This window comes from Zosterops lateralis (genome assembly GCF_965231275.1).
Source record: "Zosterops lateralis genome assembly, chromosome: W".
NCBI lineage: Eukaryota > Metazoa > Chordata > Aves > Passeriformes > Zosteropidae > Zosterops > Zosterops lateralis.
Window position 1 is genome coordinate 20,703,461 of NC_139801.1, and position 144,179 is coordinate 20,847,639.

The 144,179-nt window shown below is 44.1% G+C and overlaps 1 protein-coding gene and 1 long non-coding RNA gene across 6 annotated transcripts; both read left to right on the forward strand.

Annotated features, from left to right (window-relative positions):
• Positions 1-47,494: 47,494 nt before the first annotated feature.
• LOC310922049 (uncharacterized protein) lies at positions 47,495-117,199 on the forward strand. 5 transcript variants are annotated; one of them, XR_014592280.1, is made up of 3 exons: positions 47,497-47,566; positions 73,513-73,608; positions 117,132-117,199. XR_014592280.1 is itself a non-coding variant. In XM_083882348.1 (2 exons), exon 2 carries the CDS (start codon positions 49,142-49,144, stop codon positions 50,051-50,053), a length of 912 nt encoding a protein of 303 aa, XP_083738474.1. In that variant the 5' UTR covers positions 47,516-47,566; positions 48,219-49,141; the 3' UTR covers positions 50,054-50,373. The 5 variants fall into 5 exon arrangements, 3 of the variants coding, with proteins under 3 accessions (XP_083738474.1, XP_083738476.1, XP_083738475.1); XR_014592279.1 differs by lacking the exons at positions 73,513-73,608; positions 117,132-117,199 and adding an exon at positions 58,123-58,679 and having other exon boundaries at positions 47,495-47,566; XM_083882348.1 differs by lacking the exons at positions 73,513-73,608; positions 117,132-117,199 and adding an exon at positions 48,219-50,373 and having other exon boundaries at positions 47,516-47,566.
• A 20,308-nt stretch (positions 117,200-137,507) lies between these two features.
• Positions 137,508-141,358, forward strand: LOC310922052. The gene is made up of 3 exons (XR_014592283.1): positions 137,508-137,775; positions 140,963-141,086; positions 141,202-141,358. It is a non-coding gene; the product is annotated as an uncharacterized lncRNA (long non-coding RNA).
• The last annotated feature ends 2,821 nt before the right edge of the window (positions 141,359-144,179 follow it).

The following is a 144,179-nucleotide window of genomic DNA, read 5'->3' on the forward strand; positions in this document are numbered from 1 at the left end:
CGCAGTTGACGTAACTCGGGTCATTCGTCTTTGGGAACAACAGAAGAGCAGACGTAGACGGGCCATAACTCAGTTGTGCTGTGGCCACGCTGGATATTTGTGTGATACAGTAACTGTGGAATGTGGAGGCTGTAGGAGAATAGTGCAGGGACGCAGCCTTGCTAATTTGTATGGCTGTATTGAGTGTCAGCGCGCTTTAACCGCAAGAAACGTGTTTGTGGCATTGCGGGAGTGGGTTTCCCTTCCCGACGCTACTGACAATCAGTTGCTGGAGCTCTTTGAAAGTAGAGAAGAGCGGGCTTTAGCGGAGTGCGCTTATTGCTTAGCTTGGTTTTGCAGCAATATAATAGTGTTTAAGAGAACTAAGGTTATTAGCACGCAGTATATGATACTGTGCCAACATCATGGCAATTATTGGAAACATTATTGGAAAAAATAGGAGCAGCTTGATTTTGTTTTTGCTAATGGGAATAAGTATTGAGGCTGTTGCTTGCACAGAGCTATTGAACATAGATGACAGGCAGAACATGTGGGTCACCTGGGCCAACAAAACCGGCCAAGAGAGTTTTCGCCTATCATTAGCTACCCCTTCCGATCCTTTTAGAACTTGTCTAATAGGAGTGTCCGCTGTTAACCATACAAAAATATACCATAATGCTAATATTAGGCCGAAAAACGTGTCCTCGTTACAGAAATTAAGATTGCTGGGCTCAGTTGCCACCAACGATTCTTGCTTTAAATTTTATGGCAATGGCAGTAACCTTTCTCCAGTACGATTTTACAATTATTCTTTTTATTGTAATGGCACAGCACATATTTACAACCCCCGTAACCTTACGATCGCATTCCCGGAAGGGATATTTCTGATTTGTGGTGATAGAGCCTGGCGAGGTATCCCAGCAAATGCTAGCGGGGGACCCTGTTACTTGGGCAGGATTACAATGTTTGCCCCCAATATCACCGCTGTCATCACAACGAATCATAATCGGACTCGCCATAGGCGGGCCGTGTCGCAATTAGGCCCTGACTGCAAGGACACCATGGAACTGTGGGATCCCCCCGAAGTAATCCTCGCTAGTATTTTTGCCCCTGGGGTGGCTACTTCCCAAGCATTGACACAATTGAGACGCTTCACCTGCTGGACAGGCAAACAGATCAATATTACCTCCAGTATTCTTGCCGACTTAACGCTTGATGTTGAAGGGGTCAGACACGCAGTTCTTCAAAACCGCGCCGAGATTGATTTCTTATTATTGGCACAAGGCCATGGTTGTGAGTAGTTTGAAGGGATGTGTTGTATGAATCTATCAGATCACTCTAACTCTATTCACCAACAGCTTGCTCAATTGAGGGATAACATGCATAAATTACACGTGACCTCAGACCCTTTCACAAATTGGCTGGCCTCTTTTGGGTTTTCCCCTTGGCTTATGTCACTTGCAAAACGGGCATTTTTGGTACTTGTGGTTGTTTTTGCCGTACTGTTATTTGGGCCTTGCATTTTGCAATGTTTTATGGCTCGCATGCAAGCAATGACCCAAGCCTTATTCGAAAAAAGAGGGGGAGATGTTGGGGCTTTAACAGTTAATAATGCTTACAGAAAGATATAAAGGACACAGTAACCTTGAAACTGCAAGCTAGATAACAGTCATGCAAAGTTAAGCAGGAGTTGAGAAAAGACATATGGAGGTAGCATCTAAGCAGCATCTAAAAACCGCAAACAGGAAATTTTGCTAGGCGAGTGCCAACCAATCAATAGTAGACCTTTATGCATGCTTGCCTCGTGCAAAATGTTTATAGCAAATAGGAAAATGCATGATCGCGTGGACGGAAGCAAAAAACTGTATAAGAGTCCGCACGGACGCAACAATAACGGAGCATTAGCCTACTCATCATATTGATGTGTCTCGCTTCTTCACCTTCGGCCGCGGCACGGGGGCAACCAGAAATGGGGAGAGGAGGAATGGCCCGCAGAGAGAATCATTGAGTATTATGGGCCAGCCACCTGGGCGAACGATGGCAGTTGGGGATATCGAACGCCCATTTATCTATTGAATAGGTTGATTCGGCTGCAAGCAGTGGTAGAGGTGGTTTCAAACCACACCTCAGATGCCTTGGAACTCCTGGCAAAACAGCACTTGCAGATGAGGGCTTTTGTGTACCAAAATCGGCTTGCCCTCGACTACCTGTTGACAGAGAAAGGAGGGGTCTGCGGCAGATTCAATGAATCGGAATGCTGCATTGAGATCGATGACTATGGGGAGACTATCAAAGGACTAGCCCAAGAAATCAAAAAGGTGGCCCATGTGCCGGTCCAGAAATGGAATTCAATCCTCCAAGCTTCATGGTGGGACCAGCTGTTCGGACAGGGGGAATGGTGGAAGAAGGTAGTGTTTTTCATAACATGCTCCATCGCAGGCATCATTTTCCTCCCGTGTCTAATCCCCTGTTTCATTCGACTGATACATTCAGGGGACACCGTGTCCAAAATAATGAAGCTCGAGGAAGAGAAGGGTAAAGGGAGGGCTGCTGAGGCCCTAAAGAGATTTGAAGAGGAGCGGAAGCTCCAACAAGAGGACGAATCCTCTCAGGAGGGATGGGAAGAGTACAATCTTAACTGGAATTAAGGTCAATAAACGGAACGAATTTTTAATTTGATGAATTATTAGGCAGGGGACTGTGATAAATTTTGGGTAAAAATTCGGGTATAAAATAATAACCTGATGTGTAATAAGGAATAATGTTAATAAAATTGTGAAATCCAGTATAGGGCTAATCGTTTCCCCCCCAGCCTGCCAGTCTCAGTTGCAAAGACAGGATGAACATCATCAAGCTAGACAAAGACACTGGCCAACCTCGATAAGAATCACTTCCTTGCCAATGCAAGGAAGAAATTCCTTCGTGACAACGATGCCAATCTCATCAACCCGCTGGCAATCTCATCAACTCTCCGGTGAAACAAGCAAAATGAAATCAGCATAAGACTAACCCATGAAATTGACATAAGAAAGAGTTTTTCCCGGAATGAGACAATGAGACCTGACGAGATCCGGGAAGGCCATCAAAAAGAAATTCGGACTATTCAGCCCATCCTGGACACCTGGACTGCCTAAGGGCAGAAAAACCCTATAAAATGCTGGACTGAAAGCTGCATCGGCGTGGATTTGGGAGTCTTGTACCCCGGTGCGGACCCCTATCCACCCAGCGCGGTGCTGACCATTTCCTATTTTTGTGGCTTTCTCATTTTTCTTGTGCTCGATATTTTGTTATTAATAAATTGTCTTTTATTTATCCGATATTTGCCATTGCATTTATAACAGTCTGGTAGCCCTGCTCCTCTGGGAATCCAGTGGATAAGTGCTACTTGCACTGTCCCACATACCAGCTTATATCCAGGTGAGAATGCTTGGCTCCTCCCCCTGGGCAGAGCATCTCACAATAGGATAAGGAGTGTGAAGTGGGTCCTTGATGGCCCATTAAACAGAGATAACCCCTGGAGGGAGTTACCTGTGAGTCATGGGCAAGGCGTTAATGGGCCATTAGCAGAAGACACCCCAAAGGTTATTAGCAGAAGAGGCAGGAGCTTGGGAAAACACTAGCCCACCTGGTTTCAACAGTTCATGAAGATGGTGATAGAATAAATACTTTGTGTACATCCTACACTGCAACCCTGGACAAACTCTTATATTCCTTATGTTTTGGCTCATTTACAAATGTCATAAGAGCCCATTAGACACTTTAAGAGTATGTCAAGTAAAAATAAAATTCTCTACAGAAAACAAAGTAAAATGTTTGATGATATAATGAAGGCTCATTAATGTAATGCTTATTTTAATATTAAAAATTCACAAGAATTTTCATAGCTCTTGTCTAAATCCGATGAGCTTTTGTAATATTCATTTGTGTTGTAATTTCATAAATATTTATACATCCGTTTCCAAACTTTACTGCTCTTTGCTGTATTAAATACATTTTAAACTTGTTAATATTTGAGTAGTGTTTTCTCCATGTGTGCCAGACAGCCATTTGACAGTGACATGTGATCCTGACTGTGGGTACACAAACTTGGAGGTACAAGCCTCTGAGAGGAACCTTTACATACCAACCTGCTACAGGATAAAACCTCTTTTTTCAGGACATGCCTGGCTTTAGAATGGTGCTAAATGTGGAGGGTGGAGAATCAGTGTCCCCACTCCTCCTCTTCCTCTCTGCCTGTGCTCTCTGGTTAGCAGACACTGGAAGGAGTTGTTCCAACTACTTCCACAGAAATCCCAATTTCCAAGAAAGAAACAATCTATTACTGGGAATCTTCTGTTCCTGGGCTCTTGGCTCATAGTGCTGTGCCCTGCTCGGAGAAATTAAGGCTCGCAGTGCCACAGTCCATTTTATTTTGTGCCTCAGCTCATCAGCATTTGCAAACTTAAACTGAGTTAAAGCAGGATGTGAACATGGGAATTTCTTGAAAGACAAAAGTATTTGAGATAACATTCAGCATTCTGATTTTAATGTATATGCAAATAAATGTGCTATGGAGCCTTTCAAGTAAAAAAAAAAATAATAATAATCAAACATTAGCCTTGACTTGTGGAAACCCTTGGAGAGTTCTTTCATTACAGAAAATTCCCCAAACAAGTAACTATCACATCTGAAGGAAATTAGCAACATCCATTTTGGGTGAAAATTGGCTCAAGTTCATACATACGTTGGAGAATGGGCACAAAACACAAAACTCTGCTCTCCTCTCAACTCTACCTTTTCTACATCTTTACTCGTGGACTGAAATAAGATTTTCCATTTAATTTATTGGGTACCCAAGTCCCACTGTGCTCTCTGCACCAAGGAGGGAAGTTTAGGTTTCAGTAGATCAGGCCAGCAGTGAGTGCCTGACACCCAAACTCTGCAGCCAAAGGCTTGGAATTCCATGGCAGGATCACTCCCAAGAGGCAACTGCTGATTGCACACAGACAACCAAAATCCACAAAACTGCCCGTGCTTCTGAGCCCTTCTGATCCAGCCCTGTGAGCTAAATACCTAGACATCCTTCAGGAGAGTTTTTCACTTCATTTCTCTTGATTTACCATCCTCTTTATAATTTGTGCAGTAATATTCATAAACAGTAATTATTTATACATACTTATGGACCTCTTGAATTTGATTATCTTTTCACTTAAGCTATAAATATGGAATAAAAATAATATGAATCAGAAAAATGTGGACCCTGAAGACTGAAATATATGTAAAATCACTTACAATCCTCTAAGTTTTAAAGAGATTTTTTACTTTAATATTCTCCTGGGCTGCAAACACTACAGGGGAAAGTTTACATCCAATCAAGAGCACATTTATTGAAGTGCTTAAAAATGCATGGAAGTAGTTCTGCTAATATTTAGTTTTCTAACTCTCTCTCTCCTGGATTAAAAACAAAGCAATCCCTTTTATCCCTAAAATTTTAGCATTTGGAACACATTAAAATGTTTCTTCTACTGTGCTGGAAAGAAGTTCTAATTTTCCTGTCCTCCTGTGTTCGAGGCAAAGGGGCTAACACAGAATGTACAAATTGCATTTTTGCATTTCCAGAGAAGGAAGGAAGATGCAGAATTCAAACACAGTTTTCTATCTCTCTGGGTTGATATCTAAGGCACAAACTTGACCTCTGCACTTTCTGAATCTCGCTTAGATGTCTTTTTGAAATGCAAGTTCAAATCTTGCACATTTGTTTGGGCTTGCACAGCAACCAAATAAATAGCTGTGCTATTGAGGTCAGATTAGAAGATTTAACCCCTTCTGGTCTTAAAACTTGGAAATCAAAAGATGAGTTCTTCTGAGATTTAGATTAAAAATGGATGAAGCACCCAGCAGTCTCAGGAGACATCACGAGGGTTTATCCACTTTGGTTCAGAGCTTATGAAACCTCTTTCACCATGGAAAAACAACCCTGAATCACTCTTCTTCCAAGGCTTTTAAAATCCACTGAAAACACAATGCTACTCTAGATCAGGTCAGGCTCTCTTGTCCGACACCACTTTGAATTTAACACTCAACTTCGAAGTTTACAAATCAGGTATTTCGCTTTCTTGCACTGCACTGAAATGTACTGAAAACAGAGCAGGTGAAGGAAGAAGAAAACAGATTGAAAACTATTCTGAGAACGAGGCCTTGAAATTTGCACCATAAACCCTTGTCCTGGGCTGCAGCATTTCCTGTGGCTCTAATTCACTCTGACTTCTGTAATGTATTCAGCCCAAGCAGCACTTCCACACATGCAGTTTCTGTTAATTTTAATCTGCTTTGTTATTATCTTTGAAATTTTATACATATGAGCTCAACTGAAAAGGACATTCAAAGAGTTAGGTGGTGTTCTTTTTTTTTCTCCTGGAAATGAGTGTTGAGTGATGCTCACCATAAATTAATTTTTCAAGCTTTGTAGAGGCTATGTAAATTTGCAGAATGTTCTTCTGATGTTTAAGCCACATTTTGACAACAGCTTCAAAAACTGGTCAGAGAACTCTTCCTACTAACATCTGCTTGCTGAAATATATGCAATGACATGGTTGTGTAACATTTCCCATTGATCCCTGGATCCCAGGTGATCGCTCAAGCTAAAAAAATGCATGTGCACACAATGGAAAAGGGGAATTTAGATCATAAAGCACTGGAATGAGGGGGGTAGGGAGAAAGTGGTAAATTTCCTTCACCTTCTTTAAATCAGTATTTTAAAAGACACGGCACAGCTACAGTTACAATGGTGACTAAAATGCCTTTGACTCATTATTCATTCCCACTGCACTTCTTGGTAACTATTTTGTCTCTCTTATCACAGCCTAGAAAAATAAGTTAAATTGGGATCCTCAAAACCCCTCCCAGTTTATGCTTTTTTTTTTTTTTTAACAAAGTTTAAAGCATCTCAACAGTTTGTGGAAAAATGGGAATCACTGTGATTTGCTTTGAGGTTCAGCTGTTGGAGAAAGTTCTCAATTAAAGCAGAAGGGAAACTTTTACAGTGTCTGACATTCAAGGTCTGTAATGCTTTTGTCACAAATGATGTCTCTTTTCAGCAACATGGTCTCCTTGCCACCAACATAAGGCTTAGTTTAATTTAAAACACAAAGTTCTGTACATGGTGGGAACTCTCTCTGTCAAAACACTCTACTGAACACAATGGGTGCAGCATCCTTTCAAGCCTGCTGTGTTACTTTGGAGAAACACAGACACATGGGAATCTACACATGTCCCCAGAATCACATACAGAGGGTGGCTGATGCTGCTGGGCATGTCCAGTTGATAAAGATTTCAGTATATAGGCAGACATGACAATAAATAATAGAATTCTGGTGTGATCAAAGTAACCTGTCTTATTTGGTAAGCTGGCTAACGTTTACTTCTAAATATATAAATTTTAATTATACTTCTAGATAACAACGTAAATAAATATGCAACATTTTCTCCAAGAAATTAAAGGAGTTTAGACTCTCAATTTAAAATGCATCAGAAAATACAAAGCAGAAAACATTTTTCCCCCACTAACAACTCCATTTTGTTTTCAAACAACTTTCTTTTATCATGGAAGTAAAAAAAACCCAGCACGACTTGTCTAAAAAGCAGCAAAGAGGATTTGGGATTAGTTATCAGGGAGAAAAATTGTGGGAAATTCTGCAGGTGACAAAAGTGTGCAGCGAGACATGCCTGGCTTTATCAGTGGTTCAAAGCAAACAGGCTGTGTGATCCATACATTAGCAAACCCTCTCACACAGAGATCACTCTGCCGCTGACATGGGAGTGCCATCACCACTCTTCCACTCTCCCAGCCAGCAATCAATTATTTAGGCACTCTCTGAGTAATGAATTATGACTTTTTTCCTTTTTTTTTTTTTTTTTTTGAGATTGGGCTTGTGGACGCGCCATCCAGCAGCGGCGGCTGGCCGCCTGTCGGCTGAGCCACGTGGTGATTTTGCGGGCTTTGGGGTTTTTCCGCGCCTGGACTCGGGCTGGGCGGGCGACTGCTTGGCGGCTGGAGCCGCGCCGGGGCGGGCGACTTGGCAGCTCTGCGGGGACCGGAATCCCCCGTGCCGGGCTTGGGGGGGGGAGCGGCTGGTTCCTTTTCTCTCTCTTGGTCTTGGCGGCGGCTGGCTGCAGGCGGGGGTTGCCGCGCTGGGCGGGCGGCTCGGCAGTCTCGGGGACACTGGGAGCCAGCCCCACGGTGGTATCCAGCTGCCCCACGGTGAGCACGGGGGAGCGGCCGGCCCCTCTCTCCCCCGCTCTGGCGGCGGCAGCGCCGGCCGCTCCGGCGTCGGGGGGGGGCGGGGAGCTCGCGGTGCCGGACTTCTTTCAATGGAGCTCTAGAGGTTTGTTTTTAAGGTGGTCCAAGGTCTGGGGAGGTGCAGACTCCCCCTCTTTCAGGGCGGCAGGCAGCCTACTTTTGGGGTCTGGGGGAGGGGCCTGCGTGCGGTTTCTAAGCGACCAGGCAACTCCTCTTTCACTGCCCCCCCCCCCTCCCTTCTCTGGGGGGGGGCACGGAGGTGGCTTTTTACAAAATAAACATTTAAGATATTAATACACTTATTATATGACAATTAAAGGTTTCAGTTTTCCAAATTTCATTTTTTTCACTCTGGACAATATTGTCTTTGGACACATTGCCTTTTGGCAATATGGAGAGTCTAAATTTGGAGATATTAAAAAATATGGGGAAACAGGCCATATGGTTGATATTGGCCACTCCTGATTGTGTTAGTCTTGTTAAGAGGCACTGCCTTGCTGTGGGTAAGTCATGATGTCACTTGTCACATTGTCATCAGCAGTGAGGATAAACACACATGGCAGATCCTCAGTGAGGCCAGGAGGAGTTCCTGGAACATGGGGCAGATATCTCCCACTACACTTTGGCTAATTTCAGTGCACGTTCTGCAGGTGAACATTTTGTAGAGCATCAATCATGTGTCTTCCATCTCCTTTTTCTTTGAAAGTAACTAATTTCTACTGCTTATTTAAACTGGCAGAGAGCCTACTTTATTGTCAGTTAAGAACTTGTGCACAAAAATTATACCAGTTTGCATAATTATCATGAAATAAGACAGGCTTTTTTTGGGGTAACAATCTGGTAACTTCATAATAAATCTGTCTGAAGCAATCGTAATTACACAGTAACTCATCTTAATACATTTGTATTTGCAGCAGATAAGTGTGGTGATAAGAAGTCCCACTATCATCTATGTTTCACTGAAATGAGGAATTGCACACAAACCCATTATATACTGCAATTTCTAGAGCTTTCCACCCTGTCTTAAAGGCTGACTGCAAGAGCCCAAGGGTTTGTTTAGCTAATCTGAAAAACAGCTTGAATTTTGTTTTTATTTTTCCCCCATAACCAGTGATACAAAAACGGCATCAGAAGCCAAATTTCCAGTCTATGTTAGATTTGTGTACATTCCAAACTGTGAACACACACTCCTTAGTTCAGTCAGCACCACCAGTTGTGCATGTAAATGGGTTAATTGCCTGCTCACCTCTTCCCAAAACAAGCAACTACTCAATGCATCCAGGGACATGTGCATGTACACATCTTTTGCATCACCCAAATGAAAGGCTCTTTGTAAATATAGCAATATGTTGACTCTGCTTTTGTAGGAGATGATGATAAAAAAAGGATCTGAGGAAAAACTGGCAGAGGAGCAAAACAAAGGCAGGAAGAGCACAAGTTGTGATATATTCCATACAACTGGATAATGAAAGGATGTTCTAAAACTCATTTCTGTGAATAGAAAGTTGAAAGCAGCTATATAAGCTCACTTCAGTGCTGATAAGAGCACAGAGGATGAGACAGATTTTACCATCTAAGAGACAAGAAGGAAACAGTACAAAGTTGGTTGTTAGGAAGCCGAAGCAACAACTTGAGGAAAAACAGCTTAGAGAAGCACCACAATGTTTCCATGATATTCCTACAAAGTTCTGAAACTGGGGCTCTAAACTGATGCTGAATTCTTCTTCTATCTTGGTCTTGTTTGCTGCTGGATCTGGCTTTGATCAGTCCTTGCACCACCACAGCCACTTAACAAATTGTTCTCACTGTGCTTTCCAAATTCTGCTTGTTCTTCACCCCTGGTCTCCCGTCTCATTTACTTCCCAGCTTAATAAATCACACAAAGCAGATGCAGAGAAATCACACGGTCTCTGTCACTGCTAAAGCAGGAATAATCACACCCAAGACATTCCAGACAGAAGTTTATTTGTATTGCTTTTAAAAATTTGCACTGAATGTAAATCCACAACATTCAGAACTGCTGTCACCAGAAGGAACATTTTCTTCATGGTTGTTTTAAACTCTCCTTGCTAAAATTTAAGTCTCATACTTCTCACACTATCCACTTCCATTTCTCTAAGTCTCCCCAGTTCTTTTTCACTTATTTCACCTCTCTTCTTATCAGCCCCATTTATTCCTCATAAAATAAATCCAAGGTTTTATTTTCAACGACAGACAAAGCTCAGAAAGGCACACATCCACCTTCATTCTGCTTTGGATAGTACTTTTCTTTCCTGGTTCCTTCCACTTTTTCCCCCCTCTCTTTCATTTTAACCCTTCAGGCTGTGTAGGAGAACACAGAGTACAGAACCTGAAGCTATCAGTGACTCAGAAGAAAAATCACTACAGTTCCCAAACTCCTGAGATCCAGTCGACTGATGGCGTTGTATGGACAGAGTTATGAGAGGAGAAGGTGCCAAGTATTTAAATAATGGAAAAAAAGTAAACTAACATTCATATATTCCAAATCAGTTTATAATCCCTGGCTTTACAAATATTAAGCACGGAACTGTCAAAAGAGAAGAATCATGGGCTGACAATCTGATCCCTTCAGCATGGACCGGATACAGCAATTCTTAATTGCCACTGAAGTAAGCCTGAGAAGATTCAGAAGAGAAGTTCCTGTGCAATGAAATTTAGTGGAAGTTATGGATGGGGGAATGTAAAGCATATATAAGATTAATTTAATGTTGATGAGAAAATTTAAGATGAGGCTTGAGGAATTAACTCCAGATGCAATCTGAACTTTTATGACATATAAGTAATGACACAGGCAATAAAAAGAAATTAAATTGATTATTTTCTTTGACTGTTTAGTTCTAGGATTAATGTGTAATGCACAATATTTGCTTCCATTTTCAGAAAGCAAAAATTACTTTTACAAGGCAAAACACTTAAAGTGAATTTGGAGATGTAGAGAATGTTTTTCCCCTCTTCAGACTGGCACCTTGAAGAGACAAAATTGAGACTGGAAATATTTTACTGCCACACATAAACCAACATGACTGAAAGGAGAACATAGCATACTTCTCAACTAATTATTTTCTATAGTATAGCCCTGTTTCAGATCGCTGTCACATTCCATTTAGCAAACACAATAACTGAATAAGATTTAGCACAGTCTGGGACTTTTATGCTATTAATTTGTAGGGGAAAAAAATCTTTAGATGAATGCTATCCAAGCTGAAAATCAATTTAATTCTAAAACATCCAATTACTGTGTTCTTTTTGGGGGGTTTTGCTTCTTTCTTTCTTTCTTTCTTTCTTTCTTTTTTTTTTTTTTTTTTTTTTTTTTTTTTTTTTTTTTTTTCCCAAATCTAGCATAGAATCTTTTGTATTTTTACAATCTCTATCTTTTGTTTGTTTGATTTGTCCTTAACTTGTTCAAGTTCACAACATTTTTCTGGATAAGATTCAGTGAATGAATTTATGCTGAACTTTTTTTTTCTGATTATATTAATTGCAGATGAGCTACACCTTGTTTTAAGGCTCTCAGGATGCTAAATATGGAGTGATCTGTGTTGGCTGAGATTATTTTATTTGAGATACAGGCAGAAACACCATCATCATTGTGATTTGTGGACAAGTAGTCATACAGAACAAATGGGCAAGAAATCCGTACATTATCAACACATGCAATTGTTAGTTGAAACCACTTTTTAGAACAATTTCTTTAATTTTTTGCTTCCTGCCAGAAGCACTTAAAAAACTCTGATTGAAACTGCTGTCATTTGCAGAAGGAAAACATAGCTCCTGCTATTATTTTCCATCTTTCCATTTAGCATCCTCTTGAAACAGCTCTAAATTACATGGCCTACCCCAGTCCTCATTCGTAGATTTTATCTCACCCTACTTTGATGGTTTTCCCCTTTCTAACAGTAAGAACAAAACATAATTACTGCTCCCATTTTGCAGGTGTCAAATTTAAAGCTATCCTTCAGCTGCTACCACTTGTGATTTTTCTTCTGTTCATTGTCTTGCTTGGCCATTGTGGTTCTTTGTTGTGTTTCAAAAGAACAAGTTCTTCACACTATTTTTTCTGCTCAAATGTAGTTCTTCTCTGCCAATCAGATCAATGTGATTTTATTACAGACCACTCAGAGCTAGATTCTCACCTCTTATCCCGAAGTAACTCCACAGAAAATGATCTTTTTCTTTACTTCCCTTAGCAAAAATTGGAGTAGCAACTCCCTGTCCTTTTTACCACCTTTATTTATTTCTTTTCATTTCGCAGCCTTGAGACACAATATTTGTCTGCATAGTCCTTTATCCGAGCTCGACTAACAAATTCCAATTCTCCCCGTCCGCTGCTCTATCCCTTCAGACACACCTTGGGAATTTAAGATTTTCCCATGATCATGATCAGTCTCCGCCCCAGTCCTGGCCACTGCAGTCATCTGGCATTTCTGTGCCATGAATTATTTTTAATTCTTCTTTATTTCACTCTATGTTATGATAATGGGATTTATTGTCTCAAAGATCTGATTCCCTTTGCTCCCCTGTCTCCTGTGGCTTTTTTAAACCAGGTTGTCAGCACCAGCAACACCCACTTCCCAACCCCATGTGGTCATTATGCTTCAGGCACAGTCCATGCAGAAACCATGTTTAAACTAAAATAAACCATATTTAAAATAAAATAAAAGGAACAGAGCTCTGTCCCCATTGCTGCAGGCACTGACCCAGCAGAGCACCTGAGTACATCCACAGCCTGATTGATTTCAGTGGAACTATTATATGCTCAAAGTTCCTCATGGATTTGAGTGTTTTGATGGATTAAAGCTACAGTCCCCTGATTCTGATAAAACTGGACAGTAAAGTTGCTCAGACAGGGTTTTGAGAAGATATGAGTGTTCACTGGGACATGGATTGTGATCACCAGTTTGATCACACAGCTGCCATTCAACTATCCAAAAATAAGTTTTCTGTTCTGGAGGTAATACCTAGCAGTAAAAAAAAATAAATTCCTCCAGTCCTGTTATCCCTTACCTAAGCTAGCCAAAAGAAGTTTTGTCCTCCTCAAACTTAGCAAGTTTATTTTACAGAAATTAAATAAACTGTCTAGGTTCCTACTTAGAAAATGATCAATTAAAAACTGCATTTCAAAATATGGTTTTGTACCTGCCATTTTAAATGGATTTTATTAATGCCTGAACTAGTCCTTTTTTTCTTTTTCCTTAGGGGTACTGCACGTGTGTCTGATTTTCTTCTACAAGAAATAATTGTGAATATAGGAGAGTGAAGTGAGAAAATATATTCTATTCTTTTCACACCTGAAAGTAAATGAATGCCATTTTTTTGGTTTCGTTTTTAAAAACATAAAAATAGATTTAAGAGATACTTCTCTCAAAAGAATTCTGTCCATGGATATTGAAACTCTAAGTCATTCAAGTTCACAAATGAAAATCCTCCAAGGCACAGGAGGGCAGAGCTCAAGGACTGAGCATCTGTCCAGGACAGGAATTTCAGTTCAGAGGAGAAAAGAGGAACACAAGGGTGGGCACTTCCTGGGCTCTGGTGCTGCCTGTGGTGCTTTGCTGGGACCTGTGCCAGGTGCCAAGAGTTGAGGTCACTGCAGGGACACTGACCCTGCCTTGATGCCTTAGGATTTCAGCTTTTCTGTTTTCCATGTATCTGTAATCCTGCAGTTCTCAAGGCCTGGGAATCAAGGACACCTCACTGCCTCAAGCCCCAAGAGATGTAAACCAAAGTGTGTTGCTTCGCGTATCTGTCTCTCAGGTCAGCTCAGCGTCAGCTGGGCCACCCTGCTAGCTGTGATACGCCCAACAGTACCTTTGCGTGGGTCTTTGGCTCCGCAGCACCTTAGCCTTAGCTGTCTCGGCCGTGGTTCGAAAGAGGGGACACTCCAGGCTCAGGGAGAAAAGGTTTTATTCGGGTAACTCAGGGGCAGCCCCTGGTTCCAGGCCTGTGCCTCTGGGGAGTGACCCTCAGCCTCAGTTACAGGGGGTTTTTGTTCCCCCAAAATCTCAGGGGTGGACACAAGTTACCAGACCAATGAAACAAGGCCAGGTGGGTAAGGTCAAAATGCAATACACAACATTAACAAATCAGGTGAATTTGGGATGTGGTCCTGTGAGACCCACCAATCCCTGTCAGACACCTCTCCTGAAGGTTCTGGGGCCTGGGGGATGGTGGACATGTGGGGGAGAAATACAATGGGATGGGGGAAAATACAATAGGATGATCGAAACCCAGGGCAGAGGATTAGAGTTGTCTTGGCAACTCTTATCAACCTTTGATAAGCACAATCCAAGACAGGAACTTTACCAGGCTAGGGTTAAAGTCCAAATCACATCAAACCTACAACTAAGAAACTTATGATAACATTTCAGCACCCCCACACCTCCCCCTTTTTCTTTTATTTGTGTCACTGGTCTGGAGTGTAGATATCTGAATCACACTCGCTGCTGGAGTCAGAGTCTGGTGGGAATTCGATGGCAGGTGTCACTGAATGCACTGAGGGGGCAGTAGTGGGGAAAATTGCATTCATGATCAGGCTTTTGACCAAACCAGAAGCAATGGCTACAATTAAGATGATGAACAGAAACAACAGTCCGGTTTTGATCCACGAGCTGGCAATGTTAGAGAGTCCAACACCTTTGAAGAGGTTGTCAAACCAGTCCCCTGTTTCTTGCTTGATGGACTCGACCATTCCTCGCAGCTGCTGGATTGATTTTTTTTTATGTTTTCATCCTTAGATGATAGAACTCAGTAAAAAAAGGGGTTAGTTAAACAACCACTGAAAACACTCAGCTGGGGGAAACAGCTCTTCTGCTCCCTCTTCATGACAGAAAACCCAGGAGGGAAGAGTAATTGGGCTAGGAGGACTTGCCTCTGGGCCCGCTTCCTCTTCCTCCTTTTTCCTCCTTCTCCAGGAGGCCACAGTGACTTGGGGTACTTTCATTTCTGAAGCCTTGGGAACATAGGGTCTCACATTTCTGGAGGGGATCCACCGCAAACCGGCGGGAGTGGAGACGCAGGCGTACCCACGTCCCCAGGTTACTAAATCATGGAGACCCTGTATTCTCAAAGTTTCTGGATCCTTGACAAGGACCTTTGGCCTTTCCCGGGGCTCCAACTGTGAGCTCCCACGGAAATGCCTTGTCACCGGCGGGTTCATGGTTTCAAAGGAACAGTTAAGAAAATTCAACGTGAACAAGGCACGGGCTAGTCTTACAGACGGTGGCTCAATCTTGAGAATCGGTTGCTGCTGGCTGAGGACTCTCTTGAGGTTCTGATGAGTCCTTTCTACAATCGCCTGGCCTGTCGGAGAGTGGGGGATCCCAGTTTTGTGTTCCACTCCCCATTGTTGCAGAAACCTGCAGAATTCTTTGGACCTGTATGCTGGACCATTGTCTGTTTTCAGGGACTTGGGGATGCCCAGGACAGAGAAAGCCTGGATGAGATGCTTGATAGCATCCCCAGCCTTCTCCCCTGTGTGGGCAGAAGCAAAAACAGCTCCTGAGAACGTGTCCACAGAGACGTGCACGTATTTCTGCCTCCCAAAGGGGGCAAAGTGCGTGACGTCTGTCTGCCACACTTCACAGCTGGACAAACCACGGGGATTCACGCCTGTGGGCATGGATGGGATGGCATACCTGTGACATTGCGGACAGCCAGTCACAATCGCTTTGGCCTGGTCACGGGTTAAGTTAAACTGCCTGACCAGACCTGGCGCGTTTTGATGGTGAAGCTGATGACTGATTCTGGCTTGCTCAAAATGGTTTGGCAGAGGGGCTACCTCCACAGGGGCAGCGAGAGCATCGGCTCTCCTGTTTCCCTCTGCTATGAAACCTGGGAGCTCTGTATGCGACCTGGTGTGCATCACATAAAAGGGTTGCTTCCTGTGGGAAATCAGTTTGACCAGCTTGGAAAGCAACTTAAACAGAGTGACGTTGGAAACCTCCTGCAGCACAGAATGTTCTGCTCTAGAAACTATCCCTGCAACATAACTTGAATCTGTTACCAAATTGAAAGGTCCAGGGAACGTCTCAAATGCTCTAACGACTGCGGCCAGCTCGGCAACCTGAGGTGATCCTTCCACCTCAACCACCTCTGATTCCCACCTCTGGGTGAGAGGGTCCCGCCAAGTCATAACTGATTTGTGGGACTTTCCGGACGCGTCAGTGAAGACGGTTAGAGCCTTAAGAGGCTCCTTGCTTTGGACACTTTTTAATTCCAATCGAAATTGGGCATCCGAATTGAAAATTTTGTGGGCAGGCCGATGAATAGAAATTTGACCAGGGTAGTTATCTAGGGCAAACTGCAGTGCTTCGTTCTCTTGAAGCAGATGCTCTAACATAGCTTTTGTAATTTGACCAGATTTCAATTTGATTGGCATGTGAATGCACTCAAAGTCACAACCAGCCAGTTCCCTAAGGCGAACTCTGGCTTTCCGGATCAGGTCAGCCATCAATTCTTGTGGCTTTGTCATTCTTTTGGTCCTGTGGTGGCTCAGAAAGACCCACTCTATAACAGAGAGAGGATCTTCTTTGCCTTGGACCTCCCTTGATTTTTTGAGGGTTTTGTTGTTCCACTGGAAAATCATCCCATGGAGATGTGGCAGCTTTCCTAAGATGATGAAACGAAAAGGCAGGTCAGGTTTACATCTGTTGGCCTGTCTGGTGGACAATGCGTGTTGAATGTTATCCAGTGCAATTTTTGCCTCTGGGGTGAGGGCCCTGGGTGAACTCAGTTCAGCTCCCCCTTTTAACAAATTGAAAAGGGGGGCCAGGTCTTCGGTAGAAAGACCCAGCCAAGGTCTCACCCAATTCAGAGCTCCACACAGCTGATGGACATCTGCAAGGGTCTGAATTTGGGTTTTGATTTCCAATTTTTGAGGAACAATAGTCCTCTTCCCAATTTCCAGCCCTAGGTATTTCCAGGGTGGCATCTTTTGAATTTTGGATTCCTGTAGTTCAAAACCTGCATCGACCAGTGCAGCCACTGTGAGGTCAAGGGCATGTGCCAACAGGTCGTCTGTTGGTGCAGAAATCAACACATCATCGATGTAATGATGGATTATCACTTGGGGCACTGCTGCACGCACAGGTGCAAGCAGGGAAGCAACATACCTTTGACAGATCACCGGGGAATTTTTTAAACCCTGCGGAAGAACTTTCCACTGATACCTCTTTCGTGGAGCCTCTCGGTTCAAGGTGGGCACCGAGAATGCAAACCTTGGGGCATCATCAGGATGGAGGGGAATGTGAAAGAAACAGTCCTTTATGTCAATTACAGTCAAACTCCAGTTTTCGGGGAGCATGCTTGGGGCGGGCATCCCTGGTTGCAGGGATCCCATGTCCTCAATTACCTCATTAATTTTGCGGAGGTCATGGAGGAGCCTCCACCTGGTCTTATCTGCTTTCTGAATGACAAACACTGGAGAGTTCCACGGTGAAGTGGTCTCTTCAATGTGGCCCTTTTTCAGCTGTTCTTCCACAAGCTCATTGAGCGCCTTTAACTTTTGTTTAGAAAGTGGCCACTGCTCTATCCAGACTGGTTCATCTGACAGCCAATTCAGTTTCTGTATAGGGCGCTCCTCAGTGACCACTGCCCGAAAAACCTTTGGAGGGTCAGGAATGTTAATTGTGACTCCCCATTGGGACATCAAATCTCTTCCCCACAGAGGTTCATCAAAATCCAAAACAAATGGGCGTAGCGTGGCCATTTGCCCGTTTGGCCCTTCAATTGTCACTGCTTTTTTTGACTGCTTGGCTAGTTGCAAGCCTCCAATACCATTTACATGTTTGGCAATGTCCTGCAGTTCCCAATGTGATGGCCACATCCTTTCTGGGACGACCGTCACATCCGCGGCTGTGTCCCAAGCTCCTTTAAGGAGTTTGGATTCCCCACCCATAGAAAGCTTACAGAAATCTTTTGGCCTGTTTGAGCCTATCTTTTTTACCACAGCGACAGTGGTGTCTTTGTCGCTTTCTCCTTTGCCACTCTCTGTGGCACTTTCCTCTGGACTAGTTTTTACTACAAGCCCTTGCACTGCAGGGATGGCCTGGGCAATAATTTGCCCTTTTGGTAGGAAGGTGGGTGGGTTTTCACTGTGGAGCCACACAACAAATCGCTCTGGGTCAGTTGTGATTGTCCCAGGGGCGACCTGTATGTCTGAGGGGGTGAACTTACAGTCCCCAATGACCACAAATTTTGTCTCCACCATGTGCCACATGCCGGGTTCCTTTGAGACCATGGCTGTTTGCCACTGACTGTCCCGCAGGTGAAGAGGCTCTGCCAACTGGAGCCTAAAGGGCTCATACCTGTCCTTTGTTGTCAAGGATCCTGATGGCTCAGGCAATACTATGTGCCTCGGTTTCCCTTGTTTTGTCAGGTCCTGTGAAGAGAGAGACAAATCTGATTTAGGTGACCTTTTTTCTTTTTGGGTTATTTGGGCTGCCCGATTGGGGTCCTCACGCTGGGCAGTTCCGCGCTCTCGAATCAGTTTTTTGACACCCTGGTGTTCTTTTTGTTCTCCCTCCCCTCATGTTCCCTTTCCTGTTTTAAGAAATTGTCAAATTGTCCCTTCATTGGACACTGATTGATCCAGTGACCGCTTTTTCCACACAGAAAACACTGGCTGTTAGCTCGTGCAGGAGCGTTCTTCTTGTGTGGTTCTGGTGTTTTAGGTGTCTCCACAGCAGCAGCGGTGATTTTATGGCGCGTTTTCCCCTCTCTAAGGGCTGGTTTTCTGCAGCGTGGGACGACGGCACTCACGGCTTGTAGCATCTCCTTGAGAGGAGGTGTCGAGCCTGGTTCTCTGGGTATCAGATTTATTGCAGCAGTGCACTCCTCGTTCGCATGAGAGAAAGCCAACTGCTGAATCACTTGTTTCTGTCCCTCCTCTCCATCAAATTGCTGTTCCACAGCTGAAGCAAGTCGCTCTACAAACTTGACATAGGGTTCTTGTGGTTCCTGAAAAATGTCTAAGTAATATTGTGAGGGGCCATCTGGCCGCATTTTCAGAAAGGCTTTGCATGCTTGATTAGCTACAAACTCAAGGACATTTTGGGGAATGTTGGTGGCCTGATCTGAGGCTGCTTTCCAATCACCTTCACCTAACAGGTGGTTTAGGGTAATAGGATTGCCTGCATTATCAGTTGCTGTGGTTGGGTCCTCCAGCAAACCTGGCAGTGCAGCTTTCAGCAGTTTTCCCCAAGTGACCTCCCATAGCTCAAATTCCATTTTGCTTGAGAGGCACTTGAAAATCTGCTTCAAATCAAAAGGTACAACTGTGATTCCACCAAAGGAAGTAAACAACAAGCCTTCGAAGTAAGGGCTATCTCGCCCATACTCCTTTAATGCCTTCATGAGGTCTTTAACAAGCGTCTGTGACAACGCTTTCCAGGTGGCTACCGTGGTCCCCTGCCCCCTGCTCCTTCGGTATGTCACCGGAGTAACTGTGGGTACCCCATTTGTGTTTGCACCCCCGGGCTCCTGCTTCTCTCCCTCTCGGACTCCAGCCGCTGCCTCAGGTTCCCAGTTGTAAGCTGGGGGTGGCTCCCAGCCTGCCTGTGGCACGGGCGTCTGTGGCCTTTGGTAGCTGTGAAAAGCATTCCCCAAAGGAGGTGCAGTCGGGGACACCGTGTTCCCGAGTGGGGGGTAGGGCGGGGGCGGTGCCGGTGGGGCTCCCCCTGTGGGAGGGGGCTGCTGGGTCCATGTCCCCATCGGCAGCGGCTGGTGGGGGGGCGGTACCGGGGTAGGGGCCACGCCGCACAGCAGTGAGAGGGGGAGAGAAGCTCCGTCCACGCCACGCGGGGGCTGCGGGGGGGCGGGCTGGGGCAGGGGCGCCCCGGCCGCCGGTGGGTGCCACGAGGGGGGAGGGGGAGGGGGGGCCACGGGGTCCGGTCCGCTCAGCCACTGTCCCGGTAACCCGGCAAAAGCGGCAGCAGTGCCGGCATTCAGTGGGGGGAGGGGAGAGGGCGGCTGCAGCTCCGGGGAGGGGAAGGCAGCAGCCCAGGCAGTGGGCGGTCCCAGCTCTGGAGGCGGCGCCGGCAGCCCCGGCGGGGGAGGGGCAGCCGGCAGCCCCGGGGGCAGCAGCGAGCCCCACGCTGTTGGGGTTGTGCCGTGATCTCCCGGTCCCAGGGGCGGCAGGGGTGGTGGGGGGTGCGGGGCTTCCCCGGGACCACGTGGCTCGGGATAGCTCGGATCCGGGAAAGATGGCTGGGGAAAAAGGGGGTGGGGAGGGTAAGGAGTTTCCCCGGAGGAAGGAACCGCCCACTTCGGGGCCGGGGCGGGCAGGGGGAAGGTTCTGGGCGGAGTCGGGGCAGTGCCCTCACAGTAGGAGTTGGGTAAACCCCACCCCTGGCTCTGTGGGGGCGGTGGAAGGGGCGGGGGCAGGGGCGGGGGAAGGGGCGGGGGAAGGGGCGGGGGCAAGCCTTGTGAGGAAAAAGGGGGCGGGTAGAGGGAAGGGCCAGTAGGAGGGGGCTGAAAGGGATTCTGGGAACAAGACGAAGGGGGAGGGGCACAAAGAGGCTGCACCTCGTGCCTGCCGCCATTACAGGGGCCTCCTCCTTTGTTCTCTGGGGAGGGGGGGGCCTCCGTGTCTCCCTTCGGGGGTTTCTCACAGCCGTTTTCGCTGCCGGACCCAACCGGGGGGGTTGGGGACTGGTGGTCTTCCTCGGCGAATGAGAAACGGACTCTGGGTTTGTTGGCTGGGGAAATCGGGGGGGTAGTCGGGGGGGTTTGGGCGTTCTGGCCAGCCAGACTGTCCCGGGAGCCCCGAACAGCCCGGCCGTGGCTGCGGGGGGCGGGGGACCCAGGAATTCTCAAAATGCTTGGCGAGGGGGAACCCTGGGACGCCGGAGCATTTTTTTAAATACCTGGGGGGGTTTTGGGGGTTTTAGGGGACTTGGGGGGCTTGGGTGACCTGGAGGAAGGAAAAAGGGGAGACCTGGGGGGTTTGGGGGATTTCGGGGAGGCCGGGGAATGGGACCGGGGGGCTGGGGGGACTCGGGAGAGGCAGGGGGAGGGGGATGGGGGGAAGGGACTGAGGGAATGCTCTGAGAGAATGCAACTTTGTTATCTTGCATTCCTGTGATCTCTTTTAAGGCACTTTTTATTTGCCACGGCCAGAATGCAAATTTTGCAGCTAGGACATCTCCTGACTTCCCTAATTTTTCCAACTTTTTAGAAGCATTTTCCCAGAACCAAATGCTGTTCCCTTGGTCCGAATTAACATTCGGAAAATGCAAAAACAAATACCTAATAAACTTTTTCAGTTCCTTTTTTGAGTATTTAACTTTGGCAACAATTAAAACTCCAATTAAACTTTCAAAAACCTCTTTCTGGGTGGTGTTTAGTCCGTTTCCCATTCTGACTAGCTGTTGCCTTTATCACCACCCCTTCCCAGCAAAACCACCCCCCAAATCCCTGTGGGCGTCCTTTCCTAGGGGTAAGGGCTTCCTTCGGGTGGACCCCCGGTCCCCCCCGTCCCGTCCCTCCTAGGGTTCCCTGAGGCTTCCCAAGCCTCTGTGGTGGGTATTCTCCCCTCCCTTAGAGGAACAATACTCACCAAGCCCTCGGGACGTTGGAGGCGTTGCTAGGGCAACCACAAGCCGGAAGGGGACTCCTCTGGGCAGGAGCTGTTCCCTTCTTCCACCAGGGGTGCTTTTTAGCAACCCCAGTGGCTCCGTGAAATGCTGAAGGCCTCGGGACACGACAAGGCGACGTCCTCTCAGAAGGTCTCTGGGTCACAGGGTCCGAGTCTTTCTCGGGCCTCCGTGTCAGCCCCCACGGTACAGCGGGTCAAAAGGCGTCTGCAGGCCCCACGGATGGGCGCCAATCTGTTGCTTCGCGTATCTGTCTCTCAGGTCAGCTCAGCGTCAGCTGGGCCACCCTGCTAGCTGTGATACGCCCAACAGTACCTTTGCGTGGGTCTTTGGCTCTGCAGCACCTTAGCCTTAGCTGTCTCGGCCGTGGTTCGAAAGAGGGGACACTCCAGGCTCAGGGAGAAAAGGTTTTATTCGGGTAACTCAGGGGCAGCCCCTGGTTCCAGGCCTGTGCCTCTGGGGAGTGACCCCCAGCCTCGGTTACAGGGGGTTTTTGTTCCCCCAAAATCTCAGGGGTGGACACAAGTTACCAGACCAATGAAACAAGGCCAGGTGGGTAAGGTCAAAATGCAATACACAACATTAACAAATCAGGTGAATTTGGGATGTGGTCCTGTGAGACCCACCAATCCCTGTCAGACACCTCTCCTGAAGGTTCTGGGGCCTGGGGGATGGTGGACATGTGGGGGAGAAATACAATGGGATGGGGGAAAATACAATAGGATGATCGAAACCCAGGGCAGAGGATTAGAGTTGTCTTGGCAACTCTTATCAACCTTTGATAAGCACAATCCAAGACAGGAACTTTACCAGGCTAGGGTTAAAGTCCAAATCACATCAAACCTACAACTAAGAAACTTATGATAACATTTCAGCACCCCCACAAAAGTGAGTTGGGGGGAACAAACTTGGGGTAAATGACTTCATTACCTGAAGCTGTAATTGGAAGATGAACACCCAATATACAAATGGACCAAACATAAAAGTGTGAAAACCCGTGACCTGGGGTCCATTTTTGGGTGTAGCCCTGATACTGAGTAACATGTGGCCAGAGTCTAATAAGCAACCTGTTAATGTATCTCCAAGGGACCAGCCGTTGCAGAGAAGTGACTAATATTAATTAGTGAGACTGCTCCTCGGAGGTGTTTTGTAAATCAAAAGGTTTAATAGGTAAAAATATCAAATGTTACAGAAAACAAATAATAAGCCGTGCACAGGTGTCTGAGAAAACCTCTGACACCTTGCTAAGACAACTCCAAAAAGCCTTTTTCTCCTTTTGTGCTCCTTCCTAAATACTGAATGTTTTAGGAGGGATAACCTGGCTTGCAGCCAATAAGATCACCAAGGGGTTTTGAGTTACGCTCTCAGAGCCCAATCCATGCCCTTGTACTGGTGCTGAGCCAATTACAATGAGAAACTCACAGAACTTTCCAGCTAACTCCCTAAAATGTCTAAAGGTAAACTGAAACTCTTTCTCTATTTGGAAGCACCTGCTGGATGTGGAGGGTGCTTTACTACCTAGCCCCTGGGGGCCTTTGTCTGCCCAAAATGTACCTGAAGGCCCTTCAATAAATAGAACTGCTTTTTATTCCCTTAACTCTGTCTGGCCTCTGTTTTCATGTAGCCCCAAAAGGTATCAGTTTCACTCTGGGACAAACTGCCCTCCCTCATCCCTGCAATGCTCTGAACACTGCAGAGGGCAGAGGACAAATGAGCACTGCAAGAATTGTGCTTCTGCTTTAAAAACTCCTGAAAAACTGCATCATCTATAGGTGTTCAGTCCATTTCCTAATTGCTGTTAGCAGTGATGATTTCACACACAGAAGGATGTTCCTGTCTTGTCCCACTCTTCACCAGGGTAATCTGAAAATGGCACCAACTACAGAGCAGTTGCACAAGTGTCCTCCAGAAATTTTGTTATGCTGAGTTAAACAACAGGAGGAAAATAATAATAATTTTTGTTTAATCCCCTCCCCAAAAGTCCTTGTCTGCTTAAAACATTAATCAGTATGTGTCAAAATTGAATATACTCCATTTGGCTATTTATTTATCTTTTCATATACAGACACAGGGCAGGAGGGAAATACTGAAATTTCTGAAGTGAGAATTTTCAACAACTGGGCATGGAATGAAATCACTCCTGTTCATCCCGTAAATTTGCCTATTTTCAGACAGAAGAGCAATTGTTTCCATCAAATAAAGGAAAACAAGGATAAAGAAAACCAAACTGTGATAATAGCCAGTTCTTTTTCAGAGCTTTTCATCTCCAGATATGAATCCAGAACTTGGCAGATATGGTTTGACACTACTTGTGTGGAAAAATTCTAAACCACAGAGCAGATTTCTGCCTCAAAACTGAGCAGGATGTTTACCACTGTTACAAACACTGTTCTCCAGTTCTTCTGGAACTGGAAAATCTAGCAGTTGATGTGGAACCCTTATTTCTCCTTCCTGAAAACCTCGGCAACTGTGGAACTCTCACCTCATCCTCATGTATTCAATCCAGTTTGAGACCAAAGTCAGAGCTGCAAATCTCCACTCCTGGCCCTGAAGTCCATCCCAGGACCTCACTCTGGGTGTGCAGCATTCAGTAGCATGTTGGGACTGCAAATAATTAGTTTTGCAAATCCTAAATTAATTAAAGCTTTAAAGGAATAAAAAAATCTCTCATGAAATTGAAGCGTGAACCATCAGCCCTGCCCACAGCAGTCCTTAAACTATGCCTAGAAGATCCAGCAATAACCTGAGCTCTTCCCAATCCCATTCCAACACCAGGTTCACACCAACTTTAACCATCTTCATATGCTGGAACTGCACAGAAACATCTCTCCCTTGTCTATTCTCGGTTTAATCCAGCAGTTTCAGGATTTGGCATCAAACTTAACTAAGCCACATTTCCTGCCCCAAACCCTGCCCTTGTGCTAAGCCTGTTCATTGCAGTGAATTCTGCAAATTCTGCATGGCAACAAAGCATCAAAGTCTACATTGACACTGCTATAAAACTTTAACCTCTGCATCCAGAATGATGTCGCAACAAGCCCCAGGAAAACATGGTATTTCCTCCTAATCATTTAATTAGCTGAACCTCATTTGAGAGGAATCCTAGAAAAAACAGGGCTTTAACATTCATCTTCCCAGACATTATCACTTACACAAACCCATGCAAATTTACCCAAAGCAAACTCATAAATGCTTTGGGTTTTTTTTTTTCCAAAATTGCCCTGTAATTCTGTAACTCATCCCTCATTGCAGACATCACTATACCACTATATATACATATATATACACCACTATACCATCACTATACCAGGGAATCCAAACACAAAAACTCCTCCCATCTGACCTGAGTCCTCATCCCAGACTTCAAAGACTGTGAGAACACTGCAGTAAACCCAACTCAGAAATTTCTGTTTTCCAAATCTAACTTAACCCAATGCTTTCCCTCATCTGAATGCAGATTTGTCCTTGATGAAAACCAAGCATTATCTGTTCTCCTGTACTTATATTCACATTTATCCTAGAAAACCAGCAGTACTGCAACAATAAACCTGATCCACAACCACATCTCTTCCCTGTCCCTAATCCTATCACTGGCCTGAATGACACCGGGGGACCAGATTCCAGAAGAAAAACAAACAGTTGTCATTCCTCACTACTGCCAACTTCATTTATCCTCTAGTTCCACTGCACACAGAAAGCAGCATTCAGCCTAGCTCAGAAATGTCTGTGCTCACCAGCTCTGAACTCTGATCACAATCCCTCAACTCCCATCCCACTGGTCTCCTTCCCCAAATCAGGGAGCCAGTACCTGGGGAGAAGCTGATATCAGTGCCTCAAACACACACCACACATTTAAGATGAGTACAATCTTATAGTACATTTCCCTGCCCTAGAGAATATAAAAATAAATTCGACTCAGAAGTGTTTGATTCCCCAGACTCGCCTTGTGCTGGGCTTTCACTGCAGCCGAGGGACCATTCCTTAGCCAAACACAGAACATCAGGCACTCATTCCTGATAAGGCTGGCAGCCTTCTACTTCTCTGAGCCTCCAAAAATGCAGTCATAAACTCAAACGATACAGGTGTGCTTTTCCACAGTCCATTCTTAGTCAGTTCTAGGTGACCAGTAGCAATTTTCTAATTCATTTTATTTCCTGTCCCAACAGAAAGCCCAGGTCATACATGCTTCCTTTGACCCTAAACCTGCACCTTAATGCAAATCTTAATTCAATTTCTCAAGTATGTCTGTGTGACCAAGGCAGAGAAGAAAACACATTAGTCATTCCTTTTGTTTGACAAAAGACCTAAAAACCTCCTGGAAATCATCTCTGCTTCTGTCCTTAAAGGACAAACAAGCATTACTCTTTCCTCACTGCTAACACTTTAATATTTCCATGCAGAATATTGAATTAAAATCCATTCAAACATCACTCCTTTCCAAACTCTAATCTCACTCATAACCTTTTATTCCAAAGTGAGCTCTTTTTCTGGCCTTTGTGGTACCTATGGAACTGGTGCTTGCATGAGAAGCGATTTTCAGCAGCATTGCAGTTATTCCTGGTTCCTTCACCTTCAAGAACACAGCTTTGGATCCAGCCCCTGTGTCCCCAGCTCCAACAACAGCCCCAACACAGCTGTAACTGGGCCAGCAGGACACAGCTTACACACTGGACAGCAGTCCCAGGGTAACTCTGCTCATCCCTGACTTCTGGACTGTTATAAATGCAATGGCAAATATCGGATAAATAAAAGACAATTTATTAATAACAAAATATCGAACACCAGAAAAATGAGAAAGCCACAAAAATAGGAAATGGTCAGCACCGCGCTGGGTGGATAGGGGTCCGCACCGGAGTACAAGACTCCCAAATCCATGCCGATGCAGCTTTCAGTCCAGCATTTTATAGGGTTTTTCTGCCCTTAGGCAGTCCAGGTGTCCAGGATGGGCTGAATAGTCCGAATTTCTTCTCAATGGCCTTCCCGGATCTCGTCAGGTCTCATTGTCTCATTCCGGGAAAAACTCTTTCTTATGTCAATTTCATGGGTTAGTCTTATGCTGATTTCATTTTGCTTGTTGCGCCGGAGAGTTGATGAGATCGCCAGAGAGTTGATGAGATTGGCATCGTTGTCACGAAGGAATTTCTTCCTTGCATTGGCAAGGAAGTGATTCTTATCGAGGTTGGCCAGTGTCTTTGTCTAGCTTGATGATGTTCATCCTGTCTTTGCAACTGAGACTGGCAGGCTGGGGGGGGAAACGATTAGCCCTATACTGGATTTCACAATTTTATTAACATTATTCCCATTACACATCAGGTTATTATTTTATACCCGAATTTTTACCCAAAATTTATCACAGTCCCCTGCCTAATAATTCATCAAATTAAAAATTCGTTCCGTTTATTGACCTTAATTCCAGTTAAGATTGTACTCTTCCCATCCCTCCTGAGAGGATTCGTCCTCCTGTTGGAGTTTCCGCTCTTCTTCAAATCTCCTTAGGGCCTCAGCAGCCCTCCCTTTACCCTTCTCTTCCTCGAGCTTCATTATTTTGGACACGGTTCCCCCTTTGGCTGCCTCTGGATCCATAGGAAGGGCGGCTATTTGCATCCCTTGGACGACTGAATGTATCAGTCGAATGAAACAGGGGATTAGACACGGGAGGAAAATGATGCCTGCGATGGAGCATGTTATGAAAAACACTACCTTCTTCCACCATTCCCCCTGTCTGAACAGCTGGTCCCACCATGAAGCTTGGAGGATTGAATTCCATTTCTGGACCGGCACATGGGCCACCTTTTTGATTTCTTGGGCTAGTCCTTTGATAGTCTCCCCATAGTCATCGATCTCAATGCAGCATTCCGATTCATTGAATCTGCCGCAGACCCCTCCTTCCTCTGCCAACAGGTAGTCGAGGGCAAGCCGATTTTGGTACACAAAAGCCCTCATCTGCGAGTGCTGTTTTGCCAGGAGTTCCAAGGCATCTGAGGTGTGGTTTGAAACCACCTCTACCACTGCTTGCAGCCGAATCAACCTATTCAATAGATAAATGGGCGTTCGATATCCCCAACTGCCATCGTTCGCCCAGGTGGCTGGCCCATAATACTCAATGATTCTCTCTACGGGCCATTCCTCCTCTCCCCATTTCTGGTTGCCTCCGGCTACAGGTAGCTCTCGCCTTATCTCCCTTCTCTGTCGGTTCAGTGTTTCAAAAAGAGGCGCTCCTAACAAATTGCTTTCAGCCCTGGGCAAAGTGAAGAAAAAGGGCCTTATCATGCCTAGGGTACAGGACCCTTTCCATTTTCGGGGAAGTTCGCTGTAAGCTTTCTTTCCGCAAATCCAAAATATCCCGTCTGGAGCTTTCCAGCCTACATTGGTTCTGCCTGGCTCATCCCAATATTCTCTTAGTCCCACTAATGCCTGGAACGGATTAGCCCCGGGACTTTTATGCCAACAAAGTCCCATGGTCTCGAACCATTTGCAATCTTTCTCTCGAATCTTGCCCCAATATCCGGAGGGTGGCTCGGGTTGCCAGACCCGTGCCTTATCATTAACCGTTAAGGTATTTATGCAAGGAGTATAACCCACCAGATCAGTGAACTCCTTCCCTTCCCGGCTAATGCAGATAGTTCCGACTATCCTTTTTTCCAAAATCCATCCCTCCGATCTCTTTATTATTTTTGATATTTTTGAGCTTTCCCATTTTAGAAGCTGTTCCGGGGCTAACCCTTCTCCCTTCCAGGGCCATCTTTCGGCTGACTTTAATCCCCCACAGATCCAGCAATCCATCAGTCCCAATTCGGTGGCTATTTCCTGCATTAGTTCTACAAAGAGGTTTTGGTTAGGGGCCGGAAATCCCCCGTCACCATATTGTTTCTCCAATTGCTCATACTGTTCACTGAGCAATTTCAATCTTTCTTGCTCAATCCTCCTCTTTCTGGCCTCAGCTTCCTGTCTCCTTAGTTCCAACGTTACCTGCTTCATTTTACTCTCAGGGTCCATCCCCTCCTCGTCCCTTGAAAAACAAAAGGTCTGATCAAACTGCAAGCACACACGATTATCACCCGGAGGTAATAAATCGAAAATGATGGGTTCAGAATCCAAGGAACCTATTTCCTCATGTTTGAGGTTCTTCCCTTCCCAATACAATTTTCCCCCCATATTACATATTTTTAGTTTCGTTTTGTCGTAACACAGGGGATTCACCTTGTAGTGGGCAAGGAAAGTAGATTTCCTTTTTCCTCCCACCCATACAGTTTTGTTACATTGCTGACACGCTTGCACCGAGTAAGGAATTTCGATTTTGCTCCTTTGTCTAACGAGTGAGTGAGCAGAATCCCTGAACAGTCTGCCCTTAGGACTTGCCCCTGAGCATTGGCACCGGACTCTTTCTTCCGATTCACAAAGGTGGAATCGAGTGACATTGGCCCAACAATCGCCCAACTGCCTTTCCAGAGGACAATCCATTATCTGCCCGGTTTCTGGAGCTGTTAAGCACCATTCGCACTAAGTGGGAGGACTCTCCCCCAGAAGCGCCCCTGATAGGGCCCCCTTGACCCAGCACACGGCTAGGCTCAGGACCATCAGGAAACCCCACCGGAAAACCCCTCTGCCTTGCCCTTCGCCCGTACGTGTACATACGGCGGGGTAAACCATCTTCTTGGCAGCAAGGATGTGCTTCAGGGGCCTGTGTAGTCCTAATGGCAAATCTTCTCTTGTAGGTTGCCCACCGGGATAATTTGATCGTATCCCCTTGGCAGGGTACTTTGATGGTCCTTCGGCACTCAACGGCTAAAGGTACTGCTTTAGCGTCCAATTTCCCTTTAATCCCCTTTTTGAAAATATGGAACCACTCAGGAGAGCACAGTTCCAAAAGTCCGGCCCTAGTGGCAAGTACTAAGAGACAGTCTGTGTTATCCTGCTCCTCAGTCAGACAGTTAGTACACAAACCCTTCGGTCGATTCCCTCCCCGACAGTGGGTGACCCAAACCTGTTTAAAGTATGCACACTCAAAATGAATAAAGGGAAAACATTCACAACCTGGGGTAATGCAACTTATCTGATCGTTCATCTAGTTTGTCGTCTGAGTTTGATTTTGAGTTCTCCTGGAGGAGTGGTGACCTTCCAGTCCGAGGTTTTTGGGTCCTCGATCTTTTTCACCCTTGATGAATGAGTCCAACCCTTCTCAGCGGTTCAAACTGCAGTGTCGGTCGTGAGCAGCACTAGGAACGGTCCTTCCCACTGTGGAGCGAGAGGGGTTTCTTTCCAAGTCCTGATCAACACTTTGTCTCCCGGCTGAATCTGGTGGATTGGAAACCCGAGAGGAGCGCTTTGGGGAATGAGTCCGCGCCTTCGAAGCTCCTGTAAATTTTTGTTTACAGTGATGAGATAAGGTTGCAATTGCACATCCTCGACTCGGGGATGTCCCACTGGAATTCCGTGTTTGTATGGCATCCCATACAACATTTCAAATGGGGACAGCCCCGTATCAGAGTGAGGCATGGTCCTTACATTCAGCAAAGCAAGGGGAAGGCATTTCACCCAGCACATTTTTGTTTCCAACATGAGTTTTGCCAATTGTGATTTTAGAGTTTGATTAATTCTCTCTACTTGCCCTGAACTCTGGGGGTGCCAGGGGGCGTGATATTGCCATCTGATTCCCAAGGCCTCGGTTAATTGTTTTATAATTTTTGAGGTGAAATGAGTCCCTTGGTCTGAATCTATGCAATCCACGATTCCGTACCTGGGGAATATTTCTTCTAACAACACTTTGGAAACTGTTTGAGCTGTGGCTTTCGCCCTTGGGTATGCCTCTACCCAGTGTGTCAATTTGTCCACAATAACCAATAAGTACCTATATCTTCTGACCTTTGGTAAATCAGTGAAATCCACCTGGATCCTTTCAAACGGCCTCTATGAGAGAGGACGACCTCCCCAAGCCGTTTGTCTAGATCTGGACCGGTTCACTCTCTGGCAAGTCACACACACTTGTACCTCCTGTTTTGCCAATTCAAAGATACCCTTGCACCCAAAGAACTTCAGGAACTGGTCAGCCAATGCCCGTGTTCCCCAATGGGTTTGCTCATGCAGACGTCTCAGGATCCCTCTGGCCGTACTTTTCGGGACCAGTTCCCTTCCTTCAGGCAACTTCCATTTTCCCATTTCCAAAGCCCCTCCCATCTCCTTGAATCCTTCAATGTCCTTCTCAGAGGGACATATTTGGATTTCGGAGTTCTCCTCCCCGACTACCTCGGGAATGCTTACTGTGAGCAAAGCTGCCCTTTTTGCTTCCTGATCAGCCAGATTATTGCCGCGCGTTTGAAATTGCAATCCGGTCTGATGCCCTTTCACGTGTACCACCGCAATCTCTCTTGGTTCTCTGATTGCCTCCAAGATTTGTCGAATCATCTCCCCGTGGACCGAGCCTTTCCCCTTTGTGTTTATTAAACCTCTTTCTTCCCAAATCTTTCCGAAAGTGTGAACCACCCCAACCGCATATCGGGAATCGGTGAATATGGTCCCCTTTTTTACCTTTAGCCTTTTGAGAGCCCTCAGGAGAGCGTTAAGCTCACAAGCCTGGGCCGACCATTCGGGCCTCAGGGGGCTTGATTCCACCACCTTTCCCGTTCTGCCGTCCACCACTGCGTACCCTGATTTCCTTTTCCCTTCCACTACTCTCGCCGACCCATCCACAAACCATTTTTTTCCCCCTTCCAATTCCTGATCCTCCAAGTCTGGTCTTACTTTTGTCTGGAGTTCCACGATCTCGGCACAATCGTGCAGCAGTTCCTCGGAGGGGTCTCCAAACATGAACTGTGCCGGGTTCTGTGCTGAGGTGGTTTTTAACTCCAATCCCGGGGAGCTGATCAGAATGGCTTCATATTTCAGAAGCCTGGAATCGGTCAACCACTTTTCTGCCTTTTGTTGTAGAATGTTTCTCACATTGTGGGGGGTGTAAACTACCAGTGAGGCTCCAAAGGTGATTTTCCTTGCCTCTTCCACCAGGAGTGCCACTGCGACGATGGCCTGCAAGCACGTAGGCCATCCCCGACTCACGGGATCCAGGATTTTTGATAAAAATCCTATGGGTTTCCTTTTGCTGGCCCATTTCTGAGTCAGGACTCCCTGTGCAGTCTGTCCACTGACATCTACAAACAATTGGAACTCTTTGTTCACGTCTGGAAGGGTCAGTACTGGGGCTGCCATGAGAACCTCTTTCAATTTTTGGAAATCCAATTCATCCTGCTCAGTCCACTTCACCCTATTCGTGTTCAATCTTTCATACAGAAATCTCACTTTCTCACTGAAACCTTCAATCCACTGTCTACAGTATCCCAGGAGCCCTAACACTTGGTGTATTTGTCTCTTAGTTTTTGGAGCGGGTAATGTAATGATTCCCGCGACCCTCTCAGGGTCTAATTTCTTTTTCCCTCGGGACAGCCAATGACCCAAATATTTCACTTCGGGCTCCATGAACTGTAGTTTGGATTTTGAAACTTTCAATCCCTTAGCTCCGATAAAATTTAGCAATTCCACCGTGTATTTCCTCACACTTCCCTCAGAAGGTCCAGCTATTAACAGGTCATCCACATATTGTAACAGTTTTGTCCCTTCCATCAGGGTAAATTGAGTCAAGAGGTGTTCCAGGGCCTGCCCAAACAGGTTAGGGGATTCTACAAACCCTTGGGGAAGCACTGTCCATCTCAACTGCTGTTTTCTATTGGTACCGGGGTCCTCCCATTGGAAAGCAAAGTAATCCCTGCTTTTCTCATCCAAGGGACAAGTCCAGAATGCATCCTTCAGGTCAATCACACTATACCAAACATCCTCAGGCGTGAGCCGGTTCAGTAAAGTATATGGATTGGCCACCACCGGAAACCTAGCCCTGGTTCGAGCATTTACTGCCCTCAAATCCTGAACTAGCTGATAGCTTCCATCTGCCTTTTTCACAGCCAGTATAGGGGTGTTATGGGGGGACATGCATGGCTCTATTGTTCCTCCTGTCAAAAGGTCATCGATTACCCGCTTCAATCCCTTTCTTCCTTCCAGAGGAATGAGATACTGTTTGACCCGTATAGGGTCCTCGGGATTCTCGATTATGATGTGAATGGGATCTATTTCTAGCTTCCCAACCTCCCCTTTTGAGTGCCATACCTCTGGATTGATGTCTGCCTCATCCTTCTCGGTGAGCTTAAACATTCTTACCACGAGATCGGAGCTTCTTACAACTATGCTAATTTCAAGAGCGATAATCATATCTCTCCCTAGCAAGTTGTAATCAGCTTCCTCCACCAACAACAAATTTCCCAAGCAAACTTTATTCTCTGATTCAATTTCTACGCTTTTTATCACTGGCACTTTAAAAGGATCCCCCTTTGCCCCCACCACCACAACTTTCTCTTCACTGACTGTGCATCCCTCTGGTAAATGCTGCAAGGTGCTCCTTTCTGCCCCGGTATCCACCAGAAAAACGATCTCTTGACGCTGGGGACCTACTTTCAATTTTACCAGGGGCTCGTTAGATGTCCTGGTCCTCAAAGTGAAGAGCCCCTGACACCCCTAATCCTCCTGGAACAGGTTTTCATCTCTTATCCTTTTCTTGCAATCTCTCCGAAGGTGTCCTGCCTTTTTACAATAGTAACACTCAGGCAATTCCCTTCTGGTGTCTGGGGTTGCCTTGCGGGGGCCTGAAGGCTTTCAGGGTAAGGTCTTATACTTACCCGAAGCCTGTTCCTGTCTCTGAACCTCCTTCACTGCCGCTACCAAAACCTTGGCTTGCACCTTCTGCTTCTCGTCCTCCCTCCTCATGTAAACTTTCTGCGCTTCCCTCAGCAACTCTTGCAAGCTTTTGTCTTGCCAGCCATCTATCTTCTCAAGCTTTCTTCGAATGTCCTCCCAGGATTTTGCTACAAACTGTGTTTTGAGCAACACCTCCCCCACGGGGGAATTGGGGTCCGTCCCAGAATATATCTGTAGACTTCGCCTTAGTCGCTCAATCCATTCAGTGGGGGACTCATCCTTCCCCTGACATTCATTGAAAGCTTTGCTAATGTTCTGACCCCTTGGGACAGCTTCCCGAATGCCCAGGATTAAGATATTTCTCAGGTCTACCATGCTCCTCCTCCCGACCTCTGTTTGTGCATTCCAGCTCGGGCTAGAGCTGGGCCACTTTTGGCCCCTTGGTGTCCCTTGTGGGTTTCTTCTGTCCCAATCTCTGATACCCACCTGTTTTATCATTTCCCTTTCCTTGTTGTTGAATAAAGACCTTAGGATTGTCATCAGGTCTTCATATGTATAAATACTGCTTCCCAGGAACTCATCCAACCTATCTGCCACACCAAAAGGATCGTCTAACAATCGTCCCATTTCCTTCTTAAATGCCCTTACATCTCCCATGTTGAGGGGTACGTTAACAAACCCAATTACCCCAGGGGCTGTGGGTACCTCCCTCAGTGGAAGTAGGTTGTGTCCCTCATTCTCACTCTCTCCCCATTCATCACCCACCATCCTTGCTTTCAGTCGGGTTCTGCTAGCAGGGGGAGAACTGGTAGCAGTGGGTTGTCTCCCCCTCCCAGATTGCGGGGGCGGGATTGCCGCCTGTGCGGCAAAAGGGAGTCTCTCCTCCGCTCGGACCAACCCTGGTGGCGGAGGCAAAAGTGAACGAGAGTGCTCTCAAGCTTGTGCAGGAAGGACCCCTGAAGGGGCTCCAGCGGCTATAGCGTCTATCGGCAGGGGCGCCGCCGACGGACCCAAACCGGACGGAAGAGGCAAGAGTGGGGAGGGCAGCAAGGAAGCTGCCAGTGGGGACAATGGAGGAGAGACATGGCTCCCCACCTGGGATGCCGGTGCCCCCAAGAGTTGGCTCGGAGGATCCAAAGGAGCCGTGGGCACCACTTGCTCCAGAGAGGGTGGAGAATTTAACCCATTGTAGGGAGGTGGTAGGTGGTCCAGGGGTTCCCAGGGCTCGGTCCCGGTTCCGGGCCGCCCTTTCTGTTTCATCGGAAACAGACCCGCTCGGGTGTTCAGCCAGAGCCGGGCGTATTCTTTCTCCTCGGGGTCCGAGGGGCTCTTATTTTCCACATAGCGATTTAACTCACTACATACCCAACTTTCAAATGTTCCCATTACTGGCCACGTAAGGTGGTTCCTCAATTCTTCACCACCCCACACATCCATGCAATAATAAATCATTTTTTCCTTAGATTTCTCTTTTCTTTGTGGACAATCTCCCCAATGTTCCAACATCCACCCCAAGGGACTATTTCGAGGGATTTTCATGGTTCCCTTTCCCTTACCAGAGGGGCACTTTTCTGAGGTCTTTTTCTGGGGCTTACTCTTTCTCTCTCCCATGTTTTTGCAAGTTCTCCTTACCAAATCTTCAAATTTCCCTGCGAGTTTACTTTTCTGCCCGTGCGTTGTGTTTTTTTTTTCCTTTTTCAGGGGATGGGGCTTTTCCGATCACTCACCCCTCCAGCGAGCTGTGCCGGGGGTTCCTGATCGGTTCTCAATCCTTTCGGATTCCTTTTGGACCCTTACCCTGGTCCGCTGGCAAAAAGGGTTTACCAATTCCCGAGCTCAACAGGACGTACCCTTCCCCCTTTTGCCCACTCCGTGATCGGTCTCCGAGACTTCCCTCGTCCCGGTTTTGACGAGCGATGTAAGAGAGTTTCACACGAAATCGTTTCCTTCGCGGCCGACCGTTCCCCTTGCGGGAAGATGGAAATGCGACCTTGAAGACCACACTCGCTTCGTGATCAGATCACGTCTCACACACTCGCCCGATCACCCACTCAACCAGCAGTACTTACAGCTCCTTTTCCTGCGTGGATGTCTTCGTGCACGTAGACGTTTTACGAGCAATTTGCAAGCCGCGGCTTTTCCGAAGGCCCTTTGCCTTCCCGAGCTCTCTTTTGCCCCCAAATCCGTTCTCTCCCCTGTCCTAATTTGTGGCTTTCTCGTTCCTAAATTTGGTTCAGAGGTTCGGGTGGAGCCGCGGGGTCTCCTCACTCACCAGGCCGCCGAACTCGGCAGGGGTACCCTCCTGGGTCGCAGGTCCCCGCAGCTTCCTCCGAATCCGAGTCACGGCACCAAATCTGTTATAAATGCAATGGCAAATATCAGATAAATAAAAGACAATTTATTAATAACAAAATATCGAGCACAAGAAAAATGAGAAAGCCACAAAAATAGGAAATGGTCAGCACCGCTCTGGGTGGATAGGAGTCCGCACCGGAGTACAAGACTCCCAAATCCACACCGATGCAGCTTTCAGTCCAGCATTTTATAGGGTTTTTCTGCCCTTAGGCAGTCCAGGTGTCCAGGATGGGCTGAATAGTCCGAATTTCTTTTCGATGGCCTTCCCGGATCTCGTCAGGTCTCATTGTCTCATTCCGGGAAAAACTCTTTCTTATGTCAATTTCATGGGTTAGTCTTATGCTGATTTCATTTTGCTTGTTGCGCCGGAGAGTTGATGAGATCGCCAGAGAGTTGATGAGATTGGCATCGTTGTCACGAAGGAATTTCTTCCTTGCATTGGCAAGGAAGTGATTCTTATCGAGGTTGGCCAGTGTCTTTGTCTAGCTTGATGATGTTCATCCTGTCTTTGCAACTGAGACTGGCAGGCTGGGGGGGGAAATGATTAGCCCTATACTGGATTTCACAATTTTATTAACATTATTCCCATTACACATCAGGTTATTATTTTATACCCGAATTTTTACCCAAAATTTATCGCATCCTGCCTTGGTTTGTGTCTGTATTTGGGGATGCAGCTTGCACGAGGCAGCTGCAAACATAAAGCTGGATTGCACAGGCAAACAGACATCCTCCAGTGAGTACTGAGCTCTGCATTCTCTGGAGAATAAAACCAAATTCAGAGTAGAAGAATAGAAGATTTTTAACTGTTCTGTGTAAGTTCATGAGGGAAAGACCACAGGAAAAAAAATAAAGGGGACACAACAAGATCCTTAACGGGTAGGTTGGCATTGATTTGGAAAACTCAAATATACTGTCACTCAATGTGATCATTTCACTTTGTTTTCTTCAGGGAAAAGCCCAAACCTGAAACCCAACATGGAAACGGAGCAGATTGCTGGCCTTGGAGCACTGAGCCTCCAGAGCACGGATTAAAGGCACTCACCCTCCAACACACACAGCTCCTCCAAGAACTAAAGATATAATGAATGCCCTCACAACCTATTAGCAGATTTTATATTCTGAACAAGACAACCTTGGGGCCCAGCCCTGCAAGGTCAGGAAGTTTTTTCAGCTCAAGCTAGACCTAATCAAGGTTTTCCCAATAGCAAATGCAGGAAAATACTGATTTGTTAGGGGAAAAATTTAAAGAAAGAACAGAACATAATTCTGCCATTCTTTAGAGTCTCTGAGCAGAGTTGCAAATGATATGGGACTCTGAAGAGGAAAAAAGTTGAAATTTGGTCTGGAATAAGACAGAGGGACTTGTTTCTGCAACAGGGGGGACAGTGATGGAGCCAACACCCAGCAAGTTCTGCTTCGGTGATGTAGCCAAGTTTGAACAAATTCTGAATCATGTTCTCTATTTCCAGTGGCCGTGGGGGTTCTCTGTCAGTTCTCTGTCTTCTTTACCCTCACTTTTGTTATCCAAATTTCTACGTTAATCTTGAAGAAAAACCACCTTTTCTTTGTCACTAAGAGGGTTTCTTTTCTTTTTCTTTGACTGCTGTCACTAGAGGACATGAAATGAAGGTCACACATGTAGTCAGTTGTCAGGGCAAAAAGAGAGCGTTTATTTCTTGACCTCGATTTATATATATTCTGGACAATGACCAGGGATTGGACAAATGAGGTTGACACCTCTCCAACCACACTGGTCAAACTAGAAGTTCATCAATTGTCCCTCTTCCAGAGAGGAATGCAAACAAGGAGAACAGTTTCCAAAATATCACTTCTGTTTACCTGAAAGTCCATGAGAAACTCCACTACAAAAATGCAAACATCAGAAGGCTGAAAAAGATCAGGGAGAGAGACTGCAGATAAAGTCTCACACCCAAACTGTCCTCTCACACCTGCACTTTTTCAAGAACACCTTTTCAGACACCTCCTAAATTGTCACCGGTGATATTATCCACAGCTTTTGTTAATGACAAAGAATTAAGTTGGGCTCACAGTACCAAACAGGACAAGCTAGAAAGTTTGATGGTTTATGGAAGAAAATACATCAAATGACAAAACCGAGTTTACCACACATATTTTGACTTTTTCTCCTCTTTTTTAATATTCCAAGATGTTGGGGAAGATGAATCAGGGAAACCTTATAAATATGATTGCTTAGCAAAAGATTCTGAAAATATGAAACCTATAATCGAAATAGAAATGGAAGCTTACTTTGAGTTGTAGGATACCGAGTCTTAGTTACTATATAACCTGAAGACAATAGCCTAACCAGCTGAAGGAGAATCCCTTTTGATTGAACAATACCTTTCTGCTGGCTAAGGGATCCAAAGGTCAATGTAGCAAAACAGAAAACTCTAAAGAGTAATATTAGAGTTTAAAATATAACATAGTATGGCAATGTAGTAGTTCTTATAGGCTGTATGTAGATTCTATAGGATTTTGTGTCTTGTATTGGTTGGTCATTGTAAATTAGAATATTCATCACAAAAGGAGATGTATTGTAACAAGGACCTCGCTCTCTTACCTCTGCTCTCTTCCCCCTGCACTCTGACCCCTGCTACCTTGCTCTCTCGCTCCCTTCTCTCTTAGCTCTTACCCTCTTGCTCTTTCTCCCTCTCTCTTTGGGACTTCCCTTCAGCCGAGGCTGGTGGATGAAGGCAAGGCCCTTTTTACCCATGACCCTTGCAATAAAACCACATATTCTAGAATATCTCAGGTCAGCAGAGTTCCTTGTCCCTGCCGTCCACGGATGCTCCTACACAAAAACATCCCACAAGGACTAATAACTGCAAAAAAAAAAAAAAAAAAAAAAAAAAAAAAAAAAAAAAAAGACACCAAAAAAATTTGCTAATGATACAGCTTAAAAGCAAAATCAAAACGTACAGCTGTCTGCCTCAAAAATGCCCTCCTACAGCTCATTTATGGGTTTTCAGTGATGGATTTTAGAAATGTAAAGAGTAACTGACACTTTTTATATCCATAATGCATTCCTCCCTAGGCACATTCACAGCCTATATAGTCTGTGGTATTTAAAAAAATATCCTGAGATATAAACCCAGTGACTTAAATACAGAATCACTTTCTGAGGCTAATGCAGTTTTTATCAGTGGCAAGGATCCTGCACTGTCTCTTGGACTGTGACCTCTGCTTCACTTATATTAATCTGTGTGTTGTCCAGCCCTGCTTATCAGGGGTTTGGTATTTGAGGTGAAGTTCTTTTTCAGACTCTTTCCACTGCACCATTTGTCTTCACAACACAGATTCTCTTTTCTCTCGACTATTTGCACCGACATCTTTGCTTGACTTCGTGTTCTTCTATCCACCTCCCAGACTATGGCTGCCTGCATATTTATGATGTTGGCTTAATTTCTTGATTGATATTCTCACATTCCCCCTGCTACCTATTTACATCCTCTGCTTGTTTCCAACTCCTGCTCCTTTAAGATCTCAGTGCTATTTTATTTATGGAAAAAAAATCACTGTTTTCCCCAGCATGTTCTTTATGCTGCTGCCATGACCTTCTACAGCACCAGTTAATCATCCCAAATATTGCCATGCTCCAAGTGCTGTGTTTTGCAATCCTCTGAGCCTCTCTGGTGAAATTCTCTTCCTGGGGACACCTCACTAGCTGAAGGAGTGCATCTTTTTTATTATATTCATTATTTAGCACCTAAACAGCCCTGCATTCTCTAGGTAAATAGAAAGGAAGATACTTGCGTAAAGCGAGGGAAACCCTTAAAATAATGGGAAGTTGAACGAGAGCAAACGCAGATCCAGCCAATATGGTCAATCACACGTTCTCCGTTTATTTTGTCTAACATGGCACGTTATATACACTTTGATATAGTTTCCAATTACAGTTACATTCTCATTGGCATACCGCACAGGGAAAAATGCAAACAAACATTGTTTAACTTGTACTTAAGGTGGCTAAAGTGTTCACACTAATAACTATACTTATTAACCTCTAGAAAACTCACTGTCCCTCGTTAACCCCTTAACATAATTTCAACTGCGCCACAAGCTTCACAGGCTAATTTCTAACTGCGCCACTGGCTTCACAGGCCTCGGAGTGAGGCCCAGGCTGGGGTAGTTCAAACCTCACTCTAAATATAGATCATGCCCTCGTTCTCTAAGAAATTCTGCTACAATTCCCCCTTTTTCTTTTTTAACTACCCAGACTGAGTCAAAGGCGTGGCTAGCTATTTTTTGCATACACATTAACAAACAAGGGACAATAACTAAAATAACTACAATAACAATAAAAAGAGTGATACCAAAATGGACCAAGACTTCGATCCAACCAGCAAAGCCCCATTAATTGAGCCATTTATCAAAAGGAGTGTTAACAACTACAGGTTTTCCCATGTTACTCTTTAGCTGTGAAAGGTGCTTGTAGATTGATTGAGAGTGGTCAGATAGATTCATGCAACACATGCCTTCAAATTCTTCACACCCATGTCCTTGGGCAAGAAGAAGGAAGTCAATGGCAGCTCTGTTTTGAAGCACTGCATGGCAGATGCTTTTAACATCCATGGCAAGTTCACTTAACATATTAGATATTATATTAATTTGTTTTCCTGTCCAACAAGCCCAGGTTTGCAACTGTGTGAGAGCTTGTGCTGAAGCAACTCCTGGGGAAAAAATTGAAGCTACTATTACAGTTGTACACTCCCATAATGATACTAAGTCTTTACAATTGGGGTGTAGTTCGAGAGCACTGCGTCTAGATCGTCAGGGCTTCTAGGGCAATCCAGAAATTTGATGAATGGTGGGAGCAAACGGGATTAATTTTCCAAAATAACATAGACCTCCTACAGCTCTTTGAGGTACTGCAGACCAGACTCGGTCCCCACAAATGAGGAAAATCCCTGGTGGCAATTTTCTTGCAGCATCTTTTAACAGTGTTACAAGTTGAGTCCAATTATTACAATATCCTGAATAATTATAATACAATGGGATTTGGGAAACAACCAAATGTTGCCAACTTTGGGTTGCCTTACATGTCCAAACATTAAACAATAATTGCCTGGTACAGAACCAAGGAGGTTGAATTCTTGTGGTTTAGTACTTATAACTTTAAGATTTTGTGCCACTGCAAAAGCTTGTGCTCCCAAAGCATTCTTTGGAATTTCCTGGATTTCACATCAATTGACAAAACGAGTGCTGGAGGACCCGGTGGGCTTATTGCACCACACGTTCCAGGCTTCAATTAAATTTGAATATATTTTGGTTTGAGTCCAGTTTTTGAACTCTGCCATAGAATTCAATGGGACTCCAATTAAACAGGTACGAAAAGGATTGGATGGCGTAGCTAAAGACAGACAAAATGAATCTCGTCCAGTTTGATTGGCCCAAGTGACCCACATATTTTGTCTTTGGTCAATGTCAAGCATTCCAAATACTCTTTTTGCTAAAACAATGCTTAAAACAAACATTTCAACCCACAACATTTTGCTGGTATTTTTGGTTATCTTTTCCAGTTCTCTGTCAGGGGAAAACAACAGCTAGTTATTACTTAATCTTAAACACTAATTACAACTTACAATAAATTAAATCTTATAACTATAATTATATAAACTATGTGTTCCACACACTACAAAGTCAATTTTCATCAGTTTCAGAGTTGTCAGAGGGTGCTCCAGGTAAGTCGTTGTTGTCAATGTCGTTATCACTGCTGGCTGGTATCATTGATTGACGACATGCACAGGTAAATCAATTTGGCACCCAGACAGGACAGGCCCCTGTGGAAACACACATATTTCTGCAACCAATAAACAACACAGGACTCGGTCCCTGCCATTCACCCGTTCGCATATTTTTGTGATAAACATAAAGTCCTGGAATTGCCTGTGGTCTTTCCTCTTTCACTGCATGGTGATGTATCACGACCACAGGTTCTTCTCTTCCTTCTGCTAAACATAAATAGTTTAAAGTAAACAATACCTTTGACAGTCAACTAACTACATCAATGTCATCATTCTGCTTTTGGTTTGCTAAATATTCTTTTAGGGTACGATTTGCTCTTTCCACAATAGCTTGACCTGTAAAAGAGTGAGGGATTTTGGTGGTATGTTTTACCCCCCTGTTGGGGGTTAGGTTTGCTCCTTTTTTACTTTAAAGAATTTTTTCCCCATAAGTTACCAAGGAGACTAAGTGTTGGATACTTAAAGAGTACTTGACCAAAACAAAGAGCTAGCCAAAGGTTTTGTATTTTTTATCTGTTGTAACTCCAGAAGGGAGAGGGTAACTGCCTTCTCTGATAACAAGCCAGCTGTTAAAAACCGGGTGGGGTATTGTTTCTTATCTCTATTCACTCTTCAACTACTCTCATGGGAATATCTTCTGTTAATGGACCCTTAAAGCTCACCAATGGCATGGCACATTTCATCATCCTATTGTGAGATGCTCCACCTGGGGAGAAGGAGCCAAACCATTTCCACCTAGATAAAAAGAAGCCACAAGTATCATCAGGCACTCCGGTGTTCCCACGGGACTCCCAAAGGAAGACCAGACCCACTTCGAGACCCCTGGCTCCACAAGACCATCTCTGCTTCCAACAGGACCACATCTGCCACTCCAGGAGGGCTTACTTTTGGACTGTTTCCAATGTCCTGACCAACAGGGCATCAGGTTATATATCTGACTTTGTCAGGGTTTCTTTTGTGGGATTCCTTGTTTGTTTGTTTGCTTATTCTTTTGTACTACAACATTTACATTTTTAATAACCTTAGTAAAGAACTGCTATACCTATTACCAAAATCTTTGCCTGACAGCCTTTTAATTGCAAATTTATAATAATTTGAAAAGGGGGAGAGGGGGGCTTACATTCCAAGGAAGACTCCAATCTCCCTTGGCAGATACCTGTCTATTCAAACCAAGACACCCCCACTTCTGCATAAACTTGGCAATTCACTGACTGACATAAGCTGGAGCATTGTCAGTTTTAATTTTCACAGGCACACCCATGACTGCAAAACAAACAGATAAATGTCTTTCAACATGCAAAGCCTTTTCCCCTGTTTGTGCTGTTGCCCAAATAAGTTTTGAATAAGTATCTACAGTCACATGGACATATTTCAACCTTCCAAACTCTGGAACGTGAGTTACATCCATCTGCCACAGTTCTAAAGCTTTCAGTCCCCTTGGGTTTGTGCCTAGCACAAGGCCAGGCCTGTGATTACTACATTGAGGGCAGGCATGCACAATCCCTTGTGCATCATTCAGGGGGATCTGAAATTGTCGGTGTAGGGCTCTTGCATTTTGATGAAATGTTTCATGACTGTTGCGAGCCCTTTCAAACTTGTTCTGTGGGGGAACATGGACAACACAGCTGACTGCAGCATCTGCTTGTGCATTACCTTCTCCCAAACCACTGTTGCATTGATGGCTCTGAATGTGCGTGACACAAAAAACATGCTGACACTGTTTCAGGACACTCCACAATTGCAAAAACAATTCTCCAAGGCATTGGTTCTGGGTTTTTCTAATGAGTGCATCTTCAATTCTTTGCACAACTCCAACTACATACAGAGAATCTGAAATGACGTTGAGTGGTTCCTTGTTCCAAGTTTGCAAAGCCCAACACACGGCCTTCAATTCAAGGGTTTGCAGACTGTCTCCTGCTTCACCCTTAATTAAATGCTGCAACCATTTTCCTTGTTGTTGCCAAACATACGCAGCCTTTTTTGTTCTTCAGCTGGCATCTGTAAACACTGTCCTTCCCTCTACTGGTTTCATTGAACACAAAGGTCTTTCCAACCACTGATGACGCTTGATCAGATGCCACATCGGGCCTTTTGGTTGCTTGTTGTGAACCACACCTGCAAAACCCAACAATGCCTCTTGCAATGCAACGGAGTGTCTCAACAGCCATTCCAAATCTTCATCTTTCATGGGAACACTGATATCTACTGGTTCTTTTCCATCAATTTCTACAATTCTGTCTCTGCCTTTTCGTATCAATGCAGCAAAAGCATCTGTTCTACTCATAACATGACACTTTGGTTGAACAGGTAAAAACACCCATTCAAGCAAAATTGCTGCTGAGTAAAACTTCCAACTGGATCGGTTCTCCCCCTTTTTCTTTTTTCCATTGAAAAACAATGGCAAGTGGGCAGGCTTCAGCGTTGGAGAGGAAAAGTGACAACGGAAGATGTTCTACACGGCGAGCACTCCAACCATGTTGCAGTTTTTCTGATACCTGCACCAGAGCATCTTGCTGTGCAGGGGTGCAAATTCAAGGGCTGTTAGCATCACTGCCATGAAGCCATGACAAAAATGGTTGTAAATCATCATTGGTGATTCCTACAATGGTACAAACCCATTGCAGGTCTCCAAAAAGTTTCTGAGCATCATGCAAGGTGGAAATGTTGTTATGCAAAGTAATTTTTTGAGGATGAATTTGCGCATCTGTGATCAGCCAGCCTAAATATTTCCAAGGAGCTGATTGCTGTATTTTTTCTGGGGCAACTGTCAGCCCATGACGTTTCAATTGTGAAATCAGCCAGTTTAAGTCTGCTTCCACAAATGGTCACTTGGTGGCAATAAGAATATCATCCATGTAGTGATAAATCATTGCGTTGGTTAAGTGTTGGCGAATTGGTTGTAAAACCCAGTCAATGAACAGTTGACACATGGTCAGTGAGTTTCTCATGCCTTGGGGTAACACGATCCATTCATATCTCTTTGTTGGGGCTGATCTGTTGATAGATGGCATGGTGAAAGCAAAACGTTGAGTGTCACATGGATGGAGTGGAATGGTAAAGAAACAGTCTTTTAGATCAATGACAACAATGTTCCACCCCTGTGGTATCATAGTTGGTGCTGGCAGGCCAGGTTGCAGAGCACCCATTGCCTGCACTTGCGCATTAACTTTTCGCAGGTCATGCAACAGTCTCCATTTACCTGATTTCTTTGGTATAACAAAAATCGGAGTGTTCCACGGACTTACAGAGGGTCGAATGTGTCCAGCATTGAGTTGTTCTTGAATTGGTTGTTCTGCAACTTGCAGCCTTTTTTCTGTCATTGGCCACTGCTCGACCCAAACGGGGGTCGCTGTTATTCAAGTGATTTTTAGAATGGGCGGCTGCTCTGCAGTGGCCATCAAGGAAAATTCTGATCTGTGGTTAAATCCATGCTAAGTTGAGACAACACATCTCGGCCTATCAGTCCATGAAGCTTTATGGGTAGAGTCATAATGTATGGTCAAACCACAATAACTTGATTGTCTTCAAAAGTAATTCTGATGGGATTTGTACTTACTGAAGGAATTCTCAGTCCGCCTAGTCCTACGATGTGGTTGCTCAGAGCCTGCAAAGGCCAATCAGGTGGCCAGAATATTTGATTCACAATAGAAACCTCTGAGCCCATGTTGAGCAGTAGTTCTAGGTGAATGCAGTGAGAGCCATGTTGTAATATACTTTTTTGATTGGGCGGTTTTTTAAATCTAAGGTGAAGAAAACATCATGACCAGTTGATCCAAAGCCTTTGTCTTCTCTTTGCAGCTCAGTTGGTTCTCGTGGACATTGACAATGTGCTAAAAGATTTTCAAATGCTACAATCTGAGCAATTTTGCTACCTTTTGGGATTGTCACAGGTGGTTGCAGGGCATAAGCCATTATCTGCACCTGTCTGGTGAAATCTGCGTCAATGACTCCTGGAAGCACGATCACACCTTGTTTGTTTGTGGAGGATTTTTCAAGGAACCAACCTCCGATTAAAGAATTTGTGCTGTACATTGGGCCACATACGTTTGTAGGAATTAGTGTTATTTCTTTATCTTGTAAAGTGACTTCCATTGTTGTTGCCAAATCCACGCTGAGGCTTCCCCAAGTGGCAGGCTTGTTTTTCACCAAGAAGCCCTTTTTGGGGTCTTCTGGATCGAGGCATCTATTTGTGTCTTCGTGCAGTGCCTTAACGCGCTGTGTTTGAAGTTTCCCAACTTGCGACAAACCTTGGTGGCATGGATGTCAAGATTACATTTGTGACACCACACAGTATTTTTATAGGCTTGTTTGAAATGACCTGTCTTGCCACATTGGAAGCAAGTGATGCTAGCTGGTTTGTTGGAGCATGGACTTTTGTTGCTGTGGCTGTGATTATTAATTTTCCCACCTGATAAAGCAGCTGCAATGAGGTGTCCTTGTTGCTGCATGGCATCATGCATGGCCACTGTAAATGCTGCAGTCTGGTTATTTTGCTCAGCTTGGGTGGCCCTCACTAGCATTTCTTCCACAGGACTGCCTTGAGGTAATGTGGCCAAAACAGTTCTTGTGCGTGAATTGGCATTCTCAAAGGCAAGAGAACGGAATAAATGTTCTTGCACTTCTGGTGACACATCTGGTGCATCTGTCAAAGCAGCTGACAATCTGTCTATAAATTGACCATACAGTTCTGTCGCGCCCTGTTTTATTGTAGAATAGGGTGCTGGCTTCTTTTTGTCTGGAACCAGAAGCAAGGCTCTGTGAGCCAGCGATTGAGACAGTTGATGCATCTCCATGGGATAGGTAAGTTGTACATATGTTGTAGCATATGGTCTTTGCCCCATCAGCATGTCTGGTTGAAGCTCATAAAAAGGGTCCCCTAATACTTGATGTTTGTTGGCTTCTTTGATTGCCAAACACTTCCACTCTCTCGAAAATAAGAAATTGTGAGAGTGTCAGCAGCAGGGATCCAACACTCATAGAATCAGTAGGGCAAAGGACATCAGCTGTAAATATGTATTGAATTATATTTCTTGCTGCCTCAGACCGAATTCCATATGTGGTAACAGTCTGTTTGGCTTGTTGAAGGACCTTCCATTCATGGGGCTCCCATGATGCCGTGCCATTGCCGATAATGACAGGGCAGGCTACAGAGCTGGTGGCCTGCCAATCTCCATCCAAAATAGCATCTTTAACAACTGCAGCCCAGCGTCTCTCAACTGGGTTTTTTGGAATTGCTGGCAGCGACACCTGTTGTGCTGAAGGAAAAACCGACGAGGCAGGAGGAACTGTTGGTGAGGATGGGAGGGGGTTGTGCTCCCCCTGGGCCCAAGGCTGAGGAATTGCAGATGTTTGTTTTTCCAACTGATCTTGGCGTTGGGACAGTTCAGCAAGCTTAGCTATTATTTGTTGTAATACATTTGCACGCTGTATTTTTCTCTGCAATTGCTGTTTGCCGCGGGACCTGGAGGTGGGACCCTCAGTCTCTGAGGACATTCCGCTGCTTCTGTGGTGCGGTGTGGCCATGTTGGTGCCTCTGCCAATGCAGCTTCTGACGCTTCTGTTGCTGTGCGAGGTGGAGCTGACTCCCCCCGCACTGGGGAGGGGGGGGGCACACCGCCTCACTCTGTGCCGCCTCGCTCTTGTCTCTGCCTTGCACTCTGCCCCCTTGCTTCATCCCCTGGGCCAGCCTTGCTCCGCCCTCGGCTCGGCCTGACTCCTTGTCTTTCACCACGCCCCCAGAGTGGAGCGGCCGAGCCACTTCCTGTTTGCTCTCATTCTGTCTTGGCACTGGCAGGGAAACTTCCTCCGCCTGATTCATGTGATCCAGTACATCTTGCAAGGTCAGACTGACTGGCGCCATCGCTCCCTTCATGGGGGGAGTATTATAAATGACAAAATTTTTGTGACTTTGGGAGGTTTCTGGACTGTAGGAACATCTGTGGATGGCAGGGAGAAGGAACTTTGCAGACCTGAGATATTCTAGAAACATGTGGTTTTATTGCAAGGGTCATGGGTTAAAAGGGCCTGCCTTTAGCTACTAGCCTCAGCTGAAGCAAAGCCCCAAAGAGAGAGGGAGAGAATGAAGTAAGGGAGATAACAGAGGTAAGGGAGGTAAGGGAGCTAAGAGAGCTAGGGCAGGTAAGAGGGCAGGGGTCAGAGCGGTAAGAGGCCAAGGACCTTATTACAATACATTATATCTCTTTTTGTGTTGAATATTCTAATTTACAGTGACCAACTGGCGTGGGATTCAAAATTTACAAACTTTGCATGCAGCCTATAAGAACTACTATATTGCCATATCATCCTATATTCTAAACTCTAAAGACTGCTTTTCTTATCTACTTCTCCCCTCATACCTTGGCAGGGTGGAGAGGGGCTACATCCTTGGGCCCTTTTGTTTTCTATCTCTCAGTCTATCTCCAGCTAAACACCATCTTCCTGTCTGCCATGATCACATCCTAAAGCTGGCCTTCATTTCTATTTTACTCACAGGTTTTACATCTCCAGTATTTCTTGCCAAGGAATCATATCCATAAGCCCTTCCTGTCCTGTTGCTGAATTTCTTAGGGAAAGAAAACATGATTTATATATATAGATATTGAACTACCTTGACTGAGGCCTAACCTGAGGCCTAAATTGGGGCCCAAGGCCTGTGACACAGCAAAAAAATTTCTTAGTTAGCTGTGGCATAGTTAGAATTAGGTATTAAGGTGTTTGGGAAAGATAATAGTGTGTTGAAGGTCACTGAATAGAATTGTTAGCATGCAGGTGTAAGCCACCTTAAGGGTGAACCAAACAATGTATGTTTACATTTTTTCGTCTGCTGTGTGCCAATGAAAATGTGTCTGTATTTGTAAACTATCTGAAAGAGTATATAACCTGTCATTTTAGATGAAATAGAGGGACTTTGTAGAATTAACCATATTGGTCGTATCTATGTCTGTCTCAGTCCAACCCTCTCTTATTATCAGGATCCCTGGCTTTTTATGGTGCCCGAACAGGGACCCTTCGCTTTAATGCGTTTGTTCGCTTTGATGCGTTTGTTTGCTTAAATGCAGAAATTCGTCTAGACGTGTTATGAGAGCTCTCTTTAATTGTGGTGAGAGTTCTTGGGCGGATTCTACCTTGCATGCAGGAAAGAACCCGCACGAGTCCTAGCTTTGATGCGATAAGGGCTCATTAAGCCTCCTGGCTTGGTCCTGAAGCAGAACTGGTTTGAATGCGGAGCGAGCTGAGACCGGACAGACTGAGCGAAAGGAGCGAGAGGGTTGGAGCCACGGGGCCGGCCATTTGAAAATCGTCAGTGCTATTCCGTGGTGAGAAGGTAAGCCGCAGTGGGGAAACAGCTCAGAAAAAGTTCAAAGACGAATGCTGACCTTAGCACGGCAGTGCGGCTTCTTTATTATATTCTCTCTATGAGAGATGAAAAACTGAAGAAGAGTGAGTTAAAACAGTCAGCCCTGTGGGCCAAGAAGAAAGGAAGGTTAAGCAGACCGGCACTTGTGTTTAGTTGCAGCAGAGCCCGCGCGAAAGAGAAAGCGGGGGGGGGGGTCCGCCTCTTCACACAGCAGCTACAGCGGAGCGGCCGTGACAGCAACAACAGCCCCGGCGCAGCCCCGCAGCACCAGCGCAGCGCTCACCACACGGCAGCAGCCCGGCGCCGGCACTGGCGTGGGCTGTGTGGGAGTGGCGTGGGCCCGACGGTGGGGGCTGCTGGGGACAGCGGAATCCGAGCAGTGCAAGAGGAACAGAGCAAGCGCAGAATTGGAAACTACAAATCCCAGGAGCCCTTGTGGCTGGCGCATGCGCAAAGACAGAACCAGAAAGCACAGCGCAGGCGCAGAACTATGTACTACAAACCCCAGAAACCCTTGCGACAGGAACAGAGCGAACGGGATGGAGCTCGAGCGGCAAGAGAAACCCCGAAAGAGAGCGAGACAGGGCAGCCTCCAGGAGATGAGTCGAAAGAGAACACCCCCGTGGACAGCGCTGGGCCGGCACAAGCAACACCAGAGTACAAGGCAGAGACAGGAGTGAGGTGGCATGGACCTTCCTCTCCCCCGCGTGGAGGGAGCCATCCTCGCCTTGCACAGCAACAGCGGCGGCAGGCGGAGGCAGTGCAAGCAGAGAGCAGGCGTGGCCAGGGCGGAGAGTTTCTCCAAGGTGTTACCCCCTCAGACCAAATGCCGGGGAGCCTGACCCTGCCCACAAACAACACTGATACAAACACAGTAACCTGTATCCCTTCAAGTACAAAGAAAAGGAAAAGAAACACCACGGATGACAATAGCCCTCAGGTTAAGAGAGACTGCATTCAGACAAAATGATAATAAATCAATCAAAGTTACAAGTTTTTTGAATTTAAAAGTAAAGATATGAATGTTGCAAAGCAACTGCATGATCACGAGCAAAAGACCTATTGTCATGACATGGAAAAGGATTTTTGATTACAGTATTTGGATCCAAGTTGAGTTGTGTTATAGTAATGTATTGATATTAGAAATAAATTTTATGTGGTTTTAAGTTTAAGCCTTGTTAAGTATAAGTTAAGTTTAAGATTTGTTAAGTAAAGTTGAATTTAAAATAAGAATCGATAAAGTTTGTGATAGATTCATATTTTATAAATTTAAAGTTTTATTGTATATAGGTTTTAAATATATTTTATGTTAAGTTAAATAAGTTTTTAAAAAATTAAGTTTTAAAATAAGATAAGATAAATAAGATAAAAAAATAAGTTTTAAAATTATAAGTTAAGTTTTAAGTTAAATAAGTTAAAGTTAAAATAATAAATAAGTTAAAATAATAAAATAATAAGTAAGATAAGTTGGTAAAATAAGTTAAGTTTAAGATAATAAGTTTTAAATAATAAATATTGTAAATTGTATCATGATATACTTTAGGATTTTTTTAAATGTTTTTTAATTGTTTAAGCATTTTATAATTACTGTTGTTAAAAATTTGTTTCAAAAATGTATTGAAGTATATCACTCTAGATAAAGCCGGGTCCTGGCCAGACCTTGTTTTTAACTAGAGGAGATATGATCATCAACAAAACCAGATATTTCTGTACCAAAAAACCAAATACAAGTCACTTTGACTTGACAATTTGACCTTGTAAATATGACAGCTGGACCAACTTTTGAAGTGAATTTGGGAGCCTTGCCCGGGAAAGGTACCCAGGTTTTCACTGGAAAAAAAAAGGTTTTTCAGCTGTTGCAGAATCTGGGACAATAAAACAGCATTTTAATAATTTTCAATTATTCAAATTTACATGTGTTGTTGTTTAACAGTTGTTAACAGTTTGTCATTTGGAAAATTTTTAGTTGTTGTGTGTGAAACTTTTTTTTGATAGATTTTAGATTTGAATAAGGGTTGTGCATTTTCAATTCAAAGTACAGTTTTTTATTAACCTATGGCAAAGAGCTTGCTTGTGTTTTCACAGATATAAAACACAAGAAAATTCCTGTAATGAATGCAAAAATAATGTTAAAAACAGAATTTCTAACAGTTTTAAAGATGAAAAAGTGAACACAGAGAACTGAATAAGTGTCAAGACTGCAACCATCTTTTTGCCTTGTGTGCAAGGACTTATAGCTTAGGTTTTCTTTTTTTTTTTGTGTTGTATAAATCTGTTTAACCATTTTAATCTACAAACAGTTTTAACAGCTAAGAAGTAACATGGGAAAAATTGTTGTTGCTAATATTCTGTTTCACAACTGGATCAGTTTATTTGGATTTGCTGGTTGGATCAAAAATTTGATCCATTTTGGAATTTTTGTTTTTATTGTCATTATAATTATATTAATTGTTTTACCTTGTGTGTTAAAGTGTATGCAAAATGTAATTAGCTATGCCTTTAACTCAGTCTAGGTAGTTCAAAAGAAAAAACGGGGATCTGTTGCTAAATTTCTTAGGGAAAGAAAACATGATTTATATATATAGATATTGAACTACCTTGACTGAGGCCTAACCTGAGGCCTAAATTGGGGCCCAAGGCCTGTGACACAGCAAAAAAATTTCTTAGTTAGCTGTGGCATAGTTAGAATTAGGTATTAAGGTGTTTGGGAAAGATAATAGTGTGTTGAAGGTCACTGAATAGAATTGTTAGCATGCAGGTGTAAGCCACCTTAAGGGTGAACCAAACAATGTATGTTTACATTTTTTCGTCTGCTGTGTGCCAATGAAAATGTGTCTGTATTTGTAAACTATCTGAAAGAGTATATAACCTGTCATTTTAGATGAAATAGAGGGACTTTGTAGAATTAACCATATTGGTCGTATCTATGTCTGTCTCAGTCCAACCCTCTCTTATTATCAGGATCCCTGGCTTTTTATGGTGCCCGAACAGGGACCCTTCGCTTTAATGCGTTTGTTCGCTTTGATGCGTTTGTTTGCTTAAATGCAGAAATTCGTCTAGACGTGTTATGAGAGCTCTCTTTAATTGTGGTGAGAGTTCTTGGGCGGATTCTACCTTGCATGCAGGAAAGAACCCGCACGAGTCCTAGCTTTGATGCGATAAGGGCTCATTAAGCCTCCTGGCTTGGTCCTGAAGCAGAACTGGTTTGAATGCGGAGCGAGCTGAGACCGGACAGACTGAGCGAAAGGAGCGAGAGGGTTGGAGCCACGGGGCCGGCCATTTGAAAATCGTCAGTGCTATTCCGTGGTGAGAAGGTAAGCCGCAGTGGGGAAACAGCTCAGAAAAAGTTCAAAGACGAATGCTGACCTTAGCACGGCAGTGCGGCTTCTTTATTATATTCTCTCTATGAGAGATGAAAAACTGAAGAAGAGTGAGTTAAAACAGTCAGCCCTGTGGGCCAAGAAGAAAGGAAGGTTAAGCAGACCGGCACTTGTGTTTAGTTGCAGCAGAGCCCGCGCGAAAGAGAAAGCGGGGGGGGGGGTCCGCCTCTTCACACAGCAGCTACAGCGGAGCGGCCGTGACAGCAACAACAGCCCCGGCGCAGCCCCGCAGCACCAGCGCAGCGCTCACCACACGGCAGCAGCCCGGCGCCGGCACTGGCGTGGGCTGTGTGGGAGTGGCGTGGGCCCGACGGTGGGGGCTGCTGGGGACAGCGGAATCCGAGCAGTGCAAGAGGAACAGAGCAAGCGCAGAATTGGAAACTACAAATCCCAGGAGCCCTTGTGGCTGGCGCATGCGCAAAGACAGAACCAGAAAGCACAGCGCAGGCGCAGAACTATGTACTACAAACCCCAGAAACCCTTGCGACAGGAACAGAGCGAACGGGATGGAGCTCGAGCGGCAAGAGAAACCCCGAAAGAGAGCGAGACAGGGCAGCCTCCAGGAGATGAGTCGAAAGAGAACACCCCCGTGGACAGCGCTGGGCCGGCACAAGCAACACCAGAGTACAAGGCAGAGACAGGAGTGAGGTGGCATGGACCTTCCTCTCCCCCGCGTGGAGGGAGCCATCCTCGCCTTGCACAGCAACAGCGGCGGCAGGCGGAGGCAGTGCAAGCAGAGAGCAGGCGTGGCCAGGGCGGAGAGTTTCTCCAAGGTGTTACCCCCTCAGACCAAATGCCGGGGAGCCTGACCCTGCCCACAAACAACACTGATACAAACACAGTAACCTGTATCCCTTCAAGTACAAAGAAAAGGAAAAGAAACACCACGGATGACAATAGCCCTCAGGTTAAGAGAGACTGCATTCAGACAAAATGATAATAAATCAATCAAAGTTACAAGTTTTTTGAATTTAAAAGTAAAGATATGAATGTTGCAAAGCAACTGCATGATCACGAGCAAAAGACCTATTGTCATGACATGGAAAAGGATTTTTGATTACAGTATTTGGATCCAAGTTGAGTTGTGTTATAGTAATGTATTGATATTAGAAATAAATTTTATGTGGTTTTAAGTTTAAGCCTTGTTAAGTATAAGTTAAGTTTAAGATTTGTTAAGTAAAGTTGAATTTAAAATAAGAATCGATAAAGTTTGTGATAGATTCATATTTTATAAATTTAAAGTTTTATTGTATATAGGTTTTAAATATATTTTATGTTAAGTTAAATAAGTTTTTAAAAAATTAAGTTTTAAAATAAGATAAGATAAATAAGATAAAAAAATAAGTTTTAAAATTATAAGTTAAGTTTTAAGTTAAATAAGTTAAAGTTAAAATAATAAATAAGTTAAAATAATAAAATAATAAGTAAGATAAGTTGGTAAAATAAGTTAAGTTTAAGATAATAAGTTTTAAATAATAAATATTGTAAATTGTATCATGATATACTTTAGGATTTTTTTAAATGTTTTTTAATTGTTTAAGCATTTTATAATTACTGTTGTTAAAAATTTGTTTCAAAAATGTATTGAAGTATATCACTCTAGATAAAGCCGGGTCCTGGCCAGACCTTGTTTTTAACTAGAGGAGATATGATCATCAACAAAACCAGATATTTCTGTACCAAAAAACCAAATACAAGTCACTTTGACTTGACAATTTGACCTTGTAAATATGACAGCTGGACCAACTTTTGAAGTGAATTTGGGAGCCTTGCCCGGGAAAGGTACCCAGGTTTTCACTGGAAAAAAAAAGGTTTTTCAGCTGTTGCAGAATCTGGGACAATAAAACAGCATTTTAATAATTTTCAATTATTCAAATTTACATGTGTTGTTGTTTAACAGTTGTTAACAGTTTGTCATTTGGAAAATTTTTAGTTGTTGTGTGTGAAACTTTTTTTTGATAGATTTTAGATTTGAATAAGGGTTGTGCATTTTCAATTCAAAGTACAGTTTTTTATTAACCTATGGCAAAGAGCTTGCTTGTGTTTTCACAGATATAAAACACAAGAAAATTCCTGTAATGAATGCAAAAATAATGTTAAAAACAGAATTTCTAACAGTTTTAAAGATGAAAAAGTGAACACAGAGAACTGAATAAGTGTCAAGACTGCAACCATCTTTTTGCCTTGTGTGCAAGGACTTATAGCTTAGGTTTTCTTTTTTTTTTTGTGTTGTATAAATCTGTTTAACCATTTTAATCTACAAACAGTTTTAACAGCTAAGAAGTAACATGGGAAAAATTGTTGTTGCTAATATTCTGTTTCACAACTGGATCAGTTTATTTGGATTTGCTGGTTGGATCAAAAATTTGATCCATTTTGGAATTTTTGTTTTTATTGTCATTATAATTATATTAATTGTTTTACCTTGTGTGTTAAAGTGTATGCAAAATGTAATTAGCTATGCCTTTAACTCAGTCTAGGTAGTTCAAAAGAAAAAACGGGGATCTGTTGCTAAATTTCTTAGGGAAAGAAAACATGATTTATATATATAGATATTGAACTACCTTGACTGAGGCCTAACCTGAGGCCTAAATTGGGGCCCAAGGCCTGTGACACAGCAAAAAAATTTCTTAGTTAGCTGTGGCATAGTTAGAATTAGGTATTAAGGTGTTTGGGAAAGATAATAGTGTGTTGAAGGTCACTGAATAGAATTGTTAGCATGCAGGTGTAAGCCACCTTAAGGGTGAACCAAACAATGTATGTTTACATTTTTTCTTCTGCTGTGTGCTGTTATAAATAAAATGGGCGGAGATAATATTAATCTCCTTAAAATGCCTTTATTAATCAGCTCTTACAATGGTTGCTCGAGGGGTTTTTGGCTGCCCGCTGCGCCGTGGAGGAGGAGGGTGCTGATCAGCTCTGCTGCAGGGAGTTGAGCAGGGCTGGGGAACCCTTCCCTCGCTGGGAGTGTTCTCAGAGTTCTGAATTGCCTTTGTTTTCTTCGGGGGTGCCACTTCTGGTTTGGCACTCTTAAGTCACAGCGAGTCACAGAAACTGGAAAAATCAGTTCTCCTGATACTTTAGGGTCTACACGGCCCAGCATTGGTCTTTGTGTGTTTTAATTTTACTTAGTTTTATTTTTATAAGGGGTTTTTGGTGTTAAAAGAGTTCCGAGATGCACCTGGGGTTTCTGATTTGCATGTGGGATCGGCCGGGGCGGGCGGCTGGAGACTCTTGCAACCGCATGGCAGTTTTACAACAGTCATGGCGTCTCGGGGGTCTCACGCTGCCTCACAGCGGCGGCGGCGTTTGCGGGGGTTCGGGCCGGGGCTTGTGAAGTGGGAATGGAACGTGGCGAGCGTGGGTTCTCTTCTTTTGGAACGGGGCGGCGGTCCGGCGGGGGGGTCCGGCCCGGGCGGGCGGCTCCGCGGGCCCTGGGATCCCCCGCGCCGGGCTTGGGCCGCGGACGGGGCTGGGAGGAGCGGCCGGTTCTTTTCTTCCTCTCGGCCCTGGCGGCGGCAGCGGGTGGGGGCCGGGGCTGCCCTTCCCCTTTCTGATTTCGGCGGCGGGGTCGGCAGTCTCCGGCGTCGGCGGGGGTGGGGGAGCCGCGGTGCCGAGCGTCTTTGAAGGGAACGGGCTCTTGCTTTCGAGGTCTGTTTTTAAGGTGGTCCGGGGGTTGCCACGGAGGTGGCTTTTTTACTGTTACATTACAAGATAAACATTCCAAATTTCATTTTTATCATGTGCCAATGAAAATGTGTCTGTATTTGTGAACTATCTGAAAGAGTATATAACCTGTCATTTTAGATGAAATAGAGGGACTTTGTAGAATTAGCCATATTGGTCGTATCTACGTCTGTCTCAGTCCAACCCTCTCTTATTATCAGGATTCCTGGCTTTTCTGTCCCATCTTTCCCAACACTGGACTTCTTTTCTTTCATCCTCCGCCCCTTCTAGAGCCTGAATGGCAGCTTTGGCAGCTTTTTTTCTCGGCGGAGACAGTTTGCCAGGTATTTAAAACCTTTTTCCACACAGCGCTGAGCTCCTCAGCAATTTTTCCGTCTTTTCCACCTCCGATTGTACAATCCCATAAAAGATCCCCTATTTCACGCCATTCTGTGGTGCTAAACAGCAGAGATGGCTTATTTAACTTTCCTTTCTTCTTGGCCCACAGGGCTAACTGCTCTAGGTCACTTTCTCTCAGTTTTTCACCTCTCTTAGAGATAATGTTTAAAAGAAGCCACGTCGCCGCTTTCAATTCACCATCCATGATTCCTTTCTCAGCCTTTGTTTCCCACTGCGGCTTACCTTCTCTCCATGGCGAGGCGCTGTTGCTCTTTGTTTCAGACAGGCGAGCCGCGCTCCAACTTCCCAGCTCTGGAATCTCAGCCCCGGTACGGTTTGCGACTCGGGGCCAAGCGAAGACTTTCCATATTTAAACCAACATTAAAACTGCATTGAAGAGAATTGCGTTGAAGCGAAAAATCAAACCCGCATTTAAGCAAAAGAAAAAAAAAACGTAGTGAAACGAAACCGCATTCAAGCAAAACACCGCATCTAAGCGAGGGTCCCAAGCTCAGGTGCCAGATAAAGCGAGGGAAACCCTTAAAATAATGGGAAGTTTGATGAGAGCAAACGCAGATCCAGCCAATATGGTCAATCACACGTTCTCTGTTTATTTTGTCTCACATGGCACATTATATGCACTTCTATATAGTTTACAATTACAGTTACATTCTCATTGGCATACCGCACAGGGAAAAATGCAAACAAACATTGTTTAACTTGTATTTAAGGTGGCTAAAGTGTTCACACTAATAACTATACTTATTAACCTCTAGAAAACCCATTGTCCCTCGTTAACCCCTTAACATAATTTCAACTGCGCCACAAGCTTCACAGGCTAATTTCTAACTGCGCCACTGGCTTCACAGGCCTCGGAGTGAGGCCCAGGCTGGGGTAGTTCAAACCTCACTCTAAATATAGATCATGCCCTCGTTCTCTAAGAAATTCTGCTACACTTACGCTACGTTACTCACGACCTGTGATTCTGGTTTACCCTTCTCCAGGGTAAAACAGCACCAGGTCCCACAGTCAAGGGGTTTACCCCTGGGTAAAACAAACTGGCAAAGAACAAAGCACCACATGAGTTTGTGTGGTGGTCTGATGGCAAAGATACAACATCCTGTAGGGGAGAGAGAGAAGGGGTACTGTCATCTAAAAAGCAAAATTTTGGGGAGTCTGCGAACACAGAGGGGTAAAATGCTGGCTCAGGAAAGGCAAGAGAACTGGTCTCAGCAGTGTCACAGTTTCACTGGGCTTTTGGTTGCTGAAGGATGACTTAGGGGGTGAGTATCAGGGCAGGAATCTCAAAGGACTCTTTGGGGTGAAAGAAAGGGTGAGAGAAAGTGAGACTTACTCTGGACAGCAACTCAGAGAGAGTTTCACCTTGACTAAGGAGCCAGAAATCATCCTACCCGAAGTGCACTGCTCCTTCCAGCTACTGCCAGAACATTTCCATTGCTCCAGCCAAAGGTTTGTCATGAGAAAGGCTGCACAAAGATTTCTTTGTACATAACAAAATGTTCTGTGGGCTTCTCCTGATGAATGCTTCTGATTTCTGTCAAAGTGATGACCTTGTACCTCCCAACCAGCACAGAGGGGACAAAGAGCTCAGCTCTGGTGCTCAAGATCATCCTGTTGCTGCTGGGCCATGTCCTTGAGAGCAATACTGGGATAATGGTGCCAAGAAGGAGGATAGCAGGTGAGGAGAACAAACTGGAATGTGCCTTTTTAGGTGAATTCCCAAATGTACCATACATGCCACATAGATTCCTTTTTAGAACTGTCAAACCCAGTATGCTTAGAGCCATGCCTGAGTGGTATCTGGTCCTGGTTGTAGCCAAAGCTCTCCTCAACATATGGCAGACACAGTCTGGGCTCCAATGTGATATTTATAAAGCATAAGTGAGTGCTTTGAGATGGACATGCTGAGCTGAGGCAGGGGAGCCTGCCTCTCCTTTGCAGGTGTAAAATGGGGGAAGCTCTAATAACCCAAGATGTAGATAGTTGGTAAAACAGGCTAATTTGTGGCCTTATTCAACTGCCTTGCTTAATTTGTTGCCTGTTAAGAAGTTGGAGTGTTTGTTTTGCTCTGGGGTGGAGAGCAGAGTCCAAGTCTGTCCTGTGTTTGTACTGTGCAGCAGAGGAAGGAGCGAGCAGAAGCTATTCATATAACAAGTGGCAAAGTGATGCCACAAGGGGAAAAAATAGATGCAGCTGTGCCTGCAGCATTACTTAATCTTTCTCCTTCCATTTCCTTCCATGAAGATTGAGCCCCAGCCAGCAGAGAAATAGCTGCCGGTGGTTATACAGAATATAATGCCCAAGTCCAGCCTGTGGCTGGGAGATACGTTTGGTTTTCTGGACAGTGTGTTCTGTGTTTAAAGGTTCACAAACTGTCCTCACTGCCTGCCCCAGGATTGTGCCTCAGTTCTGGGCAATGCAAAAGAGGGAATGGGTTTGGAGCAAAGCGCAGGCAGCAGGGCAGTCCTGGGCAGCAGCAGGACTGACAGCACTGCCCTGCACACCCTCAGTGCCTGGCAGGGATCTCAGTGAAACCTTAAAACTCTGTCCCTTTCTCTGTGCCACCACAGCAAGCTCTGCATCTAACCACACTGCTGGATCCTGCTGCTGGGGAAATGCAGGACTGAAAAGGCCTTCCTGGGTGACACCCTGCTACTGCAGACAGGCATTTAATCACAAAGACATCAGAACAACAAAAAGGCATAAATACCTGGTTTTAATTCTCAGTTATATAAAGGCACACCCACATATAAATCACAATGGAAACTTCAAAGAGAACTAAATTGCCTGATCTGGTGAATTGGATCCAAAGCAGCTTACCATTAAAACACAGCCCACAAGAGATTAATTAATACAGAAGCAGAAGGGAAGATTGATGCCAGATTTAAATAGGTATATTTCAAATCACAATCTGGTCCAAAGCATCTTGAGTTATATTTCTGAATTACACAATTTGTGGTGGGTGGTAGGGAGTGTCCTGTCCAACTGGAAGATCGTCCCTGGCGTTTTGGCTACATCAAACCTCAGAGCACTGAGATTTCAGTACCCTGGTTTTACTTCTTTACCCATGACCTCATCCTCTCACACAGAACAGAAAACTTCGTCCTTCCATTCTTTGATGTAGAACAAAAAATTATGAAAATTAACAGAAAAAATCAATTATCAAGAGTCTAACAGAACATGCAAAAAGAAGAGAAACAGAGATTAATGGATCCCAGCACCATGTATCCATTGTATATCCAGTTTGGAGAGGGACAGTGGAGATGACACAGCTGTGGCTGCCCCTGGATCCCTGGAAGTGCCCAAGGCCAGGTTGGACATTGAGGCTTGGAGCAGCCTGGGACAGTGGAAGGTGTCCCTGCCTATGGCAGGAGATTTGAAACAAGATAATTTTCAATATCCTTTCCAATCCAGACCATTCTAAGGTTCTGAAATTTACTTAAGAAAGGGCTGCTTTAGTTCCTCAGAGTGGCAGTGCTTGGTTCACACCTCATCTTTAATTCTTGCAGCAGTGTCCTGCCATGGAGACAGCTCCCAGAGGGGCCTCCCTCGGCATGATTAACATGCTGCACTGCCCCTCAGCGCATTATCCTGGGCTTCCATGTTTGCAAAGCAGCCAGGACATGACAACGACAGAGGTGTGAGCAACGACTGGCCCAGGTCTGAGCATGACATGTCCTATTCATCCAGGGAGACATCTATTAAGCTTCCTGTTGTCTACCCTAAGGGGAGAGCACGTTGTACAGCACAGAGACCTTCCAGAAACCCTGGAGGCTGCTCAGACACTGCCTGTGCACACAGACAATGGGCACCTGGGAAATTACATGGCAGTAACAGCCTGGCTTAAGTCCCGGCTTAAGTGAAGTGAAGATGAACATGTGGGCATAAGGGCAACGCATTCTCGAGACTTAAATGATTCAGAAAAGAAAACTTGGCTTGAAAAGAAAACAAGCAGTTGGTTTAGTCAGATGCTTATTAAAAGCTTGTGCATTACCTCTTGATCATGCTATTTTTAAGATCTCACCCTACAAAGCACTGGTACCTTCTCAAAGGTAATGAATGTTCATATCTGACAGCAAAGCTGGACAAAGGGAGCACTTGGTGACTCTCACAATAAAACTCACAGAGAGGATGGAGGAATTAGAAAAGCAAAGCCTCAGGCTTGGATGATCAGAAAATCCTGAAGGAATTCAAATGCTTTTCTGAACTTGCTCTGCCTAGAACTCACAAAGGATCTACTTCTCTCATGTGAATCACAATACTGTTCTGGTTTCAGATGGAAACTACACCACATTTCAGCAGATTTTTCTGCTTTCAGCCTAAAAGCAAAAATTGCAAGAGCACAATAAACATTCTGTTAAGTCTGACCAAACTTCTAGCCTCAGAAAAAATACTTATCCTTGCTTTATTAGACCAAATTTGGATCACACATCTGTTGTCTGAGGGAGTTTGAAAGCTCATGGGTGGAATAAAATAACCCTTTCCATCTTCTTAACTATTCCACTGGCATTTGCTTACAAGTTTGCTGCTAACCAAGAAGTGTCTGAAGGGGACAGCACCTGAAGCTTTTTGGAACTGGCTTAGTTCAAGCTCTACCTAACAAGCAAGTGACAAGTGTATTGTGTATTGTCATGGGCATCTTTCCCCATAAAGCAAGAAAGGCATGTATAGATCTAGAGTTATTTTCCCCACTCCTCTTTATTACTTTTCCTTTGTTCTCTTGCTTATCTATTCCTTTTTAATGCAGAAGATAATACAATTCCTATTCTCCTGGCTTGTGATGTTCAGTGCATTTTGACATGTGATGCTGGTTGATGAAATTGGAAGAGAAAAGCTGCATGATGATTTAAAGTGTTATTTTCATGATTGTGCCACTTGAGTATGGCACAAAGGCAAATGACAAATAATCAGGATGACAGAATGTTAAGTGAAAAATTAGGCTGTCCTGGTTAAACCAGGATGTCTGGACATCTAAACATAGGATTATATCTAACATCCTTTTACCAGCAACAGTTAATGCTTGAAGGGATTTTATTCTCATGTAATCCCTGCATTGCTTTCAAATCTGCTTGTTTGGGGAGATATAATTAAAACTTATTATTCCTCCTTTCTCTGCCAACCAACTGTCAGAGAGCAGGAACAGAGAAAATGAGATTTTTTTTAGCAGTGAAAACCCTTGTTATTTTATAACTAAACCCTTCTATTTCTACTTAATTTAAAATCAAAGGATCAGCACAGCCTTCTTCACTGCCAAAATGTAGTGGACATGTATCAAATTTTCTTTAGGGAAAAATAAAATGCTGACAAATCCTTGGAGAAATAGAGTTTCAGAAACACTCTCATCCTCCTTTCTTTGTTCTGCATCTTTGCATGTATCAGCTGACTTTTGCATATAACGACTAGACAATTATATTTTTCCATAGCATTCTACCTGTCTTGTCTATTTAGTGGAAAGAATTAAAAACCCCATAGTATGTAGGATACACACATCACTGGATAAAAGTGGAAACCTTCCATGAAATTTCAGAGGAACTATAAAGTACACACAGCACACATAAACAGTATTGTGCTGTTTAGATCCCTGAAGAAGTTTCAGAGATTTGACAACCTTAAACCTGAGGATTCAGGACTTTTTCATTGCTGATACACTCTCCCATGGCAGTTCAGGTTGATCTTAACAGCATGAATCCAGGATATGAAAGATGGCATGTCTGCTGGCTTCAGAGAGGACAGAGAAACCTTCAAGGAAAGCCTTACATACTACCTGGCCAGAAGAAATTAAAGCTTTTTATGTTTTAGGCATTGAAATAAATTTATAATGGCAAAACTCAGCGTGGAGCAAAGAGCTGGAAAATCCCTAGTGTCTATTAGTTGCATCAGAGCAAACAGATATTTATTTCTCCTCTCTACAGACATCTTCTTGGTAGTGAAGCAAATAAATTTCTTCCTCTCTTCCAGTCCTCTCCTGATGGCCTTCCCTGTTCCATATGCACTGGTTCTTCTTCCAGGAGCAGACTGAGCACTGAGCTCTGCTCCAGCCTGGGCACAGCAGAGCACAAACTCTCCCACCCCATGCCAGCCCCACTCTGCCCCTCAGGTGCTGCTTTTGGCTGCCCTGGTGAAGGAAGGGCCACAGGAGATGTGGCTTTACAGAGCTGTGACACATCTCCCCCCTTCCCAAGGATGACACACTCTTCACAAAGCTGGGCTGTGGTGTTTTCCTGCATCACCTCAAGCCCCATGGAGTGCTCACAGCTTTGCTGTCAGTGTGATGTTGGTGTTGGCCATCCCTTGGATGTGTGAGTAACCCCTGCTCACAGCCCTCACCCATCCCCAGCCCCCAGCACCCCTGTGTTCCTCACAACTGCCTGCAAAAAGGCCAACATGACCTTTCTGGAAGGAAATAAGACTAGTTCCCAGTGCTGAGACACATTTCCAGTATGGGCACAGCCATCCCACTGTGTCCAGCAGGATCCCAGCCAGAGCAGCTCTGACCCCACAGTCTGGGCACAGCGGGGTCCCTCAGAGGGAACCACAGCCTGCCTGGAATTACTGCTTGGCACATTTCACAGGACAAGCCAGTCAATTCCTCTTGTAGGAAGAAAGCCACAGTAGCAAACAATCCTATTAAGTTTGGTGTTCAACTCTGTCCTGAAGCTGAGAATGAGAGTGATTCAGTAAATGAAAGAAGGTGGTGTAAAAGCACTTCCAGGCTCTCAGGGCAGCAATCAGCAGCTCCCACATGGCACCACGGGTACTGGCAGGTGTGAGGTGGATGCGGGCTGCAGTTATCACCCTGTGCTTCCTGGCAGATGATGGGTGCTCAGTGGCAGTGCCACATCCATCACCCAGCAGGTTCTACACTCAAATACAGCAACCCGAGTTCCAGCGATGAGGGCAGGGCAGAGGCAGTGCCAGGGAACCAAAGCTCCTTGTTTTCTTCAGATGAGATTTGCTGAAGAGCAAAAGAACAAAAATACTCAAACCAATCTTCCCTGCAAAAGTGTGGGTGTGATTATCTCATGGTGTGGATCATTCAGCTCAGCCCTGTGATAATTGATGGGGCTGTACTCATTTAATACCAGCTTGGGTCTCATGCATAAACATCCAGCATTCCCTTTAGCAGTGAAAATTAAACAGGACTCTGGGCTTTTGGAAAGCTGGGACTGAATTCACTGACTAGTTCATTTTTTAAAAAGAACACTATTGATTATTGTGATAAATTTTGGGTAAAAATTCGGGTATAAAATAATAACCTGATGTGTAATGGGAATAATGTTAATAAAATTGTGAAATCCAGTATAGGGCTAATCGTTTCCCCCCCCAGCCTGCCAGTCTCAGTTGCAAAGACAGGATGAACATCATCAAGCTAGACAAAGACACTGGCCAACCTCGATAAGAATCACTTCCTTGCCAATGCAAGGAAGAAATTCCTTCGTGACGACGATGCCAATCTCATCAACTCTCTGGCGATCTCATCAACTCTCCGGCGCAACAAGCAAAATGAAATCAGCATAAGACTAACCCATGAAATTGACATAAGAAAGAGTTTTTCCCGGAATGAGACAATGAGACCTGACGAGATCCGGGAAGGCCATTGAGAAGAAATTCGGACTATTCAGCCCATCCTGGACACCTGGACTGCCTAAGGGCAGAAAAACCCTATAAAATGCTGGACTGAGAGCTGCATCGGCGTGGATTTGGGAGTCTTGTACCCCGGTGCGGACCCCTATCCACCCAGCGCGGTGCTGACCATTTCCTATTTCTGTGGCTTTCTCATTTTTCTGGTGTTCGATATTTTGTTATTAATAAATTGTCTTTTATTTATCCGATATTTGCCATTGCATTTATAACACAGGAGATAGAATATGACATAAATTACAGAAAACACTTGCTCAGAGATAACATTTGGAAGAAATACAAATAAGCAGTCACAAAGTTCAGGGGTAAGCTCTCTGGGACACAGATATTCCTGTCTTCAGAGCTGTATTCACACAGTAGCAAAGCCCTTGTCCACAGTGGGATTTCTAGGCATTACTACAATACAAATAATAATAATTTAAAAAAAAGGTGTTAAATTCACTGCAATTCCAAGCAAACTCTGCAGAGAATTCTCTAACAGCAGAAGATAAGAGGGAAGGCACTGGATGCTTGATTCTGCTTGCTCGCAGCTGTGATAAAAGCTATTACCAACTTAGAGTGGCTTATCAAAGAGGAGTATTGGATGTATCAATGAGGAAAGAAAAGCAAAGGAAAACCAGCACTACTTATTAATTAGCATCTATCACTTCTGCATAGCTGACTTTGCAGAAGAGACAGCCTTAGGGCCTGGCCATGTCCTGTCATTCATCATTTCTAGGTTTTAGATACCATTTTCTTGCTTTACCTGAGTGAAGTTTTTAAGGTCCAGGGGGATTTTTTCATTAGCAATTCCAGCTTTTTCCTGCTCTGTTTAGCACGAGATTAGGACTGAACACGTGTCCATGAGCCTGGTTTTGTACTGAAGTGTTTGAACAAAGAAGCCTGAACAGAGATGGGAACAAACCATTTACCAGGGCAGTGAGACACAGGGTGATGGATCTAAACTGAAGGAGGGTGGGTTTAGATTAGACAAAAGGAAGAAGCTTTTGCAAGTGAAGAAACACTGCATTTCCAGAGAGGTGGTGGATGCTACATCCCTGGGAACATCTGAGTTCAGGTTGGAGAGGCTCTGAGAAGTTGCTCTAGTGGAAGGTGTCCCTGCTCATGGCAGGACCTTTAGAGGTCCATTCCAACCCAGACTGTTCTATGAGTCTCTGATCTGGAGATAAGGAACCAACCCAGATTAGGATGTCTTGTCTGCTTGCTGGAGCAGCTGCAGGCAACACATTTATGGGTTGGGCCTGTGTAGGACAAAGCACCAGTCATTGTTTTAATCAGTGCTTGTATCAAGTCACCGGTTTTGAAAAGACATTAATGAGCATCTTCTGTTGAACACAATGATGCTTCTATGGATTTAGTCAGAGGATTTATTTTTTTTATCTTTAATGAGCACTTTAATACCCCTTCTCATTGTAGTCCAGTGGCTGTAAGATATGAGCTTTTTAAATAAAAATGCAGTCAATTCTACTTCAATGTTGCCAGCAAACAAAGACTGACTGTTTTTAATGTACATTTCAATTTACAGTGCTTTTGGAGGTCACAAGGGAAATATAGAGTCTTAACAGCTTAGCTTAGAGTCATTGTTGTGTCAGTACAAAATCATTATAATAAAAAACTCCTGTCAGCTCTGAACTTAAAAAATCTAGAAATAATTTGATACATATTTTATACAAATCCATAGCTTACCTCACTTGGAAATGGAATTGTGGTTAGCTCCATTATCATTATTGCAAACTTATAATCATAATCATGGCACCCCTGCAGAAAGAGTTCTGAAAGGCTCTGCAGCCTCTCACTGCTGACAGGGAACTTTCTGTGGGAGGCTTTACATCAAGGAAATGAATCTGGTTAATGTGTTATTGCGCTGCTGGGCTGGAGCACCTGGGCTGTGTACCTGGCCTTGTCACCATGGCCTGAATGCACTGACTGCTCTGACAAAGCAGGAGGCTATGGTTCTTCTGAGCTGATCTCCCAGCCAGCCCTGCTCTTCAGATGCCATATAAACGAGTTATTCCTTTGGGTCCAGACTTCAGACAGAGACGTGTTCTTGGCTTGGAGAAAAGGAGCGGACTCACACTTGGTAGTAAGGAAGGTGTTTATTCAGGCTGAAGCCCAGGGTGTGAGAGTGCAAGTGACCTGTTCTAGCTCTTACCTGCCCTTAAGTACAGGGGGATTACTTTTGGTAATGAGGGGAAGTGACTTAGGTACAGGGGGCATTGACATGGCCATTTTGGGGCAAAAGGGGTGTGGGGATACCTGAAGCTTTGGCTGAGTCACCTGGCTCTGCCAGAGAAATCAAGTACCAGGGTGTGTCAATAGGTAAGATACAATGGGCTGGGAGAGGGCTATTGAGGGGCTAATGACAGGGATTAGGGAAAGGGGAGTGGGTAGGGATGAACTATTACAGAAACTTAATAACAAAAACCATACAGAACTTTAGAAAACTCAAAATGCACCACAACAGGAGGCCCCAAGAGAAATGAACGCCAAAGGTGGGACAGCTCACTCAGGTTGGTCGGTACCCTATCAGTCCAGCTTTGAAGATCTTCTAGGATGGAAATTTCACAGCCTCACTGGGAGCTTCCAGTGTTGGACTGGTGATTTTTTTTCTCCAAGCATCTTCTCAGAATTTTTTTAATCACAGCTCTTGTCCTCCGCCTCTCATTCTGTCACCTCTTCATGTGCAAGGGTACAGCTCTGAGTTCTCTGCACTCTGCCAGGCAGCAGCTGAACAGCAGTCAGATCCTCCCCCTTCTCTTTTTAACACTGGCCACACTCAGTTTTGTCAGCCTTTCCTCGTGTACCTCATACTCCAGCCCCAAAATGATGTGGTGCCTCCCTGTTCCTTCTTCTTACACATTCCAGGCTCCAAGGTTTGGGGTAGAAATGGATGGTTCCACAGAATCCAGTGCCTGGAAAAGGAAGTAGGGGTTGGTACAGCTCCTCATCGAAAAACTTACCTTCGTACCTGGGTGCTGCCAGGGCCAAAGGCCTCCTGCCTCTGGGGGTGGAGAGCTCATGTCTGCTATTCTTGAAGGTCTCTGGCAGGTGCTTAACCCCTCAAAAGAGAGTTTAGACAGGTTTGGGAGATGATGCACAAAGAGCAGCAAGCGGTTTTCAAGCTGACTGGATCAGGTGATGTGAGAGGAGGATGATGATGACATGCCAGTTAAAGAATGGAACAGGAGATTTTTAATATCTTTGAAAGGTGTACAGTGAGGAGAGTCTGGAGCAGAAAACAAAGAGAACATAAATCCCCTGTATTGATGAGCTCCTGGTGAAGCAGGAAACAGGGCCTTAGTAATGAACTCCTCAAAGAAATTAAGGAATTTTGAAGGCAGCATCTTTCTGTCTCTAGATTCAGCTTCACACGTAACAAAAGCTTTTGCTATGAGAGCAAGCATCTGACCTTTTCCTTCCCATCTCTCCTGCAGCTGCAGTGCTCAGCCTGCTCATTATCAGTGCCTAGGTATTAACCTTGGAATAATCCAAGGGAAAACCCAGAGAAAGCTGTGGCCTCTGTTCTTAAATATGCCATTGCAGGCTGAAAGGATAGAGTAGCTACAGTGTTCCTCTGCTCAGGGCAGTTCCCATCCAGGTGACCCATGGTTTGGAAACCACCAGTGGAATCCTTCTGAAAGTACTGATGTGAATATACCAGAAGGATTTTGGTTGACCCAGTAAAGTCTGTCAGATTGTGGATACACTGCTCTATGTGCGGTATGAAAGGAAAAGAAAGCACATCTTCCCACCTCTTTATTCCTTGCAATGTGCAGGCATATGCTCCAAACACAGGGAGCACAAGGCAGGGGTTTGAAGGGAAAGGTGCTGGCAGGAGCCTGTTGACATCCCTGATGCTCTGTGATGTCCTGGGACTCTGGTTCCTCGCTGTGGCTGCTGCAAGCACAGCTGCTGCTTGTTCCATTCCTGTCAACACCCTGAGCCTGCAGCAAACAGAGCTCTCCCTGCTTTCCTGGGAGTTGTGCTGGGAATCTTCCTGAGCTGTGCTTAAAGAGGAGGTGGAATCAGGGCTGGCTCCCAGAATTTCCTGCAGATTGAATGGCAGCAGGAGCAGAGCTTTGCCACTCCCTCAGAAGGAGGAGAACTGGATGTTAACAGTGACAGCTTTCATTGCCTCACTTGTAATTTTAGAAACACTTATGCACTTAAGAAATTGCTCAGTTGTAGCCAGCAGAGTACAGACTCAGGGTCCTACCCATTGCTTGTCCCCAACTTTTGCAAAAGACCTGCTTTGTTTTCTCCCCTTCCCTTACTAGACTGGTTTCAGACAGCAGTAAAATCTTCTAAAATTACAGAATCATCATAAAATGGTTTGGGTTGGCAGGTACCTTAAAATTGTCTCATTCCAACTCCCCTGCCATGAGCAGAGACATCTTCCAGTATCCCAGGCTGCTCCAAGCCTGGCCTTGGACACTTCCAGGGATCCAGGGGCAGCCACAGCTTCTCTGGGCACCCTGTGCCAGGGCCTCTCCACCCTGTCAGGGAAGAATTTCTTCCTAATATCTAATCTAAACCTGCCTTCTCTCAGCTTAAAGAGGGTTACTCCTTGTCCTATAAATAAAGACTTAATATAATATTCTTATGTTCTAGGATGACTTTATGATGCTTGTATCCCCAATCGTCTGTTCTGTGTATGCTGTATGTTGTGTTCTGTACCTTTAAGACTGGTTCTGAGAGTGAAGCAGGGAAAGACGTGCACAGTCTGTTTTGAAAAACAGCATTCACTCTTACACATTTTTTCTCCAGGCTCTGTGTGTTCATCGGAGGCACAGACAGCAGTCGAGCAGAGAACTTTTTTTTTTTGCTTTTAGTTAGTTTAGCTAGCTAAGGCAGAGAAGCTCCCTGGACTGTTTTTTTGGTTTTTTTTTTTTTTTTTTTTTTTCTTTTTTTTCCTTTGGATTGTTTAAACCTGTCCTGGACTGAAAAACCCAGAGAGACACCGAGATCTTGCACCTGCAGCCCACTGGGGCCTGGACCTCAGCATTTTCCAGCACCGAAGGGACTGGGACTGATAAGAGACTGAGTGAGCTGAGCTAACTCCCGGCAAGGACTTCTCTCAGTTTTTCCATCTCTCTTCGGAGCGGTGAGAGGTTTTTATTGTTTCATATTATTCATTCTTTATGCTTGTGGACACTTTGTTTGTCAAGTAAATAGTTTTTTCCTCTGAGGAAGTTCTTTTCCCGGACCAACTAGGGAGGGGGCCGTCTGAGTTTGCTTCCCAGAGGAACCCCATTCAGAGGTTTTCTCCCAAATTTGCCCAAAACCAGGACATCTTAATATTCTTAATAAGAATAATAAGTAAATACTGCTAAGGCCATTCCCTTACTGTTCCTGATATTCAGTAATTAAATTTTAATTCATGCTTCCATATTTAATTGGCAAGTCAGGAGGTCTAGTTACAGACCTGGAACCCAGTTGCCTTCTCTGGAGACTGTCAAGGTGTGCCAGCACATCACTGACATGAGCCAGGAGCTGGCAAAGCACTGCACAGCCTTCAGACACATGGATGTGACTTGCGAAAGCTTCTGGATGTGAGTTTCTATTCATTTTACAAGGCTCTTCCATAAATGATCAAGTGCTATTCTGTACTCTCCAGTAATCTGATATTCATCTTAGGGCAGGGATATTTGTCATGAGCTACCAGCTCCACTTGTCACAGGAACAAAGGCCAAAGAGACTCAGGAGCTGCATGGCTATTTCAGCTCCTTCCTGATGAAGAAATGAAGGAGATTTCTTCTCCTGATGAAGAAATGGTCTTTTTCACAGCTCTTCTCTATCTGCCTTCCCCTGGGTTATTGCCAGCTCACACAAGGTCTGGGTAATCCTGGGTACTCAGATGGGGGCTTCCAAGGAATAGCCAGACTACTGAGGAGCAATGTCTGGGAGATTCAGTAGGTGAATAATGGCGCATCTGTGCCACAGAAATGCAGTCTTTCAATGACACATAAACCCAGCCTCCGAGCACACACTGTTAATGGTATCTGCAATTTTGACAATGGTTGTTCCAATAAATTCCCATTTTGGTAACCTCCTGTCACATGGGATTCCAGAAAAGAAATATGCAAAACACATATGCCAGGCTTTTCCTGTGATCATGTTTCCAGAGTTCCTCACTTGTTGGTATTTACTGTTTTTCATCAGACTTTTGGAGGAAGTGGAATGGAAACAATAGTAGCTTATTTGATCAAATATGACTAAGTAGTAATCATTCATTTGCCAACCTAAAGAGTAAAAAGAGAAAACTAATGAATAGTCGTGCTAATAAGCTGAGGTTAATTTGAATTGCCAAATGTTACAGATGAATTGATTTTGTACTTTCTGCATTTTTTTTTCTGTACTCTATGCTTTCCCTCTTTAAATTCACTTGTGGCTTCAGAAGAAAAAGATGTTTTCTAGTTCCTGTCAGATGAGGTTGGATAGTGCTAACATCTACCACAGCACAGCTGCATCACACTGGATGGGTGTTGAGCAGTGTCTCTAAACTCTTAGGGAAATTGTTCTTTATTTTTCAGGGGTACATGGGGATGGTCAGAAAAACAAAAACCAGTTTGAATTTCTGCAGTCAACCTGAAGGACACACAGGCCTTGTGCCCTTTGGAATTTACATTTTGAGTAATTGTTAAATCACCTGAGCAAGCAATGCCCAACTACAAGGCCTGGGAAAATGCTTCAGCAATGCTATCAGTGTGTTCCAGCTCCACCTAATCCTTCTCATCATTTCTCACATGAACAGTCTCACTGTCTTAAGCTGGACTTGTCCCAGGCAGCAGTTCAGGAGTGGCACCTGAGTGTGGCTATCAAAGCACAGCCTCTGGCTCCTTCATTTGCCACCCAGCACTTCTCCTGTCCCTCTGTCTGACACAGCCCAGCCCCTCTCCTCCCTGCTCCCCTCTCCTCACAAGAACTGTAGCCTTGAGTAAGAAGGGAAAAGCAAAGAACCTCTTGTGATTTGGAATTAAAAGGTGCAGAGGAAATGCCTGATGGAGGTCATTATCACTTATCTCTCACTGCCAATCATCCTTAACTGTTGATGCAGTTGAGCCTCTCAGTTGAACATATCATTATGACTTCCTGCCCATTTGAGATCAAATCAGTGCATCCATCCAACTTCTCTGTGTACTTTCTTAGCCTATGAGAGGCAAGCAAAATCATCCCTCTGCAGTGTATCTCTGTCAATAAACTGCCTGCATTTTGCATTAACAAAAACAATCCTTTGACAGGGAAGATGATTATTACCTAGTGCCTCTACTCCTTACCCTGCTCCTCCAAACTCAGCTGCATGCATTAATTTAAAAGAGGAAAGCAACAAGAGTAGGAAGAAAGAAAACATCATGTCACAAGAAGCTCAATTTGAGAAGTTTAACTTCCTACAGAGAGTTAGGAAGCACAAACCTGTCTATGTGCTCACCTACACCATTAAACTTGGAATGTTTTTGAGGTGCCTGGTTTTACATTATGTGGTCAGTCCAGCCAGGTCCTGCTATAGTGTAGCTGTGCCCAGTGCAGCTTTTAGAGAAGTTTTTTAGGATTTAAAAAATAGTAGCTGTGCTTGCTTCTTTCTGCATGGGGTATTATAACACTGAAGCTCAGCCTTGTCTTTGGGAAAGTGACCCTTCAGCCGCGCTACCTCTGTGGTGTTCAGGTCTTGTTGGGAAAGATGAGACAGGAAAAGCTTACAGATATTGTTAAAAATGGGCGGAGATAATATTTTTCTCCTTAAAATGCCTTTATTAATTAGCTCTTAATTGGGTGGCTCGAGGGAGGTTTCAGCCCTTCCAGGTTCACCTTGAGGAGGAGGGTCTTGTTCGGCTTTGCAGGCTCAAGTTGCTGCAAAGTTGGGAGCTCCTCCCTCATCGGGGCTCTGAGGAGTTCTATCTTTCGTTGGGTGGGTCTGGGGTCTGCTTCTTCTTGGGTACTTTTTAGGTTACAGCAAGTTACAAAAAATTGTTCATTAATACCTTAGGGTATACACGGTTTAGTACTGTCTTCTGTGGGTCTAAATTTTACATTAGTTTGTTTTGGTAGGGGGCTTTTGGTTTTAAAAAAGCCCCAGGTTACACGGGGGTTTTTAATTTGCATGTTAGTAGCACGGGGTCGCCTGGGGGGTCGTGTGTGCCGCGGCTTGCAGTTTCATGGCGGCGGCTGGGGTCCTGCGGCAGGCACCGCAGCTGGGGTTCCGGTGGCGGGAGCTGGGACCTGCAGTGGACCCCCGCCGGCAGCCGTTCTGTGGCGGGGGGAGGTCGGGCCGGCAGCCCGGGGCAGATCTACACCGGCTCTCATGGGGGGGGGCGCGCTGGCAGCGGCACCCCGGCAGTGGTTTGCCGGGCAGCTCGGGGCAGACTCACGCCGGCAGCCGCTCCGCGGCGGGAGCGCGGGTTCGGGCCGGCATCTCGGGGGGGGGAGGGGCAGCAGTGCCAGCATCTGTGGGGGGGGGGCTGCTGCACTCTGGCAGGCGCAGGGGCTCCCCCTCTCTTCCGGCTGCTCGGGGAGGGTGCGGTTTTCAAAGAGCCTCCTCCCCTTTGCTTATAAAGGTGGCTTTTTATTGCTACATTACAGGAACTTACAATTTAAAACTTTTAAAACATTAATACACTTATTATACAATAACTAAGGGTTTTAACACTCTAAATTTTCAACATATACTTAGGAGTTTTCTAATTTTTATTCTTTTCAGATATGATTTCCTGGTAAGAAATACTAAAAATATAAAACCTGTGAGTGAAACAGAAATGAAAGCTAGCTTTGAGATGTAATCATGGCAGGCAGGAAGACTGATTAGCTAGAAGATGGGTGGAGTGATAACAAACGATGGGATACTAAGGACCCAAGGGTGTAGCCCCTCTCCACCCTGCCAAGGCATCAGGGAAAAGGTAGATAAGAAAAGTAGTCTTTAGAGTTTAGAATGTAGGATGATATGGTAATATAGTAGTTCTCATAGTCTGCATGCAAAGTTTGTAAATCTTGAATCTCGTGTGGGTTGGTCACTGTAAATTAGAATATTCAACACAAAAGGAGATATAATGTATTGTAACAAGATCCTTGGCCTCTCACCTGCCCCATCTCTCTTACCTTACCTCGCTTACCCCTGCCATCTCTCTTACCTCTTACTCTCTCTCTCTCTCTCCCTCTTTTAGGGGCTTCCCTTCAGCCGAGGCTGGTAGCTGTAGGCAAGGCCCTTTTACCCACGACCCATGCAATAAAACCACGTGTTCCTAGAGTGTCTCAGGTCTGCAGAATTCCCTCTTCCTGCCATCCACGGATGTCCCTACAAGGTCTCTCAGCTGATCCTTCTTTATTTCAGGCTCGAGAAGATGTTTCATGCTCTGGTGTTATTACACAGCACCCTGGCTGCCCCAGGGCACCAGCACCTCCTGATATGTTTCCACAGAATATACAGGTGAGCTTCCAACCTAAATGCATCTCCTTGAGGCAAACAGGCAGCTACAGCCTCAGGTCCCACTGAAAACCCCATCAGCAGAGTCAGGAACAAGCCTAAAGGGGTCTCATTTAAAAATGGTGGGTGCTGTAAAGCAGCAACTGTGGGTCAAGCAGAGCACAGAAAGAAAGAAAGAAAAAAAAGTTATTATGAGGAGAGCTATTTTCTCTTCTGGGAATGGTGAAGAAAGGACATATCTAAACTCTGACATCAGAGAGCTCCTTGATCCTTCCATCACACATCAGAAAGCTCCTTGATCAGCCCTATGATTGATACTTCAGCATGCAGTTGTCATTTTGGGGAATGTTTCTTGTTAGTTTTCAGTTCCCCATACAGAAGAATCAGGAAGAAAATGTGTCTTGCAGAGGAGCCCTGAGGCCAGGTGTGTTCAGGTGAGGGATATCAGAGCTCCTGGTGGCTTTGCTGTGGACAGAGCTGCAGGTCTGTCCCAGACCTTCCTTTCCAGCAGCCCTGCCAGGCTCCTCCCCTGCCACAGCTGTCTGTGCTGGCAGCAGCTCAGCAGAACACAAGGTGCAGCTTGGCCTTGTACCTACCCCTGTAAGGCTGTAATTTTTTGTTGTTGTTGTCCTTTCGTACCTGATGTGTTTGGGAAAAATGCTGATATCTTGGCGAATATCTGGGCATCTTTGCTGTTAACAGAGCAGTGATTAATGTGCTTTTTTGTTCTCTCTGATTAAATTAAAACATGCATTCTAGCACGTCTTGGAGACATTTATAATTGTCCTTGTGTAGCCCAGCTTATCAGGAGGCAGTAGCAGGTGTCAGCAGAGCCAGCCAGGATTTTTATTGCTGTATGCCAGCCCCTGTGCTGAGGGCCAAGGCCCAGATGCCACAGCCCTGTGCTGATGCTGAGCAGGGTTTCCATGAGCATCCCTCCATCCCTGAGCCCGGGATGGAGGCTGGGGACATGGGGGACAGGCCCAGACCTATCTGCCACCTCACAGAGGCCCCTCCACATTAACCTGCCCAGCTGCACTGGAGATTGGGCAAGGTGGATTTGAAGATTTCTCCACATCTGTGAGCACTTGAAACAAACTTCACTGGCTTCATCTTAAATGGAGCTTTCTGGTAGTTTATCTCGAAGTGTGTTTCAGTGGACAGAAGCAGCAGCTTTGATGTGAGAAGGAAACACATTTTCTGTGTGGAGCCTTCTTGTCCTCACGTGCTGATGGAACCCTGGCCAAAGTGTCCCCTCCATCACCAGCAGTGCCCCTCCTGTCACAGTGCGCTCGAATGTGAGGGTTTGGGCAGGTTGTGATTGCTGAGGTCATCACACCAACCTGCCAGGTCTGCCCTCACCCCTGCCGTGGTGCTCGTGTCTCATCCTGCAGAGGCTACTCAGTTCTCAAGGCAGTATCTGATGCTCTGTCTGATGGTTACTCTTTAGCCAGGGTGGGATCAGCTTTGTGCTCATTAAGTTCCATCCCTTTCCCTGGTAAATTTTAGGCAAGTGGAGCAATCTTCTTCATTTCCAGCCCCTTTTGAAGGGTCTGACACTATAAGCTAGTGCTATAGGAAAAGCTATCACTCAAAAAACCCCACAGTTTACAGACCTGGAGGTTACCTTTCTTGCTGTGGAACAAAGCTAAAATAAGTTCCATTTGAACTTGATGAAATAAGTTTCCCATGTACTTTTGCCACCTTAGTGCAAGGAATAAAGACTGAACTGATGGTTGTGTGAGTTGTACACGAAGGGTCAGGTTTTCTGTTTCTGCCATTTTATCATTATTTTCCTTTAAAGAAGGTGTAAGCCCATGAAGGTGTTGGCATGTACTAGTTGAAAGTCTGAAAAATGAGTATCAAAAAGTTTAAAAGGCAGGACAATTTTCCATGACGTATCTAACATCTGGAAAGAAGAATGCACACTCATTATATTGTTCTGTTGCAACTCCTTGGCAAATTTTTCCTGCATGGGGAAAAGAATTAGCAGTCTCTAAATATGATGCTTAACTTGGGGGCAGTTTGGCACTTTTTTGTTTGCATCTGTTAAGTTTCCTTGGCCCATCAGCCCTGGAGTCACATTAATTCATCAGCTGTGTTTTGGGGATGTAAATCTACTTGCAGTTCTGGAATGGCCACAGAAGGGCCTGGTCAGAGCTCTGGCAGGGCATTCATCAAAAAGCATCCTGTAAGAGGTGTCTCTGATCACAGCAGTGGCCACTCAGGGTTACCACTGCTTTGGAAGCAGATGTGCAACAGAAAACTGAAGTTTTTATCAAAGGTTTTCAGGGCAGAGAGTTACCATGGCAGCTGCAGTAAAACACTGTGGGATCTTTGAGGAGTCTGATATAATTTTGTAATTCTATAGGGTGTATTATCCAAGAATTCAAAGCACCCCATTAAGTTTCACTGCTCTATTGTAAGCTGGGTAAATATGATTAGTTCCATTATTAGGCTGGCAAAATGAGACACTGAAGTGAGATGATTCCCCCACTGTGGCATATGCACCACTGGTGTCAACTCTTCTGTGGTGTCAGCCTGCCACAGCCCAGCTGGGGGATGTCTGATGGCCCCTTTGAGCAGTTTTGCAGGCTCAGGTGCAGCTGTGTTTTCCCAGTGGTGTCTATTCCTGGTCTCTCAGAGATTCACCCCTGTAGTGAATATTTTACATATTTTACTTGATGTATCTAAAAGTAGAGTTCATTAAGCAGTCCTTAAAAAAACCCCTAACACACAGTTCATGCCTTCATTAGTGTCTCTGTGCTGTCAGTGCTTTCATCAGCCCCCTCACACCTCACCCCACTGAATTTCTGCTCTGCTGCACTGCCACGCAGTGCAGTTATGCCTGAGACCAAACCTTCCCTGCCCACGTGTGCTGCACTCCCCCAGACCTGACCCCACACTGTCCCTGTCCCCTCCAGAGCTCCTTTTGATCCCAAAACATCAGCAGCCCTCCTGGGAACCTTGACACAGACAGGTACAGGCAGAACTTCCTCTATCACGGTTTCAGGGCTGCCCACCAGCTAGCTGTGCCCTGTTGTGATATGATGGAGTTCTAGGCAGGTCCGGATTTCTGGCAGGAGCGTGCTAGCAGGCGTGGAATAAAGAGAGTGGACTCTTGCTTGAGTTACCAGGCTTTATTGGTGTTCCAGCTGGACCTCATGGCAAAAGGCCCCCTCCTGGTTTTGGGTCTCCCCTTTTTACCTGTATGGGCAGTCCTCCAGATTGGAGAACCCAGAACCAATAGCAAACAAGGGAGGGTGTGACCCAGAACAGGGCAACTTAACAGAACAAAAGAATAAGGTGTTGCCCTCTCACCCAGACTGAATCCTAGGGCTTTCAGCTTTGAATCTTCCAGATCTAACAAGGTGATTGACAGTGTCTCTCAGGGAGGAGACCATCAGAGGGTAAGGGGAAAGGGTACTAAAAACAAGACATTTTCAAACAATATAAAACATAACAAAAACGATAAAAACTTTAGAAAACCAAATCACGCACCACTACATTCCTCCTCAGCACAGCACTCTTATAAAAATTACCACCATAGGCTGATTGTTGTTACTATTCTTTTTTATCCTGTTATTGTCTCCCTTAGGCCGGTCAAACAGTGAAAAGACAAACTTTAATCAGTGATTACTTTTACATTTGCTTGTGTTTCACACATGCTGGGAGGTGCAAGGCTCCAGCCTGCACTCTCTGAGTGCTGCTTGCTTACATTCCTGAGATTCTTTTTGTAGCTGATTTTCTACCTTTAAAGGTGATCTGTGCTCTAAAGGAGACAACAATTCTTTCTTAATCGTGTCTTCCATGCTAGTGTTGCTCTACCTTTGTAAAGCATGGGACTGTCCAGGGCTGGAGAGGATCTGGGCTTTCCCAGCAGTGTTTGGGATGGGGGAAGGCAGCACAGCCATGCTTAGCTGTAAAGCCAGCCTTAAAGAAATTCAGCTTTCTCTGGGAAGGGGCCAACTGCAGCCTTACATCTGAGCTCATTCCAGCTCTAAGATCTTGTCCAATCTGTGGACACGGGGAGATCAGTGTGCTGGGGAGGCCAGCAGAGATCCTTCAAAGGGAGCCTCGGTGATCCCCCCGCAGTGCCAGCCCACCTCCCACTTGTTGTCTAGACCTGCAGCCCAGCTCCAGCCTCAAACTAACATCCAGCAACTGGTAAAGTGCAAATGCCAACTGCAAGTACAGCCACACAACACAAACTGCCAGCTCAACCCCACAGTCATGCCCCTGGGAGCATGAACATGGGCCCTGGTGATGGAACACCTCTGTGTGTGTGTGTGTGTGTGTGTGTGTGTGTGTTATGAATAAAAATGGGCGGAGAAAATATTAATCTCCATAAACGCCTTTATTGATCAGCTCTTTCAATATTTGCCCGAGGGGTTTTTGGCTGCCCGTGGTCGCCGTGGAGGAGGAGGGCCTTATCAGCTCTGCTGCAGGCAATTCAACAGAGCTGGAGGACTAACCCTCGCTGGGAGCAACCCCAGAGTCCTGACAGTTCTTTGTTTTCTCCTGTGGTCTCATCTCTGGTTTGGTCTTTTTAACTTACGGCTAGTAAGCAAAACCGGAGAAATTAGCTCTTCTGATTCCCCAGGGTCCACACGGCTGAGCATTAGTTCTTATCCGTTTTAATTTTACTTGGTTTTTATTTGATAAGGGTTTTTTGATGTTAAATTTCATCCCGAGACGCTCTTGGAGTCCTTAATTTGCATGCGGGATCAGCCGGGGCGGGCGGTTGGAGGCTCTTTGTGGCCGCGTGGCAGTTTTGCCGCAGCCATGGCGTTTCGGTCTCACGCTGCTTCACAGCGGCGGCACTGTTTGCGGGGGTTTGGGCCGGGGCTTGTGCGGTGGGAGGTGGAACGTGGCAGGCGTGGGTTTCTTTCTTTTGAAACGGGGCAGCTGCGGCGGCCCGGGCCGGGCAGCATGGCAGCTGCGGGCGGACGGGGCGGGAGGCTTTGCAGGCTTTGGGTTTTCCCCCGCCGGCTCCCGGCCACGGACGGGGCTGGCGAGGGGCTTTTCCGTGGCGAACCGGGGGGGCGGACGGGGTTTCTCCGCGCCGAACCGGGGGGGGGGGGGGGGGGGCGGCCGGCTCTTTCTTTTCTCTCTGTCGGTGGCAGAGCCGGCGGCTCCGCTGCGGCTCCCTCGCCCCGTCTCCGACCTGGGGTGGGGGGAGCGCGGTGCTTGAGAGTTTTTTTTACGGGAACGGGTTCTTTGTTTTTAAGGTGGTCTGGGAGGAAGGAAAGCCACGGAGGTGGCTTTTCACTGTTACATTATAGGATAAACATTTTAAATTTCATTTTTATCATGTGTGTGTGTGCACTCTGGGCCCATACCTGGGAGGCTGCAGGGCACTCCTTGCCTTGTGTTCTTTCTCAGAAGATCATGCACAAGGACCACAAACAATGAGGCAAAAAATTTTTAATCTCTTTAATTAAAAAACCCCAGTGCTGTTGCTGATTTCCTCCTTCAGAACCTAGGCTGCCCGAATTATCGTTTGTTCCTCAGTTCCCTGAGGCAAGAAGGGCTGAAAACCCTCTGCCCTTGCAGCCCTGCTGCCAGGTTTGAAGTGCATCCATCAGCCAGGGGTGGTCTCTGAAGTCCTGGCATCCAGCAGAACAGCCCCTGTTCCTTGGTCCCTCCTGCTGTGGCATCCAGCTAACAGAGTTGTCCTGGCTTGTCCAAATTGGGCCCATTTAACTATTGTCTCTTATCTCCCCTTTCTTCACTGTTTTGGGACCTCCTCAAGGATGACATTTTGGTCATGTTTTTAGTGCCTGATAAAAGATTCTTGTTCAAACCTTCCTAATGTTATAATGCAATGGCAAATATCGGATTAATAAAAAGACAATTTATTAATAACACAATATCGAACACCAGCAAAACGAGAAAACCACAAAATAGGAAAATATCAGCGCTGCGCCGGGTGGATAGGGGTCCGCACACCAGGGTACAAGATGCCCAAATCCACACCGTGCAGTTTTCAGTCCACCGTTTTATAGGATTTTTCTGCCCTTAGGCAGTCCAGGTGTCCAGGGTGGGCTGAATAGTCCGAATTTCTTTTCGATGGCCTTCCCGGATCTTGTCAAGTCCCGTTGTTCCATTCCGGGAAGGTTCTTTCTTATGTCAATTACACAGGTCAGTCTTATGTTGATTTCAGTTTGCATATCGTGCCAGGGAGTTGATGAAATCTGCATCGTCGTCAAGAAGGAATTCTCCTTGCATTGGCGAGGAAGTGATTCTTATCGGGGCTGGCTAGCGTCTTTGTCTAGTCTGATGATTCTTGTCCTGTTTCACAACTGAAGCCGTGCAGGCTGAGGGGGAACGGTTTGCTTCCTACTGGATTTTACATTTTATTAACATTGTTCTTATTATACATCGGATTATTATTTCATAGACGAATTTTCACCCCAAATTTATCACAGTCCCCCACCTAATAATTCATCAAATTAAAAATTCGTCTCTTTTATTTATTTTGACCTTAATTCCAATTGAGATCACACTCTTCCCAGTCCTCCTGAGAGGATTCATCACCTGGTTAAAGTTTCCGTCCCTCTTTGAATCTCCTTAGGGCTGCTGCAGCCCTCCCTTTACCCTTTTCTTCCTCAAGCTTCATTATTTTGGACACAGTTTTCCCTTGTGCTGCCTCTGGATCCATGGGAAGGGAGGCTATCTGCATCCCTTGGACGACTGAATGAATCAGTCGGATGAAACAAGGGATCAAACACGGGAGGAAAATTATGCCCGCAATGGAGCAGGTTATGAAAAAATCTACTTTCTTCCACCATTCCCCCTGTCCGAATAGCTGATCCCACCATGAAGCTTGAAGGATCGAATTCCATTTCTGGACCGGCACATGAGCCACCTTTTTAATTTCTTGGGCTATTCCTTTGATTGTTTCCCCATAGTCATCGATCTCAATGCAGCATTCCGATTCATTGAATCTGCCGCAGACCCCTCCTTCCTCTGCCAACAGGTAGTCTAGGGCAAGCCGATTTTGGTACACAAAAGCCCTCATCTGTGAATGTTGTTTTGCCAGGAGTTCCAAGGCATCTGAGGTGTGGTTTGAAACCACCTCTACCACTGCTTGCAGCCGAATCAACCTATTCAATAGATAAATGGGCGTTCAATATCCCCAACTACCATCGTTCGCCCAGGTGGCTGGCCCATAATACTTAATGATTCTTTCCACGGGCCACTCCTCCTCCCCCCATTTCTGGTTGCCTCCAGCTACGGGTAGCTCTCGCCTTATCTCCCTTCTTTGTCGGTTTCAAAGAGAGGTGCTCCTAGCAAATTGCTTTTGGCCCTGGGCAAGGTAAAGAAAAAGGGTCTTATCATGCCTAGGGTACAGGACTCCTTCCATTTCCTGGGAAGTTCACTGTAAGCTTTCTTTCCGCAAATCCAATATATTCCATCTGGTGCTTTCCAGCCTACATTGTTTCTGACTGGTTCGTCCCAGTACTCTTTCAGACCCACTAATGCCTGAAACGGATTAGCCCCAGGACTTTTATGCCAACAAAGTCCCATAGTCTCAAGCCATTCACAATCCTTTTCTCGAATTTTACTCCAATATCCGGAGAGTGGTTCGGGTTGCCAGACCCTTGTCTTATCATTCACCGTTAAGATGTTTATGCAAGGAGTATAACCTACCAGATCGGTAAACTCCTTCCCTTCCCGGCTAATGCAGATAGTGCCGACTATCCTTTTTTCCAAAATCCATCCCTCCGGTCTTTTTATGATTTTTGATATTTTTAAACTCTCCCATTTCAGGAGTTGTTCCGGGGCTAATCCTTCTCCTTTCCAGGGCCACCTTTCGGCTGACTTTAATCCCCCACAGATCCAACAATTCGTCAGTCCTAATTCAGTGGCTATTTCTTGCATTAGTTCTACGAAGAGGTTTTGGTTAGGGGCCGGAAATCCCCCGTCACCATATTGTTTCTCCAATTGCTCATACTGTTCACTGAGCAATTTCAATCTTTCTTGCTCAATCCTCCTCTTTCTGGCCTCAGCTTCCTGTCTCCTTAGTTCCAACGTTACCTGCTTCATTTTACTCTCAGGGTCCATCCCCTCCTCGTCCCTTGAAAAACAAAAGGTCTGATCAAACTGCAAACACACGCGATTATCACCCGGGGGCAATAAGTCAAAAACGATGGGTTCAGTATCGAAGGCACCTATTTCCTCGTGTTTGAGATTCTTCCCTTCCCAATACAATTTTCCACCCATGTTATATATTTTCAGTTTCGTTTTGTCGTAGCACAGGGGATTCACTTTGAAATAGGCAAGGAAAGTAGATTGCCTTTTTCCTCCCACCCATACAGTTTTGTTACATTGCTGACATGTTTGCACCAGGTAAGGAATTTCGAGTTCGCGCCTCTGTCTAATGAGTGAGTGAGCAGGGTCCCTGAACAGCCCGCCCTTAGGACTTGCCCCTGAGTGTTGGCACCGGACCCTTCCTTCCAATTCACAAAGGTGAAATCGAGTGCCATTGGCCCAACAATCACCCAACTGCCTTTCCAGAGGACAATCCATTATCTGCCCGGTTTCTGGAGCTGTTAAGCACCATTCACACTTCGCGGGAGGATTCTCCCCCAGGAGCGCCCCTGGAAGGGCCCCCTTGGTCCAGCACACGGCTAGACTCAGGACTGTCAGGATTCCCCACCGAAATACCCCTCTGCCTTGCCCTTCGCCTGTATGTAAACATACGGCGGGGTAAACCATCCTCTCGGCAGCAAGGGTGTGCTTCAGGGGCCCACGTGGTCCTGATGGCAAACCTTCTATTGTAGGTTGCCCACCGGGATAATTTGATTGTGTCCCCTCGGCAAGGTACTTTGATGGTCCTCCGGCACTCAATTGCCAAAGCCTCTGCTTTAGCGTCCAATTTTCCCCTTATTCCCTTTCTGTAAATTTGCTACCACTCAGGAGAGTCTAATTCCAAAAGTCCGGCCCGAGTGGCAAGTATTAAGAGACGGCTTGTGTTCTCCTGCTCCTCAACTAGACAGTTAGTACACAAACCCCTAGGTCGATTCCCTCCCCAACAATGGGTGACCCAAACTTGTTTACAGTATACACATTCAAAATGAATGAAAGGCAAACATTCACAGTCTGGGGTATTGCATCGTATCTGACTGGTCATCTAGGTTGATGCCGGAGCTTGATTTTGAGTTCTCCGGGAGGAGTGGTGACCTTCCAGTCTGGGGCTTTTGGGTCCTCGATCTTTTTCACCCTTGACGAGTGAGTCCAACCCTTTTCTGCAGTTCGAACTGAGGTGTCAGTGGTTAGCAGCACCAGGAACGGTCCTTCCCACTGCGGGGCGAGAGGGATTTCTTTCCAAGTTCTGATCAACACTTTGTCTCCCAGCTGAATCTGATGGATTGCAAATCCGAGAGGAGCACTTTGGGGAATGAGTCCACGCCTTCGAAGCTCCTGTAAATTTTTGTTTATAGTGATGAGATAAGGTTGCAATTGCACATCCTCGACTCAGGGATGTCCCACTGGCATTCCGTGTTTGTATGGCATCCCATACAACATTTCAAAGGGGGACAGCCCTGTATCGGACTGGGGTATGGTTCTCACATTCAGCAGAGCGAGGGGAAGGCATTTCACCCAACACATTTTTGTTTCCAGCATGAGTTTTGCCAGTTGTGATTTTAGGGTTTGATTCATTCTCTCCACTTGTCCCGAACTTTGAGAGTGCCAGGGGGTGTGATATTGCCATCTGATTCCCAAAGCCTCGGTTAATTGTTTTATGATTTTTGAGGTGAAATGAGTCCCCTGGTCCGAATCTATGCAATCCACGATTCCATACCTGGGGACTATTTCTTCCAATAATACTTTGGAAACCGTTTGGGCCGTGGCTTTTGCCCTTGGATATGCCTCTACCCAATGTGTCAATTTGTCTACTATTACCAATAAATACCTATATCTTCCGACCTTCGGTAAATCAGTGAAATCCACCTGGATACTTTCAAACGGCCTCTATGAGAGAGGACGACCTCCCCAGGCCGTTTGTCTGGATCTGGACCGGTTCACCTTCTGGCAAATCACACACCCTTGTATCTCCTGTTTTGCCAATTCAAAGATTCCCTTGCACCCAAAAAACTTCAAGAACTGGTCAGCCAGTGCCCGTGTTCCCCAATGGGTCTGCTCATGCAGACGTCTCAGGATCCCTCTGGCCGTACTTTTCGGGACCAATTCCCTCCCATCTGGCAATTTCCACTTTCCCATCTCCAATGCCCCTCCTATCTCTTTGAATCCTTCAATGTCCTTTTCTGAAGGACATATTTGGATTTTGGAGTCCTCCTCCCCGATCACCTCGGGGACGCTCACCGTGAGCAATGCCGCCCTTTTTGCCTCCTGATCAGCCAGGTTATTACCGCGGGTTTGAAATTGCAGTCCGGTCTGATGCCCTTTCACATGGACTACCGCAATCTCTTTGGGTTCCCTGATTGCCTCCAAGATTTGCCGAATCATTTCCCCGTGGACCAGACCTTTCCCCTTCGTATTTATCAAACCTCTCTCTTCCCAAATTTTTCCAAAAGTGTGAACCACCCCAAACGCATACCGAGAATCAGTGAATACGCTCCCCCTTTTTCCCTTCAAACTTTTGAGAGCCCTTAGGAGAGCATAAAGCTCACAAGCCTGGGCCGACCATTCGGGTCTCAGGGGGCCCGATTCCACCACTTTTCCCGTTCTGCCATCCACCACTGCGTACCCCGATTTTCTCTTTCCTTCCACTACCCATGCCGACCCATCCACAAACCATTTTTCTCCCCCCTCCAATTCCTGGTCCTCCAAATCTGGTCTTACTTTTGTCTGGAGTTCCACGATCTCAGCACAGTCATGCAACAGTTCCTCGGAGGGGTCTCCAAACATGAACTGTGCAGGGTTCCGTGCCGAGGTGGTTTTTAACTCCAATCCCGGGGAGCTGATCAGAATGGCTTCATATTTCAGAAGCCTGGAGTCGGTCAACCACTTTTCTGCCTTTTGTTGTAGAATGTTTCTCACATCGTGAGGGGTGTAAACTATCAGAGAGGCCCCGAAGGTGATTTTCCTCGCCTCCTCTACCAGGAGCGCCACTGCGACTATGGCCTGCAAGCACATAGGCCATCCCCGACTCACAGGATCCAGGATTTTAGATAAAAATCCTATGGGTTTTCTTTTGCCGGCCCATTCCTGAGTCAGGACTCCCTGTGCAGTTTGTTCACTGACATCTACAAACAATTGGAACTCTTTGTTCACATCTGGAAGGGTCAGTACTGGGGCAGTCATGAGAACCTCTTTCAATTTTTGAAAATCCAATTCATCCTGATCAGTCCACTTCACTCTGTCGGTGTTTAACCTTTCATAAAGAAATTTCACCTTCTCACTGAAACCTTCAATCCATTGCCTGCAGTATCCCAGGAGCCCTAACACTTGGCGTATCTGCCTTTTAGTTTTTGGAGCGGGCAATGCTATGATTCCCGCGACCCTCTCAGGGTCTAATTTCTTTTTCCCTTGGGATAGCCAATGACCCAAATATTTCACTTCGGGCTCCGTGAACTGCAGTTTGGATTTTGAAACTTTCAGACCCTTAGCTCCAATGAAATTCAGCAATGCCACAGTACATTCCCTCACACTTTCCTCAGAGGATCCAGCTATTAGCAGATCATCCACATACTGCAACAGTTTTGTCCCTTCCTTCGGGGTGAATTGAGTCAAGAGGTGTTCCAGAGCCTGCCCGAACAGATTAGGGGATTCCACAAATCCTTGGGGAAGCACTGTCCATCTTAACTGTTGTTTTCTGTTGGTATCGGGGTCCTCCCACTGAAAAGCAAAGTAATCTCTGCTTTTCTCATCCAAGGGGCAAGTCCAAAATGCGTCCTTTAGGTCAATCACACTATACCATACATCCTCGGTCGTGAGCCAATTCAGTAAAGTATATGGATTGGCCACTACCGGAAATCTAGTCCTGGTTCGAGCGTTCACTGCCCTCAAATCCTGAACTAGCCGATAACTTCCATCTGCCTTTTTCACAGCCAGTATAGGGGTGTTATGGGGGGACATGCATGGCTCTATTGTTCCTCCCTTCAAAAGGTCCTCGGTTACCCGTTTCAATCCCTTTCTCCCTTCCAGGGGAATGGGATACTGTTTGACCCGGATGGGGTCCTCGGGGTTCTCGATTATGATGTGAATGAGGTCTATTTCTAGCTTCCCCACCTCTCCTTTAGAGTGCCATACCTCCGTATTGATGTCTGCCTCGTCCTTCTCGGTGAGCTTAAACATTTTCACCACTAGATCGGAACTTTTTACAACTATGCTAATTCCAAGGGCGATAATCATATCTCTCCCTAGCAAGTTGTAATCGGCTTCCTCCACCAACAACAAGTTCCCCAAGCAGACTTTGCTTTCTGATTCAATTTCCACATTTTCTATCACTGGCACTCTAAAAGGATCCCCTTTTGCACCCACCACCATAACTCTCTCTTCACTGGCCGTACACCCCTTTGGTAAATGCTGTAAAGTGCTCCTTTCTGCCCCGGTATCCACCAGAAAAACGGTCTCTTGATGCTGGGGACCTACTTTCAATTTTACCAGGGGCTCGTTAGATGTCCTGGTCCCCAAGGTGAAGAGCCCCTGACACCCCTAATCCTCCTGAAAAATCTTTTCATCTTTCATCCTTTTCTTGCAATCCCTCCGAAGGTGTCCTGCCTTCTTGCAATAGTAGCACTCAGGCAGTTCCCTTCTCATGACTGGGGTCGTCTTGCGGGGGCCTTGAGACTTTCGGGGTAAGGTTTTATACTTACCCGAAGCCTGCTCCTGTCTTTGGACCTCCTTCACAGCTGCTACCAAGACCTTAGCCTGAACTTTCTGTTTTTCATCCTCCCTCCTCATGTACACTTTCTGTGCTTCCCTCAGCAATTCTTGCAAGCTCTTATCTTGCCAGCCATCTATCTTTTCCAACTTTCTCCGGATGTCCTCCCAGGATTTTGCTACAAACTGTGTTTTGAGCAACACTTCCTCCACAGGGGAATTAGGGTCCGTCCCAGAATATATCTGCAGACTTCGCCTCAATCGCTCAATCCATTCGGTGGGGGACTCCTCTTTTCCCTGACATTCATTGAAGGCTTTACTGATATTCTGACCCCTTGGGACGGCTTCCCGAATGCCTTGGATTATGATATTTCTCAGGTCTATCATGCTCCTTCTTCCATCCTCTGTCTGAGCATTCCAACTCGGGCTAGAGCTGGGCCATTTTTGATTCCCATGTGTCCCTTGTGGGTTTCTCCTGTCCCAGTCTCTGATACCCGCCTGTTTTATCCTTTCTCTTTCCTCGTTGTTGAACAGCGACCTCAGGATTGCCATCAGATCCTCATAGGTATAGATGCTGCTCCCCAAGAACTCATCCAACCTATCTGCCACACCAAAAGGATCATCCAACAATCGCCCCATTTCTCTTTTAAAAGCTCTTACATCTCCTGTGTTGATAGGTACATTCACAAACCCAATGACCCCGGGAGCCGTTGGCACCTCCCTCAGTGGAAGTAAACTGTGTCCCTCATTCTCGCTCTCTCCCCATTCATCACCCATCATCCTAGCTTTCAAGCGGGTTCTGCTAGCAGGGGGAGAACTGGTAGCTGTGGGTTGTCTCCCTTTCCCGGACTGCGGGGGTGGAACTGCCGCCTGTGCGGCAGAGGGGAGTCTCTCCTCCGCTCGGACCAACCCTGGTTGCGGAGGAAAGAGTGAACAAGAGTGCTCCCATGCTTGCGCAGACGGGATCTCAGAGGGGGCTCCCGCGGTTATGGCGTCTATCGACGGGGGCGCTGCCGACGGACCCAGGCCGGACGGAAGAGGTAAGAGAGGGGGTGGCAGCAAGGGGACTGCCAGTGGGGATAATGGATGGGAGACCTGGCTCCCTACTTGGGATGCCTGTGCCCCCAAAAGCTGGTTTTGAGGGTCCAAAGGAGCCGTGGGCACCACTTGATCTGGAGAGGGTGGTGAGTTCGGCCCATTGTAAGGAGGTGGGAGGTGATCCAGGGGGTCCCAGGGCTCGGTCCCAGTTCCGGGCCGCCCTTTCTGTTTCATCGGGAACAAACCCACTCGGGTGTTCAGCCAGAGCCAAGCGTATTCCCTCTCCTCAGGGTCTGAGGGGCTCTTGTTTTCCACATAGCGATTCAACTCACTACATGTCCAACTTTCAAATGATCCCAACAATGGCCACGTAAGGTGGCTTCTCAATTCTTCACCACCCCACACATCCATGCAATAGTATATCATCTTTTCTTTGGACTTCCCTTTCCTCTGAGGGCAATCTCCCCAATGTTCCAACATCCACTCCAAGGGACTGTTTTGAGGGATTTGCATGGTTCCCTTTCCCTTACCGGAGGGGAGTTTTTCTGAGGTCTTTTTCTGGGGTTTACTCTTTCTCTGTCCCATGTTTCACAAATTTCCTTACCAAGTCTTCAAATTCCCTGCAAGTCGACTTTCTGCCTGTGCGTTGTGTCTCTGGTTTTTCTCAGGGGATGGGGGCTTTTCCGATTACTCACCCCTCCAGCGAGCTGTGCCGGGGGTCCCTGATCGGTACTCAGTCCTTTCCTGGATTCTATTTGGACCCTTACCTTGGTCCGCTGGCAAAAAGGGTTTACCAATTCCCGAGCTCTACAGGACGTATCCTTCCCCTTTTTGCCCACTCCGTAATCGGTCCCTGTGACTTTCCTAGTCCCAGTTTTGACGAGCGATATGAGAGAGTTTTCACACGAAATCGCTTCCTTCGCGGTCGACCGTTCCCCTCGCGGGAAAACGGAAATGCGACCTTGAAGACCACACTCGCTTCGTGATCAGATCACATCTCACACACTCGCCCGATCACCCGCTCAACCAGCAGTACTTACAGCTCCTTTTCCTGCGTGGATGTCTTCGTGCACGTAGACGTTTTACGAGCAATTGTCTGCCGTGGCTTTTTCGAAGGCCCTTTGCCTTCCCGAGCTCTCTTTTGCCCCCGGATCCATCCTCTCCCCTGTCCTTTTTGTGGTTTTCTCATTCTAAATTTGGTTCGGAGGTTCGGGTGGAGCCGCGGGGTCTCCTCACTCACCAGGCCACCGAAATCGGCGGGGGTACCCTTCTGGGTCGCGGGTCCCCGCAGCCTCCTCCGAATCCAAGTCACAGCACCAAATCTGTTATAAATGCAATGGCAAATATCGGATTAATAAAAAGACAATTTATTAATAACGCAATATCGAACACCAGCAAAACGAGAAAACCACAAAATAGGAAAATATCAGCGCTGCGCCGGGTGGATAGGGGTCCGCACACCAGGGTACAAGATGCCCAAATCCACACCGTGCAGTTTTCAGTCCACCGTTTTATAGGATTTTTCTGCCCTTAGGCAGTCCAGGTGTCCAGGGTGGGCTGAATAGTCCGAATTTCTTTTCGATGGCCTTCCCGGATCTTGTCAAGTCCCGTTGTTCCATTCCGGGAAGGTTCTTTCTTATGTCAATTACACAGGTCAGTCTTATGTTGATTTCAGTTTGCATATCGTGCCAGGGCGTTGATGAAATCTGCATCGTCGTCAAGAAGGAATTCTCCTTGCATTGGCGAGGAAGTGATTCTTATCGGGGCTGGCTAGCGTCTTTGTCTAGTCTGATGATTCTTGTCCTGTTTCACAACTGAAGCCGTGCAGGCTGAGGGGGAACGGTTTGCTTCCTACTGGATTTTACATTTTATTAACATTGTTCTTATTATACATCGGATTATTATTTCATACACGAATTTTTACCCCAGATTTATCACACTAATGTTTTCCTTCTCAGGTTTCTTGCTAAGGGCTCCTGTGGGAACCCTGCTCCTCTCTGTGCTTCATTTCATAATCCTCCACCCTGGTCTCAATTACGACATGGTAGATCTTGCTGATTCACCAGTTAAATCAAGTGGAAGAATTTGGATTATTTAAAAAATAATTTTAACACAGTTTAAATCAGCCCAATTGATTGTTCTCTCATGTAGCCCTTATTAAGTGTTTTCTGAGAGGGAAGAAAAAAAAAGCATCACTTTTATTATTTTTTTCTGACTTTTGGCTTTTATGGCAGCGCAGTATTTCACTCTGCTCCTTGCCTTGCTCTGAAAAAGTTTATCAAATCTCCTTCAACAATTACTGTTTGCTCCTCTATTATTCACTTTCACTTGCTTGATTCTTTGCTATCAATCAGCCTTCTTCTCCCTTTCCAGCCTGCATTCTGTCAGCGTAAACGTTTCCTGCTTGAGGTGCAGTGCAGGGTAAGTGCAGACTTAACCCTTCCCTGCATTCCCAGCTCTCCACACCCCAATGCCAAGGCAGCCACTCATTTTCTGTCTCCCTGCTTCAGCCTAAGCTGATCGAGCTCTCCATCATCTTCTCATTCTTTCTCTCCATTTGCAAGTGAGGAATTTCTGAGTCAACAAAATGATTTTCTTCAGATTTTGCTCACCATCCCAGTAAAGCTGCAACTTTCACCGAAACTTAGGTGGATGCTTTAAGTTTTTAGGGCTAAAACAAAACTTACCGCAGTGCTAGAGCTTCTCACTGATTTCTGTGTGCCTCAAATGAATCTCTGCCCAAGAGATTCACCTCACCTTGAGATCTCCTCTGTAACTGTGTTGAAGTAGGACTGTGGGGAGGTTGGTTTGTTCCTGAAAATAAAAGCTGCCCATTCATTATGACCACAAAAGTGGATCCTGCTCCATGTTCTGCTGTTTTCTTCTCTTCTTTACTTTCCAGACCCTCTGCATCCTCCCTCCCCCAAATTTCACCATCCCTAGTGCCAGTGCTGCTCAGTGCTTTCACCTTCATGTGTTTACATCATAAAGACTCTTAGAGAAAAAGGCTTTCATAAGTAGGAAGCAGAGCTCTGGTTTTATCATAATCATTAATTAAGCATTTTAATTGATCTGTGCGCTATGAAATTCGAAGACCTTTGGTAGGTCATGCTTAGAAGTACGTCTTTTGTGTTGGTGAAGCAATAAAATTCAAATGGAAATGAGAAGTGTTTTCTGCTCTTTACATGGAATGTTGAAAAAAGTATGCTAGAATTTTACTGGATTGTTAAAGGAAATATATCAGAGGGACTGTTCTTACTCTGCTTTTGAGTGTCAGAAAAACATGAAATATCACATTTTTTCAATGAAAAGAAGTAGACTTAAGGTATAAAAATACTGTTTATTTATGAAAAGTGTATAATTTTGACCAACCCCAAGCCTCAGTCATGAAAGTGTCCTGCCCCCAGTGGCAGCAGGCTGGATGTAGAAAATAAATGCACTACAGGGATGGACTCTTACACTCCCCAGGCTCTGGTGTCTCGCCTCACTGCTCATGTGGAGGGATCTGGAAGGAGAATGATGGTGTCTGGGCTTCTGTAAGAGACGGTCCGAAGATCCCTCATCTGCCTCACAACCATTGTCAAGAAAAGAGACTGAAAACCCTAAAACCCCAACATAGGAGTTTTGGCCGGGCTGAGGTGAGACATCTGCCAAGTGTTGCCTGCAGGTGTGTTCGCTGGACCAAAAAACTGGCATGCATTCCCATCGGAACCTGAGCAGAGACAATGGGCAAGTCACGGTGGACTGGCTGTGCTTGCTGCCGGACTGGTCTGTTCTGTACGAACCTCGTATCGATCTCCCCACCTTTTGGCCAACTGCCTGTCGCTTTGGAAAAGACTATAAAAATACTCCCTAGGTTAACCAAAACTTGAGATCTCTCCACGGAAGAAGACAGATCTATTGGCAGATGGCCACGAGGACTTTGTCTCTTCTGTTGGTAGCTATTCCCCTCTCATTCTCTCTCTCTATTCTTTGTCTCTCTCTCTCTCTCTTTCTCCTCTATTGCATTACCGTGCTGTGGGCACTCAATAAAGGTGCATTGTTTTGATTTAAACAGTAATTCTCTTGTGTCTTTTGCACTCTGAGATCAATAAACAAACCATCACGACCCCTGCTTGTATTAGTGGATTGTGACAGCTTCCTATCAATTAGAATCAAAGCCACTTAGCTGGCTGAGATGTGCTTCCTCTGAATCCTCATTTTGGGTTTCTGTCATGTTTCTTTAATCTCCTACTCTCCTACAAAGTTACATTTCCATTAAAAAAAATCCATTTTTCCTGTTTATTTTCATTAAGTGGAAAGTCTCCTTAATGATGTTTTTTTGGATTCAGAAGCTCCTCATCTAGGTCAGAATTTTCAGAATGCCAGTTTCCCAGTTGTTATATCGCTACACCTCAAATCCTTAACTCTAAACAATTAAAGTCTTGGAACAGTTCTTGCTTTCCTTTAATTTCCTTCTTTCTGAGAGCTGAATTTTTCCTCTCATCATGGTCTCCATCCCAGCTTCAACTCATTTATCAATTTATAAGTCTCGCTTCTTCTAGAATAGTTTTTAAGATACATATTTTTAGATGAGAGCTGTTCCATCCTTCCGAAATGATCACTTCAAGCTCAGCCATTGGAGCGGAGACATACAATATTTAAATTATGATTTATAGTACAGGAACACGTGGAGACTTTCATTAAAGATAAGACATTAGCCTTGTGCCTTAATGAGTAAAGACACAGTGAATGATGGTCCCAACTCTGAGCAGTTTACACTCTTCAAGTTTGCACTCTGAGTGGACTTGCAGGCAGAATTTAAGGAGAAATTTAACCCAAAGACGTGTTGGCATCACTCAGGACTGAATACAGTCCCCAAGTTTTGTCAAAGTTGCCCAGCCCTGCCTGCCCCAGCTCAGGGTACTGCTGTTTGTCTCAGTGCCTGACAGGCAAGAGAGACAGCAGGATGGGGTGAATGTGAGGAACAGGGGGACTGAGACCCCCTGTGAGATCACAACCACCCATGGGAGATGCCAAGTGAGCACAGCTGGGCACATCTGCAGAGGAGTGCAGCAGAGTGATCCTATGGGAGATGCCAAGTGAGCACAGCTGGGCACATCTGCAGGGGAGTGCAGCAGAGTGATTCTCTAAGCTCAGCCAGGGACACAGAGCTCCAGGGAATGATGGGGAAATACCTGGAGATAACAGGACACATGTACAAACACGGCCAGACAACTGCAGATTCCAGCATTTTTTCCGTCACTGTTAGAAGTCCCTTTTCTCCAGCATGTCCCTAATTCTTTTGATTCCTCAGCTAGTACCAATTCATGATCTGTCAGGCTTCAGCAGAGCCTGGTGCATTTTTGTCCTGAAAGAAACCTTTCTACTTGGATTACCATTTATAGCTCAAATTTTTTCACTAAGTGGTGTAAATTAGTTCTGTGTGACTTGATGGATTCTCTCCCTCCCCCTTAACAACAGTGATAAAAGATCTGACCCCTTTCTGGATGTTTGTAAAACCAAACATACAAAATCTAATTTGTTTAGGGCTGAGCTTTTAATTGCTTCACCATCACAATGTGAAACCGAATGCTTCAGCAATCTTGGGGATTGATTGACTGATTTATAATAAGGGACTTGACCCAAGAGGGGTTATCAGCCTTGGATGTAGTAAAATAAATCTTTCTGGATTTGTCAGGATGTTGGTACAAACTTGTGTGGGGCAAGGATTTGGTATGCAGCTTCCGAACCCTGCTGTGGCTGCTGATGAAGTGTCCCAGTGAAATGGTCTTCCAAGCTGCACTTCTTATCAGGGCTGAACACTGCAACAGAGAAATAAAGCTTAACAACACTGGCCAGGGTTTTCTCTGCTCCCAGGTGTCCAAAAATCAGGCTGTGTTCACTGACCTAACAGGAGGATGAAACCCCTGCAGGTTTGAGGGGCTTTTGGGTTTTGATTGATAAGAATTAGGATTTCAAAACAAACCAAATTCTTATATGCAGATTATTCCTGGTCTTAAACTACTTCTAATTAATTTAGAGTATTTTGCCCTGGCCCTCAGATCATAAGGCCTTTTTTAACCTTTCAGAGGAAACACTGTTTTAGCCTTCTGCATGTACTGATTAGTAACAAGGTAGAATAACTCTTTTTTTCCCTAGAGAAATCCTCTGTTTTACTCATAAATAAAAAAGGAAAGGAAGAAACATTCTTGATGGCATTTTTGCGATTTGACTTTGCCTTTAGAATAGAACTGTGTTGCTGTGTGCATTTTAGGTTTTCTAAAGTTCTGTATGGTTTTTTTGTTATTAAGTTTCTGTAATGGTTCATTCCTACCCCCACCCCACTTTCCTTAATCACTGTCATTAACACACATAATAGGCCTGGCCCTCTCCATTGTATCTCCTTAATAGCCCTGTCCCAGTGTATTGTATCCCTATTGTGTCTTACCTATTGACACACCACGGTGTTTGATGGCCCTGGCTGAGCCAGGTGGCTCAGCCAAGGTTTCAGGTATCTCCACACCCCTTTTACCCCAAAATGGCAATGTCAAGCCCCCCTGTACCTAAATCACTCCCCCTCATTTCCATCAGTAATGCCCATGTTCATAAGGGCAAGTAAGAGAAAAAGTCCTCACTCACACTCACACTCTCACGCTTTGACCACCTGGGCCTTCGCCCTGAATAAACACCTTCCTAAGTACCAGCAAGTGTGAGCCGCTCCTTTCTTCCAAGCAAAGTCACGTCTCTCTCTGAAATCTGGACTCAAAGGAATAACTCGTTTATATGGTATCTGAAGAGCAGAGCTAGCCAGGAAGACAAGCTCGGAAGGACCATAGAACTGCACATATACAGCACTTGTCGTCCCTAAAACTTATATTTTGAAAGTTCTTTGAAGATCTAAATTACAGATCTTTCATATGAAAAGTTAATGAAGGACTCTAAACAAAATAAAATAGAAATTATGACATGAAAGAGCCTTCTTATGGCTTCAATAACAAGATAAACAGTTTAATATTCCACATACTGCATTAAAAATAACAGCTGGTCTCTGTGGAGATGAATCCCCTAACTTAGCTACACTGGTTCCCACATTACCCAAGGACATGTTGGTGACTCTCTTGTCACCTCCCTCTGGCCCACAGAAATGCTGAAGGCAGTTGTTATATATATTTTATATAAAGTTGGCTTTTCGCAAGATATGTGTTATATAGTAAATAATGTTGTGGTAAGGATATAGAATATATAGAATATAAGTTTTTAATTCTGCTTTTAGAAAAGTAGGTATAGTGGTAATAGCTGATGCAATATGCTTAAACTGTCTGTTTGGTTGGGATAACATTCAGCAAAAATGTAAAGAGGACCCTTCTATTGATGCACTACCTATCAACATCTACCACCTGAAGAAAGCACGGACCAAGGCCCAAACTGGACGCGATAAAAAGGACACAGCCACGAAACACACATGCTCTAAAAAGGCGGACCCAAGGAGGGGCCATGTAAAACAGTTCCTGGAATATGGAAACTAGTTTATGGAATTTTATGAATATTCATATATCGATGTAACGGAAAGAGTATTTAACGAGCGACTCTGAGAAAGCAAAATGTGGACTTGGCTGAATGCCAAGTCACCCGGCCGGCCGTAACTGGCTTTTTTCTTATCTCCTAATTGTCTTAATTATTTTATTAAACATATTTCTTAAAATTTACTAAAAGGTGAACCTCGTTTTTCACAATTTGGGGGCTCTTGCCGGGATATACCTCGACCCTGAAACCCCAGGAATTCCAGAGCGAGGGAGGCGCCCCGCCTGGGTTTTTGGCGGCCCAAAACTTTGTTTTTCCTGGTGAGAATTGGGGATTGCAGGTAAACATCCGAAGAGACAAGCAAGGAGAAAGAAAAAGCAAGTAAGGAAAAGGGAAAAGGCTCCCTAAAACTGCAGTATTTTTTGCTCCGTAAAAACCTCGTGCACGAAGAACCTGAAAAAGAAAACGACTGTAAGTATTTTTCAGGGGAGCGGGTTAAAGGGGGTCTGCGTGGTGTGTGAATGAGACACTGGCTGGCTACTCCAGACTGGTGAAGCGAGTGGGAGCTTCTGAGGCTGCGTTTCCATTATCTCGCGAGAGAAATGGCCAGTAAGGAAGCGAAGTGAAAGAAAAAAGTGTGAAAGTGACCCCCGGGTGTTTGGGACGGGATCCCAGAGGAAAAAGGGGGTTGTAAAAAACCCCGGGTGGCTGGGACGGTCCGGGGAGGGTTTAGACCCTTCAGGGAGGGAGCCGATAGTTTTCCTATACAGTCCACTGGGAAAACGGGATATATATATATGCATATATAAAATAATGATAATAATAATAATAAAAGAAATAAAAATTGTGTAAGTGGGGTGAGGGAATGTATGTGTAATATAGAATGCTGAAGTAAAAAAGGGAATTTTTGTGTTGAAAAAAACTGTGCATGCAACACATGGTACTGTACTACTGAGATAAAGAGTAAAGAGTTTCTGTGCCTCGGGGAGGGGGAAGGGAAAAAGGTGGTGTTCAGGCTGTTAGATAAAAAAAAGAGAGACCGAACAATAACTAGACAAAATCCTAAAAATGGGACAGAAACTTAGTAAGAATTGGAGTTTTGGAAAAAAGGAAAAAAAAGAGTTACCAGCAGAAATACCCCAAGATAGCCCTTTAGGAGTTATGCTAGCAAATTGGGATCTGGATCCTAGTACAAAGAAAAAAGACAAAGTAAAAATGATTCAATACTGTATGATTGAATCGACAAAAAGAGAAATAAGATCTGACCATATTTATTGGCCCAGATATGGTTCTTTTGAAGGATGGATTTGTCAAGCTTTAAATATATTTATAAATTCAAAAGAACCGCTTAATCCAGAAGAAAAAAAATATGCTGCCTGCTGGAAAGGAGACATGGACCCTATGGGGATAAGGATTTTTAAATTATCCGAAACCCCAAAGACAGAGAAAGAAGGGAAAAAAAAGAGAAAAGGGCCTAGATGTATTAAAATTTTTGCCCCCACTAGCTCTGCCAGATGCCCCACAAGCCCCTATTGCCGCGCCGCTTTCTCCCCCAGCCCTGCTACCCCCCCCAGCCAACCCCGTTTCCCTGCCGGCCGCCCCTCCCGTATTCGGGCCCCCCGCCTGCCTTGGCCCCTGTCCCAGCGGCTGCCCCCCCGTACGCTGTTCCCGCACCGCTGGATGCCCAGCCGTCCACGGCACCTGTGTTTGCTCCGGGCCAGCCCTCATGGCCGGGGGTCGCTCCAATAGACATGTCGGGACATGTCCCAGCTTCGGTTCCGGCGGCATGGGCTGAAGCAGCTCTGCCAGAAACCCCGCCTGCCCCAGCCACGGCCACTTCAGCCACCCTTCTCCCGCCCGGGGCTGCTCCGCCTGTCCCGGCCCCAGCGGCTTTGCCCCCGAGAACTCCAGCGGTGCCGAGCGTAGACCACGTGCAAAAGATCCATGCCCCGATTTGGTTTCCGCCGGAAAACCCTGCCCTGTTGGCGGTTCCGGCAGTAGCCCCCGCTAACCCCCTCCCCTCCCGGGAGGACCCAGCCTCGGGGCGGACCCCTGTCCCCACTCCTCCCTCTCTGCCCGGCGCAGCCGCCCCTGCCTTTGCCACCGTCCCCATGGGAACGACACCTGCTACCGGCCAGGGGATTTCTCCTTTTAAAGGAGAAACACCACACCAACATAAGGATAAAAAACAGGAAAACTGGGATAGAGAGATTAATTTATTCCCATTACGAGAAGTCCCCATGGGAGGCGGGAGTACAGGATTTGTAAATGACCCTTTGACTTCTTCAGAAGTCAGGAGTTTTAAAAAGGAAATTAAAGGCTTATTGGAAGATCCTGTAGGTGTTTCAGAGCAACTAGACCTCTTCTTAGGGCCAAATTTTTTTACTTGGGCAGAGTTACAATCAATTATGAAGATTATTTTTTCCCAGGAAGAAAGACAGATGATTAGAGCTGCTGGCATAAGGATCTGGGAGAGGGAAAACCCGCAGGGAGAACCAGGAGACCAAAAAATGCCAATAGAAACCCCAAATTGGAATCATAATGATGAGGCGGGACGGAGATCTATGAATGATTATCGTAACTTGATAATCAAAGGAATAAAAGAGGCTGTACCACGAGGGCAGAATGCCAAGAAAGCCTTTGAAGGACAGCAGGGGAAAGAGGAAACACCGACTGATTGGCTTGAGAGACTCAAGAAAAATATGAAACAATATTCTGGAATAGATCCTGAAACACCTGCTGGACAGGCTTTATTGAGAGTTAATTTTGTTACTCATGCCTGGCCAGATATTAGAAGAAAGCTGGAAAAAATGGAAGATTGGCATGAAAAATCATTAAATGATTTATTAAGGGAGGCCCAAAAGGTTTATGTTAAAAGAGATGAAGAAAAAGCCAAAAGCAGAAGCTAAGATCATGGTAGCCATGATGCGAGAAAATAATCTCCAAAAAAGAACAAAGCCCCCAGGTACCACTCCTAGGTATTCAGGTAGTAAAGACAGGGAAAAGGAAAGAAACAGAGTCCGTATACAAACAAAATCTCAGGAGCACTCTACGAATGTCTGTTTCTTTTGTGGGGAGAAGGGACATTACAAACGTGAGTGTCCCCATCGAAAAAAGGATCTGAAAATTTTCAGAGAGATAAACCAAGAAGAGGAATAGGGGAGTCATAGGCTCTATTTTTTAGGGGACAAATACCATCAAGAGCCTTTGATAACTTTAAAAGTGGGTCCCCAAGAGGAGGAAATAGAATTTGTTGTAGATACAGGTGCCGAGAGAACATGCTTACTAAATGTTCCCACAGGTTATAGTGTAAGTAAAGACACTGTAAAGGTGTCAGGGGCAAAAGGAGAAAGTTTTACAGTTCCTGTTATTAAAGATGTGGTGATAGAAGGTGAAACTAGAATTTGGATGGGAGATGTCTTATTAGTCCCTGGGGCAGGTAGCAATTTATTAGGGAGAGATTTACAAGTAGAATTGGGAATAGGGGTCATACCACAAGAAGGGAAAATGACAGCTAAAATTTTAAAACTTGACCAAAAGGATGAGGATAAAATTAACAAAGAAGTCTGGGCTGGAGAAGGAAATAGGGGAGGATTGAACATAGACCCCATAAGGGTCACAATTGAAAGAGAAGAAAGTCCTATACGTGTACGTCAGTACCCGATATCCTTGGAAGGGCGAGAAGGCTTGAAGCCGGTAATAGGACTAATAAAGGATGGGACATTAGAACCTTGTATGTCTCCTCATAATACCCCTATTCTACCAGTAAAGAAACCTGATGGGAATTATAGATTAGTACAAGACTTACGGGAGGTAAACAAAAGAACCCAGACCCGTTATCCCCTGGTACCCAATCCTTATACTCTTCTAAGTAAGGTCCCACCCCAGCATCAGTGGTTTAGTGTAGTGGATCTAAAAGATGCTTTTTGGGCGTGTCCACTAGCAGAGGGAAGCCGAAATATCTTTGCCTTTGAATGGGAAGATCCACATACTGGAAGGAAGCAGCAATTAAGATGGACTAGATTGCCACAAGGTTTTTCTGAGTCTCTCAACTTATTCGGACAGGCTTTAGAAACAATATTACAAACTTTCCCTACTCCTCCTGGAATTCAAATTATACAATATGTAGATGATCTCTTATTATCAGGGGAAGTTAAAGCTGAAGTTAGGGAAGCTACCATAAAACTTTTGAATTTTCTTGGGGAAAAAGGATTAAGAGTATCAAAAGGGAAACTGCAATTTGTAGAATCTGAAGTGAAATATCTTGGACACTTAATAAGCAAAGGTAGCCGAAAACTAAACCCTGACAGGATTGCAGGAATTTTATCCCTCCCTCCGCCTTCTTCAAAGAAGGAAATAAGGAAACTACTTGGATTATTGGGATATTGCAGATTATGGATTGAAGGATACACACAAGCAGTAAAATTTTTATATGGAAAACTGACAGAGGGAGATAATATAAAGTGGACCAAGGAAGATGATGATAAATTAGAAAAATTGAAGTTGAAACTAGCCTCAGTGCCAGCCTTGAGCTTACCCTCATTAGAAAAACCTTTTCATTTGTATGTAAATGTAGAAAGTGGAGTAGCCCATGGAGTCCTGGTTCAAGAGTGGGGAGGAGTGAAGAGACCAATAGCTTATCTATCAAAAATGTTGGACCCAGTGAGCCACGGCTGGCCGGTGTGTATTCAAGCTATAGCAGCTACTGCAATCCTAGTAGAAGAGAGCCGTAAGCTTACTTTTGGAAGTAAACTAGTTGTGTGTACACCTCATGCGATTCGAAGTATATTAAACCAGAAGGCAGAAAAATGGTTAACAGACTCTAGGATGTTGAAATATGAAGCAATCCTGATAGATAGTGATGAGCTGATATTAGAAGTAAACAAGAGTTTAAATCCAGCACAATTTTTATATGGAGAACCAAAAAGTGACTTAACACATAATTGTTTAGAAATTATCCAGTACCAAACTAAGGTACGGGAAGATCTCGAAGAGCAAGCCCTTTTAGAAGGGGAAATAATACATGTGGATGGTTCTTCCAGGTGTATACAAGGGAAAAGAATGTCAGGGTATGCTGTGGTGAATGGGAAAAATATGCAAACCATTGAAAAAGGAAAGTTACCTTCAAACTGGTCAGCCCAAGCTTGTGAATTATATGCTCTAAAAAGAGCACTAGAATATTTGGCACATAAAAAAGGAACTATATATACTAATTCAAAATATGCCTTTGGAGTAGTACACACTTTTGGAAAAATTTGGGAAGAAAGGGGATTACTCAATTCAAAAGGAAGAGGGTTGATACATGAGAGCCTTATTTTGGAAGTCCTAGAAGCACTAAAATTGCCTGAGGAAATAGCTGTGGTACACATCAAAGGGCATCAAAAGGGAATGACCCCAGAAATAAGGGGAAATAATCTGGCAGATCAAGAAGCAAAAGATGCAGCAGAGAATGGGACCAAAAAGGTTAAGCTAATTCTGACTTCAAATGAGGAGGAGTTGGAAACTCCAAAATTCAGTAAAGCAGAAGAAGAAGAATTAAGAAAAATAGGGGGGAAGTCAGATGAATCAGGGAGATGGAAACTTCCTGATGGGAGGCAGTTACTTAATAAGCCACTCACTAAGAAAATATTAGAAAACATGCATCAAAAAACACACTGGGGTACTCAAGCTTTGTGTGATCACTTTCTAAGGAATTATGGGTGTATTGGGATTTTTGGATTGGCAAAACAAGTAACTGAAAGATGTATAATTTGCCAGAAGGTAAATAAAAAGGTAATGAGAAAAACAACATTAGGAGGTCGAGAGTTAGCTCTCCGACCATTTCAAAGTATTCAAGTGGATTTTACTGAACTTCCTCAGATACAAAGATGGAAGTTTTTATTAGTAATAACAGACCACCTGACTCATTGGGTAGAGGCTATTCCCACGGTCAAAGCCACCGCCAATGTAGTATGTAAGACCCTTTTGGAACAAATTATTCCCAGGTATGGAATGGTTAATAGGATAGACTCAGACAGAGGAACACATTTCACATCAAAAGTCTTACAGCAAATAGTTCAAGCCTTGGGAATAAAATGGGAATTACACACCCCATGGCATCCACAAAGTTCAGGTAGGGTAGAGAGGATGAACCAGACTCTAAAGAGAACCTTAACAAAATTAGTAATTGAAACCCAAATGTCATGGGTAAAATGCCTACCTTTGGCTTTACTGAGAATTCGCACACAACCCAGGTCAGACTTGGGAGTGTCACCTTATGAAATGATGTTTGGATTACCCTTTCTGACCACCAAACATGAAACAGCCACATATGATATAGGAGAAATGAGTGTTAAGCAATATGTAAATACAATTGCAAAAACCCTTGAAAATCTGCGATTGAAAGGGATACTCCCTCAAACTGCACCTTTAGACTTTAAAATCCATAATATTCATCCAGGGGAGTGGGTACTAGTTAAAACTTGGAAAGAACAATCTTTAACTCCACAATGGGAAGGTCCTTTTCAGGTACTACTGACAACTGAGGCTGCGGTCCGGACCAGGGAACGAGGGTGGATCCACGCCAGCAGGATCAAAGGACCCGTGGAAGAACCGAAGGAATGGACTGTAACATCTGAACCGGGTGATACTAAACTGACTCTTAAAAGAGGACTGAGTAATAATGAACTGGGGAGAACCTAAATAACCCAGGAAATATATAAGAATCATACCTAATTGGGAAATAAGGGCAAACTTATATCAGTAGTTTCAAGCCCTGCCTGGAAGAACTCCAAAATATCTCCATTATTCTCCCCATGGGGAAACACTTCCACGTCAAACAGAAGGATTAGGACTGTTTTTGGTCAGAGGATTCTCATATTCTCTCCTTAAGACTTATACACAGAAGAAGAGGAGTTAATACTCTCATCAGAACAAAAGTTCTATAACCTGCCAGATTCATCCCAATACTGAACATGCTAGCTGGGTTAAAAATAAAATTTGGTATTGTAAATTCATAAAATAACACACCTATTGTATAAAGTGTTGAAGGACAAATTTATTCCCCATCCTGGTTAAACCACTAAGAGCTGAAATAGTAACTTTACTTTGTGTATGAGAATTACTAGCGACTGCTGAGTGGGAAAATACCTGAGGAACAGTAGGTCAAAGACAATTTGCCCGGAAATTGGCAAAAAGGAAGTGACAAGGAAATAGAGGGCAAGACTGGGTTGGCCACTGTACTTGCCACCAAGAAGATCATATACTCCTGCTGTGGGTTGCAACCCCATAGGCATGGAGGGTGGAGGTATAAGCCATACCAGACCTCTGTCATTCCTTCTTCTGTCACTCATTCTTTGTCTTTTCCCTTATGGGATATCGGCAAAGCCATGCCACAGATGCTATCAAAGGTTATACATGGAAAGACACTGAGGTTCCTTCCTTATTACACATTCCCATATCAACAGTCACTGCTATAACCCATCCAAATTAGATAGTTGTACTCATAATGGGAAAAAATATTGGATTGTGGAAAACTTGGGAACAAGTGGTGACAGGTTGGGAAATAAATGTCCAAAAGGAGAAAGATGGATTTGTTTTACATATGCTGTTGGGAGTAAGGTCCAAGATTTAGTAAAAGAGCAACTGGTAAACAAAAAGACAAAGCCAGCACAGCAATCAAAACCGGTACAAATCTCACTCCAGAATTTGTATACAAAACTGGACCAGCAATTAGAAAAAGAAATGGATATCTTGAGACAAGGGAAAAATCTGTTTGTGGAACTAGGGGAAAGAATAAGCAAGGAACTTAACATAACCAACTGCTGGGTCTGTGGAGGAGCTTTGATGTCAGAGGAATGGCCATGGAAAGGCAGTAGCTTAGGCCCGATTGAACTCCTTAAGTGGAACCAGACAAATACAAAAGGGGAAAACCGACCGGAAGGGTGGATTCTAAGCTCAACAGTAATAGGTGAAGAATGTCTCTGGCGCACTGGGAAAAATTTTCTTAATGAAGTGGGAAACACTCCCTGTAAAAGATATAAGGTAAGCAATGGAACTTTTACTTGGTGGATACCAGAGAAACCAACTAGGTATTGGACTCAAAAGAAAACAAAAGGGGAAAATTGTAAATATAATAGAGTAAATGAACTTTTTCAATGTAATGACACAGGAAAAAATCCCTATTTTGGGATCCCAGAAGTATCCAAATTTTGGGAGAATATAAATCAACAGGAAAAAGATTATTGGAAGGCACCAGATGGCTTATTTTGGATATGTGGAAAGAGAGCATACCCAAGACTCCCCTCTAGGTGGAAAGGGAGCTGCACTTTGGGAATTATACAACCAGGATTCTTTCTTTTACCAGGACCAAAGGGAGATCAATTAGGGATACCAGTTTATGAGGACTTAAAAAGAAATAAAAGGGATGTAATTGGAGGATTCCAGAAATGGGGGGATGATGAATGGCCCCCTGAACGCATATTGGAAACATATGGGCCAGCCACCTGGGCACAGGATGGGAGTTGGGGATATCGGACCCCAATTTATATGCTGAACCGCATCATAAGACTCCAGGCTGTTGTAGAAATAATAACAAACAAAACTGGTCAGGCATTGGAATTAATATCAAGTCAACAACGCCAAACAAAGGCCGCAGTATATCAAAATAGGTTAGCTTTAGATTATTTACTAGCTGAAGAAGGAGGTGTTTGTGGAAAATTTAATACATCAGATTGTTGTTTGAAAATAGATGACAACGGAGATGCTGTTCTGGATATAGTCAATGATATCAGAAAAGTAGCTCATGTGCCAGTCCAAAAGTGGGAATCAATGCTAAAAAGCAGCTGGTGGGATAATTTACTGGGAATAGAGTGGTGGAAAAAACTAGGATTTTTTCTCTTATGTGCTACTGCTGGCCTGATATTCCTTCCTTGTTTAATTCCCTGTTTTATTCGGCTGATTACAAATGTAGTTCAAGGCATGCAAGTGGTAACAGTACCTACAGACTCAAAATTGACCACATCCGGAACGGCTCAAAGGATTATGGTGTTAAAGAAGCAAAATGATGTAATAGACCCCTTTGAAGAAGCAAAATTGATCTATGAAAAAAATGAACAAATAATGGAAGCTAGAAAACAAGGAATATGGCTCAAGCCAAATGAATTATAAAGAAAAAAGGGGAGGAATTGTTATATATATTTTATATAAAGTTGGCTTTTCGCAAGATATGTGTTATATAGTAAATAATGTTGTGGTAAGGATATAGAATATATAGAATATAAGTTTTTAATTCTGCTTTTAGAAAAGTAGGTATAGTGGTAATAGCTGATGCAATATGCTTAAACTGTCTGTTTGGTTGGGATAACATTCAGCAAAAATGTAAAGAGGACCCTTCTATTGATGCACTACCTATCAACATCTACCACCTGAAGAAAGCACGGACCAAGGCCCAAACTGGACGCGATAAAAAGGACACAGCCACGAAACACACATGCTCTAAAAAGGCGGACCCAAGGAGGGGCCATGTAAAACAGTTCCTGGAATATGGAAACTAGTTTATGGAATTTTATGAATATTCATATATCGATGTAACGGAAAGAGTATTTAACGAGCGACTCTGAGAAAGCAAAATGTGGACTTGGCTGAATGCCAAGTCACCCGGCCGGCCGTAACTGGCTTTTTTCTTATCTCCTAATTGTCTTAATTATTTTATTAAACATATTTCTTAAAATTTACTAAAAGGTGAACCTCGTTTTTCACAGCAGTCAACTCCTGATCAGTTTTAGCAGACACCACAAGTACTTTAACAAACAGAGTAAAGTGCCATTACTAGCACCACTTCAGTACCCTCAAGTGATAGACACATTCTGTATTGACAGTCTTCAATTTTAATGAACTATTGCTGTTTCAGACTGTATTGATTGGCCTTTTTTTTTCTCTCCCTCCAATTCAGCAAGAGGAAACAAGAACCAGCATTTCATTAAAAGGAGACTTTGTCCAGTGTTTCATATTTAATGAATACTCGTGAGTGAACACATCCCATAAAATAACCAATTAATCCAGCTATGCTAAGGCTCAGACTGAAAACTACACCACTGCATTAACAGAAGCCTGGGGAGGCACAAGGTTTAACATTTCCTACTGCATGAAAAGTTCCCAAACACGATTCTCATCCACATCCCTTGATTCACTTCACTTTCTACCTCTTGACTCTCTTGACAGCTTCTGCTGTGTTTGTTGTTCTGTGTGACTATTGTACCATGCTGCTCACAGCTCAGGGTGTTTCAGATGCAAACCCCATTTTTCTGTGAGTGGTTTTTGTTATTGTTGCTTTTGACAACATCACAGATTCAAGTTAAAAGGGACCAAAAGAGCAGGGGAAGGAGTAACCTTCAATAATGATTTGCAAATTGTGTTAATTTCATAGTGGGATTCTGCTTTTTGATAGGATTTAATGTGTAATGAGCTCCTGAGATGTTATTTTTGCTTCAGAGCTTTGCTGAGTACTAGATCCTATTAAATTCTTACAGTGAACACACCAAAAAATACTTTGAGCTAATTTTAATAATTTTTTAATTGAAGGAATATTTTTATTCCAATTTGAATATTCAAGCTGTTCAAAAGTTAACACATTCTCAAAGTATTCATCAGTCTTTTCTTCCATAAAATCTTTTTTTAGGCAGCCTGTGGCTTTTGGGGAGGGGGGGAGGATTTTTGTCTCACCTTTGTTTTTCAGATCCAATTGAAACAAATTTAGGTATATTTTGCTATTTATTTCTTTTTAAGTGCCTGCATGATGCAGTCTAATCTCCATTGTTTTTATTGCTGTTTTATAGTCTACCATTATTGTTTGTTTCCTTTGCATTTCCCCAAAAGCAGAAACAAAATACAAATTTCTCTGCTAGTCCTTTCTTGTGTGGTAGCAGGAGCTGGATTTGTGTGCGTGTCACACTCAGTAACATATGTATTTTGTTGTTAGCAGTGTTGTTATGTTACATTAAATCTTAGGGATTCCAACAGAGTCTGGCATCCCAGGCTGCAAAACAACTCGCAGGAGCCCAAACAGCATCAAAATCGACACACATGAGCAAGGAATGTGTGACTGCCATGCTTCAGGAGGAGGAGGCACAGAGTGGTTCAGTGCTCTGGTTCAAGCCTTCCCAAAGGCCTGCAGTTGGTTCCTGTAGCCACAAGACTCTTTGATTTATCCTCTTGGTCTTAATGCTCTCCAAAATCCTAGGGAAGGCTGAAGAGCAGCAGGCAGTGGTGTGACAAGTGAAACACAGCCCTGGAGTTTCTTTGGCACAGCTCTGCTCACTTGAAGCATGGTCCAGAGCAAGGACTGGGTGTGCAAGGGGCAGCTGTGCTGAAGGGAAGCCCTGGCTGCACCAGCTGAGCCTGTGACCTGCTGACCACTGTGGCCATGGATGGTGTGGAGAGGTTCTGATTCCACATCTCTGCCTGCAGGGGCTTTGGGGCTGACAGGGCTGAGTGCTGGTGGGGCTGGTGTGTGAAGTCCCAGCTTGCCTGGCCTTTCCTTACAGCTGAGTGCAGCCAGACACTCTGGGGACACAAGTGAGGTGTGGCCTTAACTGTGAGAACTGAGGGGTTTTGCTTTGCTGCCCTGGCTGCCCAGGGCCTCTTTATTAGTGCTAAATGAGTGACCCTAACAAGTCCCTTAGTCCTTCCATCTCCGTGTCAGGTTTTAGGAATCAGAGACAGATGGTTAAGAGCTCTGATATGTTTGGGCTGACCTTGGGGAGGCTCTAACTACAACTCAAAATTGCAAATGGTGAATGCAGTAAGCAGATTAAGTCTGGCACTCTGGCAAATCTCAAGATCTAGTCTTATGTTGCTATTTTTCCCCTATGGCAAACTTACAGATTTCACAATGACTTTGCTGTAGCAGTGACTTGAAAATTATAGTGAGTGAGTGTTCCCTTTTAAATAATGGATTATGAGGCAAAGAATAATTTTTGCTCAATTTTCACTCTAATTCAGTGCCTTGCTGCCAGCAGAAGCACAATGGACATGAATTCACAGTGGCTCTCTCCTCTTTCAAAGTCATCACATCCTTTTATTGGATGAGACTGTTTGCAATGAAGTCCTGTTATTCACATCTGGTGCCTACTGAACCATGGGGCTTTGACATCTCCTGGAACATCCTTTGGTTCTTGTCAGCAGTGAAGGGTTCAGCCCCTTCCCAGCCTGCTCAGTGCTGGTCTGAAGGAAACCAGCCCTGCTGTGGACAGAAGGTTACAAACCAACAACCCAGTGACAGCCATCACTCTGCAGCTGCCAGGTGCCTCTTGTTTTTCAGGCCAGTTGAAAAAGCAGGGGAGAGGGAGAGAGAAAGAGAAGGAAACAGAGAAACACAGCTAGCTGAGAAGAGGTGAAACCAGAAATGCTGTGTCCCAGAGGCATTTATCAGCCCAAATGAAATGGAAAAAGCAAAAGGAAAACACTGCTTTGCTTTTCTCAAAATTGTATTTCCAGTTGAATGAGTTGAAAAGAAAATATCCTTTCCTTTTTCTATGATTTTGAGAGATCTGTTTGCTAACTCTGCAGGCTTAGTAGGAGAGACAAGGAATATTTTTCTGTATACGTTGGTAATTTATGAGGCTGCTAAAAATGCAGTTTATGGAAGTAAAATCAGGCCATGAAATAAAAAGGATTTTATTCAAATATTCCAGCTTATTAATTCTTTCTAATTCTTCACAGAGATGAGTGAGGATGCACACATGGTTTACTGAATATTAACAGGAAGAAGATCCAGTAAAAGTATCAAATGCAGGTATAATTTAAAATTAGAAAAAGGTGAAAGATAAGTGAACTTTATTAGGGATTGAAATATAATTGAATTTTCCTTTTCCTATTTTGCCATCAAAGATGGCAGAAAGAAGTTTACCATTGTGGGAAAGGGTCCTGCATTGCTAACAAACCTGTGCAAAGTGTCTTTACCTTCCTGTGCAGCGGGGTGTGACTGAAGTTATGTAAATGCAGCTCTTATCTGTGCCACATGAAGGGGTGGAGAGATTTAGAGCCTTGAGCAAGAAATAAGATGGCACAATAACTTTCACTGGGATTTAGTGCTCCACCAAGAGCAGAAATGGGGCAAACATATCCTTCTGTATGAGTAGCATTAACTGTCTGTTCCACTGAGTGTCCATGCCTGGCTGTGTGATGTGTTATTGGCCTGCCTTCATCTCCAGAAATGTCCAAGAGGATGAAGGGATGGGGAAAGATCCCATTATGTGATGTGCTGGGAGCTACCCAGGGAGATAGAGGTGCTGCTGGGGTGTCACAGAGTCCCAGGCTAAGGTGCTGGACCTGAGAGCCCCCAAAGCTCTCAGAAACCTCTCATTTCCAATGCTGTCTGGGAGAAAAGAGTCAGCATAGCACAAATCGTCAGCATGTGCTGTCTGTGTGTCAGCAGGCTCTCCCTGAACACACCACACTTCCCAGGGGCTGCTTTTCCCTGATGCTTGGACCTGCAAAGGGAGAAGACATCAGGTGTATTGAATGAAGGTGTATTGAATGCTGGAGCAGTCTGTCAGGAGATATTGACCTCACAGAGCAATCATTTGCAGGCCTTCACCAAACCAAGTCCTTGCTGTTAGCTAACTTTGGAAAAATGCAAATGTCCCAAGAAACACCTCCTGTCCTGGCAGACCCAGAGGCCCTGCCCTGCCTTTTCCCACACTTGACTCTCAAGGTTTGTAACATGAGTGTATTCAGTATTTGGCAGCTGTCTTTAGAGTATCTGCCTCCCCCTCAATTGACACTCCATACGTGGGGACCAGTGTGCAACCAGAGCCCACATCCTTCATGGACTCTTTTCCTGGATAAATGGAGCTGCTGGTAACAGCACTCACCACCCGACTCCCTGGACTAAAAGAGATGGGAGGGCAGAAGCTAAGATCTGTTTCCTCCAATTAAACTGGGGAGGAAACTAAATTAGGGAGGGCTCTGTAGTTGAGGCAAATAGCACAAAATGAGAAAAAGGTCACTGTGGTGGCTCTGAGTGGAGGCATCAGCCTTCTTTGCATCTTGGCATCTCCTGACCTTGTGTGTCCATCTGAGCCACCCCTCTCTGAGGAGTTGAGCTGTAATCACCAGGGCCCTGCCAGTGCAGCTGAGGCAGAACTCCCACTAAAGCTCTGGTGATGGCAGAGGAGCAGCTCTGCTCCCAGAGTGGCAGCTGGTGGGATGACACAGAGCAGCTTAACAGGGCAGGAAGGACTGGAAGTCTGTGCTGAAACTGTGGGGCAGAGGAGTTTGAAGAGAGACTGGCTCTGGAGTTCCTAGTCCAGTGGCACTCCATGGGGGGCTGGGGCTGTGATGGTGAGATGAGATGAGTTGCACTTCACACAGTGCAGGAGTGCAGGAGCAGTGTTGCAGTTAGAGGAACTTTGGTGTCTTTTTTTGGAATGCTTTTGATAGTCAACATGGCATCTGACCTTCTGCATTTGTAATCTGATGGCTCAGGGATCTCCAGCTATAATATTGGCCATCAGTCACTACTCTCGTATACAGAACTAATGCCAGGCTCAGAAAAGCCTCAGAGAAAGCTGGCTGTTTCTGAGAAGCAATTCTCATTTTTGCATTTGCTAAAACTTCTGGCCCCTGAGGTATACAAGGGAGTGTCTGAGTTGTAAATATCAAAAGAAATTAATTATTCCATATTATAATTGTCTTTTTAAATTAGCTGAATAATTGGAATTTTTCTTGCGTTACAATGCAGGTTTTCACATAGCCATATAATCTGAAACTTTAGAGGGATTTACCTGAGAAATTTCTTGCATCCACAATTGTCTTTTTGTAATATAAAGTAGTAAATAAGGGTTCTAAGGTGGCTGCAAGAAAGTCAGCTCTCTTTAAAAGAAGTCTGTCAAGCCAAACCCATCCCTCAAAATGTAAGTTTTGTAAAAGCCTTCAGAAAATGTTGGGTCGAAGTGTTTTAGTGTTATTGGGAGGAAATCAATATTTCCCTGCAGCCTTTGCAGCCCCCAAATTGTAGCATGTTGTTTGTGCAGAAGAAGCTGAAACAAAAACTTTAAAAATGAGTGAAGCAAACTGGCCTGTTTCTATAATTCACCCTAAAAGTCCCCAAGGTAAACAAAACAACACATTAGAGCAGTCAAAACTGAAATATTCTCCTAATGCAAACAGCTGAATTGGAGGATGTTGGTGCCATTCTGGAAGGGGGTTTTGGTTTTCTTTCAGCCTTTGTCCTTCTTCCCTCCCCCTTCCCATCTCCCTGTTCCTCATGTACTGTGCCATACAGCAGATCTTCCAGGCTTTGTCCTCCAACAGGAGCACCAGGGAAGTGGTGCAAGATTCCCATGTGCTTCAACACTGAAATCAGTGAATTGCCTGCCAGTTCCACACCACTGGATAAGAGAGAACCTTTTCCCACTGCTCTGACATGGCAGCAGTCAGAGCATCAGACAGAGGCAGGGCAGCAGCTCTGTGTGATGGAGGTGTTTGGGACCCTGGAGCTAGCAGAGATGCAAACAGCACTCCCAGGTGTTCTTGAGCCCTGCTGTGACCTCTCTCATGTGACATGGGCGTGGCTCAAGGGCTCTGTAGGGTTAGGATTTGGACAGGTGATGCCAGGAGGAACAGTTTATTATCTGGGTACTGTGGCTGTAGGTGGGTGTTCTCTGTTGCTGAAACTGAGTTCAGAAAGGAACCACGTGGATTTGTTGAGTTTGGCTGAGACTTCTGTCAACAAAATTAAAAGGAGGAGTCTGGGAGACACATAGCTTGATAATATACACATCAGTGTGGATTCAGGAGCTTTACAATCTTGTGTGTTCACCTGTCTCAGACAGAAAAAAAAAGATGAAGCCAGTTTGTTTCTGAGAACAGGAGATCAGGAGAGCAAAGGACCAGAGGAAAGCAAATGCTGTGCTGACTGGCAAAGAGACTTCTCTCTTTGTGTTCTTTGTGCTTGACTGGAACATGTTCACAGGATTTTTTCCCCTCTAATCTGGAAATAATTCTGATTTATTTTAAGCCTTCTGTTAAGAGTCACACAGCAGCGGCTGGCTGGTGGCGGGCAGCTGCAAGCGTGTGGATGCCTGAGTGTGCTTCCAAGGGGCTGCTGCCTTCTTCAGTTGACACTGCAGTCAATTATTGTGTTTTCAACTATATATAAAAGGCAACGATTGAGGTTTTCAGCTTTTATAGCACCACAAATCACAGAGCCCTTCACTGTACGCATGGCATCGCTGCCACAGTGTAGCACGGGAGATCACGGCCTCCCCATGCAGGCTTGCAGAGGAAGCAGTGCTGTCAGGGACCCCCAAACTGCAAAAGGGACACCATGGGCAGGGCAAACCTTCATGGGCAGCTGCTCCTCTGCACAGTCCTTCAGACACCAGCCCCTGGCTGACAGGCAGGGATGGGCAGTGTGGTCCCTGGGATCAGGGACGGGAGATCTATTTTCCATGTGCTTCACATGGTCAACAGCATGTCTGTGAAGGAGCTGTGCAGCTTGTGTGGGGAAGGAAGGGTCAGGGTGAGGACACCATCCATGAGAAAGGCCATGGCACAGAGAGTGACATTGGCTGCAGCACTTGTGTGGGTGCTCAGTCACACAGCCTCTTGCCAGCTCAAAGTTACTGGGTAGTTCTGAAGCGAGTAGGCTGGGAAACTGTTGGAAACTAGGATCTGTTTCACAGAATGATCATTTCATTGTACATAATATCATATTATATTTGCAAAGTTAGCCCTGGAAAAAAAAGGGCTTGGACTGGCAGATCAGGAGTAGTTTGCTTTTGAAACCAGCCAATACAAGGAAAAAAACAAAGCTGTAACAGAGCATGAACAATCCTCCTCAGTAGCCAGAAGATGCCACCTACCATCCAGGGATCCAAAAAGGATTCATCACTGGCAGGCTTGGTCTTGACTTCAGCATTTGGGTATCTTAATGCACATTTTAATGCCCCAAAATGGTCTGGTTCAAGGGTGGCATTAGCACTCATCAGCTTCTCCAGTTTCCTTTAGTAGAAGAGATATTAGCCAAGCCATTTTTATTCTGCTCTGCCAGAGGGGAAGGGAGTGTCTGAATGCATCACAGTCTGTGTTTCACCTGTGGCAGATTGGTGGTAACCCAGCAGTTAGGTCCAGGAGAGTGAGGCTGTGGGAGGCTGAGCAGGCAGGAGCAGAAATCAAATCATTGCCACATAGAGTGAACAAGAACACTTGAATTCTGTGACTCCAGTGAGAAAGCAAGCGAGAAAAATAATCAGAAGCTGTCAGCTAAACTGGATATATTGACTGCAGTACAAACTGGAGGAGGAGAAGTGATCCTGGTGACTGGGATGGAGATATTTGGAATGGTCCTGTTTCACCCAGAACACACCCTCGACCCCTGTGCTCCTTTGCATGGTAAGGATACAGGCAAGGAAGATCCCCTCATGGTAAAAAAAGCTGTTAGTTCAGGGAGACAGGGGCCAGTGGGACAGAGAGACCACTGAGAGACTCAGTTAACTGGAGCTGGTTACCAGGGAAGGGTGGTTTTGAGCCTTAACTGAAAAAAAAAAAAAAAAAAAAAAAAAAAAAAAAGGAAAAAAAAAAGAAAAAAAAAAAAAAAGAAAAAACCCAACAACAACAACAACAACAAAACATTCCTACATTCCTAGAAAATGGCTCCTGGTGTATCTGCTGCACTGCTGCTGGGGGATAATGAACTGGCATTCAGAATTTGCTGGATGTTAGGCATGACTTTGGGATCTGGGGATGCTGCTAACATAAATTAGGGGCAGGGGTGGAAGGATCCTCTGGAAAGAAAAGGAACTTAGAAGTTCTTAGGCAAAGCAATTGGTACCAGCAATAACTGCTTTCATGGATCAGGGTCCAGAGGACAAAGAAACCCAGAGCTGTGGAGGAGGAGAAGGACCTTGATTGCTCTGCAGTTTGTGGCTCTCTGCCCACAGGAAGGCAGAGGGTATCCTGTCTAGACTGGACAAATCTTGGAAATGTCATTTGAAGTAGACATGAAATAGGGTTTGGAGGGAACTAGAGCCTGGAAGAAGATCTGGCTAGATGGAATATAAAATCCATTAGTGTCTTAATGCATAAATTGGTAGAACTGTACAACAGCAATGAAAAACAAGCTACTGGGAACCCAAACTGTTATTAGATTCTGGTGCCTCAGTGACAATTGAAATTAGTATTCTGCAAGAGTGAGGGTGCCCATAAGGTGCCCCAACAGACACAAATGTACAGGGGTCTCCTCTGGTGCAGGGAGAGTCTCAGCTCTGCCCACACTCACTCCAGTGCAAACTGCTTACTGGAGTGTGTGCTTGAGGGTTTTTGTATTCAGCATCATGTACAGGATAAAAAATGGGCTTTTCAGCAGCCTGTTTCTTAAACAAAATAGGTGAGTTTAGATCTGACTAAGTGTGCAAGGATAATACAGAAATGGAAAGACTTATAGTTACCTTACCTAAAAAATGATGTTTTCCTGTAAAGGCTCCTGAAATAGTCAGAAGAGCTCAGGATGAGGGTCAGTTACCTTTCTGCAAGTATAAGTTTGAGATAAGTTGGAGTATGGGAAAATTAACACCTTTGCTTTAATAGCAGGGCTTGATCCAAGACTGCAGAAATGCTGTAAATACCCAAGCAAGCCCAGAAAGCTTGGTGGATCAAGGAGTGCCAGTGCAATGACCCAGTGTGTGTAATTCCCCTGTGGGGATGGTATTAAAGGGAAATAGATGCATCTGTCTTGGTTTGAATAGACAGGTATCTGCCAAGGAAGATTGGAGCCTCCCTTGGAATGCAAGCCCCTCCCCTCCTCTTTCCAAATTATTATAAATTTGCAATTAAAAGGCTGTCAGGCAAAGATTTTGGGAATAGGTATAGCAGTTCTTTACTAGAGATATTAAAAATACAAATGTTATAGTACAAAATGATAAGCAAGCAAGCAAACAAGGAATCCCAGAACAAAAAAAAAAAAAAACAAAGAAAACCTCTGACAGAGTCAGAAAAATACAACCTGACGCCCTGTTAATCAGGGCGTTGGAAACAGTCTAAAGTCAACCCTCCTGGAGTGGCAGATGTGGGCCTGTTGGAAGCAGAGATGATGGTCCTGTGGAGCCAGGGGTCCCGAAATGGGTCCGTCTTCCTTTGGGGGTCCCGTGGGAAACACCGGAGAGAGCTGGTGATACCTGTGGCTCCTTTTTATCTAGCTGGAAATGGTTGCTCTTCTGCTCTCTAGTAGAGCATCTCCCAATAGGGGGATGAAATGTGTCATGCCATTGGTGGTCTTTGATGGTGTGTTAACAAAAGATATTCCCATGGGGATAGTAAAAGACTGAGCACAGATAAGAAAGAATATCCCACCCGGTTTTTAACAGCTGGCTTGTTATCAGGGAAAGCAGTTACCCTCTGCCTTCTGGAGTTACAACAGATGAGAAAAACAAAACCTTTGGCTAGCTCTTCATTTTGGTCAAGTACCCTTAAATATCCAACATTCAGTCTCCTTGGTAACTCATGGGGAAAAATTCTTTAAAGTAAAAAAGGAGCAAACCTAACCCCCAACAGCATCTGACTGCGGATTTCAGAGCATTCAATGCTGTAACTCTGCAAACATCACCTCTTCTTGTTAAAATGCCAGAAATTACGGCTGCAGTAGTACAAGGAGCTAAGTGGTTTTTGGCCATAGATCTAGCAAATGTATTTTTCTTTAGCTCTTTAGCAGAGAAATGTTGGTAAAAGTTTGGGGTTTACAGTTCAGGAGGGGAAAAAATATTTCACTTGAGTTCCTCAAGGATTTTACAAGCTCCTGTGATCTATCACATACGCATCACCCAAATGTGGGAGAAATTAGTCTGCAGGTCCAGGAAGTGTGTGACATCAGATATGGCTCACACCTGAACTGGGTAGATTCTGAAGAACAAGCATGACAGCAGACTGGAAGATTTGGCTGCAATCCAGGAGGAAGGATTGAAAGTCAATAGACAAAAGGTTCAATTAATGCAACAAGAGGTAAAATACTTAGGAGCAATATGAGATATTGAAGGCCAGGCTCCTGATAAACACCGTGGAATTAATTACAAAGCTGCCCAGCCCCACTGCTCTGCCTAGCTAAGAGCACTGTACTGCACATTTAATTGTATGCAGGATTTTATTCTGATGTTCGCTGAAGTGAGAGTCATGCTCCAGCTAAGCTTTTAGAGAAAACCAGGCAATGGGAGCAGGGTGCAGGAAAGCAGGTAGCTCAGTCAAGCTGAATCCAGCCTAGCCCAAGCTGCAGTGCTGGGCTGTCTGGACCCAGGAAGCCTCCTCATGCATGGTTTGCCTCTGTCAGCCAGGAAAAAAAGTGCCGATTTGGCACAAAAACAAAGATACCGTGTTCCAGGCTATTGTCTGTGCATCTCAAATCCTATTGACATCACAACTCCTTGTCAAAAGGAATGAGTATATTTAGTCTGGAAATCAGAAAAAATTGGATTATCCTGTTGGAGGGAGGCCAATGGCACAACACCTTAGTCATGCTTCCTTGAAATATGTGTTCAATACCGCACAGGATGGTGCCTATCGAGCTCTGGGTTGGCAGCACACCCCTTGATGTGGGTTACATGGGAAAGTGAGAGCTGGGACAGGACATGAGGCAGGAGCAGCTCTGTGCTCCAGTGGTGCAGAGTGCTGAACATGAGTCAGATATTGCAGCCTCCTGATGTGCAGTGGCCTGTGTGATTTATTAAAAAACTATGGATATTGATCTAATACCAATATCCAACTATGACGGACAAAGACTCTCTAACAGTTTAAAGTTAGAAAGTGTATGTTTATTACGACGCTGGGCAGCGTGCGGGATAGCTCCCAGAAACACACGCGCAATTTACAGATCATCACAGGGTCTTCTATTTTCAGGAGTATTGAATACCCAAAACACAAATGCATATTCATAACTCTGGTACATCCCATTCCCTGCTTCGTATGGTAATTAGCCCAAAAAGCCATTAAGCATGCGTAGTTTGTTCTTTGAAATGGGTCGATGGTCTTTTTTATGGGGTGGGGTCTCAAAATGATGAAGTAAGATGGGTCTTCCTCTCTTTGACTTTTTAACCTTTAGTGTTCGTGACAGCTGAATCCTGTTTTTTTCAGGACTGTTTGATTTATGATTGTATTGTATTCATGGGGTCTATTGATTATTCAGGATGCAAAAGCCTAGTTTGACAGCTTCCATGATTTATCAGTTCCTTTCATGATTTATCAGTTCCTTCAGTCTGGCTTCTGTTATCAAAAGTGAAGTTTTAGCTCCCTTACCTCAGCGATATTTATTTTAACTAAAGTCTTTAATTCTTCTAAATCAGTGCTTCAAGTGCAGGTTTAATTGCCTCTGTCAGAATACATCCACATAAACCAGAAATGTGCTTTACAGGTGGCTTGGGTTGGTGCAGAGCAAGGCTGGCACAAGATGTGCTCTAGTGCATGCAAGAGAGGAGCAGGACGCAGCAGGGCAGGGCTCCCCTCGCTCACTACAAGTGGCAGCAATCCCACAGGCATTGTCAGGTGTGTTTCCCCACCGGCTGAGCAAACGAGGAGGAAGCATTTCATTTTGCTGAACAAGTTTTTTGCCCAGCTAGTTATGAAGCAGCAGCTGCACAGAGCAGAGCAGAATGCCCACAAGCCTCAGGATGTGAAGAATTTAGCTTCTAAAGAAGCTTTAAGGAAGTTAGTACACGTGAATGGCAAAAAAGTAGGATGTGGTGTTCCCATCTAAATGACTCCACAAACAGCTACAGTCAGCCATGATTCTGTTCCTTTTAAGACCTTGACATGAAGTGAGATATGAGTCTGAGAGAACTGGTGGTTAAAAACTTCCTTATCAGATGAATAGCAACTGAAGGGTCTCACAGATTAATGAATTAAAGGATCTGACAAACGACTGCAGGATAATCAACAAATAGCTGAGCAATTAGGGCAAAATGTTTATAGAATAGATAAAAGGCAGAAAATGGTAAATAATCAACATGAAGAATGGTGAGTAGGGGTTCAGGTAGTATATCATGGGCTCTCAGCAAAGAGCACACCTGGGGCTGAGTGGGATGGATCTGGCACTAGAACAAAGGCATTGCCATTGTTTATTAGCTCAAGTAAGTTCTGATAATGTTAGGCAGCTTCATCAATATCAGCCAAAGCTTTGGAAAGGAGAAAAACACTGAGCCATGAGAAAAGTTGTCTTTACTTTCCAGGTGACAGAACGGAGCGAGTGTTAACCATCACCAGAGCTGGATCAGCACTGAAACATGGATCTGCTGTGATGGGTAAGAACAGCTGTATTGTACATGAATTTTACTGAAGCTGGGCACATGGTCGAGTGTTGTTGGGGTCTTTTTGTTCTGCCCACTGTGCCAGTCTGCATGCAATGTGGTGTTGCCTGTGTTCCACACTGGAACTGTCAGGGATGTCCCCTGAGATACCCACATCCTCTCCTCTTGGGTTGCACCGTCTGTCAGAGCACAGCCCCTCCTGCGGGCAGGGTGGGTGGTCAGTGGGATAAAAGCAGTTTGCAGGCCTTGGTGCAGTAGGTGCTGGGCAGCAGCATGGGCTGGGGTAGAGCTCTCTCATCTCTGAAGTGTCTGAGCTCCTCATGGCTGGATATGTACAGGAATGGATTAAAGCTGCATCAGCCCCACTTTCCCAGTCAGTCGTGCTTTGCTGTGGCTGGAAGAAAAACACCAGCTCCCCCAACAGTTTGAAAGCCCTTGTTTTATTTCCTTTTCTTTTCCCTCCATTTCACAGTCCCATCCACTTTAGTTTAAAAGTATTGTGTTTCCCCTTTCCTGAGAGGCCAGCTTGTGTCTAACAAGCAGTGTAGACACAGCCATGCACTATTGTTCCTGTCACCTCTAATCACACAGCCATCACCATCATGCTAAATCCCTTCCTCCCATCTGCATTCCTCTGGATCACACCACATCCTCCCTCAGCCCTCCTTTGGTTCTCCATCTTCGGCCCTCCCCAGCCTGAGCACGCAATCCAGCAGGTGAAAAGGGAAAAACTGCCTTGTTATGGTGGAGGGTCTTTTTCCTGTCAGAGGAACTTGTTTCTTCTGCCATGAGCTAGGATCTCTTGAGAGAAAGCAAGCTAAAAACACCTTTGAACAGCCCCTTCTGTTCTGCCCACCTGGTGCCAGTTGAAAATGAGAAGAAAAGGGTGGGGGGGAGGATGGAAAAAAAAATAAAGAAAAGAAAAAGATCTTCAAAAAGAAAGGCTCTTCCAGAGCTCAAACAATCAGTGGGACAATAGGAGATAAGAATTGCAGCTCTGCATTCTGCTCTCGCCAGACAGGGAAGCCCTCAGCACTGGGCTCTGAACGTGGCCTGAGTGATGAGCTGAAAAGCTCCCTGCTCACACTGCAAACAAATACTGGGCAGAGGGCAGAGGTAAAAACAACTGGGACCCGGCCTTCTAATCAGGCCCACGCTGAGAGCTCGTGGCATTAACCCAGAGCTGGTGACACTGAGGCAGGAGGCTGGCATGACCCTGAGCCCATCCAGCACTGGCTCACACTGCCCCATACTGCATGTTCCATTTAATAAACCCCATTGATATCTTTATTAAAGATACCTCACGCTTCCACAGTTTCAAGTGTGACCTCTTTCTGTTTGCTACCAAAAACACAAAGTAAGATAGTCAAGGATCATTAGCTGACAAGGCAAAACTGCCCCTTCCTCTGCTCTTCTATTTTTCTTGTGAATATCAGCTGCTTGGGAGGCAGTGGTTGCTTGTAATCCTTCCTGTGTCCAGGACATGCTTCTGTAAAGCTTGGGAACAAATGATAACAGAATTGCCTGCAGTTTGGGCAGCTCCAGCCCCGCTCCTGCTGCAGACTCCTCATGCCATAACTTCTTTCCTGCGCAGAGGCTGAGTCAATGGGCCCCAGAGAATCTGTAGGGTCTGGGTAATGCTGTCAGCCCATCTCTTCCCAATTTTTTGGCAAGGAAGAAGGATTTGCAGACACCAGAGACCAGAAGAAATCCATTACCACCCCTCAGTGAACCTCTTGAGGGTCCCTGGCTGTGCTGCATGAACCAGGGGACTTTGGCTTGTGGAAAAGGTCATCTGCCTCAGCAGGGAAGAAAAAAGATGGATCTGTACTGTTGGGAATGATAAAAGTTTACAGGAAAGTTTCACAGATATGAATGTTTAGCAGAAGGTTCTCTGAATGTAGAACCTGAAAGTGGAATAGAGATAGAAGCAAGTTTTGATATAGAAGAATAAAAGATGCCTAAATTAAGGATTCCTGAGCCAGTTGTTAATGGACAACTAAGAAGGCAAAGGTTATGTTGAGTTGGAAAGAGGTTTTATGGCTAGAGCAAAGGATATGTTGACCACAAACAAAGAAGATGTTTCTAGCAAGCAGAAAGAGGTCTCAAGAAAAGCAAAAAAACCCATAGGCAAACAAAAACGTTTTTTACCAAGTAGAAAAAAGGTCTAAGAATTTTCTACTGCAAGAAAACTGAAAAACAACTTTAAGCTTAAAATGTAACATACTAACTTGATGTGATTGGATAGTACTAACCATAATATGGTAACAATAGTAGTTGTGATAGGCTATAGGTAAATGTAAAAGTATTGTGTATGATGCTGATTGGTTTTGATGTATTAAGATGCTCAGTAAAGAAAACTATATAATGCATTGTATCCAGAACTAAAGTGGCTTCAGGCATGCCAAAGCTATAGCTGGCAGCTTTAGGTGTGGCTCTGTCACCCACACCCTGGACTGCTGTAACATCTTTGATACAATAAACAGCATTTTGAAGAGCCACCTGTTGTCCCAACATCCTTCATCGATGCATTCTTCTACACTGTACCTCTGTAATTTTTTTTCTAGGCAGGCTAAAGAAAACTTGATAGAAAAAATGTATGGTTTAAAACCTAAAGAGTCGAGGGTCCATTTGGTAGGTTTTCTTTAAAGTTTTGAGCTTTCTGAGGGTTATTTTATTATTATTTTATTTGGTGGTTGGATTTTTTGTTGGTTTTGGTTTTTGCATTAGAAATAGTGTCAGTTGTCAAACAAGACTCCAGATTGATTTGGTTTTTTTATGTCTAGCTTTCAGCATCCTCAAAGGCATCTAATTGTTCGGGACATGCTGAGTATCTGCACTTACAGAAATCAAGCCTCGAGTGGAACTTCCCTGGAAGTCAGGCACCAGGAAGCCAAGATTAGTTTTCAGAAAGTAGAGTGGTTTTCATTTTTTGGTTTCTCAAGGACTCTTTCAAGGGCCAAGCAGATGGCTGGGAAATCTACAGAATGGAAACCTGAAGCTCTAATGGGGACACAGAAGTGTGTGTGGAGGGGGTTGTTTGTTTGGGGTATCTTTTAGCTAAATTGTCTTTTAGTTTGACAGCAATTTATTTATGCAGCTGGAATGCCAGTGCATTTTTTTGTGTGGACTCTCCCTTTTCAACAAAGGACTGAGAAAATTGCCACACTAATTCTGGGAGTTTCCCAGCAGCTCTGAGGCATAACCAGAAGAGCAATTTCCAACTTAAAATTATGAAGGCAAATAACAGAAGAAAAAAACAGCTCAGTTCCAAAAGCAGCTCTGGCTCCATTCTCAGGGAGTTTTCATGGACACGTGGGTATGTGTTGAAGACCAAGCTGGCCTCAGCTGGTTTTTCAGGAGCACTGAGGGCTGTGTTGGCCTTTTGGCAGTGGTGACCTTCCTGGAAGAGGCTCCTTGTCCCTGAGTTGTGAGAGCTGTGGTGTCGTCCCTGAATTTCTTGCCTTCAAGTGTTTGAGTCTTTGCAGCAGCTTCTCACGCTGCTTCATGTAAACAATATTATATTCTTAGAATTTATCTCTATGTTTTGCATTCTTGTTCTCTGAGAGAGAACTTGACTGATGGTCATATTGACCAATGGAGTCAGGAGGTTGTAACCTCTTTGGGCCAATCTTGGCCCTCTGTACAAAATGTATATAAGCCTTTGGAGTCAGATAATAAAGAGCTTTCCATGATTCACCAAGCTGCTGCCTGCTGTCCTCTGTCAAGGTCCACTCCCACGTCACAACGTGTTGCCCCTCTAAAGACACGGGGTAACACTGTGGCAGAGGGAGGCGGTAGCAGCACAGGTGTCCCCGTGTCCCCAGCCCTGAGGGCCTGGCAGACCTTCCATGTGTGAAAAACAAGGTTCACTTTTTGGTAAATTTTAAGAAATATGTTTAATAAAAAAATTAAGACAATTAGAAGATAAAAAAAAGCAAAGTACGGCCGGCTGGGTGACTTGGCATTTAGCCAAGTCCACACCTTGCTATCTCAGAGACGTTTGTTAAATACCCTTTCTATTGAATCAGTTTGTGAATATTCATATTTTTCCATAAACTAGTTTCCATAATCCAGGAACTGTTTTGCATGGTCCCTCCTTGAATCCGCCTTTTTAGAGCATGTGTGTTTCGTGGTTGTGTCTTCATTATTGCCTCCAGCTTGGGCCTTGGTCCATGCTTTCTTCAGGTGGTAGATGCTGATAGTCGGTATATCAATAGCAGAGTCTTCTTTACATGTTCCCGACCAAACAGACCGTTTAAGCATACTACATCAGCTACTACCACTATGCCTAATTTTCTAAAAGCAGAAATAAAAAACTTATATTCTATATCCTTACCACAACATTATTAATCATATAGCACACATCTTGTGAAAAGCCAACTTTATAATATATATTTATAACAATTCCTCCCTCTTTCTTTTATAATTTATTTGGCTTGAGGCATATTCCTTGTTTTCTAGCCTCCATTATTTGTTCATTTTTTTCATAGATCAATTTTGCTTTGTCAAAAGGGGTCTTTTACATTATTTTGTTTCTTTAACACCATGATCTTTTGTGCCATTCCGGATGTAGTCAATTTTGAGTCTGTAGGTACTGTTACCACTTGCATGCCTTGAACTACATTTGTAATCAGCTGAATGAAACAGGGGATTAAACAAGGAAGAAATATCAGGCCAGCAGTAGCACATAAGAGAAAAAAAATCCTAGTTTTTTCCACCATTCTATTCTCAGTAAATTATCCCACCAGCTGGTTTTTAGCATTGATTCCCACTTTTGGACCGGTACATGAGCTATTTTTCTGATATCATTGACTATATCCAGAACAGCATCTCCGTTGTCATCTATTTTCAAACAACAATCTGATGTATTAAATTTTCCACAAACACCCCCTTCTTCAGCTAGTAAATAATCTAAAGCTAACCTATTTTGATATACTGCTGCCCTTGTTTGGCGTTGTTGACTTGTTATTAATTCCAATGCCTGACCAGTTTTGTTTGTTATTATTTCTACAACAGCCTGGAGTCTTATGATGCGGTTCAGCATATAAATTGGAGTCCGATATCCCCAACTCCCATCCTGTGCCCAGGTGGCTGGCCCATATGTTTCCAATATGCGTTCAGGGGGCCATTCATCATCCCCCCATTTCTGGAATCCTCCAATTACATCCCTTTTATTTCTTTTTAAGTCCTCATAAACTGGTATCCCTAATTGATCTCCCTTTGGTCCTGGTAAAAGAAAGAATCCTGGCTGTATGATTCCCAAAGTGCAACTCTCTTTCCACCTAGAGAGGAGTCTTGGGTATGCTCTCTTTTCACATATCTAAAATAAGCCATCTGGTGCTTTCCAATAATCTTTTTCCTGTTGATTTATATTCTCCCAAAATTTGGATATTTCTGGGATCCCAAAATAGGGAATTTTAAGTATCATTACGTTGAAAAAGTCCATCTGTGTTATTTTATTCACAATTTCCCTTTTTTATTTTCTTTTGAGTCCAATACCAAGTTGGTTTCTCTGGTATCCACCAAGTAAAAGTTCCATTGTTTACCTTATATCCTTTACAGGGAGTGTTTCCCACTTCATTAAGAAAGTTTTTTCCAGTGCGCCAGAGACATTCTTCCCCTATTACTGTTGAGCTTAAAATCCACCCTTCCGGTCAGTTTTCCCCTTTTATATTTGTCTGGTTCCACTTAAGGAGTTCAACTGGGTCTAAGCTACTGCCTTTCCATGGCCATTCCTCTGACATCAAAGCCCTTTCACAGACCCAACAGTTGGTTATGTTAAGTTCCTTGCTTACTCTTTCCCTCAGTTCCACAAACAGATTCTTCCCCAGTCTCAAGATATCTATTTCTTTTTCTAATTGCTGGTCCAGTTTTGTATACAAATCCTGGAGTGAGATTTGTACCGGGTTTGATTGCTGTGCTGGCTTTGTCTTTTTGTTTACCAGTTGCTCTTTTACTAAATCTCGGACCTTACTCCCAACAGCATATGTGAAACAAATCCATCTTTCTCCTTTTGGACATTTATTTCCCAACCTGTCACCACTTGTTCCCAAGTTTTCCGCAATTCAATATTTTTTCCCATTATGAATACAACTATCTAATTTGGATGGGTAATAACAGTGATTGTTGATATGGGTATTGGTAATAAGAAAGGAACCTCGGTGTCTTTCCATATTTAACTTTCGATAGCATCTGTGGCATGACTTTGCCGATATCCCATAAGGGAAAAGACAAAGAATGAGTGACAGAAGAAGGAATGACAGAGGTCTGGTATGGCTTATACCTCCACCCTCCATGCCTATGGGGTTGCAACCCACAGCAGGAGTATATGATCTTCTTGGTGGCAAGTACAGCGGCCAACCCAGTCTTGCCCTCTATTTCCTTGTCACTTCCTTTTTGCTAATTTCCAGGCAAATTGTCTTTGACACTTCTTAACTGCAATTTCCCACTGTTCCTCAGGTATTTTCCCACTCAACAGTCACTAGTAATTCCCATACACAAAGCAAAGTTACTATTTCAGCTGTTCTTAGTTCTACCAGGATGAGGAATAAATTTGTCACTCAACACTTTATACAATGTGTGTGTTACTTTTGTGAATTTACAATACCAAATTATTATTTTATATATTTTTTTCGACATTTACATTTAACCCAGCTAACATGTTCAGTATTGGGATGGATCAGGCAGGTTATATAGTATAGTTCTGATGAAGGTAGTAACTCCTCTTCTTCTGTGTATAAGTCCTAAGGCGAGAATATGAGAATCCTCTGACCAAAACAGTCCTAATCCTTCTGTTTGAGGTGGAAGTGTTTCCCCCACAGGGAGGATAATGGAGGTATTTCGGAGTTCTTCCAGGCTGAACTTGAAACTACTGATATAAGTTTGCCCTTATTTCCCAATTAGGTATGATTCTTTGTATATTTCTTGGGTCATTTAGGTTCTCCTCAGTTCGTTACCACCCAGTCCTCTTTTAAGAGTCAGTTTAGTATCACCTGGTTTAGATGTTACAGTCCATTCCTTCGGTTCTTCCACGAGTCCTTTGATCCTGATGGCATGGATCCACCCTCATTCCCTGGTCTGGACCGCAGCCTCAGTTGTCAGCAATACCTGAAAAGGACCTTCCCATTGTGGAGTTAAATATTTTTCTTTCCAAGTTTTAACTAGTACCCATTTCCCTGGATGGATATTATGGATTTTAAAGTCTAAAGGTGCCGTTTGAGGGAGTATCTCTTTCAACCGCTGATTTTCAAGGGTTTTTGCAATTGTATTGACATATTTCTTAATGCTCATCTCTCCTATATCATATGTGGCTGTTTCATGTTGGGTAGTCAGAAAGGGTAATCCAAACATCATCTCATAAGGTGACACTCCCAAGTCTGACCTGGGTTGTGTATGAACCCTTAATAAAGCCAAAGGTAGGCATTTCACCCAAAATAATTCCCTCCCCTCCCTGGAGGACTCAGCCCCGGGGCGGACCCCTCCCTCTCTGCCAGGCCCAGCAACCCCTGCCTTTGCCACCATCCCCATGGTAATGACAGCCGCTGCTGGCCTTTGGGGAATCCTAGATATTTTCTGGCCTCACATGAGTGGGTTCCTCACCAGGTTCCTCACACAGGAATATGTCCAGGCAGGCTCCAGTGAATCATCCTGGGATTGATGTGGAGAGGATGGAAAAGTAAGATAGCCTAAATTTAGCAAGATTCATAAAATGTTCACTGGAACAACAAAAGGAAGAAGAGAGGCTGTAAAGGTAGGGGGTATTCCCTGGTCTGATGAAGAAAATAATATTAAAAACACCCCGGTGTTTAATTTCTGGAAATACAATAGACTGAGTGCCCAAAAGAGTAACAGCATGTTAACATATCTTAGATAAATAGGAGCCAAGTTGTTAGCCTGACAGAAAAATGAGAAGACCCATCAATGCAGTGGGGGAGAATAATAAATTAAAAACCAGATGGTTCAAAAATGTGATTGCGTCTTCAGCTTCAGATGGAAGAGAAAAGGGAAATACATATGTATTGCAGGCAGGCCAGGAACACAAAAGCTTGGAAAAAATACAAGGAGAGGCAGGCTCATCATAATGAAATTAATTAAAGGAGCAGGACCTCAAGTTATTTTAGGTCCCAGTGGTAGAAACACCAGAATTCCAAGGTCCATTCTTCATTTATACATAACATTTCCTATTTCATCCATGCTCAAAAAAGGACCTCTTCTTTTCTGAGCTAGATTGTGAGTCAAGGTAGATGGGAATTATTCTGAGCTTGGAGAAAACAAAGAAGCACAAATTAATGGCTTACTGGCAGAAGGGCAGTTTAAAGCACTTTGCCAAAGCACATTTTATTCCTACCCTTATCCTACATAGATATTTTTTCCTTTAATTCTGTTCAGCACAGAAATGCATGACTAAGCAGAAATACATATCTGCATTGTGCATAAGCTGGAGGGGGCGTTAAAACAAGCAAAAAGCAGACAAAAGGAAGGGGGGAAAGTCTGTAATGGCTAGTGCAATGACAACAACTTGCTGCATGTCATTCAGCACACAGAAAATAGAACAACCCATCTTGCCAGCTTGAACTCGTCTCATCCCATCATTTCTGTGTGGGTTTATATGCATCTGCCTACATTCCGTTACATATATATGGACATGTGTATATGCACAGCCATCTCTGACTGTTCCACATGCAGAAGCACTGATTGGGTGTGGAGTCCTCATGGCCATGAGGACCTTGGCCAAAATCCCACTTCTGCCATAATAGTTTTACTCCAGCTTCCTTTGCAGCAGTAAAGCTTTAAATCTGCAGCAAGGGTCTCCCTGCTCAGGATTATATTCAGCCATTTCTGTGAGAAGTCTGGAAATTGTTTAACTTTGCAAATTCATCATGCATAAACAACTTATGATACTGATAATATTTCAGTCTTGATTTGAGAAGATGATAAAGGCAGAAACTCAAACTGCACTTGTGTTTGAATAGTGTTGATTCGTTCATAACTATTAATTTTCAAGACCTCAATTTCATATCCCTTGGGAACATATTCCCTCTGTACTTAGGGTGTTAGAAAGAGGAGATCAGGAGGTGGAGGTTCAGTTCTTGTTATAATATTTTCAGCTGCTTTCTTAACTTCCTGTCACTTCTTTTCCCCTTGTGTAAAATTAGGATAATGACATTTCTTCATATGACAGTAGCTTAAAGCGTTCATGTCTAAAATGCTCAGATGGAAGGTGTTATACACTTCAGAGATTCTTGTTTATTACCACAATTGCTATTACTAATATTTCTGAGAGTTTCACTCTCACGTATGTAATAAGGGCAAAATATTATAAACATTTTGCCTGATTTTGAACTTAAAATCACTTTTGTTCTGAATTAATTAATTTGAATAGAATTATTCCTGAACTACATCAACTGGGGACCAGCTGCTGACCCCAAGTGTTTAAGAACTACAGATAAGCACTGATGAAAAGAGACAAAAATACATTTTAACTAAGAAGTATCTAATGTTGTGATAGAAACTGAAATTAAAGTATAATCCAGAGAGAGAGAGAAAGAGGGAGAGAGAGTATTCTTTAATTAAAATCAGCTACCTCAAAAGATGGATTTTCTCAGGATTGAAATTGGCACTGTGCTGAAGGCTTTCCATTTAAAACCTTGATGATGCAAGTAAAAAGAATTCTCAGGGAGTAATATTGGCATTAGCAGATTCTCGGGGTTTTATGGTTTCTTTCACCCGAGATTTCAAGGCTGGTGGTTTGTGGGCTCGAGGGAGTGTTTTACCCTCCTGACCTCTAAAGGTTTTGAGTCTGACTCTGTGTCTCTGTGCTCAGTGCGGCGCGAGAAGGATGAGGAGTCTCAAGGTCTTGGTTTTCTTGGTTTCTTGCGTTGTTTATTATTTCTTATATTACAAGTCTCTGTGTCCGGCCAAGATGTTCACAGCAGCTTGGACATGAGGTGACTCTCCCCGTGATGGGAGGTCACTCTACTTTTATTCAGATAACTACGTGGCTATTGTTTACAATTCTGTGCCAATGTCTAACACCTATACAAGAAGGGTCATTTCTACTTTGACCCAATCCACTGAAACTACTTTGTGCCCACGTCACTACAGAAGATGGATGCCAAGGGAGAAGAAGAAGAACTCAGGGTTCCGCCCTAAAATCTCCATCTTGTCCCTTTGCATCTACATTCTAAAAATCCCAAAACTACAAAATCTTCCACATAGTGATAAACTACACTACTGTCTGTTACACATTTGTGACTTGCAATTCTTCTCTCTGTTGGACATTTTTCACATGGACCAAAATCAAAGCCTGCATCTTCCTGGGCTCTGTGCCAGGCAAAACCTCCCTGGCCAGACCCCAGACCCTCTATCTTGGGTCCCAGGCCTCTCTACCGAGGTCTATGACTTTCCAGGGTGCCCAGAGGGATGCCCTGGACTTCAACAGCAGATAGCCACATGCCACTGCACAATAAGGAAAAATCTGCAGAGAAAAAGATATATGGCCAATGGAATGGAAGGATACACAAAACAGGAAACTCGCTGAAACATAAACAGATGATTATTCAGCGGCAAATGAATAGTTTGGCAAACAAAGGGACACGAGATAGAGGCTTGAAGATAGAGAAAAGAAAAATAAACCCAGAAGCAGCAGAGATCAATTAAAACAATGGGCACTTTCTGCCAGGAAATATGTTAAAAAGACCGAAAGCAGGGCTTTAGATAAAGTGTTCAGCATGATCCATCGGGTCTCCCACCACTTCCGTGGCAATTCCTGGTCCCAGTCAAGCACAGGTGAGATGGAGGCCTGGAGATTGTGTGGACCCACCATGGGAACAGCAGCTGAGAGCCCAGCATCCCTTTGGGGCAGTTCTGGGGTTGGGCAGGCAGTGCCTTGCCCACCTTGAGAGCTGCTGCTGATGATGATGATGATGGCAGCTGTGCTAGAGGGGACCGCTTTCCGATGGCGCCTGGTTGGGAATCCTGCTCCCTTCCCTGGTTACCTGCCATCACAGATGGCTTTCTGCTACACAAAGAAGGCTCCTGGCAAGGCAGTGTGCTGGATAACACTGGGATTGGCCGTGTGGAAGTCTTACCTTGCAGAAACACCCATTCACCAGCATTTATTTCATTGTGTGCAGCAGAGTAGATTCGAGCAGCTACTTCATGCTGCTTTCCTCACACATGCAAATCTCTCTTGCAGGAATCTTGTCTAACAGCCAGGTGGGGTCTGTGAGAAGTGGTTCTGCTGCAGTGAGGAAAATGGATCTCTTTTCTTTTTTTTTTTTTTTTCCTTTTTTTTCCAAAAAAATATATTTCAGGGCTAAAGTGTGACACTGGCCGGTAGATCCCCAGCTAGCTCTGATTCCCAGTAGTGCCAGAGGCCATTCCCGAATCTGCCTGCAGACTCAGGTAATGGTGCAGAACAAGGCTGTTCTTCAATGGCAACAGGTGTTGCAGTGTCTAGGTTTTGGAGCAAGGATCAGAGAAGGCTCTTTTCCATATGGTTTCTCAAAGATCTTTATTCCTCAAGAGGGAGTAGGCGAAAAAGAGGTTGAACAAAGCCCGCACCCACTTTTAAATGGGGGGGTAGAGGGTGTGAGACAGGAAGGTGATTGTCCCCAGACTGGACTGACAAGTAATTTTCTATAACATAGGGCTGGGTCAGGGGGAAGATGGGCAGCTGACCGAAGCTTCCAGAGCAAAGGCAGGGTCAGGAGAGATGGACAGAGGGACAGGGGAGGAGAGACCTTTGGACAGTACCTGATTTATTGGGGAGGGGAGTAGGGATGAACCATTGGGATACATAACTCCAAAACAACTTAACAAAACCCACTACCACAAAAGTGAAGGAGCTGCTGCAGTGGTGTCATATCTCTGGGGAAATGGGCAGGGGTGTGGACAGCAGCAGAGATCCCTTCCTGTGCTCAGGGCAGCTTACTGCCAGGGAGAGGATACACAGAGCTACAGTGCCTATATATACGTTACAGCTTTGCTCTGTGTGAAGCAAATGCTTTTGTAGAAAGAGCCTAAACCCAAATTGTTAGTCTAATATTGGCCACAATATTGCAGCCAGGCAGGATGGGATATGTAGCAGGGGACGTTTTAATGTGTCAGATTAAAAAACCTGTGCAAATCTTGGCTGAGTTCAGGTTCCCAAAGAGATTATGTGGATTCAGGACAAATTTCAGTTCAAGCAGAAGGGTTGGCTAATCACTGAAATACATCATACAGGTAATCTGGCTCACAGTCCTAGACCTTTTGAGGTATTTTAATACCCACAGTACTCCAAGTGCTAAAACAGCTTGACCAAATTTGGCATTCAGCATCTCCTGAAAGGAAAATAGATCTCACAGCAGCAAAAAAGCGAGGCCTTCTTGGTGATGTGACTTACATAGGAAATCAGTGGCTCATCCTGATCTGAGCTCCACATTCCCAAAGTTGTGGTTTCTCATGGCAGCTCTCAGCACCCCTCTGTTGCACAGCTCTGCCAGCCTTGTGTCACAGATGCCACGAGTGTAAAGGGCTGGCTGTCCGTGGGAGAGGAGAGGAGGTGAGTCAGGCTGTAGTGGGGCGTGCTGGCAAGCAGTGTTCACATATTAACAGATTTCCACTCAAACTGGCAAATAGGGATGTCTATGTTAGAAATGCTGTGTGAAAGCCAAGGCAACAAAAGTCAAAATGTGCATGTGAGAATATGTGGCACACACAGTATATGTCACAGTGTTTACCATCACTTCAAAACATGCACCCACCCACAGTTCTTCACTATCAGCATCCTGGAACTTCTCCAATTGGGATTTGCTATATGAAGCAAAAGTCAATTAAAATCAGCCATTATTGTACAGATCATGAGATCCATAGTAGGAGATCCCATACTCATCCCACATGCTCATTAATAGCAGTGTGTTGTAAATAATTCCAGGACAATTGATTGGGGTTTGTATACTTTTCTGATGGCTGTATTTGCTTAGTTAACATATAACATTTTTAAATGGGTTGAATTAAAATTTTTAGCTGTTGGGGTTTGAAAGCAAAACGAGTGAGAGGCTCCAAGTCAGAGATACAATTTAATAAGAAGAAAAGTAAAAAGGTAAAAATAAAATAAAATAAATGCAATAACACGAAGGATCACTGACAGAGTCAGAATACAACCTGAGCAGGATGGTGGAAGCAGTCCAGATGAGGTGGTCTTCCTGAAGCAGTGATCCTGTAGAAAGGTCTGGTAGCTCTGGTCCTCTGGGAATCCAGTAGGTAAGGGCTGCTTGCACTGTCCCACATACCAGCTTATATCCAGGTGAGAATGCTTGGCTCCTCCCCCTGGGTGGAGCATCTCACAATGGGATGATGAGTTGTGAAGTGGGTCCTTGATGGCCCATTAAACAGAGACAACTCCTGGAGGGAGTTATTTGTGAGTCATGGGCAAGGCGTTGATGGGCCATTAGCAGAAGACAGCCCTACACTAGAGCACTGCCCCACTTGGTTTCAACAGCTCATGAAGATGGTGATAGAATAAATACTTTGTGTACATCCTACACCGCAACCCAGGACATTAGCAAATATCAAATTCCCCAGAAATACAGTTCTGTTGCATTCTGGAACTGTTTCAAATGTAGGTCAGAGTTAGTAAGTATGCTTAGCTAATGAAAACAGAGGCAGGGGGAGAAAGATTTGGGGAAAGGGAAATTCTGTCTACCCAGCTTGCTAGAGGAGCACCAGCTCACCCACCTTCTTTCAGAAGAACCTGCTGCTGGGTGAGGTGTGGTGACTCATCTCTGCATCACACGAATCCCACAATTTCAGCTTGGAAAGTCACCACCTGATGCAGGCCTGGTGTGCTTCATTGGGTTCCCTCAGTGTCTTGAGGAGCTTCCATGTAGTTAAGGAAATGTGATTTTCCAGGGAGGTAGACTGTGCAGTCCACTGTTCAGAAGGTCATGTGACTGTACAAATCCAAACCCATGATTATTTGTGAAGATTTACTGGCCTGATTCAGTGAAATCCATGCAAGAATGGCCTTGAGCTGAGATTTTTTTGGGGACAGGTGGAGGCTTCCAGTCCTTCAGATAGAGCCAAACACCAACATCCATCTTCCAGCTCCCAGTTAAGGCCTACCCAGAATTACACATGAACTTGACTCTTCAGTCCTGCTCAGAAACAAAACACTGGTAGGGCTTTTTTGGTCAAATAAAACATCAGCTCGATATGAAACAAACATCTTTGTTTTGGAAAGAGATTTACACACACACACACACACAAATGCACACACTAATTTTAAGGGCTGATTTATAAACAAAAATCTGTAATAAGCACACTTTTGTTTGTAATTAGCAGGGATAAGTTGTTTGCTTTAGTTGCCAATATCAGTAGCAATGGAAGTACACTTGCTCTTTTGTTTTCAACTCTTTCACTACCTCTTTATGTTTAGTTTCAAGGTGAGATCAGTATCTGGAAACATGATGTAATTTATGCTGTTATCATTTTATGAACTTCAGCAAATCTACTCCTGATAATGTATTATAATTATAGTGGTAATCAGAACTGGATTTGAAAATGTAGCAAGCCTGGTTCCAACTGCCACTGTGTGTCTGACCAGATCAGAAAATGAAAACAACAGTTACTAGCAGCTATTGTCACGGGAGCTTCAACTCAGATTTGCAGACAGATATGGACTGCAAAAATTAAATGGCTGTTCATTTCATATGTATACCTAATTTCTGTGGATTTTGAGACTGGTATCCTAATCTCTGTCAGCTTGTTCTCATTTTCTTCTCAGTTTTCCTTTAAGAGAAGCTTCCCTATTCTAAAGCCAAATGCAATGTTCCCTGCTGTGATGGATTCCTTCTTTTTCCTTCCTAATTGGAGCCATTTCATCAGATCGAATTTTGACAAAGATAGTAATTGTCATCCAATTTTAAGGCAATGATAAGATCAATATGAATTCTCAGATGGCAAGTATTATTACTGGGTGAGCACAAAGAAACAAAAATGAAAACTCCATGTTCTAGGGATCAAAACAGAGGCACATGCTTGCCTTGATCCATGTGTATGTGAATCCTGTTACAATAGAGGCTGTGCCTGTGGATGGATGGGGTAGAACAGATGGCCTTTCCCAGGCAAATAGCACAGGAAAACGAGCACCCAGTGCTTTAGTACATTCCAGTTTGGGTAATATGGGAGTCAATTAACTTGCCACCAAACAGGCTTACAGGGAAAATTACCCACAGCCCCATCTTAACATTTTCTGCTCCTGTTCCCAGAATGTCAGGAGTAAATACCCAAGAAAACCCGGCTTCTTTAAGGTAAATGTATTCAAACTGCATTTATGTAGGCAGAAGCACTTGATTATTTTTATAACATTGTTTAAATGAGATGATCTGATTAGTTAATGGCCCAAAGAGTTCAGAGTTCAAATAAGGATCTGAAATGTGTAGCAGCATCTTCAGACGTTTTCCGCACCATGGTGATTTTGGGAAAACATGCTGCCATGTATGCATAACTTGCCAGATACTGAAATGTTGTTTTAGCAGGTTCACCCTGCAACAAGACATTTCTTCAAGACATTTGACCCTCAGAGTTCAGCTCCTGTTCCATATTTGCTCCTCAGAGTGCATCCAGGTTTCCACTGCAGGGCTGCTCTGCACACGTTTCTCTGGCTATTAAACCAGACCTCCTGATTTCCCACTCCCAAAGTGTTAAATCCAAGGAATCAGAACCTGCTTGGGTTGTTTTTTTCTTTTTCATTATTTATATTCGAAATACATTTTAACTGAGGAAAGGCAAAAAAATACATGGTTGTCATACTAATTGGCAGCTGCTATGGGTAACAACTGTGACAAGTTTCAGCTCTGTCCCCTTCAACCCAGCCAAGTCATTAAAGGTTTCCAGGCAGAGAATTGGGTTATGAAACCCAATATACACTAGTAGCTATGCTGGTATCCCTGCATTGCTAAGCACATTCTCAGCCACCCAAATGCAGGTTCAGGAGGATTATGATCTGTGGAGGAAGGCCTCAGCCAAGCACTCAAAAGATGTTTGTTAGCCTTCAAAATATAAATAAAATATTTACAAAGAGAATAATTAACATTTGATGTTTACTTCAGGTTATGGTTAAACAGGCAGTGTCTGTACTAAGCAATGCAGTGACCACCTGCCACAAATGCTGTGATATTTGACAGATCCCTTTCTGCCAAGAAATATAATTTCTATTTAAATCTAAATAGAGAAGCCATGAATGCAAATTTCTCATCACAAAGACGCTGATGTTAATCCCTAGTACAGAAAAATAAGAAAAGCCAGAACGTTTTATTGGATTTTATATGGAAGATAATTAAACAGTATTTCTTCTTTACTTGGTATACAGCATCCCATCAACCTTCCTGCTGAAATTTGCTTATAAAGAAAGCCAGAAAGTTTTATTACGTTTTTATGTAAAAGAAAATTAGCATTTTGTATATTTGAACTTGCATTACAATAACAAAAAGCGGGTAAATAAAAAATTACCAAAGAATGATGAAAATAAACAGAAAAAAATGTGAAGAAAGCACAACACTGTTCTCATAGACACAATTTCATATTCTAAGCATGCAAACCAAATAAATGTTTGTGTACATATGTATGTATTGTATATATTCATGTACCAAGCAGTTCTGAAAACCTAAGCTGATGAAAGTTAGGAAATGCTATAATTAGATGTGCCTGCACACCCCTAGTTTGGCCTTTTTGATTGTGTACACAAGAACGTTTGCCAGGGATTTTTTTACACACACACACCCCCCACAGAAAATGGTGCAGTGTAGGCAGAAAATTTGCTTTGAGAATGATGTAATCTCTGAGAGAGCTGTTTTGTAGGAGCCTGTTTCTTCTCTGCCCACAAGCCAGTTTGGTATTTTGGATGTACCCAAGGAAGTTCTCTTAGCATGCTTCCCAGCAGGTGGGTGCTGCCAATCTGAGGCTGTGCAAGAATGTGTCTGAGGGTGCATTTAAAGAGAGGTTATTAATAGAGGGGAGGGGGGCAGGGGGAGCTGTATCCAAGGCAGCAACCTCGGCATTTAAAAATGTTTCACTTCAGCCTGTGCTGCCATTTACTGCATTTTGTGATGCATGTGAATTTTCCAAACAAAAGATGTTTATGAGGAGAGTATATTTTAAGATCCCTTTCATGACTGCACAGACCCCTCTTGAAGCAGATGGCCTGACAATTGCAAGAAAACTATTCATAAGCCAGAAGTAGCATTTAAAATTATTTTTTTTAAAAAGACAGTTTGTTCTCCATGTACATTTTAAGCAGGTACTAATTCTGTTTGTGGCAGCACTTTTCTCAACCCAGCAGCACCACAGCACCCAAACCTGCACCCTCCTGGCCACTCCCACCACTGCCCTATGCACAGGGGACCACTGAAATTCCAATTCCACTTACTGCTAAGTTGGAGTAATATTGGAGACACAGCAGTTTCCCTTTTATACCCAAAATAAGCAGTATCCACAGCAAAAATGTTTGCTTGGCATCTGTAATGTGTAGAAACAAGAATTTTCCAAAGACGTGAATATATTTAATTCCATTTTCATTCTCAGCTTTGACTGCTACCTAGCTGTTGTTAACAATCTTTGGGGAAAATAACTAGCTGAGAACAAAGTAACTAAGCCTGAGCCACTTCACCATTCCTAAGTTCATGTATTCAGGAAGAAATCTTGAAGCAATGGCTTAATTCAGCTGCATTTGCTGACCCTTTTAATTGCCTGCTACAGAACCTCCTGCTTGAAGGAAATAAGTGGTTCCATATCATGCACTTGATAAATAAATAATGCCATCCCTCTGGAGACAAAAATTCCATCTCTAGCACAAGTACAGGCACTAAGTGTCCTTCCGGTTTGGGGACATGGTTTGTTTTTGCTTTTCCTTCACCTCAGGAACTGAGACTTATTGTTTGTCACATCGAGCACATTTAGAAATATTTCTGAAAAATTTGCCTAATATCCTGCAGCAATGAGTTGCAGGGTTGATTATACACTGCATACGTTTTCAGCATTTTTCCTTCACCTTTTGATGCATATTTGTGCTTCAGAGAAAACAGAATAAATAGCCCCTTCTCTCTGCTTCTGTTACATCATCTTTTACTCTTGTGTTTTGAAAATTAAACAATCTTTTTAAGCACTTTTTAGATAGAAGCCTCATTCCTCATGTGTTTAATCATTTTTGCTGCACTTTTTAGCTGCGGAAGTACATACATGTGGGCATATACACCCTGGAGCAATCAAAAAGTCTAGTAAGAATAGGTTTTAAGGCTTTGCAGAGGTTTGCTCTTCGCTCCCAAAACAATTCCTGTTCATCTCATTCAAAATTCACTTTTAGAACAGGATCTCTCTGCACAGGTGCAGATGTGCAAGTTTAAAAGTGAGGAGCAGGACAGGGAGGGTGGAGAGGTTTCACCTCACATTCAGCTGAGTGAGCACCAGGCCAGCCCAGATCTGCTGAAGAAACAAAGCCAGAGACTGGACCAGGGTAAGAAATTGTTTGTGCTGTGTGAGGATGAGCTTTCCAAAGCCACACCCTTCAGACAGATAGTTTATAGATTATGTTGTTTGTTGCATACAGGTAAAGCCTTATAAAATAAGAGCCTTGTTACCCTTGTAAAATCGTGGCTCAGGCCTACTATTTCAGCTAAGCACAGCTAACAGCTGGCCTGATAAGTTCCCCTGAGAAAGGAATTGGCACGGTTGAGAAGGAAGGCTTTACCCATGTGAAACATCTTCTATTTAGGAGACAAGAATGCAAACATCGTTAGAGAGGAAAGTTTTTGATGGACACGTACACTAGCAACTACAAACCAATGAACCGAATTGCCATGAGTTACTAACCAATTAAACATGATGCCTTTAGAAAACTGTATAAATATGAGCTGTGAAGAATAAAGATGGGCTATTGTGCATGAAGAAATAAGTGTCTTGCCCGTCACTACTATAACAGTTGTTCCATCTTCCTGAGGCTCACCTCCACTCCAGGCTGCCTTTGTCCCTCACTCACCCTGCACAGCACTGCCCCAGCTCTGAGAACAGTGGTGGCGAGGGTAGGTCTGGTGCTGCAGCTCTGTTAAGCCCAAAAGAGAATGTGAAGGAGGAGTAAGAAGCTGGTGAAGTCTCCAGGAAAAATGTGCTCTCCAGTTGGGACCTCATGGAGGTGCAGTCAAGGCAGCTGGCACTTCTCTTTTGGCAGCCTTTTATTTTCTGCCCTGCAGAAGGTTTTTGCTTGTTCCTTTCTGGATCCAGAGTCTCTGTGTATTAAAGGCCAGAATCTTTCCTGGGGGAAAGCAGCACACACTTCATCAGGGGAGTGGACTGGCTGTACATAGGTTAGCTGAAGACCAAGACCAAATATATTTTGCATAGGATTCCCCCAGTCTAATTTTAGCCCTCCTACTTTCTTTTCTCTCTTAAAATCAAACTGAATATATCTTGTCCTTGGAAAGTTCTTTGCTAATCCTGTTTGTAGTTTTAAATGCTATGTAGACATTTTTCATTGTGGATTAATGTGCTGTTTCAAAGCAGTGGAGATTTTACGATTGCCATTAATTCAGAGAAAGAGACTTCTGTTACTATCATGGTTCTTTTGGAAACTTAATTTCATTCAATGCTCTTTTGAAGGCTTTGGGCTAGAGTGTTAAATGAATGCTATCAAAGACCATATTAAAGAGGATCGTATATAGTTGACCAGAGTTCATGCTAGAGCCTAGTTTTAGACAGTATCTTGCATTGAAAATATGGTTCTATTGCAGAAATGAAATTACCTTGAATGCTTGGTGTAGTAGTCTTATTTCTTAGAATACAATAGTAAATGGTCAAATTCTTCCTCAGAGTAAAACATATCTGATTAAAAAATGAAACGGAGAGAAAAATGTGAAAAGCAAATCAGTCATAAGAGCCCTGGGATCAGTGAAAAGACAGCTTAGACAAAGGCTCTCCATTTGAGTAGCCCAAATATTTCCAGGATTGTCTGAATGCTTCAATTAGAAGTGTCTAAAGTGCCTAATGTTCTGCCAGCTGATTCAGGATGCTGCAAAGGGGGATCAGAGAGCCAAAGTGAATATGCAGAAGCTTTTAAATACATTCCCACTATCCACAGTAATCAAAGTAATTTGCAAATACATCTTCTTAGCAAAACTTTGAGATCACAATCATAAAAAACAGTTGATACAATTAGAGGTATGAAGCTACGCTTTGTGTAACTGCAGCTATTCACATTTATTACATTTCTAAGTGTTTTCTTGTCTGCTTTCCCAGCTCATAATGTACATCTGATTTATTTGGAGAAGAATAGTGATTTCAGTCCTTCCCTGGTTTATTTTTTTGGGATATTTTTTCTGCAATGTTTTTGGTGTGGCTTCACCATGCAGAGAGTCCAGCCCTGCAGGGACACACCAGGCCTTGGCCAGGCTGCTCTGGCAGGCAATGCTGGCACCTTGGGCTTGTCGTTGACTGAATTGAGTGGCTGCTGCTGCTGAAAATACAACCTGCTGTGGAGCTTCCAAACAGTCTGCCTGCCTTATTCCAGGATTACAGCGCTTAAGGACAGGTAAGGATGATGAACAAGTTGAAAGGATCTTATGTCCTTACATCCACAGGGAGTTTCGTGCCTCTGTCCTTTTGGCATTAGTCATGTAAGCCTCTCATTCATCCACCTTGGGAAGACTGATTTGCTCAGCCTTTGGTGATTTGCTCAGGTTTTGATGTGCCAGCTGAGCGAACTCCATGATTGCTTGTGTGTATGGGAATTAATTATGAATTTAGACTCTATAAAGCAATCTTGTGGACTCCTGCTTCATTAGTAATCTGATCTGTTAGCCACTGCACTGCTGACTGTCTCAATTCACACTGCAGATACCATCGCTAGAAGGAGCAGACATTTGTGTGGAATTTGGAGTGTTTCACCAACTCTTTGCATTAAGTTCTTTCCATCCTTCTCTTATGAGGAGGGCAGCTTATGATGAGAGGCCAGAGCACAGGATAAGTGTTGCTCTCCCTGCTGAAAAGTTGTCCTGTGAAAAATATTCCATTGATTTTCTTTCCCAGAGAAAGCAAGTTAGAGTGCAGTGGTCTGGCTTCCTGGGCATTGACGTGCACCTTGAGACTCCCATGCTCCTGCTGTCTTCAGAGACAGAGTAAAATGTCCCAAGAGCTACAGTTGAACAGCAGATCACAAGAGTGAAGTGGTTATTTTCTTCTTTTAAGCAGTCTCTTCCTATTTGTAAACTAATTAAAAGTATTCTTAGGCAAATTGATACCCTGAGCCACCACCTGCAGGAATCTTATTGTTTGGTAACAAAAAATCATTTTTGTTTTCCATAAGAGACTTGGATAGGGCAAAGAAATATTTCTATATTGTATGCATTGGCAAGAAGGATTAGACGGGCTGTAATCTTGGTCAATCTAACTTCTACAATTATGGAAATCTACAAAGATTGATGTAAGTTGCAATCTATCTTATTCACCAACTGGTACAGGATGAATCTTCTCTTTTGAAGTACATATTTCACTAAAACTAGAAGACATATGAAGTGATTTATTTTTCTTTCTTTTCCCCATCAGATTGATAAAAGTCTGTGTAGGAAAGGGCTGAGAAACACAAAAAGAAAAAGTTGGAACTATTTGAATTGTCATGGCAATATCCTGGATTTTTCAAGAAGTTTGGTTCTGTTTAGCTAGTCACTTTAATTTTCCTTCACTACCTTGTCTCCATTCACTGCCACAATGATAATTCTTTATATGACTGTCAGCCCTTTGCATTGTGACAGCTTAAAATAATGTTTTGATATTTCTCTCTTTGTAAAAATACAATAAAGAAGACAACTGCCAAGGATAGGACAGAAACTATATGAATGTAAAACAGACACTGCCCACCAATAAAGCCAGAAGGAGTAATTCTCATCTTATTGCCTTGTTAATAAGCTTTTGCAACAACTAATCCTGAAGTCTTTGGGTTCTCTGGGCTAGTATGGCCCTTGTGCTTTGTCTGGATTGTGGTGAACTTCTTACAGGGGGTCTTGGACATTTCTGGGAATGCTTCAGCCTGTTTAGGTTGGGGAGGTTTAATACCTCACCCAGGCAGGCTGGTTCAGCCTCTGGTACAGCACTAACCACAGATGTAAGCTTTGGTAAGTTAGCTTTTTTTGCCCTCAATCATAACACACTTCTGCACAGTGAAAACCCTTTTGCAAATTAATACATGTTCATCTCATCTTTACACACCACCTCTCCAAGTGTTAAGAAGATCAATAATAAGAATTCCAAAAGGAAGGTGAAGGAGGGGTTGGAAGGATTTGATTTGGCACTTACAAAAGAAATGATGAAAAGGAATTGTCTTAAGATTTTGTGGAAGTTTACACCAATCCTTATCTAAGGTTCAAGGCCTTTAGCAGTATCGTTCCTGCTTTTAATGTATGCTTTGAAAATCCCAACCCATCTGGCATTGCCATAAATGAAGCTTGACTTCAATGAGGATGGTGTTTTTCAATGTTCTTTAAAAAATCCTTTTAAAAAGATCTGAGATATCAGATGCAGTTTAATGTTTCAGTATAGCTGAGGATTTCATTATTACCTTCTCTCACTTTTATCATTTTCTGTCTGTTTTTCCTCTCACATGTTCCTTCAGGACCTGGCCTTACTTGAGAGATGAGGAATTTAAATGAAAGTAGAACAAAACAAAACAAAACAAAACAAAACAAAAAAAAAAAAAAATCAATTGATCCATTCTTTGTGGCAGAAGCCACCAGATTATGTTGTTAGTCTTACAGCTTCTTAGCATGTGAGCAAGATTTTAGTTTTTGAAGGAATGTTGCATTGTTATTAGCTTAGTTTTACAGTAATCCTCTGAGAGAAGCTACCAGCAGAGTGTGTTTTCTGCTTTATTCTCTGTAGGATGCAGTTCTTAGGACAAATTACATTCCTTGGAGTTAAATGTGCAGTGCCATACTGCAAAGTAGTGTGTTCCAGAAGGAGGAGGATCTCCTGTGATGACTGCAGATACCACTGTTACAGGGAAAAATAAAAAATAAAAAAATAAAAAGCATAAAGAAAATGGGTTTCATTTAGGAGAAAGTCCTCATTACTTCCTGTTTTATCAATAGATCAGTGCCAAACCCCCAAATTCTGTCACTATAGAGAAAGAAGAGAGAGTTGTCACAGATGGAACACACTGAAGAAGGAAAGGACACTCTTGTCACTGCAGATGTGCTGGGCCATGTCTGAGAGCCATCAGGAGAGCACTGTTTGCACCTCAAACTATCCCTGGACTTGTGTCTCTCCCTCTTTAACAGAGAGCTGGTCCCAGAGAGCATCAAAGAATAGATCAAAAGTGTGAGATGTACTATTTATCTCAATGGACCACAAGTGCTGAAAGCTAGAGATGAAAAATTTAACATCAGATTTGTCAAATATTTCACCGCTGATGGGATCATTTTAGCAGAAATGACCAATGGCAGTGCTTATCCATCAAATTGAAGGCTTAATATAAAAAATAAATAACGTGGGAGATAGGTCTTCTAGTGGATGATTCATTTATGCATTTTAATTAAAACTCTTGATTGTTTAAATGCAATTGAAGCCAACTCAGAAATGCCAGTGCATTGCATCAGCGTGCTGAAAATCCCAGCAGCAGCCAAGGCCAGGTTTGCTCAGGTGTGGTGATGGTAGTGAAGCACAGGGGAAAGTTTGTCTCTACAGAACGTATTGCCACCAGCTGCTCCTGACTCTGCTTCTACCAGCAGGAACAGCCCCACAAATGAGAGCTCCTGCCCCAGCCAAGCTGTGCCTGGACACTGATTTCAAGCTGGGCAGTTGTGCTGAAGGGCACATGTCAATGTTCAAGCAGTGCCGGAGCTGAACAAGGTAAGATTAAACCAATCTAGAGACTGCCCTCCATATAACTGAGATGATCTTTGCCCTGGGATTTCCAAGCTTGACCACCATTTAATGTAAAATAAGTTCTGTTTATGTTTTATAGATCTTACAAGAAAGAACAAGCAGGCACACACAGAAACCAAGCGAGCCCATTGCAGAGCTGATGCAGCCAGGCTTTGCTAAGCCAATTAAGCAATTGAATAAAGACCACAACTGAAATGGACTCAACAGATCAGTGAAATCTAATGGTGAAAATTAATATACTAGGAAATTAAAATTATGAAGCTGAGACTGAATTTGATTTGTTGGTCTCAGGCTGGAGATATTTACAGGGAAGCTGTTTTCTTTGCAGTCTGAAGGATGCTTGTGTCCATCAGGTGTGAGGTTTGTGCTGGTTCTTCCCAAAAGAGACTCTCTAAAACAAAGGGTGACCTGTTCCTGACCTGTTCCACTTAAGGAGGAGGTACAGCCACCACAGTGCTGTCAGCAGCTCTGCTTCATTCCTTTCTACCCTAAATTGCCCTGTTGTAACAAGTTACTAGCTTGCTGTTCTGATTTTCCCTTTCCAACATTAAAAAATCTTTCCATAGAAGTGACAGAGATGACAGCAAAATCAAGCAGTAACAGCTGTGGGGGGAAAAATAAAAAATCCAGAAGAATCTTCCTAATTATATGCAAGATTTACAGAGTTTGGTGTTTACTTTTAGGGACCTGTCCACGGCTAGGGGTTGGAACTAGGTGGTCTTCAAGGACCCTTCCAACCTAAACCATTCTGTGATCTAAGAGCTGGGACTTTGGCAGGAGGTGGGAGAGGGAAAGGAGTTTTCTCAGGTTGGACATCCCCAAGGACATGTAAATCCCGAAATCCATCTGTGCCACAGCTCAGCTCAGAACATGCCAAAGGCTGTTGAGGGAACTTCTGTGAAAAAGTCTTCCCCAGCATGAGAGGTGGGCTGCAGACCCAGGCCTTCTGTTTGGGCAAAACCCAACAATACCACTGAATTGAAGACATAATTGAGGTTTTGGCAAAATTAGAAAGTAGCCGAGGAGGTTTACACAGAAGATGTTAATTGGATTTTTGTTTTCTCTTTAGAAAGGTTCAGAGCTATTGGATCTCACCCCAGTACAAGCTGCATGAATATGTCCAATGATATTGTGAGCTCATTATTGTTCATTCTTAACGTCTTTCCATCTCAGTAACAATGGTATTAGAATAAATATTGTGCCCAGGTCTCTGAATATGGATACTAATGGAACTCAATCAGCTTTTAAAGGATCTCTTTTACATGGCACCCTGTGACTGTCAGAGGATTGGATTAGCAGCTTGTCAATCCTCTGGTTCATGGCGCTTTTTTGATGCACTCTTGAATGCTTGGTTAGTACGTGGAATTACATTATCTGAAAAATTAATACAAAACATAAAGTGAAAGCTATGTGCTATTTCCTCCTGACCTGATTATTCTAGATTATTTAACTAAGTAGCCAGCATACCCCCCTAATTTAAGTTCTGAATTTCTACCACATAAAACGTTATCTTTTCTCATAAAAGAAGCTCACAAAAAGAGCAAGCTCAATTGCCAATTACGCTTCTTCCGTGAAATCTCTTCTATGTCTTTCAGGATAGGTTTGGGTAAAAATATAATTGCAGTGGAAAAGGAAGCTTAAGAAAAGATGTAAATGAAAAATGTTATATGTTGGCATCTGATTGATCAATTTGAAAGAGAAGGAGAATTTGATGAGATGGTAAGGAGCTCATAGTTTGTTTTGAAGGAATCCAGCATTTTTTTAACCTGTACAGGGTGCTGAGCTATAATTAAGAACAGCAAGTCAGTGAAAAATCTATTTAAACCCCTGACAGCTTCTCTGCATTAGCATTTTTTGACATCTACATTCACTCTGGCAAATCACTAATGTGATTTTTTTTTCAAAATTATATTTTTATTAGCTTTCTGCATATAATAGCAAAGTAAAAATTATGTTGCAGCCTGGACAGGTCTTTAACTCAAAAGCTCAGCACTTACATTGTGTTTAATTAGCTGCCTGATTATTGTTTTATTCTGAAAGAAGTTTTATAAATATGTTTTCATCTATAAAGCATCTTTAAAGGGGAAACAACTGTTTAATACTGTTAGTTGGTGAAAACTGTGGCAAACCCTGGATTACAAACACTGTGATTAATTGATGTCAAGATACTAATCTCTTTTTTTTTAATTAATAATAATAATTAATAAAACCAATAATTTATAAAATTACTTTCATTATTATTTATTATTATTATTATTATTATTATTATTATTACAATTATTATTACTATATTACGATTATTACCGTTATTACCATTATTACTATTATTATTATTTTGGGTGAACTTTGAATTATATAGGTCTTTCTCATTAATAATTATCCTAAGGAAAGGGAAGAATCATGGCTCAAGCCTGGTAACTTGTGTATAGGTATAATAGTTTCAAACACATCAACAATCTTTCTCAAAGTATGAAGATTTTGTGATAACATTTAACTCATATGCACTGTGAATGTGTTTGGTTTAATTTGATAGCAAAGAAATACCATCATTAATTAGAATGCTTTCAGATTAGTGTTTGTCTTGCATAATTCAACATTTGCCAAAGTTCAGGAAAGATATACACTAAATAGAAATTATTACTTTGATAATGCTGCTACAGTTCCTCTCCTTATTTTTAATATGGCTTTTTAATTTGGGTAATGAGTATATATCACTAATCATTTTGAAAGTCTATTACCAACACCAACCAATTCATCAACTTGAGTAAATAATTCACTTTATTAGACAAATTGGAACTGGACACAGATGTGGAGGACTGAAATAAATAATATTTTTTTTAAAACGCCTCTGTAGCAGATAACCTATTTTCCTATGTGCACAAAATGCCCCTTGTTCTGTCAGGACTTGTTTTCCCACTGCTGGAACTCCATTGGTAGACATTAAGCTCCTACTCGAGACACATTCTACTGCAGGGCATTTGGAAATTAAATGCTCAAGGAATTAGAGGAAGACGGTTTTCTCCCATACTTGATTTCCCCATGTATTATTAGTAGCTG

Coding starts and splice junctions, on each gene's coding strand:
- LOC310922049 (XM_083882348.1), top strand. CDS start 49,142: ATGAGAGATGAAAAACTGAAGAAGAGTGAGTTAAAACAGTCAGCCCTG.